The sequence below is a fragment of the Semicossyphus pulcher genome, unplaced genomic scaffold (assembly GCF_022749685.1).
Source record: "Semicossyphus pulcher isolate SPU_LCO1_2020_fin unplaced genomic scaffold, fSemPul1.0.p SCAF_27, whole genome shotgun sequence".
NCBI classification, from domain to species: domain Eukaryota; kingdom Metazoa; phylum Chordata; class Actinopteri; order Labriformes; family Labridae; genus Semicossyphus; species Semicossyphus pulcher.
The window spans coordinates 2,369,815-2,495,417 of NW_027211701.1; the positions used below are offsets into that span (position 1 = coordinate 2,369,815).

General features: G+C 42.5%; 4 protein-coding genes and 2 pseudogenes across 5 annotated transcripts; 5 read left to right on the forward strand and 1 right to left on the reverse strand.

The window, feature by feature from the left end:
• Nucleotides 1-3,504: 3,504 nt before the first annotated feature.
• Nucleotides 3,505-3,876, forward strand: LOC138604775 (histone H4). Its single transcript, XM_069676765.1, has one exon. The coding sequence runs from the start codon at nucleotides 3,505-3,507 to the stop codon at nucleotides 3,874-3,876; it is 372 nt and encodes a 123-aa protein (XP_069532866.1).
• A 10,348-nt stretch (nucleotides 3,877-14,224) lies between these two features.
• LOC138604891 (NLR family CARD domain-containing protein 3-like) lies at nucleotides 14,225-36,386 on the forward strand (annotated as a pseudogene).
• Nucleotides 36,387-44,402: 8,016 nt separating this feature from the next.
• LOC138604776 (NLR family CARD domain-containing protein 3-like) lies at nucleotides 44,403-63,183 on the forward strand (annotated as a pseudogene).
• A 16,873-nt stretch (nucleotides 63,184-80,056) lies between these two features.
• Nucleotides 80,057-111,553, forward strand: LOC138604889 (NLR family CARD domain-containing protein 3-like). 2 transcript variants are annotated; one of them, XM_069676924.1, is made up of 12 exons: nucleotides 80,057-80,145; nucleotides 80,258-80,398; nucleotides 80,690-80,768; nucleotides 81,345-81,573; nucleotides 81,836-83,618; nucleotides 83,721-83,894; nucleotides 85,583-85,756; nucleotides 85,844-86,017; nucleotides 108,680-108,853; nucleotides 108,979-109,152; nucleotides 109,831-109,877; nucleotides 110,002-111,553. In XM_069676924.1, the coding sequence occupies exons 1-12, from the start codon at nucleotides 80,057-80,059 to the stop codon at nucleotides 110,532-110,534; spliced, it is 3,771 nt and encodes a 1,256-aa protein (XP_069533025.1). In that variant the 3' UTR covers nucleotides 110,535-111,553. The 2 variants fall into 2 exon arrangements, with proteins under 2 accessions (XP_069533025.1, XP_069533026.1); XM_069676925.1 differs by lacking the exons at nucleotides 108,680-108,853; nucleotides 108,979-109,152; nucleotides 109,831-109,877; nucleotides 110,002-111,553 and adding exons at nucleotides 88,464-88,510; nucleotides 88,635-90,057.
• LOC138604755 (histone H1-like) lies at nucleotides 93,033-102,443 on the reverse strand. Its single transcript, XM_069676742.1, has 2 exons — nucleotides 102,361-102,443; nucleotides 93,033-93,453 (listed from the first exon to the last, which is right to left on the reverse strand). Exons 1-2 carry the CDS (start codon nucleotides 102,441-102,443, stop codon nucleotides 93,033-93,035), a joined length of 504 nt encoding a protein of 167 aa, XP_069532843.1.
• Nucleotides 104,606-108,609, forward strand: LOC138604756 (protein NLRC3-like). The gene is made up of 6 exons (XM_069676744.1): nucleotides 104,606-104,834; nucleotides 104,947-105,111; nucleotides 105,233-105,352; nucleotides 105,644-105,722; nucleotides 106,299-106,527; nucleotides 106,790-108,609. Exons 1-6 carry the CDS (start codon nucleotides 104,704-104,706, stop codon nucleotides 108,607-108,609), a joined length of 2,544 nt encoding a protein of 847 aa, XP_069532845.1. The 5' UTR covers nucleotides 104,606-104,703.
• Nucleotides 111,554-125,603: the final 14,050 nt, after the last annotated feature.

Consider the following 125,603-nt stretch of genomic DNA (forward strand, 5'->3'; position numbering starts at 1 on the left):
GCTGCTACTGACACCTGAAAACAAGTATTGCCCTGCTATTAAGATGCAGCAGGTAACACTTCCTGTGTTCATCCTTTATCTGTCTTACACCGCTCCCAGCATCTGTTTAATCCACTACATGAAGCAACAATCTGGGTCTTTATCCATCTGCACAGTGAAGCTGATTCACAGGAATATCTCTCCTCTGGGATGGATCACAGCTGTCATGAGTTTCTAGTTTAGTTCCGGTTTTCTTGTATTTTGGTGTTCAGTTATTATTTCTTGTTTAACCATGTCACTTTGTCTCCCTGTCATGAGTTCTCATTGTTTAATTTTGTATTTAATATATTGTATTCTTGTCTTGATTTAGTCTTGTTTAGTTATGTAATTCATTTGTGTTTTATTGTCTAGAGATTTTCTGCATGAGTTCTACTATCACAGTCCTGAGTTTGGTTTTTAGTGTTTCCTGTTTTATTTTGTAGTTCTTGCCCTATGTATGTTTTGTCTTGTTTTACTTCCTGCCTTTGTGTGTTTTCCCACCTGTTTGATTATGTGCCCTGCCCTTATTGTTTTCACCTGCTCCCTTGATTGTCTCACCTGCGTCTGATTAGCCTCACCTCCTAAGTTTATTTAGTCTTTGTGCTCCCCTGTCTCGTTGCCTGTTCATTGTGATCTATCGTACGTGAGTCTATGTCGTCCATCCTGTGTCGTCCTTCTCTGGAGTTTTGTCTATGTCCATGATGGATATTCTTTGTGCTTCCCCTGACCCCTCATGTCTCTTGGATTACCTGTTCCTGGTTTTGTTGTAAGTTTTTTGCTCCGCCTTTTTGATTTTCCTTTTTGTCTTTTGTTGGAGTTAGATTTGGTTTTTGCATTTTTTGCCTTCTGCTTATTAAACCTATCTATCTAAGTCTGCATCTGGGTCCTCACCTTTTTGTTTAACTCAAAACCCTGACAACAGCACAATCCAGCAGAAAGATTTCCTCAATGGTTTTGTATCCAGAGATAACAGAGAGGAAACTGTCTGGTCTGAATCAGAGCTGCTAAAATGTGCAAGAGTTTAACCCAACAGCAAGTGTTTGAAATACAAAGCAGGCCGGAGTTTGTGTTTGTAGTAACAGTATACACATAAGAACCTACTATTACAGGGGGAACACCCACAAGATGTAAACAATTAAATAAAGTTGCTAACGGCTACACTGGTATCTCTCATCATCTTTACAGTACCTGAAGGTCTCATGTTCCACTGTTAGCAGAGACAGAAAGGCAGACGGCTGTCTCATGAACAAGTCCTCCACGTGTTGAAAACATCAGTAGATCTACAAATGACTTTTTGCTCTTCTAAAAACATTATTGCTAAAGACAGCTCAGTAGAAATTGGATGTTTGTGGGGACGCGATGTTAGCATCACTAAATTGTAAGATCCTGAACTGAGGATGACGATAGAGAGGCAGCTGTGTATGAGGTTAGCAAGAGGTGTTTTAAATTGGTCAATAAAATAATAAAATAGATACATGGAGTGTGGCATGGGTGTGAAAAAGGTGCCGTCTTGCACTCTTCGTGTGGGGATACAAGTTTGAAGTGATTGAAAAGATCTGAGGCTCTAATTAATACAAAGCCTGTCTGTCTTCATTGTTACAGACTCAGTAAAAACATGCCTATGTGTTTCAGACATTAAGGCCTTATCCCCTCTGAGTGCCTCACATCTTTGTAACTTTAACTTTATGTATTAAAGTTATTTTAAAATGATTGAATGTCAAACAGTTTTTTCTTAAACTGCTGTTATGAAACTTTTACTGAAGTCAAATATCTAAAGACTTCTTCCACCACTGGACGATGTGGAGCTCAGTCACTTTTACAGGAGACATGCTGTCCCTGATTCAAGCTGCTGATCAGTGGGGGCGCTAATGCTCTGAAGAGAGAATCATCGACTGCCATGAAGAGAAGAAGAAGAAGAAGAGGCGGACCATGTATTCTATTAGGTCGTCAGACAAGATATATGTAGCTGTGAATCGTTCAGAGAGCATCATACCTTCAGCACCTTGGACAGCTCTTCTCCGCCTGCCAAAGCACTGGTCACTTCCCCTCACCATGGAAAGCTGCAGTCATCACCATGATCCATAAACCAGGAAAAGACCCTCACAACGCCACAAGCTACCATCCCATAAGCCTTCTCAGCCACATAGGAAAACTGTTTGAAAGAATACTCACCACACGCCTCACCACCCACATAGAATCAATGGGCCTCCTAGGAATTCACCAAGCCGGCTTCAGGAAAGGACGAACCACCAAAGACAACATCCTCCGATTATCAGAAGACATCCACAGAAACTTCAACAAAAAATAAATAACCCTGGCAATATTCTTCGACATAGAAAAAGCATTTGACAAAGTATGGCATAATAATTTAAGTCCACTTCTCTTCCTTCTGTACATCTCTGACATCTACTACCCCCCAGGCAACATAGCTAACGTCTCACAGTTTGCCGACGATCTCTGTTACTGGTCAAGCTCCAAAACTCCACAATTAGCAGCCAAAAAACTCAACATATGCATAAATGAAATAGAAAACTGGTCAAATATGTGGCGGATCAAACTCAACCCTGCCAAAACACAATGCCTCCTATTCACCAAAAACCAACACCTGCAGCCCAACAACAACATCAACTTAACACTATACAACCAGAAAATCAACATCGGCAAAGAAGCAACATTCCTCGGAGTAACATTTCAAAGCAACATGACCTGGACAAAACACATACACAACCTGGAACAAAAGGCAAATAACAGACTCAACCACCTCAAAACCCTCTGCGGAAAGCACGGCGCATCATCCTCTACAGTCATCAAAGTCTACCTGGCATACATCCGACCACTCTTTGAATACTCTGCCCCCGCCTGGATCACCATCTCAGACAACCAGCTACAACGACTTCAAACCATCCAGAACAAAGCACTGAAACTGGCACAGAAGCTCCCATTCTACATCAGCAACCATTACACACACACCATAACAGGCATCCAAACCGTAAGACAAGGACATCAAGCAATAACACTGAAATACCTGAAGACAGCAACAAACAACCCCGCCCTCCAGAAGATCATTAAGGAAGCACAAGCAACAGCCAACACCCCCCTGTCATCCATCCTACAGCTGGCCAAAGTCACTCAACCCCCCATAATCGAGTAATCAAAACCTACAAACAGAACACTAGTCCACCACAACTAGTGCCTAAAATCACCTAATATCACTTAATATCACCCACATGCACACACACATATTAATGTAAGTGACACAACAAGTCGTTTTTTTTTTTTTTTGTCCTTTCTGTTTGTCTGTGCCTTGGTCCACATCCGTCCTCCAACCTCAAGAGCCCCTTGGTTCCTTCCGCCCCTCTTAAAACCAGATAAGCCATGACCACCTAAAATAAAAAAGGGCACAAGCCCTGAGCTATCCCTCCAGGCTCATGATCTCTTACGTTACGTTCGAGAGCATATTCGACTTTAAACCATCGACTAGTGACCATGAGTGGAAGAGGCAAGGGCGGCAAAGGACTCGGTAAAGGAGGCGCAAAGCGTCACCGTAAAGTCCTCCGTGATAACATCCAGGGAATCACCAAGCCCGCTATCCGCCGTCTGGCTCGCCGTGGTGGAGTGAAGCGCATCTCCGGTCTGATCTACGAGGAGACCCGCGGTGTGTTGAAGGTGTTCCTGGAGAACGTCATCCGTGATGCCGTCACCTACACCGAACACGCCAAGAGAAAGACCGAGACCGCCATGGATGTGGTGTACCAAATTGTGCCAACCCTGTTAGCAACGAACGTCTTGAATCTGGTGCTCTCACTGTTCAAGTACTTTAGCACAGCCGTGCTATCGGTCCAAAAGATGGATTCGTGAAGCTCCAACTCAAGCTCTTTCCTCAGAAGCTTGTCCATTTTTATTGCGACTGTGGCCGCTGTCAGTTCCATTCTGGGAATAGTTGGTGACTTTAAGGGAGCGACCCTTGTCTTTGCTAGGATCAAGGTGGATTGAGCTTCACCCGTTGAAAAGCGCAGCAGTAAGTAGCTTGTGGTGCCGTAGGCATCTTCACTAGCGTCAGCAAAGTGATGAAGCTGCGCAAAGACTAGCGCACCAAGGTACTTCGACTTGACACATCTGTCAACTCCAAATTTCTCAATCTGTGGCAAACTTGAGATCCACTTATTCCAACCTTTGACCACAGTGTCTGGCAGGTCTTCGTCCCAACAATACTTCTGCCGACATAAATCCTGCAGGATTCTTTTGGCGGGCAATATTACTGGAGCGAGAAAGCCCAGCGGATCAAAAATTGAGCTGACCAAGGAAAGCAGGCCTCTCCTAGTGTGTGGTCAATCTTTAAGGTTGATCTTGAACCTGAACTGATCTGATTCGGCACACCACTGGATACCCAATGTTCTCTCCATGGGCAAGTTGTCCTCATCTAAGTCCAGATCTTGAAACCCTTGAGCCTTTTCCTCTTCTGGGATTGAGTTAAGCAACTTCCTGCTGTTGCTTGACCACTTTGTCAGCCGGAATCCTCCTTTTGCCAACATGCTTCTCAACTCAGCACACAGTGTGATGGCTGTATCTTCATCAGAAGCCGACTTAAGACGGTCGTCCACGTAAAAATTTTTCCTGACTGTTTTAGCCGTCTCTTGTCCAAACTCCTCTGCGAAATCTGTTGCGCATTTCTGGAGCGCAAAGGTGGCGACACTTGGCGATGATGTTGCGCCGAAGATATGCACCAGCATCTTATGTTCAACGAGATCCTGCTCATAGTTGCCGCCAGGCCACCATAGAAATCTCAGGAGATCCGTGTCTTCATTACTCACTTTGACTTGGTGGAACATGGCCTCCACGTCTGCCATGACCGCCACAGCCTCCTGGCGGAACCTCATGAGGACCCCCACCAGCGAGCTTGTAAGGTCCGGACCCTGTAGGAGCTGCTGGTTCAATGATATTCCTTGGAAGCTTGCGCTGCAGTCGAACACGACGCGCAACTTCTGCTTGGTTGGATGTCTTACTCCGTGGTGAGGCAAATACCACGTTCGCCCCTCAGTAGGTTCACACTCATCACCTACAAGCTTCACGGCGTAACCTTTCTTGAGCACGTCGTCCATGAACGCCACATATTCTCCATAGAACTTGCCGTCCTTTGAGAACCTCTTCCGTAAGTTCAGTGCACGTTGCTCCGCAACTGCTCTGTTGTTCGGCATACACAAACATTTTTTCTTCACTGGAAGACAAACATTGTAATGACCGTCTATAAGTACAGCAGACTGTGACACCATGCTGATAAACTGATGGTCCTCCTTAGACATCTCGATGTCTTCGTCTTGTCCAGCATCTGGAAAGTCCTGCTTGAATTGTAGCTGCCAAAGTTCTTCAAGCTTGGCTACTGAGATTCTGTTTGCAGTAATTCCTGTCAGTGTGTTTGCCTCCAATGTGTCATTTCCACCTCTGAGTGGTCCGTTCACTGTCCAGCCTAATATTGTCCTCACGGCGTATGGTCCATTGTCCACGCTGTTGACCACTTGTAGCGGTTCCATCGCCTTGGGAACATTTGCTCCAATGAGCAATCCAACTTCTGCTTGGATAGTGGGGATTTTCACCTCTTTTAGGTGGGGCCAACTGTCAATATCCTCTTGGCGGGGAATATTGTCCTTAGCTACAGGAATGTCCTTCTGTGAATACACCTCCGAAAGTTCAACAAACTGGTTGCTGTCCAAACTGCTGATCTCCAGACCAGCCACAATGCGTGTGTTCACGACTGATTCATGTCCCATAGTTCGCAATGAGATGCTTACATTGCGTCCATTCATGTTCAGTTGATTTATCAGTGACTCTGTAGCGAAAGTAGCCGAGCTACCGGGATCCAAAAACGCGTAGGTTGTCACTGTCTTGGTTCCTTTTTGTGCCTTGACACACACTGGAACGATGGAAAGAACGTAATCGTCTTTACCGGCCCCTGTGACTCCAAAGGTTTCAGCCGTTCGTACAAGGGCACTTGAAACAGATTGCTGATCACAACAGTCCTTTCCTGTGTCTTCTCTTGTGTCTTTGTTAGTAATGTGCAATGATGTGGGATGCGGTCTGGAGCATTCTTCACATTGAAGCTTCTGTTTGCAGCTGCTACTCATATGACCGTGCTTTAAACATGCGAAACACAGACCTTTGCTCCTCAAGAAACCAATCTTGTCTTTATGTTGCTTGCTCTTGAATTTCTTGCAAACTGTGAGACTGTGTTGCTCTCCATTACAATAAACACAAGGTTTGCTGAAACCATCGACTGAGACAGGTTGTGTTTTTGCTGCTGTCTGTTTTTCATTTTCCGTCTTTGGGGGCACAACAACTGTTGTGAACACTTTCCTTGATTTGAGTGTCTCTGCGTATTGTGGTTTCGGTTTCTGTTTTACAGGCTCTTTCGTGTTTATTGTGTTTTCTTTTATGTTTCCATAGAGTGGATGCAGAAGATACTTAACTTGCTTATTCACAAAGTCAACAAAGTCCTCGAACTTGACTCTTTTTTTTGTTCTTTCTTGCAGGTCGCAAGCGGACTTCCTCCAGGATTCCTTGAGCTTGTATGGAAGTTTATTTGCCAGTGCCTTTATATTAGCTGTGTTATCCAAATCTTCCATGTAGCTAATATCTGTCATTGTGTTAGAGCAACCTGTTAAGAATAGTGCGAAGGATTGAAGGGATGCACCATCTTCCGGCTTGATTGTGGGCTAGTCCAAAGCTTCCTTTATGTACGCTTCCGCTATCTTGAAGTCGTCACCAAAGAACTCTTTCAACATTTGCTTTGCTTTAGCATATCCTGCTGAAGATTCCATGTGGATGCAGCTCTTAACCAACTCATGTGGTTGTCCACTTGTGTACTGTAGCAAAAATTGAAGACGATCACGATTGTCACTTGTGCGACCTTCAATCCCATGTTCAATGGCTCTAATAAAGGAATTGTATTCCAGTGGGTCTCCTTTAAATGTTGGGATGGTGAGATCAGGAAGTAGTGAAGCTTTGTGACTCCTCACAAGATACTCTGTGACGTTGGCTTGCTGAGAGATGGCTTGGCAAAGCCCATCGAGCACTGGTCCCTGTGGCTCTTTAATTTCAGTCTTTGGCGCAGAAGTAGCCAATTGGTCAGTTGCTGCTGGAGTATTTTGTTTAACCCTGGGCGCTGGTAAGGTGGGTCTTGTGTCTGTTTGACCATTATCATCCGCTTTACCTTTGCTACCATCTTCTTGTGTGTTCTCATATTTTTGTAAGACCTCCATTTTAGCGTCAGACTCAGCCAGTGCAGTTTGCATTGCATGCATTTCTTTTCTAGCTTTTAGTGAAGCTTCCATCCTTTTTTGGTGGGCTTCAAACTCTGCTTCTTCCTGTTCTATGGCCAGTTTCTCCCGTAAAGCTGCAGCTTTTGCTCTTAATAATGCTTGTTCCATTTCCGCCTTTAATCTGACTGAAGACGCTGATGAACGTGATCTTCCACTCCGTGATGTAGCTTTACTTCGACCGCTAGTGGTCACTTTTGTTGATGTAGACCTACTGTCTGCAGGTGTAACCTGTCTGTCACACTCTTCAGCCTGCTCAACACGCTTCAAAACCTCTTTCATCCAATCCTCACATTTCCAGAAAAAGTCATCCATTGATTTATTCTTTGGATCAAACCAGTTCCTTTGATCTCCTGCAAATTCCTCCTCATTCATTAATTTCTGAAGGCCAGAATTAAGCTCCAAAAATTCCTGATGCAAGCCACTGAAGTCAACACGGAGCTTATTTTTTACAGTGTCAACATTTGCATCGTCTTCCATTAATTGTTCAATGTGATTTTTCAATCTAGTTATCTGGGAGAGCTTGTACCTGCGTGCCTGGATCTGTCTGGATGTATGTTCTTCTATGGCCTTCTCAGTCATCTTTACTGTCCGCTTTCCACTGTCTTGTTCATCCATAACAAGGTATTATTTCCACTTTTAATCAATAAAGAAGTCGAAGCACCGTAGAGTCTCACTTCGTTATTCAGCCGAACAACGATCCTGTTTTTTTTTACTCACATGCGTCGGCGAGTAGACTCGCATCAATTAACGATCCGACGCCAGGCTGATGAGCTCCCTCTCGCAGCTTGTGATTTTTCCTTTTCCAAAAGTCTCCGTGTTTGTCAGGCAGTTCCACGTTCCATAAATCCACGAAGAGCAAGTTTTTTTGACTAATGTAGGTTCCTAATCAGTGAAGCCATGAGCTTGACGCTCTCCTCCCTCGTTATCCACTTGAACGACAAAAAAAAACTCCACACGATTCCTTCGTTTCTTTTCATTGTTTACTCCGAAAAATAAGGCAAAATACAATAGTCCAGCATTATGAAAATAAAAAAGAAAGGCAAGAGCCAAAGACAACAAAAATGCGGAGTCTAAAGGTAACTTAAAGAGCAAAGAGGTCAAAAAACTGTGTGGCTCCACTCCATGACACTGACCTGACTGCCTGCTTTACGTTAACCACGCCCACACACTCATCAGCATTAAAGGTTACATGTGCGATTTTTAAACCAAAAAACACCCACACATTTTTAAGTGAAATGAATGAAGTACTAACCTATTAATATGAACTGTTCACCTGTGAGTAATGTAAATAACCTCTTTTTTATCATAATTAACCACAATCTTTTTTTCACATATCAACTTAAGTTATTATTCAAATACTTATCAACAAAAAATAGCATTTAGGCTCCTATACACTGAGTGTAATGTTTTGCAAAAAGTGTGAAGCTGAGTCTGTGCTTATTGTTGTGCAACTCTGGACAGGTGTTTTGCTTCTTGAGTATAAATATCTTTTAATTATGTGAACATTTTCATTTTAGTGTGTAAACAACTGTAAAAAACTATTACATTTAAGGCGCTGATACATACAGTCTTACACTGACAGACAGTACACACTGTCCTCATAAACAACTGTTAACATCTGTCTCAGTATCATTGTTGTTGTTGCTAATGCTAATAGTAGACCTGTTGACTTCAACTGTTACAATTACGATTACTACAGCTTTTATCATTACTTTACTTCTCTTGCTAATTCATTATCATCAGCCTTTCATCATGACTCTGCTGTTGTTGCTAATCTCCACACTAGTGTACCACTATTATTGGCATCATAACTGTGATGGAATTCGTTCAGCTTGAAGAACCAGACGAGGAAGAAGACTCAGGAGACTCAGATGTCTTAAGTTGAAGAGTTTATATTCTTGATCAAGGAGAAGTGACGGAAACAATACACTTGGAGCAGCAGTGTAATGCCAAGTCAATTCTAACAGACCAGTCACAGACACAGTGTCTATTTACTATCTACCATACAAGGACCTCCCTGGAGCCAATAGTCTTAGTCTTAGAAGTACTTAGTAAACAACCTAATTTATGGTTAAATAAGACAGACAGCCCCAGATGGGCAGAGGGACGGGAACAAGTGTTAGGAGGCATGAAACGAGTATGGAGCCACTCTGTCCACAACAACAGATAACTTGAAGGACAACTTGCGAACGGTGCATATCTTCATCAGCACACAGTAGGATTACGATCTCTAGTGTTATAGGGTCACTCTGAACCTTTGGAGTACTATCTCCTTATGCCTGACCTCTGAGTCCATTGGGCCTCAGTGGATGCTTTAACTTATATCTTCTTACTCTAAGACCTGAATAAGGAAAATTCTACCACAATAGCCATAAGTATGAATAAGTTGTTGTTGTTGTTGTTGTAACAAGAACATATGTTGTTGTTGCTCTCTCTGCCTGTCTCTATCCTGCATCTCCTTCTATCTAATTTTTCGGCCCATCCAGTCGAGGCAGTGCTACTCATGGTGATTCATGTTTGGCCTCTCTCTTAATAACAACGAGTACGGTCTAGACCTGGCGCCTATACTACGAAGCGAGTTCAACATACCCAGAGTCTCTTTTCCTGATCTGGCTTCACTTAACCTGACAAAGGCAATCGTGCTCAGCGGTCACACGACGCTGGTTATCAACTCGATAAGTCAACCCAGGGTTTCTATGAGCGCGTTCACATTAAAGGGGTGTTGTTTGGAGCAAATGACCAATCTAAACACGGGCAAGTCAGCCGTCAGCTGACCGGCATATTTTACAAACTCAGAGTGAACTCTGATTTTAGAAACATATGAAGAAGTTACACATAATCCAGACTGAAATCTGCTCAGCTGCAGCTGCTGGATGCAGGAAGGACAAACAGCTAAACAAAATAAATGAAGCAGACTGTGTGAATGTGCAAATATAATAGTAGCTATCACTGCTCCCTCATTAGAGCACCATATATTATAACACTCGTGTAGCCTGTTACATTAGATTATTACGTTGCACAAATGTTTTTTCATTGCGTTAATGACACAAAAATAAACAGCCTATAAAACACAATTTAAAGCAGTATGAATGCTTACTGTTATATCTTATGAGTACAAAAGTACTTCAGGCTAGAGTGTTTTTTCAGTCTCTGTTGTAGATGTATATCAGTAAAGCACAATGAATATATTTCATACATTACATAAAATCATGCGGTAAAGAGGAAGTGTTTTACCGCTCTCTCTCTCTCCTCCCTCTCACGATCTGCTCACAGAGCTCCTGAATCAAGAGACCTGATTGGTCAGCAGGTGGTGCTTAGATCAGGTAAATCTCTTATCTGGGACATAACCTGCTCCGGAGCAGGTTAGGTGTTCAGTTCAAGTTACCATGGTGATCTACCCCGGTAAGAAGTGAACCAGCTTCATAGTACTGAAAACTCGGAGTTAACCCTGAAGTTACCACGATAACACCTGATCCTGCTTCGTAGTGTACCCCCCTGCTCTTTTTGTAAAGTGTCTCGAGATAACTTAATGACTATGATTTAGGGCTATACAAATAAAATTTGATTGATTGATTGATTGATAAACACACCGTCCTCATGAACACATGCAAGAGAACACATACATAAAATGCACACACTGTTATTGTAAACACACTGTTATTGTAAACACACTGTGTACGACTGTGTGTAAAAGACATTTTATGCTTTTAATATCTTTCCAGTTCACGACAGATATGTTGTTGATCTGTACGTCACGTTAAAGAGAAAAACAAGGTCATCATTCTACATTTTATTTCCTTGTTGTAAAAAAAGTGAGTATAAAAGTGTAAATGAAGACCTTTATAATCTAACTGGTAAAGTTTTATACAGTCTCTTAAAGTTTGACTGCAGTTATTTCAGGTGGTTTGTTCCAAAGTTCAGAGCTGCTCTGTGATCACATTTCCTTAAAGAACACTTCAGTGTGAAGCTGAGCAGAGAGAGTCGGGACTGTATGTGAATCTACAGACCTTTGGAAACCTCCTGCTGTCACTTACATGTTTGTTCTTTCTCTGCTTGGTTTCCTGGTTGAAGCTGCTTTTTAATTTCACCTTCACTCACCTTCACCTTCACTCACTCATTTTCTCCATCAGAAGGTAACGTAACCAACAGTTTTCATGTTTGTGTGAGCGGCTGTTAAACTGATCTGAGAACAGTAGAGATGGTGGATGTACTGTTGCATTGTGTTGCTCTGTGGGCTGAGTTGGTAGAAAGAACAAAACTGTAGGAGAAATAAGAAAATCTCGAGATGATTGTTAACTGAAGCCAATTTTTGACCAGAAAATAGAAACACCTGTATGATCAGGCACGGAGCCTGGACTTTTTCTCCACCGGAGCCAAGGGGGTGCCAATACGCCGGGGTGCTAAGAAAATAAACGCTTCTCGTGACATTAGAGTGACTTTATAAGCAAGTTTGTTGTTTTCCATAACAACAGCTCTGGTACAAAGCACATTCGATATATATGTAGTCTTTAACTGAATTTGTCCTAAGAATATTCAACAAAATAGCTAAGAGCTTAAAACAACTGACTAAAGGACAGAAACGTTTCACATGTCAAGGTGAAGACTTCATCCTCCTGCAGCACCGGACAGCACCCAGCAGCAACAACACAATACATCCAACATGACAAGTGCATTTCTTGTGCAAAATCAGACAGCTGTGCATCGGTAGTGTTTCAGACGAAATGGTTATCACAACGTCAGGAATAAAATGAATAATGAGAAGAAGTGCAGCCGCAACAAGAAGTGCAAACAGCCTGTGAACTGTGCACACACTTGGACTGAAATGAACATCACGATCTTGCTGATCAGATTTGTTAAAAAAAAAATACCTGTGTCCCGCTTTGCATTAAATGCAATGGATTAAACATCTATCACAATGTCAGAAATACAATTAATGAAATAATAGCCTGTCCAAAGTGCAGCCGGTGTGTGTAAACAGCCTATGTCTATTATCTGCACACACACACACACACACACACACACACACACACACACACACACACACACACACACACACACAGACGAAAAACCAAAATGAATATCACAATCTTAAAACAAAAACACATGTACCCTGCTGCGCATCACATTTAATGGATTAATGTTTATTACAACTACAGAAAAACTCATGAAGCGTTCCTACAGAAGGACAATGCTTCTGTTGTTGGTTTAGTGTCAGTGAGTCCATCATCTTCAGGACATCCAGGGCCTTAGTTCTTTCTGCGTGAATGGACAGGCAGGAAAGGCTGCTGAGTCAAGGTTTGTCCTTCTGTTTCTCAGGTCTTTGCATGACGCATGCAGTAAAAACTGCGCTCACACGATTTCTGGAATTGTGTGCAAAGAAGTTTTACTGTTTAAGAAGTTTCATGAAAGTGTCAAAGGTCACTCCATTCAGGCCCTTTGAAAGAGACACATCAAACACACCTCAGAGAGACGTTAACTGTCCACTGTACTGCAGAACGAGTTTGAACCTGTTCACAGGTGGTGTGGTTACTGATTAACAGGTTATAGAAAGTTATTAAATATTTTACAGTCAGACTTCGGTGAACATTTGAAAACAATATTAGTTCCTGAGAAAAACAGTTGAAATCATTTTAATATATAATTTTCTGTCTGTTAACCAGCTGACAGCTGCAGAAACACAAACACAACAAACCAACATCATCAACATGTGAATAGTTTATTAATATAAAATACATGTTACATTATATAAACTGTTATCAAGCACACGATGTTTGTGGAATAATGGAGCATCTTCATCACAACATGTCTACATTATGTGATTGTTCAGATTTAACTTGTTCACTCTTATTCTGTCTTTTCATTGTAGTTGATGTAGTTAATGTGTAACATCGAGGTTTAATTCATCCAAACATGAAACAAATCAAACTTCTGCTCTAACACTCTCATCATCAAACACTGACTGAAGGGTAAAACTCAGAACAAGAGCACAGAAAATATGACACGACTATAGGGACTATAAAAGAGCAGACACATGACATGTAGACACATGATGCACAGACGCTCTTTAAGAATAACAGAAATATAAATATTTAACGTCTGTGAATTTGTGCAGCGTCTCAACATGTTTTTACAGAACGAACTTGTGAAACATTTAATGATATAATCAGTTTTCAGGCAAGATTGCACTATAACATTCACTCCTATTAATTACATTAAACATTTTTAATGGTCTTTTTTAGGCACTTTCAGCTGCTGGTTAAGGTTGTTAAAAGATGGTGGTCTTGGAAAAAATTGGTAAAAGTCAACAGTGAATTTAAACCTAACCATTTGACCTCTGACCTTTCAGTGCACAAAACATTATCCTTTATTTAAAAGAGATTTGTTGCTGGACATACATGGGTCATTTGTTTCCTTTATACATAAAAACATATTTGGTAAAAAAAAAAATTAAAAACACACAGGCAGAAAAGAAACTTAATTTGCATATTTCTGTGTTGTTTTTTCTGAAAAATGATCAGCAGCAGTTTCTGTCTTTGTGTTTCCTCTACAGGTGAAGGTAGAACGTGGATCTGAAGTCACCTGGTGAGTATTTTCTTTCTCCTGCCACATGTTAAACTGGAAGATTTTGCATGTCCTCACTTTGAACAGAAGTGAACTATAAATGAATCCATATGAGCTCTCTAGTGGACAAAAAGTACAGCTGTATAAAAAGGAATATATTCTTCTCCATTTATCCACAGTGGAAATCTTTGAATCATTTCTTCCTTTGGTGCCATCTGGTGGTAGAATCAGGAATGACACTGTGGTAGAGAGCAGTGTGTGTCTCTGTGATGTAAAGCTGGTTGTAATGAATGAGCATGTTGTTGTGTTTGTGTGAAGGTGGGGGCTCTGCTATGAGTCAGTGTGAGGACAGAGAGGAGGGAGCCCCTCCCTCTAAAATAACTCGGTATGGGGAACATGACAGCCAGACCAAAGCTCAGAGGTGAGATGAGGATCTCTAACTGTCCATGACTCTTCTCCATGTCAGAGCTCAGCACTCAAATCACTCCACCATCATTATTCACACTCACAGCTCTGTGTGTGTTGTGTTGAAGGCCAGAGCAGCAGCTCAGACCAGACTCTGCTGGACCTGGACCTGGACCTGGACCTGGACCTGGACCTGAACCTGAACCTGGACCTGAGCCCAGCTGTGTGTCCTTCAAGAGTGACCAGTCTAAGGGTCGACTTATTTATTTCAAAGATGGACAGCAGTCTGAGGATCAAAAGTAATCATTTATCTCACAGTCTGTTGTGATCAGTATTAAAACTTTAATAATTTTCAGCAGCAATAATTCTGGAAGATTTTCAGTGTTTATGAACGTTCATCAGAGTTTGTGATTCTTTCAGTATCGAACATGAGAGACCAGATTCTCCTGGACCTGAGCCCAGCTGTGTGTCCTTCAAGAGTGACCGGTCTATGGATCCACTTATTGTTTTCAAAGATGTAAATAACTCTGATTGTCAAAGGTAAGAATTTAAAACAGAACATGTTTCTGTTGTTCTGTATTAAAACCTTTAAAATCCAACATGTCAGCAGTGTTTTATGTCTGAACCTGAACATTTATCAGTGTTTGTGTTTCTATCAGGATCCAACAGCAGGAAACTATTTTACACATCAATAACTGTACTGAGCATGTACCTTCATGTGTGTCCTGTGTTTGTAGGAGGATCTAACAGGATCCACTTGATAGAATCTATCACATGTAACACTGTGTCTTTATATTATATACAGTATATTATATTATATTTGTTCCACAGAGTTCAGCAGCAGAGATCAGAGGTTCCCATTGGTCAGTCTGCCCAGCAGCATCAAACACAGCTGGACTCCATATTTATGGTGTGTAAATGAACAAACACAGCTACTACTGAGAATCAAAGTTTACTTCAAATGACATTTTTATGTTACTGAATTGTTTCCTGATTACACTGCAAACATCATCTCTGTCTGAATGATGTTCACAGTCAGTGTTTTATTGACTGAATGAAGCGTTACATTGCTGAGCAGCACAGAGTCAGAGGTCAGAGGTCAGAGGTCGTGGTGGATGGTGGTCTCACACAGACTTTGGCAGCAGAGAGCAGAGTTCACAGACTGAGTCCAGTTTGTGTTTGAAACAACAGAAACACTTTGGTTCATGTTAATGACAGTTTGTGGTTTCAGCTTCATTCTAATAAACACATCGTGTCCAAAGTCACTGCAGATCTTTTCTGTGTGAAACCAGACCAGGATATTTCTCCAACATGAATCTCATTTTATATCAACTTCATTTCTAGGAGACAGGACCATCCACAGACTAAATACTGAACTACCATTGTGATCCAGTCTCCATGCTGCACTCTGCAGACCAGCAGGCTTTCTGTCTGTCACTGATGATCTGATGTTGACTTCTACAAGTCAAAGTTCACTTCTTGTTCTGTTCCAGCTGCTGGAGGAGAACATTGTCAGTTTCGTGAAGAACGAGCTGAAGGAGATCAAGAGGGGTCTGAGTCCAGATTACCCAGAATGCTTAGAGAGTCAGAGGGAGGATGAGGAGGTGTTGGACAGCGAGGAGGAGGAGCAGAGGAGGAGCAGCAGAGAGGCATTTGTGAAGATCACACTGCACTTCCTGAGGAGAATGAAGCAGGAGGAGCTGGCTGACTGTCTGCAGAGCAGTAAGAGGATTTTAACACATTGAACATGATGGAAAGAGGAAATGGAGGCAACATGGGAGAGGGTCACATTTAAAACTCTGCTGTTAATATGATGCACACATTTTATCAGATCTATGAACTGTGAGAAACTGTTCACACCTGATGTGCTGAAGAGATTTCAAAGAGGAGGGAAATAAACACCACCCTGATGTGTTTAAGTTTAGAATCATCAGATTGATTATAGCTTCAACTTATTGATCACATTTCTTGTTTGTTCTTTCAGGAACTTTTCCTGCAGTTTGTCAGCGTGAGCTCAAGTCTAACCTGAAGCAGAAGTTCCAGTGTGTGTTTGAGGGGATTGCTAAAGCAGGAAACCCAACCCTTCTGAATCAGATCTACACAGAGCTCTACATCACAGAGGGAGGGACTGGAGAGGTCAATGATGAACATGAGGTCAGACAGATCGAATCAGCATCCAGGAAACCACACAGACCAGAAACAACCATCAGACAAGAAGACATCTTTAAAGCCTCACCTGGAAGAGATCGACCAATCAGAACAGTGATGACAAAGGGAGTGGCTGGCATTGGGAAAACTGTCTTAACACAGAAGTTCACTCTGGACTGGGCTGAAGACAAAGCCAACCAGGACATACAGTTCACATTTCCATTCACCTTCAGAGAGCTGAATGTGCTGAAAGAGAAAAAGTTCAGCTTGGTGGAACTTGTTCATCACTTCTTCACTGAAACCAAAGAAGCAGGAATCTGCAGGTTTGAAGAGTTCCAGGTTGTGTTCATCTTTGACGGTCTGGATGAGTGTCGACTTCCTCTGGACTTCCACAACAATGAGATCCTGACTGATGTCACAGAGTCCAGCTCAGTGGATGTGCTGCTGACAAACCTCATCAGAGGGAAACTGCTTCCCTCTGCTCGCCTCTGGATAACCACACGACCTGCAGCAGCCAATCAGATCCCTCCTTATTGTGTTGACATGGTGACAGAGGTCAGAGGGTTCACTGACCCACAGAAGGAGGAGTACTTCAGGAAGAGATTCAGAGATGAGGAGCAGGCCAGCAGAATCATCTCCCACATCAAGACTTCACGAAGCCTCCACATCATGTGCCACATCCCAGTCTTCTGCTGGATCACTGCGACAGTTCTGGAGGATGTGTTGAAGACCAGAGGGGGAGGAGAGCTGCCCAAGACCCTGACTGAGATGTACATCCACCTCCTGGTGGTTCAGTCCAAACTGAAGAACATCAAGTATGATGGAGGAGCTGAGACAGATCAACACTGGAGTCCAGAGAGCAGGAAGATGATTGAGTCTCTGGGAAAACTGGCTTTTGAGCAGCTGCAGAAAGGAAACCTGATCTTCTATGAGTCAGACCTGACAGAGTGTGGCATCGATATCAGAGCAGCCTCAGTGTACTCAGGAGTGTTCACACAGATCTTTAAAGAGGAGAGAGGACTGTACCAGGACAAGGTGTTCTGCTTCGTCCATCTGAGTGTTCAGGAGTTTCTGGCTGCTCTTCATGTCCATCTGACGTTCATCAACTCTGGTGTCAACCTGATGTCAGAAGAACAAACAATTCATCATGACTCTGCAGAAACACACTTCTACCAGAGTGCTGTGGATAAGGCCTTACAGAGTCCAAATGGACACCTTGACTTGTTCCTCCGCTTCCTCCTGGGTCTTTCACTGCAGACCAATCAGACTCTCATGAGAGGTCTGCTGACACAGACAGGAAGTAGTTCACGGACCAATCAAGAAACAGTCGAGTACATCAAGACAAAGATCAGTGAGAATCTCTCCACAGAGAAAAGCATCAATCTGTTCCACTGTCTGAATGAACTGAATGATAGTTCTCTAGTGGAGCAGATCCAACAGTCCCTGAGATCAGGACGTCTCTCCACATATAATCTGTCTCCTGCTCAGTGGTCAGCTCTGGTCTTCATCTTACTGTCATCAGAAAAAGATCTGGACGTGTTTGACATGAAGGAATATTCTGCTTCAGAGGAGGCTCTTCTGAGGCTGCTGCCAGTGGTCAAGGCCTCCAGCAAAGCTCTGTGTGTACACACCTAACTATACAAGTTTAAAGAAGCTTTTCTTTGTTCAGAAAAACAAACATTGTTTGTGATTGCTCTCTGTTGATTCTTCTTCAGGCTGAGTGGCTGTAATCTGTCAGAGAGAAGCTGTGAAGCTCTGTCCTCAGTCCTTAGCTCCAAGTCCTCTTGTCTGAGAGAGCTGGACCTGAGTAACAACAACCTGCAGGATTCAGGAGTGAAGCTGCTGTCTGCTGGACTGCAGAGTCAACACTGTTCACTGGAAACTCTCAGGTCAGTATGAGGCTTATTGTAAAGTCTTACTCTGAGACATTTTCCTTAAGTAACTGTTATGACATCAAAACATAAAGCGCTTTGTGATCCCACTATTATTCAGGTCACAAGTGTAGATATGTCGGTTAAGTCGTCAAATTCAGTCATTAATCACTAATTCTTCTTCAGGCTGAGTGGCTGTAATCTGTCAGAGAGAAGCTGTGAAGCTCTGTCCTCAGTCCTTAGCTCCCAGTCCTCTAGTCTGAGAGAGCTGGACCTGAGTAACAACAACCTGCAGGATTCAGGAGTGAAGCTGCTGTCTGCTGGACTGCAGATTCAATATTGTTCACTGGAAACTCTCAGGTCTGTATGAGGCTGATTGAACCACAGTTGATATTGATATTCTTTTCTTTGAAAATCAGTAAGATTTTTCTTTATGACATGATTTTATTTCCAGGCTGTCAGGCTGTCTGATCACAGAGGAAGGCTGTGCGTCTCTGGCCTCAGCTGTGAACTCCAACCCCTCCCATCTGAGGGAGCTTGACCTGAGCTACAATCATCCAGGAGAGCAAAAGGTGAAACTGCTGTCTTCTGGACTGGAAGATCCACACTGGAGAGTTGACATGCTCAGGTATGGACAGACAACCAGAGTAGGGGCCTCTAATTTCTAAAAAGAAAAATTATAACCTTCTACTCAGTGTTGTGCAAGTTCACATTTAAAAGGAGCTCACTCAAAGTTCAGTTCACACAGATCAAAATGAAGTAGTTCACGTTCATTTATTTGTTTCCTTAGCTGCACTGAGCTCTTTTTCAGTTGTTCTAATGATGGAATATTTTGGTGCTCTAGGTGAGTTTTGGATTCGGCACCCCACACCTTAAAAGATATAATATCAGTTTTTCTAAAAGACAATCTCATTAAAGATCGAGCTTACTTCAATGCGTGAGGATATGATGATATTGTGGGGCCTTAAACCCCAGTAGGGGCGTCGGGGGGGATTCTCCCTCAGGAATTTTGTTGATTAAAAAAACTCTCTTTTGAGGCGATGGTATGCACTCTTTATTGGCACATAAAGTTATCATTGAAACTTTAAAATGTGTACCTCCACTGCAATCATTAAACATTTTTTGACTGGAAAGAAAGTTAAATTAATTGGTTACCATCAGTTTATTTTGATAAACATAATATTTGATATTAAGTTTATGCATTGTAGTGTCTCTACCACTCATCATCTGCAACTCTCTCTTTCTCTCACTTCATTTGTGTTGTGTCTTTCCTGTCTCTCTCTCTCTCTCTCTCCCTCATTTCTGACTGTCGGTCAGTCTGTCTGTCTGCATCACATAAAACGCTGTAGGATTAGACTAGACTAGCTAATTGAACAAGAAAAGGTTCAATATGTACATCAAAGCATGAATCAACTTCTTACTCTTCCCTCTATGATAAGATCCAGTTGTAACTTGTGTAGGAAGATGCGCAGTGAGTGAGTGGTCGAGCAAGTAAGACTGATGTTCTTCTGTTTTCTCTTAATGTATCTATGTAGGACAGTGATCGTCAACTGGCGGCCCGTGGGCCAGAATCGGTGTTTATTGCCAAGTAGATTTGCACATACAGGGAATTTGTTTTGGTGATTTGGTGCAGAACAATTAACACAGAACTAGAATAAAATTAACTAAAACACTTAAATAGAATAAGATAAAAAAATAGGAATAAGAATAATAATATAAAAAGCAATATGTATAATACAAATAGTACAAAATATGTACATCAGGTGTCATTGCGCATGCGTCAGCGTTTTGTTTGCCGGTAGGAAGCGCTGGCATAATCGGTCACATTTTTAAGGCGTATTTTTATCATGGACTTGTAGATTGTTATTTTTTTACCAGTGTGTTTTAATGCAATCATAACGTTTTTGGACACTGGGCGCCCAGATCGGATGTTCTATTGTTTGTGGAACCTGCCGCAAGAATCACTGCTGCTAGCCAAACTCGGCTTGTTTTCAGCTTTCGAAGGTAGCAATGGCTGTGTGTGCGGAAAGTAAAGGAGAGTACCCAACGCCTGAAGTCGGAGCTTCGTCAAAAGGATCAACTGGTTGAAAGTTTTATCTCCGTAGCTTCCGAACAGGCAAAGCATATTTCCTATATGCGGTCCTCAAAACTGGCTGTCCTGGCCGCCCGGTCGCCCTCCTCGCCAGCCTCGAAGTTGGTCTCAGCTTCCGCGACCACTCTTCCGTGGCTGGCTTCAACTCACACCGGCCTCGCGCCACCCCACCTGGAGGAGCCAGCAGCCAAGGTGAGCGGGCATCGTCCCGTGGGAGAGCCCGACGCCGGAGGATGGGGAACAAACAGCGCTGGGACAGGAGGTCCAAGCACCGCCGCCACCGCTGCCGCATTGGGGCTGGACACCGCAACATCGCCGCCAGGTGGTCCGGAGGTTGTACCGGGAAGGATGCCCCTGGTCCCAGTCCTCAGCTCCACTCCAAAGCCGTGCTGGACAGAGGTGGTGCGCCGCGGCCAAAAGACCGACTCAGGCAAGAGGCTGGTTTCTCCTCCACTACCATTGAACCTCCACAACCGCTTTTAGCCGCTGTAGGGCGAGGCTTCGGCCAGGACACGGAAGGCTCCCGCCAACGCTGTGTCACCTCCACCTGCAGCCTGCACAAGTTAGGCAGCTCTCCACTCGGCTCCCCACGTCAGAGCTGCCTCACCTCCACCTGTGGCAAGTGCTGGCTGGGCATCTCGTCACTCCACCACTTGCAGAACCCGACATAAAATGCTGCAAGAGGCCGTCATCAGACGCTCCGGGGGTTTTGCGTCTCGACTTTCTCCCTCATCACAGACCCCTCCGCCAGCACCGCGGGCCTCACTGCAGAGAGGGGAGTGAGCACAGTCCCATCCAGGTAGCTCACACACATCTCCTCGTCCTCTTTTCCACCCACAACTCTCATCATCGGGGATTCAATCACCAGAGATATCCGCTTTCTGAATGCCATCACACACTGTCTTCCTGGTGCCACTGTCCCTGTTGTTTTGGATAAACTCCTGAATCTTTTGCCATCCCTCCCAACCTCCATCAAAAGGATCGTGGTGCATGTGGGCACAAACGACACATCCCGTCGGCGGTCTGAGAGCACCAAAAACGATTTTAACCTTCTTTTTAACATTTTAAAGGGCAGTGGAAAGCCTGTTTTTATCTCTGGACCCATTCCAACTTTTAACCGCGGACCTGAGCGTTTTAGCCGCATTATCGCCCTGCACACCTGGCTTCAGTCCGCATGCCGATCCCACGACCTGGATTTTATTGACAATTTTAACCTGTTCTGGAATCGTGCTCCACTTTTTAAAAAAGACGGACTCCATCCCAACACGTGGGGTAGCCAAATGCTTTCTTCGAACATCCACCATGCGATCCAGTCCTCTCCACGTGTGTGACTATTTACTCAGCTCATCACCCCCTCTTGCTTTTCGCCCCAGACCGTCATTCCACACACCTGCTGTCTCTCTTCTTCTCCCTACCCTCCATCCGCCAAATACAGTCATACGCCCTCTGCTGTCACTGACTCCACCTATCGGAAATATCATACTACTGCACTCTCATATCACCAGTAGACAGCCAAGACATCATTTTCATTTGCCACCCTTCCAGCCCTGTAATCAGTCCAATCTAATTCACATCTGCCTACAACCTCCGCCAACCCCTGTTTTTAACTGCAACCCAACACACTTTGGTCTTTTACACATCAGGTCCTTAAATAATAATCTTTTTTATGTCATGATTTTATAATTGATAACAAATTGGACTTTTTTATAATCACAGAGACATGGCTGTCCCCAGAAGACTGTACTGCTCTTATTGAAGCAACCCCCCCCCTGATTTTACTCACCTCCACCAACCCCGACTGTCAGGCAGGGGAGGGGGGGTTGCCGCCATCTACAGAAAGGATTTTAAATGCACCCTGATTTTGTATAATGGTTTTACATCATTTGAGCATCTTGGTTTTATCGTTCATTTTAAGGAAAGGAAGGATGTGCTAATTTTAATAATCTACCGACCACCCAGACCAAACAGTGTTTTTATCCAAGAGTTTTCAGAGTTTTTATCTAATCTTGTTTCTAAATCTGACAGAATCTAGAATTTATCAGAATTTAGGTGATTTTAACATACGTGTCTGTTGCCCTGGTCAAACTTTTGTTGGTGATTTTATGGACACTCTGGAATCTTTTAACTTCATTCAGGCAATAGGGGAACCCACACACTCAGAGGGCCATATTTTAGATCTAGTTTTATACAGTGGTCTCAGCCCTGACAACTTTGAGACAAAGGATATCTGTGTGTCTGATCATAAGGCTGTTTTATTCAGAATGGTTTTATCACAGCCATCTTTTACTGACAATACACCTGTCCGTTGTTGTGTTTTTAACTCAACGTCTGCTAGCAAGTTTTCAGAGCTTTTTATTTCAGCCTCTTCAACTGCCTTTTACCCAAATTTGAACACAGAGGAGCTGGTCTCCTTTTTTAATCAGACCTGTCAGACCATCCTGGACTCTGTTGCTCCTTACAAAGACAGAAAATCTAACAGAGCACCCCAGCCATGCCTTACAGAGTCAACACATGAGTTAAAAAGAGACTGTAAAAGAAAGGAACTAAAATTATTATGTCAAAAAACAGGTTTAGAAGTATGACATCTGGAAAGAAGCATTGCAAAAATATCAAAAGGCAGTTAAAGACTCAAGAGCCTCATTTTATTCCAACCTTATTTTAGCTAATCATTCTAACCCCAGGATTTTATTTAAGGTTTTAGAATCCATCACCACCCCCTTCCCCTGTCATTTTACTGATGCTTCTCAAGAGTTGTGCGAGAGGTTTTTAATTTAATTTACAAATAAAGTAAATGACTTAAGGAAACAAATCACCCAGCCGGATCGTATTTTACATGCCAGTAGGGAATTTTTTTGTTATTTTAGCAGTTTTGAGCCTATATCCTTGTCCTTTTTATCTGAAATTTTATCCCATATGAAACCAACTACGTGCAGTCTTGATTTTATTCCACTTTTAACACTGTTGGACCCAGTATTTTATCGATTATCAACAGCTCCTTGGAAGAAGGCATTTTCCCATCTGTTTTTAAACACGCTGTGGTCCAACCTCTTTTAAAGAAACCCAACCTCGACCCCTCTGATTTTAACAATTTTAGGCCAATTTCTAAACTGCCATTTTTATCAAAAGTTGTAGAAAAAGTGGTTTCAACCCAATTTTTAACTTTTATGTCTTTAAACAACCCCTAGAGAAATTTCAGTCTGCTTTTAGAGCTCAACACAGTACAGAAACAGCCCTCCTCAAGGTAAACAATCACCTACTTTTAGCAGCAGACAGGGGGGAGGGCACAATTTTCATCCTTTTAGACTTAAGTGCTGCTTTTGACACCGTGGATCATAGCATTTTAATTTATCGTCTTAAAAATTGGGTTGGTATCAGGGTAGTTGGTTTTATTCTTACCTCTTAGAACGAACCTTTGCGGTCACCATAGGTAACTACTCCTCCTCTACCACTAAAATTACCTGTGGTGTACCGCAGGGTTCAGTTTTAGGTCCAATTTTATTTTCAATCTATATGCTTCCTTTTGGCCAAATAATTCAGCGCCACAGTGTCTCCTTTCATTGTTATGCAGACGGCACACAGATATACCTTCCACTGAGACCCGCGGACCCCAGAAGCCTAGCTGCTGTCAAAGACTGTCTCAGTGACATCAACTGTTGGATGGCAGAGAACTTTCTTCAATTAAATAACTCCAAAACAGAAATAATACTAATAAATGCGAACAACTCCACCCTCCATATCGACAGTGGCCTTGGCGTCCTGTCTACTAATGTAACACCTACTGCCAGAAACCTTGGTGTAATATTCGACTGTGATCTTACCTTCGACAAACACATAAAGAAAGTTTTGATCATATGTTTTCTCATTAAAATACATTGTTTCATTTTTGACCAAGAGTCTTGTGTTTGGGTCCTTAATCTGAGTTCTGTCAGTACAAACTGGCCAGAATGGACCCAGCAGACTCAGAAGCGATGAAAGCTGCACTGTAGAAGCAGGGCGGCAGATTGCATCAGCACGAGCAACAGCTGAGTGCAATAGACCAAGGAGTAAGAGATCTGCACCAGAGACAGGGGGATTTTCAGGCTTCAGTAACCACCCAAGTGAGCATGCTATCAAAACAGCTACAAAGTATGTTAGTGAGGGCTAAAGGACTGTATCAACTCCTGACATACGGCTGGGCCTGATTTCTCACTTCGCTTCAGGTGTGTGTTAAACACAGACGCAGACAACTTCTCTCCTTTAAAGGCTTTAATTAGCTTGAGGCACAGTACAAACATGGGCTGTTACGAAATGTGTGAGTGGTTCTGTAAAGAAATAAATAATACAAATCGAATCATATGCATGCATAGAACATTACATATCCATAAACACACCTACATATGCACTTCAATATGTACATATACACACATCCATCTACTGTATACATCCATAACAATCCAGACAGTCTGTGAAATAATAATGTCCTCAAAATACAAAAAGGCAATGCTCATTAATGAGTTACTACTAACAGACACGTGCCTCTAATTAGCTCGCTAATTTACTAGCACAAGTTTCCCAGGTCACATGAGTGATTAACAATCTAACAGAACAAGAAACAGTAACTTAAAGTGTCCAACTTACAGTTCTCAAGGACGCACGCACACATCACTTCAGTCCGTTAACCAGTCCAAAACAACCGTCCGTCTCCTCTCCTCCACATGTCGCTCTCTGCACTCTGCTGCGCGTGCACGCTCCCGGTCTCAAACGTGTTCGCGCTATACACATCCAGCGCGCGCAGTACGCTGTCACAGCTGATTAACGGTCTTTTGTACAGCCGCCCCCAAATAGCCCTGGCTATTTGCACCTAAAAAAGGCTGGCTACTTTTGAAGGGGTGGGTTGGTGGGATGGTCCTCATCGTCTGGTATAGCTGGGAGGACAACCAGGCGGACTACTGGCCTAGTGTAGAACTTATCCTTTATCTTCACGTCTGCAGACCTCAAATTACCATCTGCACTAGTGTGCACCTTGACCACTCGTCCGATAGGCCAGAGTGCCCTTGGATGCTGGGAGTCTACCAGCATGACGACTTTGTCCTCGGTGAGGTTGTCCCTGATGACGTGCCACTTTTGGAGGACTGGGTAGTTAGTGTCTGATGAAGCTTGACCAGAAGTGATCCATCAAGATCTGAGAGTGCCTCCACCTGCGCTTGCTGAGGAACTCTGTATCTGGGTAAACCACCTGAGGAAGGGATCCGTCAAGCCGCCCCATCAATAGGAGACTTGGGGTCACAGGGTCTAGATCTTCAAGGCTGGATGATACATAACCCAACGGTTTCAAATTCAAAAGGCCCTCTGAGAACAGCTCAGCAGGGGTCCCTCTGCAGGCAATGAACCTCCTCAGGGCCATCAGGATGGAGTCCGTGTCACCGTTGGTGAGGAGGTCTAAGTGCAAGGCTCGGGTGGTGAGGCACTTAAAGACTATCCCCCATTGCTTTTCAAGACGCCGCCCCACCTGGAAAGGCCCAAAACAGTCCATACCTGTGGAGTGGAAAGCTGGCTTAAAGAGGCGCAGGCGGGCTGCTGGTAAGTCGGCCATCTTGGGAATGACTGGTCTGGACTTCCACCGATGACACTCTTCACAGGTATGCTGGTGGCGACGGATAGCCTCACGCCCTCTGAGTATCCAAAACGTGCGCCGCACTTCTGCAAATACTCGCTCAGGGCCAGGGTGGCGTAGACAACTGTCGTAATCCTTTATCAGTAGTTTGGTTGCAGGGTGACTAGGATCTAGAACGATGGGATGCAGGGTGGCATGCTCCAAGTCTTCATATCTCCGCAACCTCCCTCCAACACGGATGATCACTTCTGACTCGTCAAACTCTGGGGACAAGGTAGGCAGGCGGCTACTGGATGGGATGGGCTTACCAGCTCTCAAGAGACGCATCTCATCTGGGAAGCTGTCCTCCTGGGCTCAATGGATGATAGGGTTTCCGCTTTCTGGCAATCTGCAGCTGTTGGGTTGCCATGCTGGTCTGCCGCCCGATGAAGCGCCTGTGCAGTAACATCCATGAGCTCCCACCAGGTGTTACACTTGTCTGCATCTGGAACTCCTGGTCCCACCACGGTGGTTGTGACTCCGCAGAAGATCGACTTCCGTAGTTCTGATACCTCTTCCTCAACTGAAGCTGTTGGTTTTACTGGCCATGAGTCAGAGGCAAGCAACAGGAATGGTGGGCCCTGGCTCCACCTGTTGGGTTCCGCAAGGTTTCTCAAGGTCTTCCCCCTTGTGATGTCATCGGCAGGGTTCTGTGGGCTCCTGGATTTCAGCCACTCTTGTACTGACAAAACACCTTAAAGCGGCATGACTCGGACTGTAGCCACATCAACACAGTTGTAGAGTCAGTCCACAGGATTATCTGACTGATCTTCAAGGTGAGTTCCTGTTGTATCACTGTGGCGATCTGGGCTCCTACAACAGCTGCACATAACTCCAGTCTTGGCATTGAAAGTAAGCGTTTGAGTGCCACTCAGGATCTCGCCATGAGAAATGCCAGGTAGGTCTGGCCCTGATTGTCCTCTGTGCGTAAGTATGCAACTGCCCCATAGGCCTGTTCAGAGGCGTTGCAGAATACGTGGACCTCATGCCTGACGTTGGCACCATCCACCTCTTTAGGGGTGTAGCACCTAGGCAGGCGGATGGAAGGTAGAACCTGTAGTTCCCTTGCCCACTTGTTCCATGCGTCCAAGAGCTCCCGTGGTAGGAGGGGGTCGTCCCATTCCCTGTTTTTGTCCCAGAGGCGCTGGACTAGGATCTTGGCTCTAGTGGTGTATAGCAAGATGAACCCGAGGGGGTCGTACTGGCTTGCTAACACCTTGTAAATGTTCCGCATGGTTAGCAATCAGTATTCCACAGGCCGGTGTTTGTACCCTAAGGTGTCTGACTGGAATATCAACTGAGACCAAGGGTCGACTCTGGGGCATCTGCTCTTTCTTGGGTGAGCCAGAGCTCTAGGCTGTCTGATCTGGCTCCCTTTGGAAGATGATCAACAGTGGTGGGAACATTACTCGCCCACTGGCGCAGCTCAAACCCTCCTGAGGTTAGGAGGGTCTGTAGCCTGTCTACAAGCTGCCTGGCCTGCCTTGGCCTGCTCAGGATCCTTGGCCAACCGCCGCTATGTACTTCGGAGGCTTGGCATTACTGCTTCTTTGGTGGCATGGAAGTAGAGCATGTCCTTCCTACGGAGTAGTGGTGTAGCATAGCGGAGTACTCCTTCTACCTCCACGCGTATGGTGTTCTCCTCAAGCAGATGGATCGCTGCTTGGTCCTGTCCTGACTGGGTCACCACTTTCTCCTTTCGGTATGGTAATGCATCAAGCTGCCAAAGTCTTTCAACATTCCAGAAAAGCTCTGCGTTGGAAGGGACTGTGGATGTCAGAAGGCACTGCTGTGGCCGTAGGTGTTGCTCAACTATCCGTGAGATTGCTCCCTCCCCTTAATGGCGGTCGCAGCGTGAAAACTCTGTGCCCTCAAACCCCTAAATTGTTTGATAAAGTTAGACTTAACTAAAAATTAAGAAAATATGCAGTAAAGGAAACTTGTATGGGATGACTACGAGATCAAAGACAAGACGGAAAAAAGAAAACAAATCGGAACTGAACGAAGCGCTGAATTCCAATCTGCAGCCGCTGCAAACAATGGCAGAAGCAGGTGAGATCAAACAACTCAAAATTCAAAAATTCACGACTTCAGGGCGGAATTTAAAGACTTTCGATCTGACACAGAACGAGACATTAAGAAAATAATACAGAAAACAGTGGATTTACGACAAGACGTGGATAAAACAAACAAAAGAGTAATGGAGCTGGAGACCAGAGTGAGTGAACTCGAGGATGAAAAACTTGAGCACCAGAAATCACTAAAACACCTCACCTGTCGCATTACGGATATGGGAAATCAGATAGACTATATTGAAAATAAATCAAGGCAAAATAATGTGTGCATTTACAACATAGCGGAGCTGAGTGAAGGAAACAACAAGACAATGTTCATTCAGAAGCTGTTTAAAGACGCTCTGCTGGTGGAAAGGGAGTTTCAAATCACCTGCGCACACAGAATAGGAATATGGAAAGAAGGGGATCGTTTCGCGAGACCAATTATTGTGCATCTTGCGAACTACGACAGTAAACGGGAAATCCTCAAGGCGGCCTGGTCCAAGAAGGAGATCCTTTTCAAGGAGGTGCGTATATACCTGGACCACGACTTCACTTCAAAAGTGAAACAACAGCAGGCATCCTATAGATCCCTGCGAGAACAACTAAGAGGGCAACAGGTTAAGACGCACATTATAGCTCTAGCAAAGCTCAAAGTATTCAATGAAGACGGTACAACAACTATATACAACAGCGCAGAACAAGCAAGAACGGATTTGGAGCGTAAAGGTATCTATAAATCGGATGGAGATAAATAGACAACTATCCAAGTGCAACCTACAGCGAGGAACAGCCACAGATTAACAGACACGCTGTAGATCTGTAAATTGCTTAATAGCCTGCTTGATGAACTTCATGTTTTCCCTTTTTCTCTATGAGATAAACCAGATTTATGGACACTATAACAGTACCTATGGACTAAAGAAATAGCCACTTGGAGTACCTCTTCTACCCCCTTCTTTCGGTCTTTGGTTTTCTGTCATGCTCTCGCTCTCTCTTTCTTCCTCCTTTATTTTCCTCCCTGTCTCCCTCTTTCCCTCACTCTCTGTATGTGCGTGTTTGAGTGTGTGTGAGTAGCTGCGTGGGTGAGTACCTGATTGGGAGGGCGAGTGAGTGTGTGTGTGTGTGTGTGATGAGGTGGCAGAGCATGATTTAATGGGTCTAAAAGGGGTTTAATGAGTTAAAGATTAGTTTGGATATAAAAGCATTTGACGTTGTGTTGTACGTTTAGACTGATGTATTGTAAGCTACATGAATGAAAGGGGTCAATATGTGTTATGCTATGTGTATGAACACAGATATGTTACATAGTAAATATGGAAATGTTAGAATAAATTGCTTTATAACTGTAAACTCAAAAGTGTTAATTACTTACAACTTAGAGTAAATAGAACAAAGGCTATAACTGATTAAATTGTCTTAACATGGAGAAGAGTAAAAACATGAATAAGGTGAATTTGTATTTCTTATTTACTTTTTATTTTAGTTATCCCATCCCCTTATGAATGTAATGGATTAATAAATAGGGGCCAGAGGAACAGTAGTTAAGCTGTCACTGATAAACTGACTAAGCTTTGTTTGTACATAATTTTGAGGCGACAATTGTACGCCTACACAACCATAAGAGAAGAAATGGTTGAAGAAAACCAGACTTTAAGAGCTGATAAATAGCTTTCACTTTTTTTCCTTATCGTTTTTATATTAGGTTTAGTTTATTTTATTTTTTTTCCACTTTCTCCCATCCCTAACCCTCACTTTTCAGCTTCCCCATACGTGCCTGCATATTGCATACTCCACCAAGTCTCAACAGATAAGATAAGGCAGACAACACAAAAGTGTTACAAAATTACAGCAGCAGGTCCATGCATTCATCAACTGCTCTTTGAGTGACTTAAATATAATATCATTGAATGTTCATGGACTGAATAATGTTGTTAAACGGAAGAAGGTCTTGCTCCATATGGAGAGAGATAAAGGGGATGTAGTTTTCTTACAGGAAACTCATCTGAGAAGACAGGAACATGAGAAATTAAAGAGAACAACTAATAGTCATGTATATTATAGCTCATGTAGCTCAGCTCGGAGAGGGGTAGCTATAATAATTAAACCACATGTAGGTTTTGAAAAAGAAATCTGCACGGCAGACAAAGAGGGTAGGTATGTGTTTGTAGTTGGAAAAATAGAGAGTGTAGAAATCTCTTTCCTAAACGTTTACTACCCACCAGATACAGGACCAGAGCTTATGTGTCAGCTGATAGAGTTAATAACAACAAAAAGTAAGGGAGTCGTGATATTAGGAGGAGATTTGAATCTAATACTGAACCCAAAGTTAGACTCCTCTAATGCAAAGATACATAGAGCAGAAAAAAACGCAAGTATCTTGAGGAGAGCAGGTTCGGAGATTGGCCTCGTAGACATATGGAGAACACTTCATCCAAACAAGAAAGAGTATACATGTTACTCAGGGAGACATTTGGTGTATAATAGATTAGACTACTTCTTTATGTTTAAAAACAATGTAACATTGGTTAAGAGTTGTACCATTGGCTCAATAAATATGTCAGATCATGCTGCAGTTTCACTTATAATAACATTAAAAAACAGTAAACGTCAATCTCTCTGGAGACTAAATAACTCACTCTTGCAGGATAACAAATTTACTTAGAAAAGATACAAAAGATAATGACTGAATATGTTGAAATAAATAATACAGAGGATATAGATCCAATTATATTATGGGAAGGAGCTAAAGCAGTTATGAGGGGTCATATAATTTCATACTCTTCTGCAAGAAGAAAGGCAGAACAACAACAACAAAAACAGCTATTACAGGAAATTAAATTACTAGAGGACAGACATCGGGAGACAGGTAGTATGGAAGATAAAAATAAATTAAAGGAAAAACGCTGTGAATTAGATGGAAAAAGAACAATAGAGATAGAAAAATTACTGAGGTTTACACAGCAAGACAGTTATGAGGGTGGACCAAAATCCTTAAAAATTTTGGCCTATAAACTTAAAAGACAAATGAAGAAAAGCTGAATCATAAAACTAATTACAGATCAGTCAGGAACAGTAACTGACAAAGACAACATTGCAGAGGAGTTTTCAAGTTACTATGAAACTTTATATAGAAATGAATTAAAGGTAGATAAGAATCAGATTAGGAAATATCTGAGTAACTTTACTTTTCCAAGAGTATTACAGGAACAAAATATCGAACTGACAAAAGCAATAACAGCAGAAGAAATTAAACAACAAATAGAGGGACTGAAAGCAGGAAAATCTCCAGGAGATGACGGATTTACAAACGAATTCTATAAAACATTTAATGGACAAGTAATCCCACTACTCTTAAAAGCTTATAATTACGCATTAGACACAGGACAGTGGGCACAGACATGGCAATCAGCTATAATGATGCTTATTCACAGAGAAGGAAAGGACGCCACACAGTGTTCCTCATACAGGCCTATATCGCTTCTTAATACGGACTATAAAATAATATCAGCAATATTAGCCAACAGATTAAAAGCCATTATTACACATATAATTAATACAGATCAGTGTGGCTTTATTCCGGGAAGGCTTCTAGCAGATAACATTAGGCAAACTATAAATCTAATTGATTATGTTTAAAAGCAAGATGAAGACTTTCTGCTAATAACACTAGATGCGGAAAAGGCTTTTGACTTAGTAAGTTGGCCTTTCATGTTTGAGACTTTCAGACAATTTGGCTTAGATGAGAAATTTAGTTTATGGTTACAAGCAATCTATAGTAATCCAAATGCCAGAGTAAAAACAAATGGTACACTGTCAAAAAGATTTATTATACAAAGAGGAACTAGACAGGGAGATCCCCTTTCCCCTCTTTTATTTGCCATTTATATAGAGGTGCTAGCGAAAGCAATTAGACAAAATGAAGATATAAAAGGAATACAAGTAGGAAAAGAAACGCATAAACTAGCACTCTATGCAGATGATGTAATACTTTATCTCACATCACCAGAAAAATCAGTACATAAATTAATGAAAACAATTGAGGAATATAGCAAATACTCAGGATATAAATTAAATAAAAATAAATGTGAATCGTTAGTTATCGGGAAACAAGTTAGCCAAGATCTTAAAAATGAATATAAACTTAAATGGGAAGCACAGAAGATAAAATACATAGGCATCAATATTAGTCAGAACTTGGATGAATTGTATGACAACAATTATAGTGTTTTGGAACGTAAAATAAGGCAGGAGCTTAACAGATGGAGATTAATACCAGATGGAATACTAAGCAGAGGGGATACAATAAAAATGATGGTACTTCCACAATTTTTATTCCTATTCCTAGTATTACCAATACCGCTAAAAAGATCGGATTTTAATAAATGGAATAAAATGATTTCAAACTTTATATGGAATAATGGAAGACAGAGAATCAAATTCAAAACCCTTTTACAACAAAAAGAGGAAGGAGGATTAAGTGTTCCAAATTTGCAGAATTACTTGTATGCTTCACAAATTCTCACAATAATGAAGTGGATGAAAGGGGAAACAGATGTCAAATGGATCAATATAGAAAAAGAAATGGCAAAGATATCAATTGGGACATTACCATTCATAGGAAAAGGATCATGGAAAATAAATACAGGGCAGAGCCAATTTATTCTAAATACTGTACATAACTGGAAACATATATGCAAAAAACTAAAAATAAATAGTGAATGTATCTACCTTAGAGAAATGGCGTACGACCCTGATTTTATCCCAAACAAGTATGATAAAATACTTGACTGTTGGGTGAGTAAAGGATTAACAACATACTCGCAATTACTCACAAACAGTACAATAAACTCATTTGAATGATAGCTTCAAAATATGGATTAGATCAAAAACATTTTTTTAAGTATTTACAGGTGAGAAGTTACCTCCTGAAACATTTAGAGGAGGATGAACCAACAAATGAGTTGGTACAGTACTTGGCTCAAAATAGAAATACAGCCAAAGGAAACCTTTCAAACATATATAAAATATTGCAGAAGCACACAATTGTAGAAAATAAGGTAAAGGAAAAATGGAAAAAAGAATTAGAAATTAAGATTGCAGTGGATGATTGGAAGGACTCCTTACGTGGAAAACTTAAGATCTCACAATCCAAATACTGGAGGGAATTTGCCTGGTAAGTGAGCCTGAGGTACTTTATTACACCCTGTGAATACGGTAAATATAACGCCCAAGAAGGGTCAAGTTGCTGGAGGCAATGTGGAGAACAAAAAGCAAACTATTCACATACGTTTTTTAAGTGTCCAGTATTGGGGTGGAGAAAACGTAAATGAATGTCTTTGAATTAAATGAACATCTGAAACCAGAAAATTATTTAGGAATGAATTTACCGAGAACAATAAAAACTGCTGACATGCATCTCTTTAACATACTGCGTATGACAGCTATGAAGCACGTGACAAGGACATGGAAACAACAACATCCACCCAAATTAAAATTTTGGTTAACAATTCTAGAACAAGTTTTGGATGTCGAAAAATTAACGTTCACAATTAGAGATGACATACAAAAATTAAATAAGATGTGTCCTAAAGGTAGACTTGGTAGACTGTCTAATTATATAAATTTAAACCAAGACCTGCAATGAATAGGCCCTAACCCCCACCCCCCACCCCACAACAGCTGCTGTGAAGGCTCCTTTGATGTGGAAATTCCTCTTGGGCTGTGATGCAGGAGAGACACGAAATGAGACAGATGCCCCATGGAGAGTTTGGACATCCTGTCGGATGGTTCTGAGGGCAAGATCCTCTGCCGTTCCCTTTAATGCGAGTTTCTCTGCTGCATCCAACAGGAGCATTGTGCGCTCAGACCCGTCATCCAGTATGACGTAGGTGTCCAAAGTGTGCTTACCATGGCGCAGAATAACTCTGATGACCTTAAGCAGCACACAGTTACAGTCAGTAGGTCGATCAAAGTAGAGTACCTCGGTGGCTGTGTTTATGAGGCTACTCTTCTCGGTTGGCTCCTCCTTAGGTGCTCGGCTGTTGACCTCATGTAGTACTTGCAAATGCTTGCCTTGACAGAGGCCACAGAGCTTCTTAAGGGTACACTGTGCCGCAACGTGGGACCTCCCACATTGCCAGCAATTATTGGATCCACCTAGTGACTTGGGCCTTAGTGAGCTGCTGGATGGCTGAACACTGGTTGAGGTAATGGGCATCATTGTTCCAGTAGGGACAAAATGCCTTTGCTGTAGTGTTCCTCTTCCCTGACGTGGCAGATGGTGTAGCTCCCTTTTAACAGATGTTGTACACCGTCCCTGACGTCCCTCTGTCCTCTGTACCTTATTCTTCCTTTGCCCTTTGCTAGATGGCTGGCCATCATAGCCTTGACACCAAGACTCATACTGGAGCCACTCTGTGAAGTCTTGGAGTGTGTATGTGGCATTTGGGCTGCGAAACATACAGCGCCGAAAGTCGGACCTCATCTCTGGGGGCAGCTTACTGAGCAGGCGTGCAACATGAGATCCACATCTCAGCTCACTTTCGCCTTCTGGACCTAGGGTCTTCAACAGTCCTAGCAATGACTGGACCTGTAGGACAAACCTCTCAAAGGCGGCAGTGTCACCACGGCGGATATCAGGTGAATCCATGACACTGGCTATCTTCGTCAGTGCAACCTGATGTGGCTGCCCAAACTTCTCGTTCAATGCTGCCATGGTATCTGTATATGTAGTCAGGGAGTTGAGGTATGAATCCGCTACTAAACATGCCTCTTCCAGCTTGAGGTGATCTGTTAAGATCTGATATTTGAAGAGCTCTGTAGCATCAGCTGGCAACAGGTTCTCTAGAGCTATCTTCAGTCGGGCAAACTGACTTGGGTCTCGCTGGCTGAAGTCCGGGACAGTAGGCCTTGGTCCCCGATAGGCTGACTTTGCTTGAGGGGTTTCACTGTAGGACTGCTCTCCTGGCCTAGGCACCCGAGAACCTCGCCTGGCTGTGACCTTTTGTTTGAGTTTTGTAGATTAGCTTCCAGCCGTTTGCTGTGATTCTTGTTTTGTACTTTGATAATTTGTTTTTCTCATTAAAATACATTGTTTCTTCAAATTGTTTTTGACCACAAGTCTCTCGTTTGGGTCCTTAAACTGAGTTTTGTCAAAACTTTTGACTGGTAGTGTATGTTTGTATATATATGTGCAATGACAATAAACATACTATATTCAAGTCAGTTAATTACGCAATTAAAATTATTAAAACTTTTCTGTGAACATTGGTTGAATGTGTTTATCACATTGTCTTCTTCTTCTTCTTGTTCTTCTTCTCTCAGATAAAGTGACTGACTGATGGAGACAGTTGACACAATTGAGTTTCAGCCTGTTTCTTTGTCACAGTTTGTCTCATGTTGGATAGAAAATCATTCTGACTGTGTTTCTTCCTCCAGGGTGGACCATGGTGGAGAGCAGAGGTTAAAGCCTGATTTGAAGAAGTGTAAGTGTGGAATCAGTTTGACTCATGATGACCAAACAGCAGACTGTCAGTTAACAAAGAATAAACCCTTCAGGTGTGTCTGATGATAAACTGCTGCTGTGTTGTGTCTTTTTCTCTCCATCAGATTTCTGTGAACTCACTCTGGATTCAAACACAGCACACAGAGATCTCAAACTGTCTGACAACAACAGGGAGGTGACACATGTGAGAGAGGATCGGTCATATCCTGATTTTCCAGACAGATTTGACTTCTGCCCTCAGCTGCTGTGTAGTAATGGTCTGACTGGTCGCTGTTACTGGGAGGTCGAGTGGAGAGGATACGTTTATATATCAGTGAGTTACAGAGGAGTCAGAAGGAAAGGACTCAGTCGTGACTGTGTGTTTGGATGGAATGATCAGTCCTGGAGTCTGAGCTGCTATGATGGTGGTTACTCTGTCAGTCACAATAACAAAAGAACAGTCCTCCCTCCCTCCTCCTCCTCTGTCTCTCACAGAGTAGCAGTGTATGTGGACTGTCCTGCTGGCACTCTGTCCTTCTACAGAGTCTCCTCTGACACACTGATCCACCTCCACACCTTCAACACCACATTCACTGAACCTCTTTATCCTGGGTTTAGGCTCTGGTATCCTGGTTCCTCAGTGTCTCTGTGTTCTCTGCAGGAGGGAGAGTCTCCTTTCAGTCCTGTGGTCTAAATGTTGCTGGACGAGGCTTCACTTTGGTTCATATTTGGCTGATTGTGTTTTTAATGTCACAAATGTTTTCCACAGAACAATCCTGACACAAAGAGGAAGTAACTCTGATGAACTACCAAAATAAAAGCTCAGCAAACTTCCTGAGATTTACACATTTGTCTCTAAATGAAGATGTCCACCCTTACTATTAAACACAATGAGCTTATTTACAGCATTTCATAAACATGTGTTTACAGACACATTCAACTTACATTACAGTGTGTACCCAACTCAGTGTGCACATTAGACAAGAGCTGTGAGCAGAAACACACTTAACTTCAATCATAACAACAAGTCCTCTCAGAGTAAATGTGGAATAATAAGGAGGTGTAGTTAAAAGAATAAATAAGTTATTAAAATATGTGCAAATACAAAAGGAAATTTATTTTAAAAATTGAAAGCGTAGGAATACAGACAAATAAAAAAAGGAAATGCATATTAAAAGCATTTTTATTTAATGTCATACTCATATATAAAATAATTTATATTTAAAAAATAATGAATGTATCTATTGTGTGCCTGAAATGGTTTTTTAGTTATCGAATTTGTTTGTTTTATATGTTTAAATTATTTCCCTTGTTTCAAGTGTCTCTGTGCGGGTCATCCTGCTCTAAATATTACTTTATTACTTTATTACTTCATAACTTAAAATAAAAAATAATCATAACAACAAGTCCTCTCAGAACCATGAAACACATGAAAACAGAATCATCCTGCTCTAAATATTGCTTTCACTTTATAACTTAAAATACATCAATCTAAAACAAAAGGGAAAAAAAAGACAAATATATACACATACAATAAATACTCACTTGTAGCCAACCTGACCCTGTTTAAGTTTAGTTTGTATCGATTTCTGTGTGTGTGTGTGTATTTTTGTACTTTAACATGTAACATTGCGTGTTGTGTTCATGGAAGATCTTTGCCTTTTTAATGAATCTATTTTTACTTTTTTTGGAAGAACTATGAAATGTGCTGTATAAATAAATTTGACTTAATGAGTAATAAAACATTAAATACAAACATGTTAGAGCTTTCCTCTTTAAAATATAAATATCTATCTATGTCTATTGTGGAGCTTCTGTTTTGAGTCAAACGAGCACAGCAGAACGGTTTTATATTTATCAGAATCAGAAATACTTTATTAATCCCCGGGAGGATATTATGGTGTTGCGTTTGCTCTGACACAGAGAAAGCATTGAGAAATATATGTCATAAAACAGAAGTAATAAGAAATGTCAAATATGTGCATTCTATAAAATAAGAGATTTAATGCTGAGAAGTGGATCTGTGGTGAATTTATTTTTGTTTTCATCCTGTAACATTGTTTTCATGACAACAAATTTGTCAACAGTAACATGAGCAAGAGGAAATCTCAAAATAAAAGCTCCCTCACTCGGCTTCAGTGTGAATGTTGGTGATGAACAGAGAGGAGAGAGGAAGGAGGTTGACATGAAGACTAAAATAAGAGCCAGTCAGCTGAGTGGGTCTGCCTGTGTGAACACGTCAGCCTGACAAAGCTCAGAGGGAACATACGGGCTGATTTAATGACACATTAACAAACACTGATTTTCTGCTTTAACTCATGAGTTAGTAAGTAAAGCTTGAGTTACATCTCAGCATTTAATCTTTATCTTATCTCTTGTTTACTGTTTATATAATACACATATTTGACATTTTTCTAACTTCTATTTTATGCCATATACAGTATTTCTCTATGCTTCTTGTCAGAGCAACTGTGACGCCTGAATTCCCCCCCGAGGATTAATAAAGTATTTCTGATTCTGATTCTGAAGTAAACCTTTTTTTTTTTAAAGTGAAACTCTGTTGATGGAGAAACGTTAAATTGTTGCTGTAATTGTAAATAAATTAAATATTTTGTTTTTGTTTATTAATCTTCCGTGAACCTCCTGATCTTTATAATACATCATATATTATAACATATAACATTTATACTTTATATAATGTATAAAATGTATACATTTCTGTTACGTGTTCTCGCTGGAACTCTTGTGATGGTAATGTTTTATTTGCAGTCATTTCCTGTTCATCATAAATCTGTTCAGTTATCAGACGTTAGATGTTTGTGTTGAACTTAATGTTCATTTAAAAAGTCAGTTTGAACCTGAGTTTAAAACTAATCTGGACCTGAATGATTAATCAATAACTCATCAACTACTAATCGTCAACTATTTTGATATTTTGATACTTCCTCCTCTGTGACAGTAAACTGAAAATCTTTAAGAACGTTGTCTCAAACTTTGGAAGTCATGAATTGACATTGTACAATATTCTTGTCCAGCCTCATTTTAATGTGAATTTAAAAGTACAAAACAACAGATGAGGAATGAACCAAAGCTCGCTGTGAAAGCTTCTCAGCACAAATGATCTGAGTTTAATCTCTCCACCTTTAAAAGTCTGACACGACCAGACCTTTGTTAAGTAAATATACACACAGTTTTAAGGGATGTTATAAAAACTATTACATTTAAGGTGCTGATACATACAGTCTTTACACACACTGTCCTCATAAACAACTGTTAACATCAGTCTCAGTATCATTATTGTTGTTGCTAATGCAAATAGTAGACCCGTTGACTTCAACTGTTACAATTACGATTACTACAGCTTTTATCATTACTCTGCTTCTCTTGCTAATTTATTATTATCAGCCTTTCATCATGACTCTGCTGTTGTTGCTAATCTCCACACTAGTGTACCACTATTATTGGCATCATAACTGTGATGAAATTCGTTCAGCTTGAAGAACCAGACGAGGAAGAAGACTCAGGAGACTCAGATGTCCTAAGTTGAAGAGTTTATATTCTTGATCAAGGAGAAGTGACGGAAACAATACACTTGGAGCAGCAGTGTAATGCCAAGTCAATTCTAACAGACCAGTCACAGACACAGTGTCTATTTACTATCTACCATACAAGGACCTCCCCGGAGCCAATAGTCTTAATCTTAGAAGTACTTAGTAAACAACCTAATTTATGGTTAAATAAGACAGACAGCCCCAGATGGGCAGAGGGACGGGAACAAGTGTTAGGAGGCATGAAACGAGTATGGAGCCACTCTGTCCACAACAACAGATAACTTGAAGGACAACTTGCGAACGGTGCATATCTTCATCAGCACACAATAGGATTTACGATCTCTAGTGTTATAGGGTCACTCTGAACCTTTGGAGTACTATCTCCTTATGCCTGACCTCTGAGTCCGTTGGGCCTCAGTGGATGCTTTAACTTATATCTTCTTACTCTAAGACCTGAATAAGGAAAATTCTACCACAATAGCCATAAGTATGAATTATCTGTTGTTGTTGTTGTAACAAGAACATATGTTGTTGTTGCTCTCTCTGCCTGTCTCTATCCTGCATCTCCTTCTACCCAATTTCTCGGCCCATCCAGTCGAGGCAGTGCTACTCATGGTGATTCATGTTGGGCCTCTCTCTAAATAACAAAGAGTACGGTCTAGACCTGGCGCCTATACTACAAAGCGAGTTCAACATACCCAGAATCTCTTTTCCTGATCTGGCTTCACTTAACCTGACAAAGGCAATCGTGCTCAACGGTCACACGACGCTGGTTATCAACTCGATAAGTCAACCCAGGGTTTCTATGAGCGCGTTCACATTAAATGGGCGTCGTTTGGAGCAAATGACCAATCTAAACACGGGCAAGTCAGCCGTCAGCTGATCGGCATATTTTCAGCAGTACGAATGCTTACTGTCATATCTTATGAGTACAAAAGTACTTCAGGCTTCAGTGTTTTTTTAGTCTCTGTTGTAGATGTATATCAGTAAAGCACAATGAATATATTTCATAAACTCATGCGGTAAAGAGGAAGTGTTTTACCGCTCTCTCTCTCTCCCTCCTCCCTCTCACGATCTGCTCACAGAGCTCCTGAATCAAGAGACCTGATTGGTCAGCAGGTGGTGCTTAGATCAGGTAAATCTCTTATCTGGGACATAACCTGCTCCGGAGCAGGTTAGGTGTTCAGCATAAGTTACCATGGTGATCTACCCTGGTAAGAAGTGAACCAGCTTCGTAGTACTGAAAACTCGGAGTTAACCCTGAAGTTACCATGATAACACCTGATCCTGCTTCGTAGTGTACCCCCCTGATCTTTTTATAAAGTGTCTCGAGATAACTTTGGTTATGATTTGGGGCTATACAAATAAAATTTGATTGATTGATTGATTGATTGATAAACACACTGTCATCCATACAGTCTTTACACACACCGTCCTCATGAACACATAGTCCTCATACATACAATGCACACACTGTTATTGTAAACACACTGTTATTGTAAACACACTGTGTACGACTGTGTGTAAAAGACATTTTATGCTTTTAATATCTTTCCAGTTCACGACAGATATGTTGTTGATCTGTATGTCACGTTAAAGAGAAAAACAAGGTCATCATTCTACATTTTATTTCCTTGTTGTAAAAAAAAAAAAAGTGAGTATAAAAGTGTAATTGAAGACCTTTATAATCTAACTGGTAAAGTTTTATACAGTCTCTTAAAGTTTGACTGCAGTTATTCCAGGTGGTTTGTTCCAAAGTTCAGGGCTGCTCTGTGATCACATTTCCTTAAAGAACACTTCAGTGTGAAGATGAGCAGAGAGAGGCGGGGCTGTATGTGAATCTACAGACCTTTGGAAACCTCCTGCTGTCACTTACATGTTTGTTCTTTCTCTGCTTGGTTTCATGTTGAAGCTGCTTTTTAATTTCACCTTCACTCATCGGCTTCATGCAGATTATTTTCTCCGTCAGAAGGTAACGTAACCAACAGTTTTCATGTTGTTTGTGTGAGCGGCTGTTAAACTGATCTGAGAACAGTAGAGATAGTGGATGTACTGTTGCATTGTGTTGCTCTGTGGGCTGAGTTGGTAGAAAGAACAAAACTGTAGGAGAAATAAGAAAATCTCGAGATGATTGTTAACTGAAGCCAATGTTTGACCAGAAAATAGAAACACCTGTATGATCAGGCACGGAGCCTGGACTTTTTCTCCACCGGAGCCAAGGGGGTGCCAATACGCCGGGGTGCTAAGAAAATAAACGCTTCTCGTGACATTAGAGTGACTTTATAAGCAAGTTTGTTGTTTTCCATAACAACAGCTCTGGTACAAAGCACATTCGATATATATGTAGTCTTTAACTGAATTTGTCCTAAGAATATTCAACAAAATAGCTAAGAGCTTAAAACAACTGACCAAAGGACAGAAAAGTTTCACATGTCAAGGTGAAGGCTTCATCCTCCTGCAGCACCGGACAGCACCCAGCAGCAACAACACAATACATCCAACATGACAAGTGCATGTCTTGTGCAAAATCAGACAGCTGTGCATCGGTAGTGTTTCAGACGAAATGGTTATCACAACGTCAGGAATAAAATTAATAATGAGAAGAAGTGCAGCCGCAACAAGAAGTGCAAACAGCCCGTTAACTGTGCACACACTTGGACTGAAATGAACATCACGATCTTGCTGATCAGATTTGCATTGTTAAAAAAAAAAATACCTGTGTCCCGCTTTGCATTAAATGTAATGGATTAAACGTCTATCACAATGTCAGAAATACAATTAATTAAATAATAGCCTGTCCAAAGTGCAGCCGGTGTGTGTAAACCGCCTACGTCTATTATCTGCACACACACACACACACACACACACACACACACACACAAACATATAATCAAAATGAATATCACAATCTTAAAACAAAAACACATGTACCCTGCTGCGCATCACATTTAATGGATTAATGTTTATTACAACTACAGAAAAACTCATGAAGCGTTCCTACAGAAGGACAATGCTTCTGTTGTTGGTTTAGTGTCAGTGAGTCCATCATCTTCAGGACATCCAGGGCCTTAGTTCTTTCTGCGTGAATGGGCAGGCAGGAAAGGCTGCTGAGTCAAGGTTTGTCCTTCTGTTTCTCAGGTCTTTGCATGACGCATGCAGTAAAAACTGCGCTCACACGATTTCTGGAATTGTGTGCAAAGAAGTTTTATTGTTTAAGAAGTTTCATGAAAGTGTCAAAGGTCACTCCATTCAGGCCCTTTGAAAGAGACACATCAAACACACCTCAGAGAGTTAACTGTCCACTGTACTGCAGAACGAGTTTGAACCTGTTCACAGGTGGTGTGGTTACTGATTAACAGATTATAGAAAGTTATTAAATATTTTACAGTCAGACTTCGGTGAACATTTGAAAACAATAATAGTTCCTGAGAAAAACAGTTGAAATCATTTTAATATATAATTTTCTGTCTGTTAACCAGCTGACAGCTGCAGAAACACAAACACAACAAACCAACATCATCAACATGTTAATAGTTTATTAATATAAAATACATGTTACATCATCTAAACTGTTATCAAGAACACGATGTTTGTGGAATAATGGAGCATCTTCATCACAACATGTCTACATTATGTGATTGTTCAGATTTAACTTGTTCACTCTTATTCTGTCTTTTCATTGTAGTTGATGTAGTTAATGTGTAACATCGAGGTTTAATTCATCCAAACATGAAACAAATCAAACTTCTGCTCTAACACTCTCATCATCAAACACTGACTGAAGGGTAAAACTCAGAACAAGAGCACAGAAAATATGACACGACTATAGCGACTATAAAAGAGCAGACACATGACATGTAGACACATGATGCACAGACGCTCTTTAAGAATAACAGAAATATAAATATTTAACGTCTGTGAATTTGTGCAGCGTCTCAACATGTTTTTACAGAACGAACTTGTGAAACATTTAATGATATAATCAGTTTTCAGGCAAGATTGCACTATAACATTCACTCCTGTTAATTACATTAAACATTTTTAATGGTCTTTTTTAGGCACTTTCAGCTGCTGGTTAAGGTTGTTAAAAGATGGTGGTCTTGAAAAAAATTGGTAAAAGTCAACAGTGAATTTAAACCTAACCATTTGACCTCTGACCTTTCAGTGCACAAAACATTATCCTTTATTTAAAGAGGATTGTTGCTGGACATACATGGGTCATTTGTTTCCTTTATACATAAAAACATATTTGGTAAAAAAAAAATTAAAAACACACAGGCAGAAAACAAACTAAATTTGCACGTTTCTGTGTTGTTTTTTCTGAAAAATGATCAGCAGCAGTTTCTCTCTTTGTGTTTCCTCTACAGGTGAAGGTAGAACGTGGATCTGAAGTCACCTGGTGAGTATTTTCTTTCTCCTGCCACATGTTAAACTGGAAGATTTTGCATGTCCTCACTTTGAACAGAAGTGAACTATAAATGAATCCATATGAGCTCTCTAGTGGACAAAAAGTACAGCTGTATAAAAGGAATATATTCTTCTCCATTTATCCACAGTGGAAATCTTTGAATCATTTCTTCCTTTGGTGCCATCTGGTGGTAGAATCAGGAATGACACTGTGGTAGAGAGCAGTGTGTGTCTCTGTGATGTAAAGCTGGTTGTAATGAATGAGCATGTTGTTGTGTTTGTGTGAAGGTGGGGGCTCTGCTATGAGTCAGTGTGAGGACAGAGAGGAGGGAGCCCCTCCCTCTAAAACCACTCTGTGTGGGGAACATGACAGCCAGACCAAAGCTCAGAGGTGAGATGAGGATCTCTAACTGTCCATGACTCTTCTCCATGTCAGAGCTCAGCACTCAAATCACTCCACCATCAGTATTCACACTCACAGCTCTGTGTGTGTTGTGTTGAAGGCCAGAGCAGCAGCTCAGACCAGACTCTGCTGGACCTGGACCTGGACCTGGACCTGGACCTGGACCTGAACCTGAACCTGGACCTGAGCCCAGCTGTGTGTCCTTCAAGAGTGACCAGTCTAAGGGTCGACTTATTTATTTCAAAGATGGACAGCAGTCTGAGGATCAAACGTAATCATTTATCTCACAGTTTGTTGTTATCAGTATTAAAACTTTAATAATTTTCAGCAGCAATAATTCTGGAAGATTTTCAGTGTTTATGAACGTTCATCAGAGTTTGTGATTCTTTCAGTATCGAACATGAGAGACCAGATTCTCCTGGACCTGAGCCCAGCTGTGTGTCCTTCAAGAGTGACCGGTCTATGGATCCACTTATTGTTTTCAAAGATCTAAATAACTCTGATTGTCAAAGGTAAGAATTTAAAACAGAACATGTTTCTGTTGTTCTGTATTAAAACCTTTAAAATCCAACATGTCAGCAGTGTTTTATGTCTGAACCTGAACATTTATCAGTGTTTGTGTTTCTATCAGGATCCAACAGCAGGAAACTATTTTACACATCAATAACTGTACTGAGCATGTACCTTCATGTGTGTCCTGTGTTTGTAGGAGGATCTAACAGGATCCACTTGATAGAATCTATCACATGTAACACTGTGTCTTTAGATTATATACAGTATATTATATTATATTTGTTCCACAGAGTTCAGCAGCAGAGATCAGAGGTTCCCATTGGTCAGTCTGCCCAGCAGCATCAAACACAGCTGGACTCCATATTTATGGTGTGTAAATGAACAAACACAGCTACTACTGAGAATCAAAGTTGACTTCAAATGACATTTTTATGTTACTGAATTGTTTCCTGATTACACTGCAAACATCATCTCTGTCTGAATTATGTTCACAGTCAGTGTTTTATTGACTGAATGAAGCGTTACATTGCTGAGCAGCACAGAGTCAGAGGTCAGAGGTCGTGGTGGATGGTGGTCTCACACAGACTTTGGCAGCAGAGAGCAGAGTTCACAGACTGAGTCCAGTTTGTGTTTGAAACAACAGAAACACTTTGGTTCATGTTAATGACAGTTTGTGGTTTCAGCTTCATTCTAATAAACACATCGTGTCCAAAGTCACTGCAGATCTTTTCTGTGTGAAACCAGACCAGGATATTTCTCCAACATGAATCTCATTTTATATCAACTTCATTTCTAGGAGACAGGACCATCCACAGACTAAATACTGAACTACCATCGTGATCCAGTCTCCATGCTGCACTCTGCAGACCAGCAGGCTTTCTGTCTGTCACTGATGATCTGATGTTGACTTCTACAAGTCAAAGTTCACTTCTTGTTCTGTTCCAGCTGCTGGAGGAGAACATTGTCAGTTTTGTGAAGAACGAGCTGAAGGAGATCAAGAGGGGTCTGAGTCCAGATTACCCAGAATGCTTAGAGAGTCAGAGGGAGGATGAGGAGGTATTGGACAGTGAGGAGGAAGAGCAGAGGAGGAGCAGCAGAGAGGCATTTGTGAAGATCACACTGCACTTCCTGAGGAGAATGAAGCAGGAGGAGCTGGCTGACTGTCTGCAGAGCAGTAAGAGGATTTTAACACATTTAACATGATGGAAAGAGGAAATGGAGGCAACATGGGAGAGGGTCACATTTAAAACTCTGCTGTTAATATGATGCACACATTTTATCAGATCTATGAACTGTGAGAAACTGTTCACACCTGATGTGCTGAAGAGATTTCAGAGAGGAGGGAAATAAACACCACCCTGATGTGTTTAAGATTAAAATCATCAGATTGATTATAGCTTCAACTTATTGATCACATTTCTTTTTTGTTCTTTCAGGAACTTTTCCTGCAGTTTGTCAGCGTGAGCTCAAGACTAACCTGAAGGAGAAGTTCCAGTGTGTGTTTGAGGGGATTGCTAAAGCAGGAAACCCAACCCTTCTGAATCAGATCTACACAGAGCTCTACATCACAGAGGGAGGGACTGGAGAGGTCAATGATGAACATGAGGTCAGACAGATTGAATCAGCATCCAGGAAACCACACAGACTAGAAATGATCATCAAACAAGAAGACATCTTTAAAGCCTCACCTGGAACAGATGGACCAATCAGAATAGTGATGACAAAGGGAGTGGCTGGCATTGGGAAAACTGTCTTAACACAGAAGTTCACTCTGGACTGGGCTGAAGACAAAGCCAACCAGGACATACAGTTCACATTTCCATTCACCTTCAGAGAGCTGAATGTGCTGAAAGAGAAAAAGTTCAGCTTGGTGGAACTTGTTCATCACTTCTTCACTGAAACCAAAGAAGCAGGAATCTGCAGGTTTGAAGAGTTCCAGGTTGTGTTCATCTTTGACGGTCTGGATGAGTGTCGACTTCCTCTGGACTTCCACAACAATGAGATCCTGACTGATGTCACAGAGTCCAGCTCAGTGGATGCGCTGCTGACAAACCTCATCAGGAAGAACCTGCTTCCCTCTGCTCGCCTCTGGATAACTACACGACCTGCAGCAGCCAATCAGATCCCTCCTTATTGTGTCGACATGGTGACAGAGGTCAGAGGGTTCACTGACCCTCAGAAGGAGGAATACTTCAGGAAGAGATTCAGAGATGAGGAGCAGGCCAGCAGAATCATCTCCCACATCAAGAAGCCTCCACATCATGTGCCACATCCCAGTCTTCTGCTGGATCACTGCTACAGTTCTGGAGGATGTGTTGAAGACCAGAGGGGGAGGAGAGCTGCCCAAGACCCTGACTGAGATGTACATCCACTTCCTGGTGGTTCAGTCCGAACTGAAGAAAATCAAGTATGATGGAGGAGCTGAGACGGATCAGCACTGGAGTCCAGAGAGCAGGAAGATGATTGAGTCTCTGGGAAAACTGGCTTTTGAGCAGCTGCAGAAAGGACACCTGATCTTCTATGAGTCAGACCTGACAGAGTGTGGCATCGATATCAGAGCAGCCTCAGTGTACTCAGGAGTGTTCACACAGATCTTTAAAGAGGAGAGAGGACTGTACCAGGACAAGGTGTTCTGCTTCGTCCATCTGAGTGTTCAGGAGTTTCTGGCTGCTCTTCATGTCCATCTGACGTTCATCAACTCTGGTGTCAATCTGATGTCAGAAGAACAAACAATTCATCATGAATCTGCAAAGACACACTTCTACCAGAGTGCTGTGGATAAGGCCTTACAGAGTCCAAATGGACACCTGGACTTGTTTCTCCGCTTCCTCCTGGGTCTTTCACTGCAGACCAATCAGACTCTCCTGCGAGGTCTGCTAACACAGTCAGGAAGTACCTCACAGACCAATCAAACAATAGTCCAATACATCAAGACAAAGGTCAGTGAGAGTCTCTCTTCAGAGAAAAGCATCAATCTGTTCCACTGTCTGAATGAACTGAATGATAGTTCTCTAGTGGAGCAGATCCAACAGTCCCTGAGATCAGGACGTCTCTCCACAGATGAACTGTCTCCTGCTCAGTGGTCAGCTCTGGTCTTCATCTTACTGTCATCAGAAAAAGATCTGGAAGTGTTCGACCTGAAGAAATATTCTGCTTCAGAGGAGGCTCTTCTGAGGCTGCTGCCAGTGGTCAAGGCCTCCAGCAAAGCTCTGTGTGTACACACCTAACTATACAAGTTTAAAGAAGCTTTTCTTTGTTCAGAAAAAACAAACTTTGTGATTGCTCTCTGTTGATTCTTCTTCAGGCTGAGTGGCTGTAATCTGTCAGAGAGAAGCTGTGAAGCTCTGTCCTCAGTCCTTAGCTCCCAGTCCTCTAGTCTGAGAGAGCTGGACCTGAGTAACAACGACCTGCAGGATTCAGGAGTGAAGCTGCTGTCTGCTGGACTGCAGAGTCAACATTGTACACTGGAAACTCTCAGGTCATTATGAGGCTGATTGAACCACAGTTTATATTGATATGGATATTTTTCTTTCAAAATCAGTAAGATTTTATGACATGATTTTATTTCCAGTCTGTCAGGCTGTCTGATCACAAAAGAAGGCTGTGCGTCTCTGGCCTCAGCTCTGAACTCCAACCCCTCCCATCTGAGAGAGCTTGACCTGAACTACAATCATCCAGGAGAACAAGGAGCGAAGCTGCTGTCTGCTGGACTGGAGGATCTACACTGGAGACTTGACAAACTCAGGTATGGACAGACAACAAGAGTTCAGACACTGCATGTGTCTCTAATAAAAAAAAAAAAGATATCCTTCTGCTGTGGTAACTCATCATGAAGGAGTTCTTACTCCTGAGACTGTTACCATGAAAAGCTTTGATGTAGGATTCACTTTTTTCTAGTTTTGGTTTCTTTCTTTGTCTGTTCGTTTGTTTCAAATTTACGGACAGCTTACAATTATCATGAATTACTGTGCTCTGATTCAGCCTTTTAGAAAATAAACTATGAAAGCAAACATTTGTACTGGACATGAAAGATTGTTCTTGACCATGAAAATGATAAAAAAATATGTACCTCACATGGTATTTTTTCAAGCTGGGACCTAGTTTTAAGATAAGATCTATATAGATAAGGTTTATTGATCCCCAAAGTGGAAATTCGGGTGTTGCAGCAGTACAAAGACAGAATAGCAAGTAGGTTAATAGAGTATAAAAATGAGAATTGAAAAAAGATTGTATCATGAATTTTATTTGAAACATTCTCGCTCTCCTCTTGTGTTGTTGTCTTTTTTTAAAATTTAGTTTCAAGTTGTATTATCTGTGAAACACCTTTTTGTTAAATCATATGACACTTTTACCTAGATTGTTTTGATGTACTTTTAAATCGAAAGAGAAATGTTGCTCATTGAGAAACACAAAGGCCCTCACTTCCTGATAGTGTTAACCTTTTTCTTTATTATCATCAAAAAATATTGCACTTTTTTGTTACGGAACTGCAGAAACTTAAGGAGTCCTGAAACTCTAATGCAGTGAAAGATGGTGGCACACTGGCGGATTCTTCTTCTTCTATTTTTGAGTACTATGTATACACACAGCGACTTAAAAAATAGCCTACATGATCTGGTAAGCAGGACTTGACATTAACTTTTTTGCTCACCAGCCACTGTGGCTAGTGGTTTTCCAAAGTTACTAGCCACTCACCATTTTCACTATCCATCCATCCATCCATTATCTTCTGCTTATCCGGGGCGAGTCGCGGTGGCAGCCTACTCAGCAAGGTGACCCAAGCGTCCCTTTCCCCAGCAACGTTTTCCAGTTCCTCCTGGGGGAGCTCCCCCCGGATCTCCGAGCTCCTGACCCTATCTCAAAGGCTGAGCCCAGACACCCTCAGAAGGAAACTCATTTCGGCCGCTTGTATCCGCGATCTCATTCTTTCGGTCACTACCCAAAGCTCGTGACCATAGGTGAGGGTTGGAACGTAGATCGACTGGTAAATCGAAAGCTTTGCCTTCAGGCTCAGCTCCCTCTTCACCACCACAGTCCGGTACAACGCCTGCATTACTGCTGAATCTGCACCGATCTGCCTGTCAATCTCACGATCCATTTTACCCTGACTCGTGAACAAGACCCCGAGATACTTGAACTCCTTCGCTTGAGGCAAAGACTCACTCCCCCGCTGGAGGGGGCAATCCACCGGTTTCCGGCAGAGAACCATGGCCTCAGACTTGAAGGTGCTGACTCTCATCCCAACCATGTCACACTCGGCTGCAATCTGCCCCAATGCCAGCTGGAGGTCCCAGCTTGATGAAGCCAACAGGACAACATCATCTGCAAAAAGCAGAGATGAAATCCTGAGGTCCCCAATCTAGAAACCCTCCTCCCCCCGGCTGTGCCTTGAGATCCTGTCCATGAAAATCACAAACAGTATCGGTGACAAGGGACAGCCCTGGCGGAGGCCAACATGCACTGGGAACGTATTTTACTTTGTGCCGAGGATGCAGACACAACTCTCACTTTGGTTATAAAGCGACCGGATGGCTCGTATCAACAGCCCCGGTACCCCATACTCCCGCAGTACCCCCCACAGGACCACCCGGGGGACACAATCATAAGCATTCTCCAAGTCCACAAAGCACATGTAGACTGGATGAGCAAACTCCCATGCCCCCCTAAGCAGCCCTACCAGGGTAAAGAGCTGGTCCACTCTTCCACAGCTAGGTCGGAATCCGCATTGTTCCTCCTGTATCCGAGGTTCGACAATCGGCCGGAGCCTCCTTTCAAGCACCCTGAATTAAACTTTACCCGGGAGGCTGAGTAGTGTTATACCCCCATAGTTGGGACACATCCTCTGGTACCCCTTTTTAAAAATGGGATTCACCACCCCGGTCTGCCATTCCACAGGTACTGTCCCAGACCTCCACGTGACATTGAAGAGGCGTGCCAGCCACGACAGCCCAACAATGCCCAGAGCCTTTAGCATCTCAGGGCGAATCTCATCTACACCTGGCACCTTGCCACTGAGGAGCTTCTTGACTACCTCAGCGACCTCTGCCACGGACATAGATAAGACTTCCCCTGGAACTTCAGACTCTGCTTCCTCATCAGAGGACGTTTTGGCTGGGTTCAGGAGTTCCTCAAAGTGTTCCTTCCACCGTTCGACAATATCCTCAGTCCGGGTCAGCAGTTCTCGACCCCGGCTAAAAACAGCTTGAGCCAATCCCTGCTTCCCCTTCCTGAGTCGTCTAACTGTTTGCCAGAACTTTCTTGAGGCCAACCGAAAGTCCTTCTCCATAGCCTCCCTGAACTCCTCCCACACCCGAGTTTTTGTTTCCGCAACCACAGAAGCTGCAGCCCTTCTGGCCACACGGTACCTGTCTTCTGCCTCTGGAGACCCCTGGGCTAACCAAGTCCGAAAGGTCTCCTTCTTCAGCCTGATGGCTTCCCTCACTGTCAGTGTCCACCCACGGGTTCTCAGGTTGCCGCCATGACAGGCACCGACAGCCTTCTGGCCACGACTCCTTGTAGCCGCTTCAAAAATGGAGGCTTTCAACGCGGCCCATTCGGATTCCATGTCCCCAACCTCCCCAAGGATGCAAGAGAAATTCTTCCGGAGGTGGGAGTTGAAGACCACGCGGACACGGGCCTCCGCCAGACATTCCCAGTTCACCCTCACTACACGTTTATGTTTACCAGGTCTGTCCCGCAGCCTCCCCCGCCATCTAATCCAACTCACCACCAGGTGGTGATCAGTTGACAGCTCTGCTCTTCTCATCACCCGAGTGTCCAAAACATGCGGTCGCAGATCTGATGAAACGACCACAAAGTCAATCATTGATCTAAGGCCTAGGGGGGTCCGGTACAAGGTACACTTATGAGCAACCCCATAGGCACAAACAACAGTCAGAGCCTTCCTCTCCGCAACTTGCAGTCGCAGAGAGGTGACCCTCTCGTTCATCAGGGAAAACTCCAACACAGCAGCGCTCAGCTGGGGGCTTGTGAGTATCCCCACACCCGCCTGACGCCTCTCACCCTGGGCAACTCCGGAAAGGCGAGAGTCCAGTCCCTCTCCAGGATATTGGTTCCAGAGCCAGAGCTGTGCGTGGAGGTGAGCCCAACTATATCTAGTTGGTAACGCTCCACCTCCCGCAGCAGCTCTGCCTCCTTCCCCACCAGAGAGGTGACATTCCACGTGCCAACAACCAGTCTATGCTGCCGGGGATCAGCACGCCAAGGCTCCTGCCTTTGCCTGCTGCCCGGTTTGCATTGCACCCAACCCCTATGGCTATCCTTGCAGGTGGTGGGCCCACAAGGCGGCGGCTCCCCGTTGCTCGTTCGGGCTGAGCCCCGCCGGGCCAAATGGACAAAAGCCCGGCCACCAGACGCTCGCCAACAGGCATCCCCCCCCAGGTCTAGCCCCGGGCGAGGTAGCTGTTTGACGTCGTTGCCTCTTCATAGGGGTTTTTGAACCGCTCTTAGTCTGGTCCCTCCCCTGGGACCAATTTGCCTTGGGAGACCCTACCAGGGGCTAGTGCCCCAGACAACACAGCTCCCAGGTTCACAGGGACACACAAACCCCTCCACCACGTTAAGGTGGCGATTCATGGTGGTGGGATTAATTTTCACTAGCCACAATTGTTTTTTTCTTCACCTTGTTACAGCCATACATCCTACAGTCAGCACAGCTACATTATTTTATTTGTTGGATCATTATCAGCCAATCTCGACCTGACATTTTGGTCTTTTCTTTTTCTTTGTCTCCTCTTCATTTTCTGTTTCATCAAGTTTTCTCTTCTGTGTTGTCTCCTCCCCGGGCTTTGTTACACTTATGAGCAGCCACATTATGATTCTTCACAGGGGCTTCATGTGTGGTCACTGGGGAGCAAACGCAAGGCAATACTGTGTGCAGGTAGTGCTCATGTCCTGCTCTGTATGCAAATGAACAAGGAGCCTCATTCTCCTTAATAAGACTTGAAAAAACATTATATAATACAAAAAACTGTGATGCAGACTCACAGCACAGAGAGGGGGAGAGCTGCTGCGCAGGCGCACAGTGGGAGGGAGCGGGTCAGTAGGGACTGAAGTGATGACGTGAAACTTTGTTTGACCTGCTACTTAGTGCGAAAAAATATATCAATAACACTAACATTTAACTCACAGAAAAGCTGGACTTCTTGCACGGCCAGAAAGTTCCATAAATCCCACAAAGAGATTATTTGTCCAAACTTTAAATGAAAAATTCCCCAAAAGCCTCCAACAACACAAACAGGTTAAGTTTAGCTCAGTGTCTGTGTGTGTGTTGACGTCTAGCAGACAGCCAGCAGGATCCACCTGTCAATCAAGTGATCCGGCCCCTATGATTTAAGGCTTAATATAATAAAAATGGGTGTGTTATAAAAAAAATTCACCCCCCGTACAGTTATCTTGAACAATAAAATTAGCTATTTATAACAAAACCGGTTCTTGTACCAGGCTGTAAACATGTTTATTTCTGTTGTAAAAATTGGCATTTTCCCACCTGCTGTAATGTTATTTCTTGTTTTCTGGAGCCTCAAGTGGCCATTCGAGGAACTGCAGTTTTTTGCACTTCCGCACTGGCTTCATTTTTCAACACCGGAGGTTGCCGCTCAGAAAAAACACACTTGACCATGATAACAGTAACATCATATATGAGTTTAAATCATCACCTCTCCCTCATCTGGGCCAATCTGACCACATCTCCTTGTTCTTAACTCAGCATACAGACCTGTTATCAACACGGTCAAACCAGCTGTCAGAGTTGTACAAGTATGGCCAGAGGGAGCTTCTGAACAGCTACAGGACTGCTTTTACCGCACTGACTAGACTCTATTTAAAGATGAGTACAATGGGAATTACAAATTCACTGTACTATTTAATATGAAAAGCTCTGTATACAATGTCACCATCACAAAACGCATTTGTGTAGTTTCAAACAATAAGACCCTCAACACAGCTTTCAGGCAATACTGAACAGTACAGAGTGGCCACCTAAAGAGGGGCCTCAGAGATGCCAACGCTACTTACAGGAAAAGGATTTAGAGCCACTTTGACAACTCGGACCCTTGTCATACAATGCAGAGCATATGTGAGCCCACCAATCAAATGAATACCACCAACCTGACCAGCAGCAGCAGCAGTGCCTCACTGGAGGAACAGCTTAATCTTTTATTGACTGCGTCCAACAGCCAGACACCCACCATACAGACTGCTGAGGTCACAGACACACAACATCAATGCATAGACAGCAGCCTGTCCGGATGGTGTTCCAGGTCCGGTTCTCAGAGACTGTGCTGCTGAGTTAACTGAGGTATTCACAAACACTTCAACCATCTCTGGCACAGTGCTCTGTCCCTCCATGTTTAAAGACAGCCACAATAGTGCAAGTTCCAAAGCACACAGCAATAACCTGCCTAAATGACTACAGGCCAATAGCATTAACACCTGTTATCATGAAGTGCCTGCAGAGATCGGTCCTCAAGCACATCAAGGCTACAGATCAGGTCAACAGATGACACCATCTCTCCTGCCCTCCATACTGTACTGCTGCACTTAGAACAATGAGGAACATGTGCACGGCTGCTGTCTGTAGACTGCAGTTCTGCATTAATACAATCATCTCCAGCAGACTGGTCTCCAAGCTGTCTGATCTCGGCTTCAACAAAAACATCTGCCTCTGGATAAAAGACTTCCTCACAGACCGGCTGCAGGCAGTCAGGATGGGTACAGGGGCCCCACAAGGCTGTGTGCTGAGCCCCTTATACTCTCTGTATACTTTACACTGTGCACCAACCCATCACACGAACACAATCATAACATTTGCAGCTGACACAACAGTGGTGGGACTGATCACTGAGGTCACTGAGTCTGCTTACAAAGAGGAGGTAAAGAGGCTGACATACTGGTGTGCAGAAAATAACCTGACACTCGAAACAGAAAAAAAACAAAAAACAAAAGAACTGATCATTCGCTTCAGGAGGAAGCAGGACGACCACCTACCACTGCACATTAATGGAGAGACGGTGGAGAGAGTTTCCAGTTCAGGTTCCTGGGCACCCACATCTCACACGATCTCACATGGTCTATCAACAAACACTCTCTGGTTAAAAAGGCTCAACAGCGGCTCTACTTCCTGAGAACACTCAAGAAGGTCAACCCGTCACAACAGCTGCTGGTGTCCTTCTACCACGGCTCCATTGAGAGCATACTGACACATGGGATCCTGGTGTGGTACGACGGCAGCTCTGTGGCTGACAGGAAGGCCCTGCAGAAGATCATCAACACAGCCCAGAAAATCACACACGTAGTCCGGCCTGGATGACATCTACACCTCTCGTTGTCTACAGAAGACATCCTGCATCCTGAAAGACCCGTCTCACCCTGCCCATCACCTGTTTGACCCCCTGCCCTCAGGGAAGAGCTGCAGATCAATCAAAGCACGCACCAACAGACTCATGAACAGTATAGGAGCCTAAATGCTATTTTTTGTTGATAAGTATTTGAATAATAACTTAAGTTGATATGTGAAAAAAGATTGTGGTTAATTATGATAAAAAAGAGGTTATTTACATTACTCACAGGTGAACAGTTCATATTAATAGGTTAGTACTTCATTCATTTCACTTAAAAATGTGTGGGTGTTTTTTGGTTTAAAAATCGCACATGTAACCTTTAATGCTGATGAGTGTGTGGGCGTGGTTAACGTAAAGCAGGCAGTCAGGTCAGTGTCATGGAGTGGAGCCACACAGTTTTTTGACCTCTTTGCTCTTTAAGTTACCTTTAGACTCTGCATTTTTGTTGTCTTTGGCTCTTACCTTTCTTTTTTATTTTCATAATGCTGGACTATTGTATTTTGCCTTATTTTTCGGAGTAAACAATGAAAAGAAACGAAGGAATCGTGTGGAGTTATTTTTTGTCGTTCAAGTGGATAACGAGGGAGGAGAGGGTCAAGCTCATGGCTTCACTGATTAGGAACCTACATTAGTCAAAAAACTCGCTCTTCGTGGATTTATGGAACGTGGAACTGCCTGACAAACACGGAGACTTTTGGAAAAGGAAAAATCACAAGCTGCGAGATGGAGCTCACCAGCCTGGCGTCGGATCGTTAATTGATGCGAGTCTACTCGCCGACGCATGTGAGTAAAAAAAACAGGATCGTTGTTCGGCTGAATAACGAAGTGAGACTCTACGGTGCTTCGACTTCTTTATTGATTAAAAGTGGAAATAATACCTTGTTATGGATGAACAAGACAGTGGAAAGCGGACAGTAAAGATGACTGAGAAGGCCATAGAAGAACATACATCCAGACAGATCCAGGCACGCAGGTACAAGCTCTCCCAGATAACTAGATTGAAAAATCACATTGAACAATTAATGGAAGACGATGCAAATGTTGACACTGTAAAAAATAAGCTCGGTGTTGACTTCAGTGGCTTGCATCAGGAATTTTTGGAGCTTAATTCTGGCCTTCAGAAATTAATGAATGAGGAGGAATTTGCAGGAGATCAAAGGAACTGGTTTGATCCAAAGAATAAATCAATGGATGACTTTTTCTGGAAATGTGAGGATTGGATGAAAGAGGTTTTGAAGCGTGTTGAGCAGGCTGAAGAGTGTGACAGACAGGTTACACCTGCAGACAGTAGGTCTACATCAACAAAAGTGACCACTAGCGGTCGAAGTAAAGCTACATCACGGAGTGGAAGATCACGTTCATCAGCGTCTTCAGTCAGATTAAAGGCGGAAATGGAACAAGCATTATTAAGAGCAAAAGCTGCAGCTTTACGGGAGAAACTGGCCATAGAACAGGAAGAAGCAGAGTTTGAAGCCCACCAAAAAAGGATGGAAGCTTCACTAAAAGCTAGAAAAGAAATGCATGCAATGCAAACTGCACTGGCTGAGTCTGACGCTAAAATGGAGGTCTTACAAAAATATGAGAACACACAAGAAGATGGTAGCAAAGGTAAAGCGGATGATAACGGTCAAACAGACACAAGACCCACCTTACCAGCGCCCAGGGTTAAACAAAATACTCCAGCAGCAACTGACCAATTGGCTACTTCTGCACCAAAGACTGAAATTAAAGAGCCACAGGGACCAGTGCTCGATGGGCTTTGCCAAGCCATCTCTCAGCAAGCCAACGTCACAGAGTATCTTGTGAGGAGTCACAAAGCTTCACTACTTCCTGATCTCACCATCCCAACATTTAAAGGAGACCCACTGGAATACAATTCCTTTATTAGAGCCATTGAACATGGGATTGAAGGTCGCACAAGTGACAATCGTGATCGTCTTCAATTTTTGCTACAGTACACAAGTGGACAACCACATGAGTTGGTTAAGAGCTGCATCCACATGGAATCTTCAGCAGGATATGCTAAAGCAAAGCAAATGTTGAAAGAGTTCTTTGGTGACGACTTCAAGATAGCGGAAGCGTACATAAAGGAAGCTTTGGACTGGCCCACAATCAAGCCGGAAGATGGTGCATCCCTTCAATCCTTCGCACTATTCCTAACAGGTTGCTCTAACACAATGACAGATATTAGCTACATGGAAGATTTGGATAACACAGCTAATATAAAGGCACTGGCAAATAAACTTCCATACAAGCTCAAGGAATCCTGGAGGAAGTCCGCTTGCGACCTGCAAGAAAGAACAAAAAAAAGAGTCAAGTTCGAGGACTTTGTTGACTTTGTGAATAAGCAAGTTAAGTATCTTCTGCATCCACTCTATGGAAACATAAAAGAAAACACAATAAACACGAAAGAGCCTGTAAAACAGAAACTGAAACCACAATACGCAGAGACACTCAAATCAAGGAAAGTGTTCACAACAGTTGTTGTGCCCCCAAAGACGGAAAATGAAAAACAGACAGCAGCAAAAACACAACCTGTCTCAGTCGATGGTTTCAGCAAACCTTGTGTTTATTGTAATGGAGAGCAACACAGTCTCACAGTTTGCAAGAAATTCAAGAGCAAGCAACATAAAGACAAGATTGGTTTCTTGAGGAGCAAAGGTCTGTGTTTCGCATGTTTAAAGCACGGTCATATGAGTAGCAGCTGCAAACAGAAGCTTCAATGTGAAGAATGCTCCAGACCGCATCCCACATCATTGCACATTACTAACAAAGACACAAGAGAAGACAATCTGCAATCTGTTTCAAGTGCCCTTGTACGAACGGCTGAAACCTTTGGAGTCACAGGGGCCGGTAAAGACGATTACGTTCTTTCCATCGTTCCAGTGTGTGTCAAGGCACAAAAAGGAACCAAGACAGTGACAACCTACGCGTTTTTGGATCCCGGTAGCTCGGCTACTTTCGCTACAGAGTCACTGATAAATCAACTGAACATGAATGGACGCAATGTAAGCATCTCATTGCGAACTATGGGACATGAATCAGTCGTGAACACACGCATTGTGGCTGGTCTGGAGATCAGCAGTTTGGACAGCAACCAGTTTGTTGAACTTTCGGAGGTGTATTCACAGAAGAGGTGAAAATCCCCACTATCCAAGCAGAAGTTGGATTGCTCATTGGAGCAAATGTTCCCAAGGCGATGGAACCGCTACAAGTGGTCAACAGTGTGGACAATGGACCATACGCCGTGAGGACAATATTAGGCTGGACAGTGAACGGACCACTCAGAGGTGGAAATGACACATTGGAGGCAAACACACTGACAGGAATTACTGCAAACAGAATCTCAGTAGCCAAGCTTGAAGAACTTTGGCAGCTACAATTCAAGCAGGACTTTCCAGATGCTGGACAAGACGAAGACATCGAGATGTCTAAGGAGGACCATCAGTTTATCAGCATGGTGTCACAGTCTGCTGTACTTATAGACGGTCATTACAATGTTTGTCTTCCAGTGAAGAAAAAATGTTTGGGTATGCCGAACAACAGAGCAGTTGCGGAGCAACGTGCACTGAACTTACGGAAGAGGTTCTCAAAGGACGGCAAGTTCTATGGAGAATATGTGGCGTTCATGGACGACGTGCTCAGGAAAGGTTACGCCGTGAAGCTTGTAGGTGATGAGTGTGAACCTACTGAGGGGCGAACGTGGTATTTGCCTCACCACGGAGTAAGACATCCAACCAAGCAGAAGTTGCGCGTCGTGTTCGACTGCAGCGCAAGCTTCCAAGGAATATCATTGAACCAGCAGCTCCTACAGGGTCCGGACCTTACAAGCTCGCTGGTGGGGGTCCTCATGAGGTTCCGCCAGGAGGCTGTGGCGGTCATGGCAGACGTGGAGGCCATGTTCCACCACGTCAAAGTGAGTAATGAAGACACGGATCTCCTGAGATTTCTTTGGTGGCCTGGCGGCAACTATGAGCAGGATCTCGTCGAACATAAGATGCTGGTGCATATCTTCGGCGCAACATCATCGCCAAGTGTCGCCACCTTTGCGCTCCAGAAATGCGCAACAGATTTTGCAGAGGAGTTTGGACAAGAGACGGCTAAAACAGTCAGGAAAAATTTTTACGTGGACGACTGTCTTAAGTCGGCTTCTGATGAAGATACAGCCATCACACTGTGTGCTGAGTTGAGAAGCATGTTGGCAAAAGGAGGATTCCGGCTGACAAAGTGGTCAAGCAACAGCAGGAAGTTGCTTAACTCAATCCCAGAAGAGGAAAAGGCTCAAGGGTTTCAAGATCTGGACTTAGATGAGGACAACTTGCCCATGGAAAGAACATTGGGTATCCAGTGGTGTGCCGAATCAGATCAGTTCAGGTTCAAGATCAACCTTAAAGATCGACCACACACTAGGAGAGGCCTGCTTTCCTTGGTCAGCTCAATTTTTGATCCGCTGGGCTTTCTCGCTCCAGTAATATTGCCCGCCAAAAGAATCCTGCAGGATTTATGTCGGCAGAAGTATTGTTGGGACGAAGACCTGCCAGACACTGTGGTCAAAGGTTGGAATAAGTGGATCTCAAGTTTGCCACAGATTGAGAAATTTGGAGTGGACAGATGTGTCAAGTCGAAGCACCTTGGTGCGCCAGTCTTTGCGCAGCTTCATCACTTTGCTGACGCTAGTGAAGATGCCTACGGCACCACAAGCTACTTACTGCTGCGCTTTTCAACGGGTGAAGCTCAATCCACCTTGATCCTAGCAAAGACAAGGGTCGCTCCCTTAAAGTCACCAACTATTCCCAGAATGGAACTGACAGCGGCCACAGTCGCAATAAAAATGGACAAGCTTCTGAGGAAAGAGCTTGAGTTGGAGCTTCACAAATCCATCTTTTGGACCGATAGCACGGCTGTGCTAAAGTACTTGAACAGTGAGAGCACCAGATTCAAGACGTTCGTTGCTAACAGGGTTTCAGCAATCCTGGATCACTCTCAGACATCTCAGTGGAGATACATCAACACCACTCTGAATCCCGCTGACGTTGTCTCAAGAGGACAGACTGTGGAAGCATTTTTGAAAAATGAGAGCTGGCTTTCAGGACCAAGTTTCTTGCTCAGCTCACAAGACCAGTGGCCTAAAAATCCAGATCCCGGCATGCTGGATATCGACGACCCAGAGGTCAAAAGAGTGACTCAAGTGCATGTCATTCAGGCACAAGAACTTGAGGATTTCATGGATCAGTGGATGAACCACTACTCTTCCTGGACGGCGTTGAAACGCGCTGTAGGCTGGTTTCTGAAACTTAAGGATTTGCTGAAAGAGCTAAAGGAAAAGAGAAAGGAGCTACGAGCAGTAGACGGAGAAAGCCGGATGACAGAGTTCAAGAAAGCCGTTAAAGGAAAGTATCTGACTTGTGATGACTTGACTGAAGCAGAAACAGAAATTGTGAAATGCTGTCAGAAACAAAGCTTCAAAGAAGACTTGGCTATGCTAAAGGAGCATCAAAGAGTGAAGAAAGGTAGCTCGCTCTTTAAGTTAAATCCAGTGCTCCAAGACGGAGTTATGAGAGTTGACGGAAGGTTGAGTCGCGCGGCTATGCCTGATGACTCCAAGCAGCAAGTCATCTTGCCTAAGGATTCACACGTCACAAGGCTTGTGTTGAGACACATTCATGACATTACAGCTCACGCCGGAAGGAATCACATGTTGGCTCAGCTACGGCAACGATTCTGGATCCCTGGAGCCAGTGGAGCTATCAGAAGGTTCCTGTCCAAGTGTGTCATCTGTAAAAGGCTACATGGAGCAGCTGGCAAGCAGCTCATGGCAGATCTACCAACATGCAGGGTCCTGCCAGACGACCCTCCTTTTACAAGAGTCGGCATAGATTATTTCGGTCCGTTCCTAGTGAAGAGAGGACGAGTCCAAGTAAAGAGATACGGCGTTATCTTCACGTGTCTTGCTATACGAGCAGTGCATCTGGAAGTTGCTTCTTCTCTCAACACTGATGCCTGTCTCAACGCAATCAGAAGATTTCTTGCCAGAAGAGGACAAGTCAGAGAGATGTATTCAGATAATGGAACCAACTTTCGGTCAGCTGACAGTGAGATGAGGAAATCAATCAAGGAATGGAACACCAACAGGATCGAGAAACATTTGCAACAGAGAGGTGTTCAGTGGCATTTCAATCCGCCAGCGGGTTCTCACCACGGAGGCAGCTGGGAGCGGTTAATTCGTTCAGTGAGAAAAATCCTGAACATCACGGTCAAGGAGCAACTGCTGGATGAAGAAGGTCTCCACACCCTACTTTGTGAAGCTGAGGCGATCATAAACAGCAGGCCCATCACAAAGGCGTCATCAGACCTCAACGATTTAGAGGCACTCACGCCCAACCACTTGTTGTTGCTCAAAGTCAAGCCCGAGTTACCACCAGGAGTATTTCATGAAGATGACCAGTACGTCAAGCGCAGATGGAGACAGATTCAATACCTCGCGGATGTCTTCTGGAAACGCTGGTGCAAAGAGTATCTGACACAGCTCCAAGAACGTCAGCGATGGTGTTCACCCGGAAGAAACTTCTGTGTCGGCGACGTGGTGCTGATCGTGGACGATACATCACCCAGAAACTCCTGGCCACAAGAATAGTGGAGACTTTTCCTGATAGAAATGATTTCGTTCGTCAGGTTAAAGTGAAGACCAAGACCAACGAGCTTTGTCGCCCTGTAACAAAGCTATGTCTTCTTCAAGAATCAGAGGATAACTGATGGACTGTTATGAAGATCTCATCTTGAATGGGACTAAGAACACCAAGCTTCTTTCACTAAGTGATAGTAATGTTATTCAGGCTCCTTTAATTTAAGTTGACACCTTTGGAGTAATTGTTTCAAGGACATTGATAACAATTAGGGGCCGGTAATATAGGAGCCTAAATGCTATTTTTTGTTGATAAGTATTTGAATAATAACTTAAGTTGATATGTGAAAAAAGATTGTGGTTAATTATGATAAAAAAGAGGTTATTTACATTACTCACAGGTGAACAGTTCATATTAATAGGTTAGTACTTCATTCATTTCACTTAAAAATGTGTGGGTGTTTTTTGGTTTAAAAATCGCACATGTAACCTTTAATGCTGATGAGTGGGTGGGCGTGGTTAACGTAAAGCAGGCAGTCAGGTCAGTGTCATGGAGTGGAGCCACACAGTTTTTTGACCTCTTTGCTCTTTAAGTTACCTTTAGACTCCGCATTTTTGTTGTCTTTGGCTCTTGCCTTTCTTTTTTATTTTCATAATGCTGGACTATTGTATTTTGCCTTATTTTTCGGAGTAAACAATGAAAAGAAACGAAGGAATCGTGTGGAGTTATTTTTTGTCGTTCAAGTGGATAACGAGGGAGGAGAGCGTCAAGCTCATGGCTTCACTGATTAGGAACCTACAAACAGTTTTTACCCCAAAGCCATCACCACACTGAACACAGTACTAAAGGCATCATAGACAAACCATTGTACAACACTGTGACTTCAGAATCTCAGACAAGTGCAAAACCTGTATCTGCTGCACTGTCTACGTATACGAAGGGACTGTGTGTGCATGTTTTAACCTTGAAAAGACTAGAAAGTAATTCTGACTGTGTTTCTTCCTCCAGGGTGGACCATGGTGGAGAGCAGAGGTTAAAGCCTGGTCTGAAGAAGTGTAAGTGTGGAATCAGTTTGACTCATGATGACCAAACAGCAGACTGTCAGTTAACAAAGAATAAACCCTTCAGGTGTGTCTGATGATAAACTGCTGCTGTGTTGTGTCTTTTTCTCTCCATCAGATTTCTGTGAACTCACTCTGGACTCAAACACAGCAAACAGAGAGCTCAAACTGTCTGACAACAACAGGAAGGTGACATGTTTGGAAGAGGATCAGTCATATCCTGATCATCCAGGCAGATTTGACTACTGGGAATGGCTGCTGTGTAGTAATGGTCTGACTGGTCGCTGTTACTGGGAGGTCGAGTGGAGAGGAAGGGTTTATATATCACTGAGTTACAAAGGAATCAGAAGGAAAGGAGACAGTCGTGACTGTGTGTTTGGAGAGAATGATCAGTTCTGGAGTCTAATCTGTACTGATGAAGGTTACTGTGTCTGTCACAATAACAGAAGAACAGACCTTCCTCTGTCCTCCTCCTCTGTCTCTCACAGAGTAGCAGTTTATGTGGACTGTCCTGCTGGCACTCTGTCCTTCTACAGAGTCTCCTCTGACACACTGATCCACCTCCACACCTTCAACACCACATTCACTGAACCTCTTTATCCTGGGTTTAGGTTCTGGTATTCTGGTTCAGTGTCTCTGTGTTCTCTGCAGGAGGGAGAGCCTCCTTTCAGTCCTGTGGTCTAAATGTTGGTGGACAAGGCATTATTGTTCATCACACACACTAACCCTTATAAACACACTTTTACTTTAACTATTACTGTGATTAAATCGCTCTTTAGAGTTTAATAATGTGAAGACATAAGAGAGCCATAAGATAATTAATCTGTAAAATAAAATAAATGTGGAATGATAAGGTCATTGGTGTCATTAAAAGTATAAATAACGTTTTAAAATATGTGGAAATATGAAGGGAAATTAATAAAAGAATGAAAGCTGAAGTAATACAAAGACAAATAAAAAATAGAAAATAATTGTTAAAAGCATTATTTAATTTCATACTTATGTACAAAATCATTTATAACTTATAAAAAATACATAAACTAATTTGTGCATGAAATTCTGATATATATATTTTATTTGTCTTTTCTTTATATGTTTAAATGATTTCCTTTTGTTTTATTTCTTGTATTCTTTCTCTTAAGCTGTCAATCAACTGTCCCTGTGTGGGTCACCCTGCTCTAAATATTACTTTATGACAAAAAATAAATAAAGAAATACATTTAAAACAAAAACAAAAAAGACAAATTTATACACATAAATACATAAACATTAAATATATACTCACTAGAAGCAAACCTGACCCTGTTTAAGTTTAATTTGTATTATTTTCTGTGTGTGCGTATTTTTGCACTTAAACATGTTATATTGTGTGTTGTGTTCATGGATGATCTTTGTCTTTTTTAATGCATCTATTTTTTATTTTATCTGGAAGAACTATGAGTCAATGTCTCATGAAATGTAATTTGACTTAACGAGTAATAAAACATTAAATACAAACGTTTTAGGGCTTTCCTCTTTAAAATATGCATAAAAATTGAATAGAATATTATTTTATTGTGGAGCTTCTGTTTTGAGTCAAACGAGCACAGCAGATGTCAATTCAGAACCATTTTAAATTTATTTTTGTTTTCATCCTGTAACATCGTTTTCATGACAACAAACTCTTCAACAGTAAAATGAACCAGAAAATGTTCAAAATAAAAGCTCCCTCACATGGCTTCAGTGTAAATGTTGGTGATAAACAGAGAGGAGAGAAAGGAGGTGGACATAAAGAATAATATAATATAATAAAAAAATATATATATGCTAATAATATTAATTATAATACAAAAAACAATCAGTGTAAACAGAGTCGTACATTGGGGATTTGTCAGAGCTGGGCTGTTATGAAGAAAAAGAAAAGAATAAATAATAAAAATAAAAAATAAATACTGACTAAGTTCCTCTACATGTGTTTCTTCTGCTTTAATGGTATCAAAATCAAAATCTATTGTCAGAGAATGTCAGAAACATTTTCGACCAAAAATATATCAGCAAAGAAAACAAAAAAGCATAAAGGAAGAAAATCTAAAAAAACAAGAAAGAAACAACAGGTGAGTGTGTCTTACACACCTCAAAAAGTGTAATGCATCTCTATTTTAAAGCAACAGGATCATGTTTTTAAGAGTTTAATGACCTACAGAGGTTTTCAAAATAAAGTTGCAATATTAAAGGTGCTATATGTAACCTTCAGAAAATCCTCATTCCTAGCGACATGGTCGGCTGTTGAGAGAACCACAGTCAACCTTCCTGTACCCGCTAGTGTGGACACTCACACGCATAAACAAGCATCCGGGGTTTTTGCCAAAGACACACGAAACTGAGCATGCTCAGTCTCGGAACTCACCGGCTCTGTTTACTTTTCCCTGACGAGACGTGTTCATTGACTGGCATCATGTTGTCCAAAATCAACACTGTTTGTCATAATACCTAAGTTAATGTCATGTTAGGTGGCAAAGTTATTTGTCAAGCTAGACTGACAACACTGACATAAACACTCGGATAGTATTTTGGTTGTCATAACGTTAGCGAGCATGCTAAGGTGAGTTAACTAGCTCTTAACATAACTACACTGCATGGATCTGGCATTGTGCTTCGTAACCAAACGGCAAATTACTCTATTACCAGATCAGCTCCCGGGAGTTTGCGTGAGTTAGCTGATGTTATCTACTCGACGGTGTTTTGCTACGTTGCCTAACTGGCAAATCGTCTGCGATAGCAGACAAGCTAACAGTAGCTTGTTGCCAGCAGCTTACAGCTGGCTGGCTAACCTTAGCCTAGGCAGGTAATGCAACGATACTGGCTAATAGAAAACAATCGGTTTATACACATTTGCTTTGTTCTGCTACATAATTTACAAAATCAACATCGTTTGTCATGTTAGCTGGCGAAGTTATGTGTCAAGCTAGATAACCGACATACACACTCAGATAGTATTCATTACGTTAGCGAGCATGCTAAGGTTAGCCAACTAGCTCTGACATAAAAACGCTGCATGACTCCGGCCTCAGCGAACCAGCAAATCATCACAAGCATTTGCGAACATTAGCCAGGCAGGGCGGCTGGAGAGAGCTGGGATGAAGAACTTGTGCTGTGAGAGAAAAAAACGCTGCACCTGGTGAGAGAACGCTGCACGCGGGTTTTGTTTCTATGACAACAATAAGTTCAGTCAGACAACTCACGTTGTTTTAGTTTGAAATGTTTATTGTGCTGCAATAAACATTTCAAACTAAAACAACATTTGGACCAAACAATCAAGGCACAAAGGAACACAGGTTTGAAGCTCAAAAATCAGGATTTTTATTCCAAAGGGGTTTAACAAAAGCAATATTGCTTAAACAAGCAAAATAAAAGAGGTCAACAGAACAGAACTATGTATGTATGTATGTATGTATGTAATATATAGAATGCTATTCACCAAATTCTAAACCAAATAATTTGAGGGTGTTTTATGTGTAACTGACTGCAAATGAAAATAAAGATTAAGTTAACATGTGATAATGATGTGTGTGTGTATAAGACAACCTTTCACTGTTGGGCTGTGGCCATCACACACTCCCCCCTTCAAATTCCTCGCTGGGACAGCGAGAGAGGTAGTCTGCTGTGCAGTTGCTCTTTCCTGGAATGTGATGGACAGTGAAACGGAATGGCTGCATTGCAAGGTACCAACGAGTGATCCTTCCATTTGTGTCCTTCATCTTATCCAGCCACTGGAGAGCTTTGTGGCCCCTCCCAAGTGTGAATTGTCTTGCAAGGAGGTAGTATTTAAAAGAGTCCAGGGCCCACTTGATTGCCAGCGCCTCCTTCTCCACTGTTGAGTACCAGACTTCCCTTGGAAACAGCTTATGACTGAGGAAGGCCACTGGATGTCGCTCATCTACTGGCCCCTGTAAGAGAACAGCCCCAAGACCCCTCTCCGAAGGATCAGTTTGAAGGGTAAAATGTTCTTGAAAATCTGGACTGTACAAGACTGGGCTCTTACTCAGTGACTGTCTGATGTCCCAGAAGGCAGCCTCTGCCTCCTTCGTCCACTGGACCCGGTTGGGACACCTGGACCCCGTCAAGTCTGTGAGGGGAGCTGCTCTGGCAGAGAAATGGGGGATGAACCGATGATAAAATCCTGCCATCCCCAGAAAAGACCTCAGTTGCTTCCTTGTCTCTGGCGGGTAGCAAGACTCAATGGCCTGGATTTTATTTACTTGTGGCTTTATCATCCCATGTCCTATGACGAATCCCAGGTACTCCGTTTCGGCCTTGGCAAAAACACACTTTGAGGAATTGACGATCAGCCCGGCCGACTGGAGACGCTCCAATACCCTCTCCAGATGTTTGAGGTGCTCCTCCCAGGTAGTGCTGTAAATCATGTCATCCAGATAAGCTGCAGCAAAGTCTGAGAGATCGTACAGTGCCTGTTTCATTAACCTCTGAAAGGTTGCAGGGGCGCCATGCAGTCCGAAGGGCAGGACCGTGAATTGGACGTATGGAAGGCCGTCAGCTGTCTGGAGCTGTTAGTGAGTGGTACCTGCCAATAACCTTTGCACAGATCTAGGGTTGTTAAATACTTTGCCTTTCCCAGGCGCTCGATCAGGTCATCAATTCGGGGAGTAGGATATGAATCATACTGAGAGATTGCATTTAGATACCTGAAGTCAATACAGAACCATATGCTGCCGTCTTTCTTTGGGACCAGGACCACTGGGTTGCACCACTCACTCTTTGATGGCTCAATGATCCCCAGGGAAAGCATTAGGTTTACCTCCTCCTTCAAGGAGGTCAGCAGGCGCTCCGGTATCCTGTAACTCAAGCGTCTCACAGAAGCTCCCTCTTTCAACACAATATCATGTTCCACCAGGTTGGTCCTTCCAGGATTTTCCTTGAAAATCTCAGAGTTGCATAACATTCTCACCTGATGTTGCTTTTCTTCAGGGAGATGGCTAAGATCCAGGTCCAGGGAAGCAGCAGAGGGCAAGTATTGTTCCTCCACTTCTTCCTCCTCTGGAACCGTCCTGATCAGCAACACCTCTGCCCTCTTTTCAGGTCTCTCCACCCACTCTTTCAATAAGTTCACATGAAGTACCCTACTGGAGCGAGGCTGGCCTGGGTCGGAAACTTGGTAGGTAGTTGGTCCCATTTTCTGCTGAATCTCAAAAGGTCCCTGCCATTTCGCCAGCAACTTACTGTCATCACTAGGGAGGAGTATGAGTACCTTTTGGCCAGGGTTAAAGGACCTCTGCCGGGCTGACCGATCATACCAGGCCTTTTGATACTGCTGAGCCTCTGCCATGTGGGATTGGGCAAGCTCACTCATCCTCTCCAGTCGGTCTCGCATCTTCACAACATGAGACACAATGTTAACAGTCCCCCTCCCTGTCTTATCTCCCTCCCAAATTTCTCTCAGTAAAGAGAGAGGGCCCCTCACTTCATGCCCATACATCAGTTCGAAGGGAGAGAAACCAGTGGAGGCCTGAGGTACTTCTCTATATGCGAAGAGGAGGTAGGGAAGCCATTGATCCCAGTCCGCCCCAGTGTCACTCACAAATTTCCTCAGCATCTGCTTGAGAGTCTGGTTAAAGCGTTCAGTGAGGCCGTCTGTCTGAGGATGGTACAGAGTTGTCCTGAAGCTCTTTATACCAAGCAGCTGGTAGACCTGTTTTAACAAAGTGGACATAAAGTTAGTTCCACGGTCAATGAGGATTTCACAAGGAAAACCAACTCTTGAAAAAAACTGCACAAGGCAAAAGGCCACCGATTTCGCCTTAATGGACTTCAGAGGAAAAACATCAGGGTATTTTGTGGCATAGTCTGTTATTACCAGCATGTAGTGGTTGCCTGCTTTGCTCCACTCAACAGGGCCAACAATGTCCATGCCCAACCGCTCAAATGCTGTGCTGATGATTGGTAGTGGCTGGAGTGGAGCTCTGGAGGGGATTTTGGGGGAGGTCCTCTGGCACTGAGGACAACTTTTGCAGAAGAGGGCTACGTCTGTGCGCAAGCCAGGCCAATGAAAATGTCTTTTAATGCGAGCAAAAGTTCTGTGCTTCCCAAGATGGCCAGCCCATGGAACCGAGTGTCCCATGGTCAGCACAGTTTCCCTAGCTGCTCTAGAAACTACCAGCTGTATGTCTGATCCCTGCTGCCGATAAAGAAAACCACCATTCATGAAGAATTCCTCACCACTTCTTGTTTCCAGGCTACTTCCATGTCCCCTTGCCTCAGCTCGTTGCAGAAGTTTTGCCAATGTCATCCTGTTGCATTTCAATGACATTGTTAGGGATTCTGAAACCTAAGGGCAGTTCAGATGCAGAGCTAGTACCTGGTGATACAACAGTGTGATGGAATTTTTCTTGCCTTCTTTGTCGGCGCGACTTACGTGACTTCCCAGGTGCTGTCTCCAGGTCGGCATCATAGAACGGCAGAGCACTGAGTGTCTCAGATGGCTCCTCCATCTTTAGAGCTTGAGCTCTGGTCACTGCCACATGACATCCATAGCTGGAATCCAATAAATCAAACAGAACAGGAAGATCTCGGCCAAGTACAGCAGAGAATGGAAGATTATCAGCTACACCAACGTTCAGAAGGTAAGTTAGTCCTTCCACCTTAATGTACATGTCTGCTGTTGGATAAGGTTTTTCGTCACCACGTACACAGCAAATGGGGATTGTCTCATTAGTTCTGATAAAATTTGAGGGTACAAAATGTCTGTGTACAAGAGTCTGGTCACTGCCTGAGTCAATTAGTGCCTGTAGAGCTTTACCATTGATCTCAACGGAAACCATTTTTGCACATGGGTCAAATGTAACTTCAGTTTCAACAATTCTTGGCACAAAACACATTTGGGTTATCTTGGATGAGTTCTGGGGGCACATTGGTTTTGTATGGCCTTCCATCCCACATAGATAACAAATAATCATTTTGGCAGGAGGCTTTGAGGACATATTAGTCGACTGACGGTCCTTCATGAGGGGCTTACCCACACCTGTGGCTGGCCTTTGATGGTACTGAGAGGCTGACCTGCAGCCATCCTTCCTTTTCCATACAATGTAGTTCCATGCCTGTTCTTTCCCCCGTGCTGCTACGAACACATCAGCCAGTTTAGCAGCTTCAGCAGCAGAACCTGGGTTGTGTTCCTTTATCCACACCTGCAACTCAGTAGAAAGCACTCTTAAGTATTGCTCCAAAATTATGATTTCACCAATTTCCTGAACTGTTACAACTCTTTCAACCGTACATACAGCTCTTTTGGGTTCTCATCTGGATTTATGTCAAGGGAGCGGAATCTCTGCCTATATGTCTCAGGATTTATATCATATTTCTGAAGAATGGCTTCTTTGACTTTATCATAATCGAGAGAATCATCCATATCCATGTGTACATATGCAGCCCTTGCTTTGCCAGTGAGTAATGGTACGAGATGAAAAACCCAGTCATTTATCTGCCACCGACAAACCAAAGCAATGCGTTCAAAGGTTATTAAGAAATGTTCAACGTCATCATCATCTGTGAGCTTTTCCAGTCTTGGCTCATTAATACGAGACCAACCTGCTGAGGTATCGGACTGACTGACTGTCTCATTGCTGGGAGCAGCTGGGAAGGGCATGTTTACTGCTGGTGGTTCAGGATCTGGTGGTTCAGGCCTGGCTGACAGAGGCTCAGAGACTGGGGGGTTTCGGGCCTGCACGTCCACCTGTAGGAGCTGGAATTGGTGTTGGAGCGCCCTTAAGCGCTGTTCTTGTCGGGCATTTTCCTCCATCTGCCTAGCCTCTCTTGCCTCCTGCTGCCCCATCTGGGACTGAAGAAGGGAGAGCAGGTCTGATATTGTCAGCTCCTTACCTTGACCCTCAGTGCTGTCCACCCCTCCAGAAGCTTCATTTTCCTCCTCACCATTTATTTGTGCTGCAGGCTCAGGCAGTCTGTTTTGAAAATCTCCTCGTGGTATTCTTCCACCTCTTCCACCTCGCTGCATTTCTTTGGAGAAAAAAAAAAAAAAAAGTTTCAAAACAGCAGAAAAAGAAAAAAAACTGTCCTTAACTGGCTGATCCCACCACTGCCACCAAATGTCGTGGACCAAACAATCAAGGCACAAAGGAACACAGGTTTGAAGCTCAAAAATCAGGATTTTTATTCCAAAGGGTTTTAACAAAAGCAATATTGCTTAAACAAGCAAAATAAAAGAGGTCAACAGAACAAAACTCTACTGAAAAATAACTAAACTAGATGTGAACTCAACCAACAGACCTAACGATATGAGAACTGAGGGGGACATTTATACAAGCTGACCAAACCAAGACTAAACGTGCAGGGGAGGACAACATACAACATAACTAAACCTGAATACAACGAAACCCTATTCCCCCCCATGCTGTCAGCGCACTTGGTATGGTCCTCCTCCATAAAGCCAGACTCCACCCACAGACACATCTTTTGGCCAAACCAGGAAGGAGACCCAGCAGCCAGGTTACTCAAAGAAAGGAAAAATGAATTAGTAGTGCTTAATCAAACCAATGACAAAGCTTTGTAAATGAGAAAGAAACCATGTAATATATAGAATGCTATTAACCAAATTCTAAACCAAATAATTTGAGGGTGTTTTATGGGTAACTGACTGCAAATGAAAATAAAGATTAAGATAACATGTGATAATGATGTGTGTGTGTGTGTGTGTGTGTGTGTGTGTGTGTGTGTGTGTGTGTGTGTTGGGCTGTGGCCATCACACAGCAGAACATAGCTTGTTTGGCGTCTAGGCTCCGACCTCATCACTCCTTGCTGATTTATTTTACATGCAGAAATTGAGGAGTGATGAGATAATATCTTATCCCCCTATTCGGAGCCTACAGGTGGATGCTGGGGTGGTGGTGGGGCTGAAAGTAGGAGCGCAGTACTGGTGCAGGGCAGTGATGGCAATGAAAGAGCAGAGGGAGAGACAGGAAATCTTGCAGCTTAAATAGACTGCCAATTGGGAGGAAGTGTTTGTCAGGTGATGTGGCAGTGACGTATATCAATTATTAAATCAGTGCATCTCAAGTTGTCTGCCTGAACTAGCTCGCAGGCATCGCCCCATTTCAGTCAGACAACTCTTCGTTGAGCCTAGGCACCTGCCTTGTGGCTATTCCTCAGAAGCACCCTGGCTACATGAGAAATATACTACCTAGTGAACTGCTATGTGTGAGCCTAGGCACCTGCCTTGTGGCCATTCCTCATAAGCACCGCGGCTACATGAGATATATACTACCTAGTGAACTGCTATGTGTGAGCCTAGGCACCTGCCTTGTGGCCATTCCTCATAAGCACCGCGGCTACATGAGAAATATACTACCTAGTGAACTGCTATGTGTGAGCCTAGGCACCTGCCTTGTGGCCACACCCCATGAGTACGGCACCTACATGAGGAGTATATTACCTAGAGAAACTGCTATGTGTGAGCCTCGGCACCAGTCGCCGTGTGGCCACTCCCCATGAGTACAGCGCCTATATGAGGAGTATACTACCTAGTGACAGTGCTTAGTGTGGGCCTCAGACCCCACCTAGTGGCAATTCTCATGAGCACCGCGCTGTATGATAAATATGATTCCTAGAGAAAATTGTTATCCTACCAGCATATTGCAATTGTTAGTAAAGATATGACTGCTCTAAGCCCAGCAAACCACCTGAAATGCAATGACTGAATTATGCAGCAAAGCTGTTACAGATATTAGTCAAGCATCAAGGACTGTAGGAACTTTGGGCAGCCAAGATTTCCTTCTTGGGGCAGGCCACAGCTCAGGTATAGATCGTACAGCTTTCGGGGGAATCAGGATCTTGTCGTTTCTTTGCAACCATCAATGAAGAGGGGGGTAGCCAACCCATGGGTCAGGGAGCAGTGACATGGGAATTTCATCATGTAAGAAAAGGTCAGAAAGAGGCGTTAGTATTAGCAATGATTATTTGAGTGTCTTGTCAAGTTCTTTCAAAATTAAGTGTTTCAGAAGTATTAAAGTGCTCTTCTGGTTTAAATTCAGAAAGGTGAGATCATGCCAAGGGACTGAATCTGGTCGTTGATCACCACACCTGAGAAACCCATAGAATGCCATTCCAAGAAGTGCCATACCAAAGAAGTGCTTCCGACTAGTATTACTAATACTTATATATAGAGTAAAACAATCCTGCCTCAACCTTGAAATAACTGATGCACCAGTGATAGTGTAAGTAGTTTAACATGCATAGAGGATGAACCTTTAAGGCTGTATGTGAAACTAAATACCTTCTACAAGCTTGGTACTTTGCATTTGAAGTTGGCAGGATTCAAAGGAAAATTCAGAAAGCTTTAGCTACACAGCTTCAAGGCTCAGGATGAAAGCAGTTTGCAGGAAGTTATTTAAAACAGAACAGAGAACCAAGTTAATCACATAAGACTATTCATTATTGGTATTTTTGAGAGGCCTTTAATGATTGTCTCTGCTGAGTTCTCATAGGACAACAGAATTTGTTTCCTGGTCCATCTGGCACCCCAAAGCAAGAGCCGCGAAGGAGGAGAGACGAGCGACGCTGGACGCTCGACACAGATACATGATCAGCAGGTTGGTGGAAGCAGGGACACTGAGGGAGCCGGAGGTGGAGGACGCCCATCTCTCCGAGGACAAGATCACATCACAGAAATCTGAAAACTCAGAGACACGACCTTTGACCTCTTCTCCTCCAGTTAGTGCTCAATGTTTGGATTAAAGGGGGGGGTATTATGGTAATTTCAAGCGTCATATTTCACTCTGTCATAACTGTGGAGTAGCTTAGCATAATTTACAGTTGCAAAAAACTCCTCATGTTTCTCACGCTGGTGCTCTGTGCAGGCCCTCATACAGCCTCTGCCTGAAACGACTCAGTCAGCTCTGTCCCTTTAAGAAACCCCACCTTTACAAGCCTGCTTTCTCCTGATTGGCCAGCTGTCTGAACCCTGTTGAGGTTGCATTTTGTGACATCACAAAGATTTGAAACTTCACCCACGTTTAGTCTGGACCAATAACTGTATATATAGATGGACGACACGTCTCCATCTGCTCCCATTGTTTGAAAGTGATGCAAAAATGGCCCCCGCGATAGGCGCTGCCATCTTGCAATGGTGACGTCATTTGGAGCCAGAGACTGCACAGTAGAGATCGGCAGGTGAAGCGGCCTTAGCCACTTTCGCTAACCAAAACACACACTTAACTTACCGAAAAAACAGCAAGTATCCCGCACGCCGGCGTGTTTAACAGCAGAACAGCTTCTTGTTTTGGTCTGAGGTTAACGTTCACAGGTATGGAAACCTCAATGACTGTAATGTCATGTAATGTAATGTTTTTGTTACGTTTTCTCTCGCCGATTGGCTGTAAGAGCCGATCAGTTTGTCAACAGAGCTGTCAATCATCATTTTTACAGCATCAAATAACTAATTAAAAATAAACTTAAACAGAAAAATGAACACTTGGACATAAATCCGCATGATAAGAACTAACTATAATGACAGAAACCATGTTTGAGAAAAATGTATTTGACGTGTATTTTGATTTTATAGTTTGACTCATGTCCCATCTGTTAACATAAAGGAGGCGGGCTTTATGAGCTATACTGCAGCCAGTCAGCAGGGGTCGCTCAAAATGTTTTGGCTTTACTGTTAGGGAGCTGTTAGGGACCTCAACAGGTTTTACAGATATGACTTCTCCTGACATGTTCATCATGTTTCTCTTCTCGCTCGGAGTCATCTTTATCCATCTCTCTCTCTGTTCTCTGTTTCTGTCTCTCCAGAATCCGCCCGCCAGTCTTTCTCCCTCCGTGGATGTAGCGACCTCTGCCGTGGCTCAAAGGAAACTCTTCCTCACTACAGGCAGCTCTGAGGTGAGCCTGATGAGGAGAAACCTGAGCGTTTTCCACAGAGGAGATTCAACCCTCACTAAATGCTCTGTCATACCAAAGAGTCCAAAAAGGATCCAAACCAGGAACCACACGTTTTATTTTATTTACACAGCACACACACTCACACAGAGACACACCCAGCTGATTTCCTGTTAATGGAGGAGGGAGGAGCAACATGATACCATGTGATCCAGCCTCATGAGAACAGGTAGAACCTGTGGAACAGGTGTTTAGTCAGTCAGTTCAGACTCCGTTTAGAGGCAAGAGTTCAGAGCAGGAGAGGAAATCTGAAGGCTGAAGGAGGGTGAGTGTTAATCCAACATTTTTATGATTTCACTTCTAAAGTCTCAGAGTCACTTTTCTCCCTGTGAACTGTAGAGGAGCTGAACTGAACAGTTGGATTAGTATGTTATTATACTGTGTGAGTGAGTGTTTCTGTTTGACCTTTCACACTGACTTCAGAGCAGAAGAGGACAGAGCAGCATCTCCTGTGTCCAGCTGTCTGTCTCTGAAGAGTGAGCGGTCCAAAGAAGAAGCTGGAAACTTCAGTAATGAACCTGGACCCTCAGACACATAGTAAGACAACTGACAACATCCCATTTTCAGTCATATGTGACAACACACACCTGCTGCCCCTCTCCTCTCTTCATACACACGGTGCTTCAGGCCCCTCCTTCTGTTTCTCTCTGCTGGTGACAGGAAGAAGTGAGGGGAGATAGTTAACTACTTAATCGATCTCTGATGTGTTTTATGGGTACACATTTAAAAAGGTTGAAATATGTTAGAATTTACTTGTGCAGCCATAAATACAGCAGTGCAGCCGTCTGTGTGGGAAACACTGAGGTGTAACATGGAAGGCAAAGTTGGTCGTCCTTAATATATTTTTATTTAGTTATTATCTTTAAAGGTTTAACTGATAGTATTAAAGGTTAAATGGTTAATTATTAACATCCCTGGTTTATATATTACAGTTTCTACTAAAATATATTCACTAAGGCTGTAAAGATTCTCTGATATGAATCAGTAACAACTTTTTAACGTTAAAGATGCGACTACATCGGTACGCAGAGCTCTGGGTGGGTTACAAGTTAAGACGAGCCGTCGATGGCCCCATTATAAAGTTATAAATCGTTTTACTGAAGAGCTGCTGCTGATCCTGCACACTGTGCTAAGCGTCTATGATCTCACGAGACTCTGACGCTGACCTTTGACCTCTTATTAGAGTAGCATTAGTGTTGGGATGTCTGTAAACACAGAGCGATTCACAGAGCTCCACATCTAAAATCCAGAATGAAGTCATTTGGAAACTTTACAAAAGTCTGTCCGTTTGTTTTCTCTGTAGAAAAGAGATAAAGTTCAACAGCAGCCAGACAAACATTAACACACACCTGGTGAGACGGCAGGGTGACACCTGGGCGGGCAACGAGTCAACAGTCAACACAAAGACATGAATATTGAACACTGACCCGGCCACAGCTCCATGGGTGCCTGGTTATCTTTCAGAATGGGGAGCAAACTTGGACAGATACATCAGTGGCGGGAGGTGTGGGGTCCTTCCCCACAATAAAAATTGTATTTTAAAACAAATTTCCTGCTTTTTTACCCGAGCAACTGAGATCATACTTCTTAAACTACAATGGGCCTGAAGCCTCGGCTACTTCACTTATCCTGCACTTACCAGCTTTCTGTCATATTTCCATTCCCTGCATCTCACTTGGCCCTGTCCCACTGGACTCTCCCTGCTCTGCTGTGCTGTCCTCCTCCTGAATGTAGTGACAGCAACAATGTTGATGAGCACAGAGATGCCTTGAAGATGAACTATCAAGGTGTTTTAATGCAGGTCTACCTGGAGCCAAAGATATCAGCATTTGAACATAAGCCAGAATTGATAACACTTCTTCTTTGTTTCACACACCACCATCAAGAGACGCAAAAACACACATCATGATAAGAGCACGTCACGTCAGACTTCTGGAAATGCACACTACACGCAGTGAACCACACTTCTACACACGAGGGTGAGGCCAATGACTGCGCAGTCAGTCACACCTGATGTCCATCAGCTCGTTATCTGTTCACAGGATTCAATAGCTCATCTCCGCATTCACATCACAATACGAGGACAGCGTTACACTAGGTTCTGTATCTTAATAGTTACTGTCATTGAAAATACTTGGTGTACACTTACACCAGTCTTTGGTTTGTTTGGCATAGCCTGATGTTAGCTGAAATGAACACAACATATCAGAGGCTAGTAACGGCCACTTTGGCTCTTTTCAGGGAGCCGGCTCTGTCAGCTCTCTGATGTTGCCAAAAGATCATTACCAGTAAAACCTTGAATCAATAATACAATTTGCACTAAGAATCTTCACTGTCCAACTATCCCTTACTTTAGGCTAACATTTTGATTCCCACAATAGAGTCGGCTACTTTGCGTTTTGTTTTTGTTTCTTGTCTGCAATAGAAATGAAGAGTCTGACAACTTTGCTGCCAACTCTGCCTGCTGACTCCCTCTACTGTTCTTCTGGGTCAGTGTTTCCCAAAGCGCTCCTGGAGCAGCCTACCCCCTGACCAAAATGTGTTTCATCCCATCCAACCCTGCTCCGCCTGAGAAACAGCCTTAGCTAACCTGGTGTGCTGAGCTCAGAGCTGCACTGATTTGAGACTGCTGTGGTAAAGCAGGGCTGGATGAAAAACATGCTGGACGAGGGGCGCGTGCTCCAACAGAGGTTTGGGAAACACTTTTGTAGGTTAGTCTGCTGCTGTGTGGGGAGAGGGAGAGAGCAGGCAGTTAATTAGAGATATTACAGTGATGCTTTAGATTACAGCCCACAATGCACAGCGTCATTCCTCGGGAGTTACGGTGTAATCTTTTGTGCTAACGGTGGACCAGTACAGTAAGTACAGTACCAGTACAGTATACCAACACATATATGTAGGTACTGGGGAACAAGATGTGACGTTATGGAGCAGGGGAGTAACCTTACAAAGAACTAACACTGTAGTTATTTTTGAACTACTGGGTACAGTACCTTTTCTATGACTATAACAGGGTACAGTCTGACCATAGAGCATTGTTCCTTTATCCTTTTGGGGGACTTCACCTCCGACTGTGTTTGAAAAGGCTTTACACCCTTAAAAACACTGATTATCATCCAGTTAAATGTTTTATCAGCTAAATAGCTTCTTATTCATCCATAACCATAATATATACTGACTTTGATATTTGATGTACCTTAGAGCACATTTAACTTACAATGTACAAATGGTTTTCAGTTTAGAATAGGAACAGTGTAGTTTGCCTTTTTGTCACTAATAAGGACATTTTGAAATAAAATCACATCAGATTTTTTAAGTGATGCAGAAGTCATCACTCCATCGTCCACGACAGAATGGACCCAGTAGTTAAATAATAACTACAGTATCAGTTCCTCCCAAAGGTCCAGATTATTGCTCAGTGGGTCATACATAGTAATTAGGCTATTCATCATAATAGAATAGGTAGTTAGAATAACTACTACTAAATAACTACAGTATAAGTTCTTCTCTACAGTATAAGGTCCAGAGTTGTTACCCCCTTATTCCATAACTTCACATCTTGTTCCCCAGTACCTACCCACATGTATTGGTACGTACTGTAAGCTACTGGTGCACCGTTAGTACGAAAGATTACAACATAACTCTGCAGTAATGATGCTGTAAGTTGTGGGCCGTAATCTAAAGTAAGTATCTGTGACCTGTAATGTAATATCGTCACATGTATCAGTGCTTACACATAGTTATGGTGGAACAAGAGAGTAACAGTTAGGAATGTTAGAGGCAAAGAGAAAAAGGTTATACTGTAAGTGTTTTGTCAGTACTGGGTACCTTTAGACCTACTTTAGAGGAAAGGAGGAATTAGTTACTTTAAGTATCTCCACTGTTCCCCTGTACCTACACTGTAAATTATAATTAAACCAATCATGTAGTCTTGGGTCTGTTATTATAACAATGGGCAGAGGCCCTGTAATGTTTGACAGTGTTTACTGCGCTCCTTTATTTCCTGTCTATTACTGGGTAATTACAGAGTAAGAGTAAGGAGGATAAAACATAACATGATGTTAAGGGTACTTGAAGTGTAGGGACAATAATAAATTATTATGAATAAATAAAATAATAATATTGTTTGTAATCTGTTGCCATATTGAGTAGATATAGGGTATCCTTTCTTACAGTGTAGTACTGACAGAATACTTACAGTATAAGTAATTTCTCCTTTCCTCTAAAGTAACCCGTGAGTACCTACTTATAGAATAATGACTATAAATCATTTCTCATTTCTTTGAATTACACTGTCGGTACCCAGTACTGACTAAATACTTACAGTATAACCCTTTTCTCTTTGCCTCTAAAGTTCCTTATTGTTTCTCCCTTGTTCCACCATACCTACATTTAAGCACTGATACATGTGACGGTATTACATTACAGGTCGTGGAAGCTTACACGGTAAGTTGCGGGCCGTTTTATGAAGCGTTACCCATTTTACTGACTGCTAGCAAAAAACGTTACATGTAACTGAACATGTAATATATGTTTCAATAGATTAAAGTCTTTTTAAACATTTTGATTATGACACTGCACAAATATATAAAATATTTTAGGAACTTTCAGCTCTTGGCTCAGGTTGAAGAAATATGGTGGTCCTGGATAAAAATATGTAAAAGTTAACAGTGAGTTTAAACCTGACCATCTGACCTCTGACCTTTCAGCTAATTGTTTCATTTGAGACATAGAAACAAACAGGCAGTAGACTTCAGTCTGTGTTATCAAACGGTCAGTCAACAGGCTCTTAGCTGAGTTTGTAAAGATCTTTCAAATATGTTTTTATCAAAGGTTAGAAAACATGTTCATCCTTCATTTAATAACTCCACCACACCTACTTTATCTTTGTTTAGTGATTTTGTGTTGAGTTAAAGCTGACAGAAAATGATTTTGATGATGGGACAGTTTGTTTTTATGACCGTGTTTCTTTTTTATATAAAATCTCCAGATGTGTTTTGTTCCTTTTAGAACAAATGAGACAAGAGAAAGATGTAATTAAGTATGAACTGCAGTGAAATCAGATATTATCCTGTGTCCCTCTGAGTTTATTCATTCATGTCCTGACTGGACTGTCCTGGACTCTGGTTGTAGGTTACACTGATTTAATGTCATGTTCATGTTTCTAGACTTTGACTGTGAAGTTATTGGAGTGTGACAGCGTCCTCAGATTGTTGAAGAAGAACTTGTGAAAAATGATCAGCAGCAGTTTCTCTCTTTGTGTTTCCTCTACAGGTGAAGGTAGAAAGTGGATCTGAAGTCACCTGGTGAGTATTTTCTTTCTCCTGCCACATGTTAAACTGGAAGATTTTGCATGTCCTCACTTTGAACAGAAGTGAACTATAAATGAATCCATATGAGCTCTCTAGTGGACAAAAAGTACAGCTGTATAAAAAGGAATATATTCTTCTCCATTTATCCACAGTGGAAATCTTTGAATCATTTCTTCCTTTGGTGCCATCTGGTGGTAGAATCAGGAATGACACTGTGGTAGAGAGCAGTGTGTGTCTCTGTGATGTAAAGCTGGTTGTAATGAATGAGCATGTTGTTGTGTTTGTGTGAAGGTGGGGGCTCTACTATGAGTCAGTGTGAGGACAGAGAGGAGGGAGCCCCTCCCTCTAAAACCACTCTGTGTGGGGAACATGACAGCCAGACCAAAGCTCAGAGGTGAGATGAGGATCTCTAACTGTCCATGACTCTTCTCCATGTCAGAGCTCAGCACTCAAATCACTCCACCATCATTATTCACACTCACAGCTCTGTGTGTGTTGTGTTGAAGGCCAGAGCAGCAGCTCAGACCGGACTCTGCTGGACCTGGACCTGGACCTGCACCTGAGCCCAGCTGTGTGTCCTTCAAGAGTGACCGGTCTAAGGATCAAATTATTGTTTTCAAAGATGTAAATAACTCTGATTGTCAAAGGTAAGAATTTAAAACAGAGCATGTTTCTGTTGTTCTGTATTAAAACCTTTAAAATCCAACATGTCAGCAGTGTTTTATGTCTGAACCTGAACATTTATCAGTGTTTGTGTTTCTATCAGGATCCAACAGCAGGAAACTATTTTACACATCAATAACTGTACTGAGCATGTACCTTCATGTGTGTCCTGTGTTTGTAGGAGGATCTAACAGGATCCACTTGATAGAATCTATCACATGTAACACTGTGTCTTTATATTATATACAGTATATTATATTATATTTGTTCCACAGAGTTCAGCAGCAGAGATCAGAGGTTCCCATTGGTCAGTCTGCCCAGCAGCATCAAACACAGCTGGACTCCATATTTATGGTGTGTAAATGAACAAACACAGCTACTACTGAGAATCAAAGTTGACTTCAAATGACATTTTTATGTTACTGAATTGTTTCCTGATTACACTGCAAACATCATCTCTGTCTGAATGATGTTCACAGTCAGTGTTTTATTGACTGAATGAAGCGTTACATTGCTGAGCAGCACAGAGTCAGAGGTCAGAGGTCGTGGTGGATGGTGGTCTCACACAGACTTTGGCAGCAGAGAGCAGAGTTCACAGACTGAGTCCAGTTTGTGTTTGAAACAACAGAAACACTTTGGTTCATGTTAATGACAGTTTGTGGTTTCAGCTTCATTCTAATAAACACATCGTGTCCAAAGTCACTGCAGATCTTTTCTGTGTGAAACCAGACCAGGATATTTCTCCAACATGAATCTCATTTTATATCAACTTCATTTCTAGGAGACAGGACCATCCACAGACTAAATACTGAACTACCATTGTGATCCAGTCTCCATGCTGCACTCTGCAGACCAGCAGGCTTTCTGTCTGTCACTGATGATCTGATGTTGACTTCTACAAGTCAAAGTTCACTTCTTGTTCTGTTCCAGCTGCTGGAGGAGAACATTGTCAGTTTTGTGAAGAACGAGCTGAAGAAGATCAAGAGGGTTCTGAGTCCAGATTACCCAGAATGCTTAGAGAGTCAGAGGGAGGATGAGGAGGTGTTGGACAGTGAGGAGGAAGAGCAGAGGAGGAGCAGCAGAGAGGCATTTGTGAAGATCACACTGCACTTCCTGAGGAGAATGAAGCAGGAGGAGCTGGCTGACTGTCTGCAGAGCAGTAAGAGGATTTTAACACATTGAACATGATGGAAAGAGGAAATGGAGGCAACATGGGAGAGGGTCACATTTAAAACTCTGCTGTTAATATGATGCACACATTTTATCAGATCTATGAACTGTGAGAAACTGTTCACACCTGATGTGCTGAAGAGATTTCAGAGAGGAGGGAAATAAACACCACCCTGATGTCTTTAAGTTTAAAATCATCAGATTGATTATAGCTTCAACTTATTGATCACATTTCTTGTTTGTTCTTTCAGGAACTTTTCCTGCAGTTTGTCAGCGTGAGCTCAAGTCTAACCTGAAGGAGAAGTTCCAGTGTGTGTTTGAGGGGATTGCTAAAGCAGGAAACCCAACCCTTCTGAATCAGATCTACACAGAGCTCTACATCACAGAGGGCGGGACTGGAGAGGTCAATGATGAACATGAGGTCAGACAGATTGAATCAGCATCCAGGAAACCACACAGACCAGAAACAACCATCAGACAAGAAGACATCTTTAAAGCCTCACCTGGAAGACATCGACCAATCAGAACAGTGATGACAAAGGGAGTGGCTGGCATTGGGAAAACTGTCTTAACACAGAAGTTCACTCTGGACTGGGCTGAAGACAAAGCCAACCAGGACATACAGTTCACATTTCCATTCACCTTCAGAGAGCTGAATGTGCTGAAAGAGAAAAAGTTCAGCTTGGTGGAACTTGTTCATCACTTCTTCACTGAAACCAAAGAAGCAGGAATCTGCAGGTTTGAAGAGTTCCAGGTTGTGTTCATCTTTGACGGTCTGGATGAGTGTCGACTTCCTCTGGACTTCCACAACAATGAGATCCTGACTGATGTTACAAAGTCCAGCTCAGTGGATGTGCTGCTGACAAACCTCATCAGGAAGAACCTGCTTCCCTCTGCTCGCCTCTGGATAACCACACGACCTGCAGCAGCCAATCAGATCCCTCCTTATTGTGTTGACATGGTGACAGAGGTCAGAGGGTTCACTGACCCACAGAAGGAGGAGTACTTCAAGAAGAGATTCAGAGATGAGGAGCAGGCCAGCAGAATCATATCCCACATCAAGACATCACGAAGCCTCCACATCATGTGCCACATCCCAGTCTTCTGCTGGATCACTGCGACAGTTCTGGAGGATGTGTTGAAGACCAGAGGGGGAGGAGAGCTGCCCAAGACCCTGACTGAGATGTACATCCACTTCCTGGTGGTTCAGTCCAAACTGAAGAACATCAAGTATGATGGAGGAGCTGAGACGGATCCACACTGGAGTCCAGAGAGCAGGAAGATGATTGAGTCTCTGGGAAAACTGGCTTTTGAGCAGCTGCAAAAAGGAAACCTGATCTTCTATGAGTCAGACCTGACAGAGTGTGGCATCGATATCAGAGCAGCCTCAGTGTACTCAGGAGTGTTCACACAGATCTTTAAAGAGGAGAGAGGACTGTACCAGGACAAGGTGTTCTGCTTCGTCCATCTGAGTGTTCAGGAGTTTCTGGCTGCTCTTCATGTCCATCTGACGTTCATCAGCTCTGGTGTCAATCTGATGTCAGAAGAACAAACAATTCATCAGGACTCTGCAGAAACACACTTCTACCAGAGTGCTGTAGATAAGGCCTTACAGAGTCCGAACGGACACCTGGACTTGTTCCTCCGCTTCCTCCTGGGTCTTTCACTGCAGACCAATCAGACTCTCATGCAAGGTCTGCTGACACAGACAGGAAATACCTCACAGACCAATAAAACAACAGTCCAGTACATCAAGAAAAAGATCAGTGAGAGTCTCTCTCCAGAGAAAAGCATCAATCTGTTCCACTGTCTGAATGAACTGAATGATAGTTCTCTAGTGGAGCAGATCCAACAGTCCCTGAGATCAGGAAGTCTCTCCACAGAGAAACTGTCTCCTGCTCAGTGGTCAGCTCTGGTCTTCATCTTACTGTCATCAGAAAAAGATCTGGACGTGTTTGACATGAAGAAATATTCTGCTTCAGAGGAGGCTCTTCTGAGGCTGCTGCCAGTGGTCAAGGCCTCCAACAAAGTTCTGTTTGTACATGCCTAACTATACAAGAGCAATTAAATAAGCTTTTTCTTTATTCAGAAAAAACAAACATTGTTTGTGATTGCTCTCTGTTGATTCTTCTTCAGGCTGAGTGGCTGTAATCTGTCAGACAGAAGCAGTGCAGCTCTGTCCTCAGTCCTTAGCTCCCAGTCCTCTAGTCTGAGAGAGCTGGACCTGAGTAACAACGACCTGCAGGATTCAGGGGTGAAGCTGCTGTCTGCTGGACTGCAGAGTGAACATTGTACACTGGAAACTCTCAGGTCAGAATAAAGCTGATTGTAAAGTCTCACTCTGTCTGAGACATTTTCCTTAAAGCCCCTCGAAATCCACAATATCCTTCTAATTATGTAATTTAGGGTCTTATGTACATACTAGTAAGCCCCTAAAATGTTTAGAAATTAGTTTGAATTCAAACTCGAGTTGTTGCCATTCTTTCTTTGTTAGCTTCCCTGACATTGGGGTTGAATTGGGCGTGGTTATGTTTTGGTATCTATTATGTAATTTATTCTTTTTATTATTATCAAAAGTTTGGACACACTTTCCCATTCACTTGTATGAGAAAATGTGTCCAACCTTTGACTGGTAGTGTATATTTAGTGGAGGCAGCCCGCCGCCACAGAATTGTTGCTGGGTTTGCTATAATGTGTCCTGAAGCAATTACAAGACTCGGTTGAGATGTCCGCTCCAAATCAACAGTCGTCCATCCTCTCCTTGTTGAGGAAGAGCACTGAAACAGTGACATCAGTCACTCGCGATGTCTTGGCAACCAAATAAACAACAGCGGGACCAGTTTACTTCTAATGGCAAAAGAGGGACTGCTCCGCGTTGCTGACATTGGACGCTCTTTGTCCACACAGAAAGATATGCAGTTCTATTACGCAATGTAAAACAATCCACGTGCCTATATCAGCTGTGCGCTCAATATCAAACTTTCAGATCCCTGGCTATCTCCCTCCGGCCAGCTGCCACAATATCATACTGAAATGAGGAGATATTGTCTATCTAACTCCATACGTCCCTATTGTGAATGCATTGATTGTCGTGGTTTATAAAGCGTATAAAAGGTGCAGATGTCATTAATAACGTCCCTCATGCACACACGGCTCACGTGCTGTGAGAACTGAATTGCGAGTGAAAATATTTAACTTTTGTTAGTTGATTAAACAGACTGCTGATGAAGACAGTCAACACAGCAGACAGAGAGACAGACTGAAGGGAGGGAGCGGGGCCAGTAGCGGGGCAGGGAGTAGAGGTGCAGGTGTGTTGGGGTGACTGAAGCAAAGTGATCAGGTTAAAGTAGTTTGTGAATTAAAACTTAATATGGTGAAGAAGAGAGTACAATTAAAGTGTGGAAGTAAGAAATAACCATCTAGAAAGAGGGTCTACATGTGATGTGCTTCTCACAGAAATCATTGATATATGAGATTAATTGAAATCGATTGATTACAAAGCCTGTAATTTTTAATCACCTGACAGCAATAGTATATGATGGGCACATGGGCACATACGTGGGTGGAAAAGCAAACCCTCTACCATGTTGCTGAAAAAAGTCCTAGAGGAAACACTGCTTTCCCATGCACCATTGTAGTGTTGACAGTTGCCATGAGAACGCGGACAGGCGGACCCCGGCAGGTGTCAATCAGCACGGGATCTGCCACGCCTACACAGTCCTGAGAAATGGTCTGAACAGCCAAATGAGCCGTTTTCTAAGGTTTTCTCGTGGTCCTGAACGTTTATTTTCACTCAGATTTTTGTGGATACTTTATGACACACTCTGATATCATTTATGCATTTTTGTTATTTGAAGCCGAGTTTCCAGGGTCTTTAAGTAATGTTAGTGACATGTAAAACAGAAAGCTCCTCATTATTCTACTATCATTCATGTCATCAGTTAAGATATGTCAGTAAAGTTGACAAATTCAGTGACTGATCACTAATTCTTCTTCAGGCTGAGTGGCTGTAATCTGTCAGAGAGATGCTGTGAAGCTCTGTCCTCAGTCCTTAGCTCCCAGTCCTCTAGTCTGAGAGAGCTGGACCTGAGTAACAACAACCTGCAGGATTCAGGAGTGAAGCTGCTGTCTGCTGGACTGCAAAGTCAACAGTGTAAACTGGATACTCTCAGGTCAGTATGTGGCTGATCGATTGATAGTTGATATATTTTTCTTTCAAAATCAGTCAGATTTTTTTAATGACATGATTTTATTTCCAGTCTGTCAGGCTGTCTGATCACAGAGGAAGGCTGTGCGTCTCTGGTCTCAGCTCTGAGATCCGACCCCTCCCATCTGAGAGAGCTTGACCTGAGCTACAATCATCCAGGAGAACAAGGAGTGAAGCTGCTTTCTGCTGGACTTGAGGATCCACACTGGAGACTTTACACGCTCAGGTATGGACAGACAACAAGAGTTCAGACACTGCAGGTGCCTCCACTTAAAACAGATACTGTATATATATCCTTCTGCTCAGTGTATTGCAAGTTCACGCTTAAAAAGAGCTCGCTCAAAGTTCAGTTCACACAGATTAAAATGAACAAATTCATGTTCATGTCTTCGATTTTTAGCTGCACTGAGCTCTTTTTTCAGTCGTAGTAATGATCAGCCATTTTGGTGCTCAAGGCGAGTTTTGGATTTGGCACCCCACACCTCAAGAGGTATAATATCACTTTTTCTGATAGACAATATCATTAAAGACCAAGCTTTCTACAATGTATGTTATATTTTAAGATCAGTTGTAACTTATGTAGGGAGATGTGCAGTGAGTGAGTAGTTGTGCAAGTAAGAGAGAGAGCGGCAGAGTGACGATAAATGTGAGCAGAGCAGAGAGAAATGGAGATGCCTCCTGAGCTGCCATATAACACAACTCTTGGTACATCTCTGAACGTGAGCGGTCGTTCACTGCCTCCAGAGTGAACTACGCTCACGTTGTAAATTGATCCGTTCAGTTCACCGTTCACCAAAAATATAACAGTGCTTCTGCTGTGGTAACTCATCATGAAGGAGTTCTTACTTTCCAAAAGGTACCAAAATAGAGAGACTGTTACCATGAAAAGCTTTGATGCAGGATTCCCTTTTTTCTACTTTGTGTTTGTTGGTCTTTAAATGATCATGAATTACTGTGTTCAGATGCAGCCTTTGAGAAATAAACTATGAAAGCAAACATTTATTCTGGACATGAAAGATCATTCTTGACAATGGAAATAATAAAAATACCATGTGAGGTTTTTAAACTTTGCGATTATATTATCCAACATTCATGTTCTTCTGGTTTCTCTTAGTTTATGTATGTAGGGCTTTATTATGTCACATTTTATTATCTATATTATCTATGAAACACCTTTTCTTTAAATCATAAGATACTGTTACCGAGATTGTTTTACTGTACATTTAAATCAAGAGAGAAATGTTGCTCATTGAGGAACACAAAGGCTCTTCTCATTTCTCAGTTTGTACCTCCTCGAGTCCTTTCCTCGACTCCTCTCCTCGCGTCACACGAGGAGAGAGGAGTCGAGGCAACAGACATTTAACAACATGAGACATCCCTGCTTCAGAGCCGTCATTTAAAAGCGACGCCAATTAAATATGATGTGTGGCACAGCTGCATCATCTGTCTATTTTGTTACAGCCTGTTGTTTTTATGATCTCTGTCACCAGAACAGTGTTTATGACAAGTTACCTTTAATCCACTTCACAACGTGTCATACATGTTTATTTTTATTTTAACACACACACTCAAGAGGTACATTTATTATAATCCTCAAGCATAACTACATGGCACCAACAATCATGCCCACAGATAGCCCACAGCTGAGTTAACTGAGGTATTCACAAACACTTCAACCATCTCTGGCACAGTGCTCTGTCCCTACATGTTTAAAGACAGCCACAATAGTGCCAGTTCCAAAGCACACAGCAATAACCTGCCTAAATGACTACAGGCCAACAGCATTAACACCTGTTATCATGAAGTGCCTGCAGAGATCGGTCCTCAAGCACATCAAGGCTGCAGATCAGGTCAACAGATGACACCATCTCTCCTGCCCTCCACACTGTACGGCTCCACTTAGAACAATGAGGAGCATGTGCACGGCTGCTGTCTGTAGACTACAGTTCTGCATTAATACAATCATCTCCAGCAGACTGGTCTCCGAGCTGTCTGATCTCGGCTTCAACAAAAACATCTGCCTCTGGATAAAGGACTTCCACACAGAGCGACTGCTGGTGTCCTTCTACCACGGCTCCATTGAGAGCATACTGACACATGGGATCCTGGTGTGGTACGACAGCAGCTCTGTGGCTGACAGGAAGGCCCTGCAGAAGATCATCAACACAGCCCAGAAAGTCACAAACACACGTTTGTCTGCCCTGGATGACATCTACACCTCTCGTTGTCTACAGAAGACGTCCTGCATCCTGAAAGACCCGTCTCACCCTGCCCATCACCTGTTTGACCCCCTGCCCTCAGGGAAGAGCTGCAGATCAATCAAAGCACGCACCAACAGACTCATGAACAGTTTTTACCCCAAAGCCATCACCACACTGAACACAGCACTAAAGGCATCATAGACAAACCATTGCACAACACTGTGGGTGTGTTCTTCTTCTTCTTCCTCTTCTTCTTCTTCTTCTTCTTCTTCTTCTTCTTCTTCTTCTTCTTCTTCTTCTTCTTCTCCTCCTCCTCTCAGATAAAGTGACAGACTGATGCAGACAGTTGACACAGATGAGTTTCAGCCTGTTTCTCTGTCACAGTGACAAACTGAGGAACACTGCTTCATGTTGAACAGCAGTTAGGACTCATGTTGGATAGAAAATCATTCTGACTGTTTCTTCCTCCAGGGTGGACCATGGTGGAGAGCAGAGGTTAAAGCCTGGTCTGAAGAAGTGTAAGTGTGGAATCAGTTTGACTCATGATGACCAAACAGCAGACTGTCAGTTAACAAAGAATAAACCCTTCAGGTGTGTCTGATGATAAACTGCTGCTGTGTTGTGTCTTTTTCTCTCCATCAGATTTCTGTGAACTCACTCTGGACTCAAACACAGCAAACAGAGATCTCAAACTGTCTGACAACAACAGGAAGGTGACATGTATGGGAGAGTATCAGTCATATCCTGATCATCAAGATAGATTTGACTTCTGGCCTCAGCTGCTGTGTAGTAATGGTCTGACTGGTCGCTGTTACTGGGAGGTCGAGTGGAGAGGAGGGGTTTGTATATCAGTGAGTTACAGAGGAATCAGAAGGAAAGGAAACAGTAATGACTGTGTGTTTGGATGGAATGATCAGTCCTGGAGTCTGATCTGCTCTGATGATGGTGGTTACTCTGTCCGTCACAATAACAGAAGAACAGTCCTCCCTCTCTCCTCCCCCTCTGTCTCTCACAGAGTAGCAGTGTATGTGGACTGTCCTGCTGGCACTCTGTCCTTCTACAGAGTCTCCTCTGACACACTGATCCACCTCCACACCTTCAACACCACATTCACTGAACCTCTTTATCCTGGGTTCTGGTTCTGGTCTCCTGGTTCCTCAGTGTGTCTGTGTTCTCTGCAGGAGGGAGAGTCTTCTTTCAGTCCTGTGGTCTAAATGTTGCTGGACGAGGCTTCACTTTGGTTCATATTTGGCTGATTGTGTTTTTAATGTCACAAATGTTTTCCACTGAACAATCCTGACACAAAGAGGAAGTAACTCTAATGAACTACCAAAATAAAAGCTCAGCAAACTTCCTGAGATTTACACATTTGTCTCTAAATGAAGATGTCCACCCTTACTATTAAACACAATGACCTTATTTACAGCATTTCATAAACATGTGTTTACAGACACATTAAACTTACATTACAGTGTGTACCCAACTCAGTGTGCACATTAGACAAGAGCTGTGAGCAGAAACACACTTAACTTCAATCATAACAACAAGTCCTCTCAGAACCATGAAACACATGAAGAGAAGTTTGTTTGAAGATCTGTAATAAAAATGTGCAGAGTAAAGTTGATATAAAAAAGTCAGAGAACAAATGTGAACATTGTTGAGCTCCTGCAGTGCAGCAGGATGCTTTCTGATTGGCTACAGCCGTGTGGATTTCCCTGTTCTCTTCTCCTGGGAGACTGGTGTGGCCGTTGCTGTCCGAGGTGCTGAAATTACAGCAACAGAGCAGGTAGCTCCTGGCTCTGTTCACATTTCAACCTTACAAAAAACACTCATCAGGACCTTATCTGAAAAGATCCAGCACATGACACATCTGTGTGAAGTTTGCTGTCGGATCCTACAGGACATTACAGACTTACCCACTCAGAGGCTTTATTATGGTGCTCACTCCAGACGAATGAACTTGATAGCAGCACAAATTGTTGTGTTGGAGATGATTTAATCTAGGTTTGGTATTTTAAATCTAAAAGTAAAGTAAAGCTTTTAAATAAGATGGCAGTTTGTGACCTTGAGAGGTTTTACAACTTCAAATATTAGAAACTTAAAATGATTACACTGATAACTACAGCCAAGCGTGTGTGTGTGTGTGTGTGTGTTTCTAATATTTGTTTCCAGCTGAAATAATAAATCACAACTTTAAAGTAATTATCTCGAAGATCTCAGTTTTGTTTTATTTTGCGGCACCTTATGGCGATTAAAGGTCATTGTGGGCACATACCTCTGAGATAACCAGACGTCCACGGTTGGCTCCGGTTGTAACTCTTGATTTTCCTGGCTGACGGTCGCTTTCCTTTTCAGACTGTTTGCTTCATCTGAGCGTCAAATTTGTTTCTTCTTCTTTGGATTTTCACCATCTTTTCTTTGTTTGTTCAGCCATAGTAGATTACTGTTTACTCGCAACACAGAGAGCGGAGAAGCAGCCGCTTAGCTCCGCCTACCCTCTCTGGCAGACCAACCACTGCCGGGTGATGGAGAACGTGTCACTAACTTGATTTTGGTCCGCTTTGATCCGCCAAAGTCGCACCAGACACCCAGTCTGTAATTCTGCAAATGCAAAGGCTTTCATCAGTTGGCCACAGGCTCAATCACCATTGTGTTACCTCATTCGGCGATAGTGACTTAACATTCATTTAAATGAAAAACTCAACTCATCAAGTCTGAGGAGCACGCCTTTATCTGTCGTACACCGCTCCCAGCATCTGTTTAATCCACTACATGAAGCAACGATCTGGGTCTTTATCCGTCTGCACAGTGAAGCTGATTCACAGGAATATCTCTCCTCTGGGATGGATCACAGCGCAATCCAGCAGAAAGATTTCCTCAATGGTTTTGTATCCAGAGATAAAAGAGAGGAAACTGTCTGGTCTGAATCAGAGCTGCTAAAACGTGCAAGAGTTTAACCCAACAGCAAGTGTTTGAAATACAAAGCAGGCCGGAGTTTCTGTTTGTAGTAACAGTATACACATAAGAACCTACTATTACAGGGGGAACACCCACAAGATGTAAACAATTAAATAAAGTTGCTAACGGCTACACTGGTATCTCTCATCAACCTTACGATACCTGAAGGTCTCATGTTCCACTGTTAGCAGAGACAGAAAGGCAGACGGCTGTCTCATGAACAAGTCCTCCACATGTTGAAAACATCAGTAGATCTACAAATGACTTTTTAGTCTTCTAAAAACATTATTGCTAAAGACAGCTCAGTAGAACTTGGATGTTTGTGGGGACGCGATGTTAGCATCACTAAATTGTAAGATCCTGAACTGAGGATGACGATAGAGAGGCAGCTGTGTATGAGGTTAGCAAGAGGTTACTAAATTACTAATCAAGTTTAAGTAGTCTTACATTTCAATTTTTGTATTGTAGCGTAAATCGGTCGATTAATTATTTAATAATTAATTAGACTCGTCATAGAATGCCTGCACTCTATATTGACGAGAAGTTAACTTTAAAGTTAATTAAAAGACTTAACCTATCATAGGTATTTAACGGGGCACCACCCAATTTTGACAAAACAGGGAAAACATATAATTAGTGATCACTCTCAATTAGTTATTTTAATTCGGTCTCATAATCTGAAGGTTGCTACAGTTTAGAATTGAGTCCATTCCGCGGTGTACAGAGGCTTAGTACTTCACACATACAAATACACTTGAATCAGTTCTTTATAAATGAAGAATTTATTGACTAATACTACTAAACATACATGAGATAACTAAATATGGTGATGAACGTGAAACGATTAATAACAGGATGAATATGATGAAAGATGGATTGAAACCTGTTCAAAGGAGTGAAGTGTAGCAGCTGAGATATTAGGAGGTATATCGCCCAAAACCTTATCCTAACCTTCCTAACAAATCTGTGACTAAAGCATCAACCCCAATATACAGTAAAACCAAAGTTAGACCTACTCGGAGGGTGAGGAGGGTCAACCGCGTTGCTGATGAGGCGTGTGGAGCGCGTCAGGTCAACAAGGCATGGAGCTTCAGGTGCCCTGGGCTTTAACCCGGGTAGCATCCCTCGGAGCGGCACCGCACGGCCGGTTCGGTCTCTCTAGATGATGGCGTGCCGGTCAGTCGTCGTCCGGGCAACGGCGCGAGTTTGACCACTCCTCATATCCGAGACTTTCTCTACTTATAACCTCCCCACATGTAAGACCTCTGGATTCTCAGCTGCACACCACTGGATGAAAATACACAGAATGAGGTTACATGGCAGATTCCTGAGGATAAAAGTACAAATTAATGATGAATGTCCGGATCAACACATAGCAACCTTCCACACTCTTTATGCACTTCCATGTGAATGTGACACCTGGATCTATATAGATATATATATACATATATACTTGTAGGGCATATATGTATTCACAGACACACAGCCTTGCTAAATTCATTAACAGATGTCCTGACTGAATCAACATCCCTTTGTCTCAGTCTCACCCCCCCCTTCCCCTGCCTGTCTGCAGGTCCGGCAGAGAGAGGGGTGTTAGGGGGGGGGGAACAAATGGATGCTCCAAAACTCTTTCTTCTCCCCAGGGCTCTGGGGTGTGAGTCGTTTCTGTTGAACCGCCGTCCCTGGATCAAAGCATGTGGTTCCTTATTTCCCCACAGCTAATCAACTAAGACAACATTAACTGACCGTAATCCCATGATTTATCAGATGATGTCCTTCATCTGGTGTCTGTGGGATGTTGGTCCTGCAGACGAAGAGTTGTAAAGTTTCCCCTGTGGATAACATCTTTAATTTATTGGTCCCCAGAGCAGAGCTAGTGGTCTAGCTCTCTTCCTGGGGGGGATTTAAATGACCAGGTCAGGCCTGGATCAGGCCTATCCTGACACCACGCTACAGTATACTATGCTTGACATTATATTCATCAACATAACGTAAGGAAAAATGGACAGGATAGCAACTCATAGTGGAACTAGTGGGAGGTCCTGAAAAGGACCTTTGGGTTGTTGCCGATAATCAGCGGGTTTACTTCGGGGACTTCTTAGCGGCTGCTGGCTTTTTGGCTGCCGCTGTCTTGGCCTTCTTGGCCGCTGCGGGTTTTTTGGCTGCGGGCTTCTTGGCCTTCGGAGCGGCTTTCTTGACCGGCTTCTTGGCCTTCACCTCGGTCTTCTTGTTCATCTTGAAGGAGCCGGAGGCCCCGGTGCCCTTGGTCTGGACCAAAACCCCCTTGGTCACCAGGCTCTTGATGGCGGTCTTGAGGCGGGCCTTGTTCTTCTCCACATCGTAGCCTCCGGCAGCCAGAGCCTTCTTGACGGCGGCCGCGGACACGCCGCTCCGCTCATTGGACGCGGACACAGCTTTAACGATGAGCTCGTTGACGCTGGGGCCGGCCTTCTTCGCCGCGCTGAAGGCTGACAGTGAAGCAGCAGATAGCGGACTTGTGTCTCTTCATTTTGAAGTCATGTTGAGCTCTGCTGCTCGCTGCTTTTTTTCTGTGGAGCTTCTCTTCCTCTTGTTCGCAGCAAACACACCGATGATGGCTGAGGCCTGTGCTGCAGGTCAGCGAGGCTTCCTGTCAGAGCTGTTCTACGGTTGTGAATAATAATTATTGTTCTTTCAATAATACATGTTTATTTATTGCAACATATTTCTCTGCAGTAGTTACACGGGTGTACAGTATAACACTGTATTTACGGGTAGATGAATAAACACACTCACCAACAGAGCTCTGATATAAAACCATCTATGATCTTCAGTCAGAGCTGAAAAGAGGCCCTAAATATTGTTACACTGATAAACGCAGTATTAATGAATTATAAATCACTTCTTTAGATAAGTAGGCTACACATCGTGATCAGAGGAAAATATGTGAACAGTAAAATTAAAAGCTGCTGCACTAAATGACATAATAATCCTCAGACTCAAATATATTGTATAAAAATGAAACAGAGCAGAAACACTGTTAATAAGAACTAAGCGTTTATTGAAGCCCACAGCGTTCTTGTTGTTTTCATTCAAACCAACTCAGATACAATTATTGGAGTTCTTTCTGTTGTTTCATTGATATGATCTTCTATTTTCCCTAATTTATAGATTTTTATTCTACTGAATTGTTCCTGCAATAAAGTTGTCCAACAGTAAAATGTAACCTGCGATCAGCATGTGGAGGTCTTCCACTGTAACAGCTCTGTAAGTCACTGTTAGTCGTGACTCCAGGCTGCAGTGTTACACTTCACTGTATAACTCAGTGTTCGTTGAGTATAGGCATGTCCCTCTGAGGATGTTAGTTGTTTATAATAATATAATATAGTAAAAAACTTGAGTCCACCTGCTGAGTCACTGACTGACGTGTGTTTAAATTGAATTGAGATCAGACAATCGGCTCACTGTTCAGTGAACTGTGTAACTGAAGATTTGTTTAGTGAAAGGATTATCACAGAGAGAAAGACATTTCATATAGAAACTAGAGGATTACTAACTCTTTACCAGAATGGGTAGAAAGAGGAGGGGGACCGTGGATCCATGAACATGTTTGGAGACAGAAATAAGGAAAACTCAGACTGTGAACGAGTCCATGTTAGTATGAAGCTGTCAGACAGACAGGGCTGTGTCTGTTTGGCTCACTGTGATTTGGTAGGTTGTAAACTTTGCTGTCTGCATAGAGTTATCTATTTCAGGTCTGAGCAATAATATATAATACATATATTTAGTTGTAACGTCTGAAATCAGCTTCACAAATCAAGAACTGGAACATCAGAGGAGAACATGAACACAAGGTTATCTAGGTTATCTCACCAACTCACTGCTACTGGAATCGACACAAAGATGAAGATAAATAAAAAGCAAACATGTGGAGCCCAAGAAGCTCCCCGCTCCTGAAGTGCAAGATGGCGCCGCTCTGGTGGCAGCCTGTGGTTTATTTTAGAAGAAGACTTTATTTATTCATCCCCGAGGGGGAATAAATGTTTTCACTCTGTTAGTGCAAACATGCTACACACACACCAACACACACACACACACACACACACACACACACACAGGAAATACACACGCACAAACAGGACCCTCTGGACATGCACTCATGGCGAGATGTCAGAGGGAGGGGGCTGCACATGGACTTGCACCCCGAGCAGTCGGGGGTTTCGTTGCCTTGCTCAGGAAAGGAAAGGAACTGGCACCTCTCCAGCTACCAGCCCCAACTCCATGGTTGGTCCATACCAGGACTTGAACCGGCGACCCTCCAGACACCAGCACACTTAATTTAAATCATAACAACAAGTCCTCTCAGAGCCATGAAACACATGAAGAGAAGTTTGTTTGAAGGTCTGAAATAAACTGTGCAGAGTAAAGTTGATGCTCTTGTTTTCTGTATGATTGTGGAGAGGAGCTGTTTGCACCTCCACTCTGCTGCTTCTCAGAGCTGCGCTCTCTGGCTTCAGCTGAGCTCCACACTGACGGAGTTCAACTTCATGATCCAAAGATCGGTGATGAGCAGAGAGAGGAGGGGGCAGCGTTTTTAACTGTCTGTAAGGCATCCTTATTTCTTGAGCGAGCCCACATGAGCAGCTAGTCCAGATGTAATAATCCCCGTCCTGCGTAACGGCTTCAGACCTTCTCCAGACGTGGACAAAGTGTGCCCATGTGCTGGGGTTGAGCCACGGACAGCCTCATACCGATTGTTGTCATGATCAGTGGGAACTCAGAGCGTGACAGCCCTTATAGCTCATACCACCAGCTCTCTGCAGACAGTAATATTTAATAACTGCTCGCTGCTGTTAGCGCTGGAGTTTGTGAATTAGGTGCTTTCTGCCACGAGGCTCATTTGCATAGAAAGGAGACACATTTGTCTCTGAATGTCTGCATAATGACTCATTTAAATACAAACAGCACTGTTGCACAGAGACGCTGTTCGCTCTGCAGTGCAGTATTTTTGTGTCATTTGCAGGTTTAGCGGACACAAAAGCCGCACAAGCCCACAGTCTTTACACACACTGTCCTCCTAAGCACACAGTTCTCTTACACACACGGTCTTCATACATACAACCTTTACACACACTGTTATGTCTGTGTGTAAAACACCATTATTGTCCGTCCAGTTTAACACAGATATGTTTTCAAATTAAACAATAATAATGAGGGGAAAAAAGGATCAATTATTATTATGAATAATTATTAATTCTCTGTCCCACGTATCATGAAGTTACAACAGACTGAAGTAATAAAGTCCATCTTTCTACGTTTTATTTCCTCGCTGTAAAATAAGACGGAGCGTGAAGCTGAATATTAAGACCTTTACAATCTAACTAATGAAGTTTCATAGTGTCTATTAATGTTTGACTGCAGTTTTTCCAAAGTTCAGAGCTGCTCTGTGATCACATTTCCTCATCAGGTGTCTGACTGAAGCAGACAGTCGGTGATCGCTCCTTTTAGTGCGGAAGAAGCGTCACATGACCCGTAAAACTTCCCCTTTTTCTGTGAGCGCGCACAGAGCCTGAAGCAGGAGGCCTGAGTGAACAGAGAAAGTTTCTCACCTCCTTCGTGATACCCGTTATCTCTAACTGGTGCTTGAGGATTTAAATTGGATTTTGAATGTCCGACAGCCACCGCTAACATTTGAGTCTCGTCTCGTTAACGAAAACCAAACATTCGTGCCGTCGGAGTTTTTACTGTCAAAGATCTATTTTTAACTCGACAACGTCTCGTCTTCATGATGGAAAAATGATCGTTGACTAACATTTATCGTCTTTATTTTCGTTTACGAAAGTAACACTGTTGAAAACCTCCTTCTGTCAGTTACATGTTTGTTCTTTCTCTGGTTGGTTTCCTGGTTGAAGCTGCTTTTTAGTTTCACTTCACTCCTCGGCCTCACGCAGATTCTTCTCTCCATCAGAAGGTAACGTAACCAACAGTTTTCATAATGTTTGTGTGAGTGGCTGTTAAACTGATCTGAGAATCCATGTTTGCTGCGTTTGCTAAAATAAAATCAGCAGAAGTCAACATTTCACTAGCATTGTTGTATTGCATTTCCGGTGTGTTTCCCCCCCTAACCCCGCCCCGTCCGAAACGCTCAAAACTAGACAGTCATGAAGTTTGCCTTTCACTCCAAGAATTCAACTTTCTACAGATACAACTCGCTCAAAACAACTGTTGTCTAATATTTTGTGTCATTTATTTACATACAGGATTAGTGTATTTTAATGTCACTCAGTACATTTGTCAGTCACATCATTAGAAACAATAATAGGTCAAAATTAAAGTTAAGCGTTTACCATCCATTGTACAGGGCACATTTAGCTCCAAACACCGTTTAAAACAGTGATGTAAATTATTTCGAGTCAACATTTACCAGATTTACAGCAATAAGCATTATCTGTAAGCAGACTCGTCACCATCCCGGATGAGGACGATGACCGTCGTGTCGTCTGCAAACTTCAGGAGTTTCACAGAGGGGTCCCCTGAGGTGCAGTCATTAGTGTAGTGGGAAAAGCACACACCCCTGGGGGGCGCCAGTGCTGATTGACAAGGTGCTGGATGTGATGTTTCCCTCACCCTTTTGGTGCTTTGATTTGCTTCCTTTGAGACATAGAAACATATTTGGTGAAACACACTGGTACTAGATAAAGTAAAGTTGTGTATTTCTGGCTCGTTTTCTTTGCTGTCTAATCTCCTCTGAGATAAAAGAGAAAATAATTGTTTTGTGACAAAAGCTGAAAACAACTTTCGTCTGCTCTCAGATTTATAAAAAATATTGCATTATAATCAATAAATTATTTACAGTACATATAATGTCTCTGAGTGTTAAAGGTGATTTAGTTAAATAAAGTTAAACTGTTTCAAATATTCAGTCTGTGTTATCAAACAGGCTCAACAGGCTCATACCTGACTTTGTAAATATCTTACAAATATGTTCTCATCAAAGGTTTGAAAAAATGTTCATCCTTCATTTAATAACTCCACCACACCTACTTTATCTTTGTGTAGTTATTTTGTGTTGAGTTAAAGCTGACAGAAAATGATTTTGATGATGGGACAGTTTGTTTTTATGGCCGTGTTTCTTTTTTATATAAAATCTCCAGATGTTTTTTGTTCCTTTTAGAACAAATGAGACAAGAGAAAGATGTAATTAAGTATGAACTGCAGTGAAATCAGATATTATCCTGTGTCCCTCTGAGTTTATTATTCATTTCCTGACTGGACTGTCGTGGACTCTGGTTGTAGGTTACACTGTGTAGTGGCTATTTGTCAAAGTAACAAAGAAAAGACCTGTTCTTTAAAATGGTTACCTTCAGCAAAGTTACTGATGCACTGTTCCAGTTTGGTCGTACTCAGGTCACAAGAAGTTGAATGTCCAGTCAAACATATATTATTTTCTTGATTTATTCCACCTCAATGCAAACAAACATTTTTCCCCGTTGCCTCTCACTGACCTGGTAAAAACCTGTGTTCCCTTCCTGGTGCATGACCCCCCAGTGACAAACATACTACCTTTACGTGAATCCAGTCAATGACTGGTCACATGCTCAGGGCCCTCCTATGCCCACACAGAGAACAAAGAGAAAATAGCTCCTACACTCCGGCCTCTAATTGTGCATTATTTAAACACAAATACAAATACATTTTAAAGGAGCTATCAACACAAAATATTAACCAACGTAGCATTCTTAAGAAGGTGTCAGAATTTGCTGAATCTTCTTTCTTTGTGACAATTCCACTCGTCCTCACAAACAGTCTTAGTCTGTTGCCTCCAATAACAAGCAGAGCTTTGTGATAGGCCTTTCCAGTACACTGTTTTTTGTTTTAAGCCGTACAGTCCGTACTAAGCCTTTGGCATCAGGTTTAGCTTCAAAAACCTTACCCATCATCCAAGAGCCTCTGGGAGCTGTAGAATCTGCAATAATGACAATGTCTCCAGGAGTGAGGTTCCTTTTTACGCCGGTCCATGTCTGTCTCTCTTGCATTACAGGCAAATATTCAGAGATCCATCGCTTCCAAAAGAGGTCAGCTATATACTGCACCTGCCTCCACCTCCTTCTGATGTATAGATCTCCCTTTTCAAAAAGTCCAGGTGGTAAAGCTGGGTTTCCCTTTAAGAGAAGGATTTGACTGGGTGTGAGAGCATCCAAGTCATCTGTCTCATCTGAAACGTTAGTGATTGGTCTGCTTTTCAGAATAGCCTCTACCTCACAGAGGACAGTTTGCAACCCTTCATCATCAAGTGATTTTTGGCGGAGAACAGAGTTGAGCACATTCCTCACTGAGCATATCAGGCGCTCCCATATGTCGCCATGATGGGATGCTGCTGGAGGATTAAAGTTCCATGTCACTTTGTCCTGTACAAAGTCACCTTGGATCCTGTTGTGGTTTAAGGTAGCCAGTGCCTTTTACATTTCTCTGTTGGCTCCAACAAAATTTGTACCATTGTCAGATCTTGTGCTAGATACCTGTCCTCTTCTGCAGATGGACCTTCATATAGCATTTATACATGAATCTGTATCTAGAGCGTGCGCAACTTCCAGATGAACACCCCTACTGGTAAAGCAGGTGAAGATGACTCCATACCTTTTGAGAGTACTTCTTCCTCTCTTGACATCAAGGACAAGACTCTCTCCTTTGGTAAGTTTGCCATTTTTTGTTCAGCAATCTTTCCTCAGTGACGCCTGCATGTGACACATTTGGATATGACCTTTCTTGCAGCAGAATTGGCGTTTGTTATCCAGTATTTTTTCCTGAGATCGCACAGCATGTGATTCCTTCCTCCGTGTCCTAGCTGTTGATGGATGTTTTACAGTATAAGTGTGGAAACATGTAAATCCTTAGACAGGATAACAGGGTGTTTAGTTTCCTCTGGCATTGCTGCTCTTTTGAGACGACCACCCACTCTCAGTGCTCCGTCGACCCATACTGGATCAAGTTTGTACAGTTGACTGTCTTTCTTGACATTCATGCCAGATTTCAATAAGGTAATTTTACCTTTGAACCTTTGACCTTGCACAAACCCAATAATTGCCTGTTCTGCCTGTGTGTAATCTTTGGGAAGTAAACCTTGTCTGCTGATCGTGGTTTTAAAGTTGTTCATCCTTTTCTCCAAAGCTGTCCTTTGTTCATCTGGGTCATTTTCAATTATGCTGATGGTAGCATGGATTTCCTTTCTTTTATGGTTTAGACATCTAAGCAATTGTTTCAGTCTCAGAAACCAAGCCACAGTTGTTTTCAGTTTCTTCCAAGTTGAGAAGTTGTTTATCAAAAAATTGGTGTGATTTTCTGTGTCTCTAGCAATGAAGTTAACTTGTCAGATCCCTCTTAACCTCTGGGTCATTAGAAGAGATCACACTGAGATCAAAGTTGGATGTAGGCCATTCCTCCTCTGGCTGAGACAGAAACTCTGGTCCACGAATCCACCTTCTGTTTATCAGGAAGTCATCCACTTTCATGCCCTGGATGCTTCATCAGCTGGATTCTCCTTAGAACCAATATATCGCCATTGCTCAATGTCAGTTGCTACTCTTATGACAGCAATCCTATTTGCAACAAAGGTGTGAAAATGCTTGGTTTCATTGCTGATGTATTTTAAGACCGTTGATCCTTGCAGTTGTAGTTTTACAACAGGAATAATGGTTTGTTTTAGTGGTGCAATTCTGGCCTTTCCGAAGAGGAACGTAACGTGCAGCCTTTTGTCACTGTTCTTCAACCTCAGAAAAGACACAGTACCGTATCCCTGTTGACTTGCATCAGAGAAGTGGTGCAGCTTTGCATTGATGTGTTTTCCAAAATCTTTGGTTTTGAAACAACGATCCACTTTAAAGTCTGCTATCTTTTCAAGACCTTGTAGCCATTCAAACCACCTTTGAGAAAAGGGCTGGGGAATCCTTTCATTCCATCCATAGTTCATCTGGCACAACTCCTGTAACATCAACTTGGCTGGCTGAGTTAAAGGGGAAAGAAATCCCAAAGGATCATACAGGGAACTGACTACCGACAGGATGCCTCTTCTTGTCTGTGGTCGTTCCTGCACTGTAATTCTGAACTTGAACTTGTCTGTATGCACACACCACTGAAGTCCCAATGCTCTCTCCAATGGAAGGCTTTCTTTGTCCAAATCAAGCTCTTTCATTTCCTTTACCCTGTCCTCCTCTGGAATTGACGTCAGAACCTCAGGGTTGTTGCTCATCCACTTTGAGAGGTTAAACCCCCCCTTATGACAGAGATCAGTCAGGTCTTTCACCATCTGTATTGCTTCCTCCTCTGACGATAAAGACTGTAAGCAATCATCCACGTAAAAATTGCGTTTGATGGTACTGACCACTTCTGTGGAGAACTGAGACTGGTTGTCATCTGCGTTCTTTCTTAGGGCGTAATTCGCACAACTAGGCGAAAACACAGCTCCAAACATGTGAACTGTCATGCGATATTCAACTGGAACTTGCTTGGTATCGCCCTGTGGCCACCACAAAAAACGGAGAAAGTTGATGTCCTTGTCTGAGACCTTGACCTGATGGAACATTGCCTGGATGTCAGCCATCACTGCAACAGGCTCCTGTCGGAATCTGATAAGGACGCCAATGAGAGAGTTTGTGAGATAGGGGCCTGGTAACAGTTGACAGTTTAGTGATGTTCCCTTGTACACTGCTCCACAGTCCAACACCACTCTCAACTTTCTTTTCCTGGGGTGGTATACACCGTGATGTGGAATAAACCAGATCTTTCCATCACTCTGATCAAGTTGGTCTACTGGAACAATCTCAGCGTAGCCTTGCTTGATTACATCACCAAGAAAAGATGTATATACCTCTTTGAACTTGTCATTCTTTCCAAATTTCCTTTTCAGACTCATCAAACGCTGTTCTGCAATACAGCGGTTGTTTGGCAAGGTAGGATTTTTATGCCTGAAAGGTAGGTCCAGAGAGTAATGGCCATCTTTAAGTACTGCTGAGCTGTCCGCAATACTCATAAACTTAATGTCTTCTCTTGACATTTCAGCCTGTTCCTCTGATGACTTCTCGCTGAAAACATGATTGTATTGATTAACCAGCATTTCTTCGATGTTTACAACAGAGATTCGGTTTGTAGTTATGGCACAACAGCCTGGTTGTTTACTGCTGTCATTCCCATCTCGAAGTGGACCATTAAGAACCCATCCCACTTTGGTTCTCACTGCATAGGGTCTACCTCCTTGGCTATTAACCAGCTCCCATGGTTCCATCACCTTTGATGCGTTTGTTCCAATAGCAAGTCTATGCCAGAGTCAATTTCCTGGAGTGCAATACCACTCAAGTATGGCCATTGATCAACATCTTCCTGCTTTGGAATATTCAGCTTGGTCACAGGCATACACTTTTGAGTGAAAACATCCGACAGCTCAATGAAGTCGTCCTTGTCCAATCCAGACACTTCCAAACCTGCTATTACGTGACTGTCCACAGTCTTTTCCTGACCCATTGTTCGTGGCAGAATGGGGCTTCTTTGTCTACTCACATTCAACCGCTGTGCCAGATTATTTGTGCAGAATTTACCAGAACTGCCAGGGTCAAAGAAAGCGTAGGTTCGCAACACCTTATCACCTTTTTGACTCTTTACTTGGACTGGCACAATATACAAGATACAGTCGTCCTCACAACCGGCCCCAACATGCCCACATGTCTGGCGTACAGCAGTAGCAGTGCTCATCTTTGATTTAGCTGGCTATTCTGAGTGTTCTGTGGGTGTTCCTTTATCTTGATGTTCAATATGAAGAATTCCTGGTTGCTTTTGTCTACACACATTACACTCCAATCGACTCCTACAGTCTCTGCTAATGTGGCCTACTTGCAGACAGCCAAAACAGACCCCCTTCTCCTCGATAAAGTTGATCTTGTCTCTGTGAATCTTCTCTTTAAAATGTGAGCACCTTTCCAGTGAGTGCCCACCTCTTTTGCAGAACAAACAGCCTTGGTAAGTAGAGGAGAAGGTGGAGCTTTCCTTTTTCTCCATCCTTTCTGGTTTGACCTTTCCCTCTATAGCAGTAACATTGGTAGCGGAACTGCTTCCTTTGTACCTTTTGGTTTCTTTCACTGGCCTTTGAGATACCAGTTGTGTGTCATGAATGTTGCCAAACAAGGGATCTGATGTAATCTTGACTGGCTTTTCAATAAATCTGACAAGATCTGAAAACATTGCTCTCTCCCCTCGCCGCTCTTGCAGGTCACAGGGTGTGCTCCTCCATTTGTCTCTGAGTTTGTAGGGCAACTTCAGCACAATGTTTCTCATATTTGACACAATGTCCAGTTCTCTCGCTAGATGGCATAGAAATGCCGCCTTCTGTCGTATCATTAATGACGTCAGACATCGTTACGTTTCCCCTTTAACACATGTGCATAACCATAAATATGTTTGCAAATTATCCCAAGCACAGTTCAGAATGCTTTAAAAATAGACCCATTAATATCAAACAAACAAACAGGAATTGTATCATTCAACTTGCAATATTCTGCACAGCGGATCAAACAATGACACAACACATATTAAGTGGCATCTCACACCAATAGAAGCCAAACAAACACCGCAGTGGGGATTCAAACGATCAGCCTCAATCTGATAACATTCTGATTCACACATTTAACACAGTACTGGTCAAAGAAAACATGACAGTCAACTCCAATTGTTTTGCTGTTATCCAATACAGCTTTACAGTCAATGTTTATCCAATGCACATACCATCTCTGCATGGTGTTTTCCGTTGTGATGTGCGCTCCTTCTGTGGCTTGATGAAAGTTGATATTACGTGGCTTACCGGTGATTTATTTGGTGTGTCCGCGGAAGCTTCCGTTTCACAACGTGCATCCATGCGTGCGTCTCCACACGAGATCCAAATAATCCAACACAGTTCCAAGAAATATTCCACCAGCGAGTCCCTCGTTCCAAAGGGGGTTTTTATTTTTTGTAGTGGCTATTTGTCAAAGTAACAAAGAAAAGACCTGTTCTTTTAAATGGTTACCTTCAGCAAAGTTACTGATGCACTGTTCCAGTTTGGTCGTACTCAGGTCACAAGAAGTTGGATGTCCAGTCAAACATATATTATTTTCTTGATTTATTCCAGCTCAATGCAAACAAACATTTTTTCCCGTTGCCTCTCACTGACCTGGTAAAAACCTGTGTTCCCTTCCTGGTGCATGACCCCCCAGTGACACACCTACTACCTTTACGTGAATCCAGTCAACGACTGGTCACGTGCTCAGGGCCCTCCTTTGCCCACACAGAGAACAAAGAGAAAATAGCTCCTACACACTGATTTAATGTCATGTTCATGTTTCTAGACTTTGACTGTGAAGTTATTGGAGTGTGACAGCGTCCTCAGATTGTTGAAGAAGAACTTATGAAAAATGATCAGCAGCAGTTTCTCTCTTTGTGTTTCCTCTACAGGTGAAGGTAGAACGTGGATCTGAAGTCACCTGGTGAGTATTTTCTTTCTCCTGCCACATGTTAAACTGGAAGATTTTGCATGTCCTCACTTTGAACAGAAGTGAACTATAAATGAATCCATATGAGCTCTCTAGTGGACAAAAAGTACAGCTGTATAAAAAGGAATATATTCTTCTCCATTTATCCACAGTGGAAATCTTTGAATCATTTCTTCCTTTGGTGCCATCTGGTGGTAGAATCAGGAATGACACTGTGGTAGAGAGCAGTGTGTGTCTCTGTGATGTAAAGCTGGTTGTAATGAATGAGCATGTTGTTGTGTTTGTGTGAAGGTGGGGGCTCTGCTATGAGTCAGTGTGAGGACAGAGAGGAGGGAGCCCCTCCCTCTAAAACCACTCTGTGTGGGGAACATGACAGCCAGACCAAAGCTCAGAGGTGAGATGAGGATCTCTAACTGTCCATGACTCTTCTCCATGTCAGAGCTCAGCACTCAAATCACTCCACCATCATTATTCACACTCACAGCTCTGTGTGTGTTGTGTTGAAGGCCAGAGCAGCAGCTCAGACCGGACTCTGCTGGACCTGGACCTGGACCTGGACCTGAACCTGAACCTGGACGTGGACCTGAGCCCAGCTGTGTGTCCTTCAAGAGTGACCGGTCTAAGGATCAACTTATTTTTTTCAAAGATGGACAGCAGTCTGATAATAAAAAGTAATAATTTATCTCACATTTTTTTGTGATCAGTATTAAAACTTTAGTAATTTTCAGCAGAAATAATTCTGGAAGATTTTCAGTGTTTATGAACGTTCATCAGAGTTTGTGATTCTTTCAGTATCGAACATGAGAGACCAGATTCTCCTGGACCTGAGCCCAGCTGTGTGTCCTTCAAGAGTGACCGGTCTAAGGATCAAATTATTGTTTTCAAAGATGTAAATAACTCTGATTGTCAAAGGTAAGAATTTGAAACAGAACATGTTTCTGTTGTTCTGTATTAAAACCTTTGAAATCCAACATGTCAGCAGTGTTTTATGTCTGAACCTGAACATTTATCAGTGTTTGTGTTTCTATCAGGATCCAACAGCAGGAAACTATTTTACACATCAATAACTGTACTGAGCATGTACCTTCATGTGTGTCCTGTGTTTGTAGGAGGATCTAACAGGATCCACTTGATAGAATCTATCACATGTAACACTGTGTCTTTATATTATATACAGTATATTATATTATATTTGTTCCACAGAGTTCAGCAGCAGAGATCAGAGGTTCCCATTGGTCAGTCTGCCCAGCAGCATCAAACACAACTGGACTCCATATTTATGGTGTGTAAATGAACAAACACAGCTACTACTGAGAATCAAAGTTGACTTCAAATGACATTTTTATGTTACTGAATTGTTTCCTGATTACACTGCAAACATCATCTCTGTCTGAATTATGTTCACAGTCAGTGTTTTATTGACTGAATGAAGCGTTACATTGCTGAGCAGCACAGAGTCAGAGGTCAGAGGTCGTGGTGGATGGTGGTCTCACACAGACTTTGGCAGCAGAGAGCAGAGTTCACAGACTGAGTCCAGTTTGTGTTTGAAACAACAGAAACACTTTGGTTCATGTTAATGACAGTTTGTGGTTTCAGCTTCATTCTAATAAACACATCGTGTCCAAAGTCACTGCAGATCTTTTCTGTGTGAAACCAGACCAGGATATTTCTCCAACATGAATCTCATTTTATATCAACTTCATTTCTAGGAGACAGGACCATCCACAGACTAAATACTGAACTACCATCGTGATCCAGTCTCCATGCTGCACTCTGCAGACCAGCAGGCTTTCTGTCTGTCACTGATGATCTGATGTTGACTTCTACAAGTCAAAGTTCACTTCTTGTTCTGTTCCAGCTGCTGGAGGAGAACATTGTCAGTTTTGTGAAGAACGAGCTGAAGAAGATCAAGAGAGGTCTGAGTCCAGATTACCCAGAATGCTTAGAGAGTCAGAGGGAGGATGGGGAGGTGTTGGACAGCGAGGAGGAAGAGCAGAGGAGGAGCAGCAGAGAGGCATTTGTGAAGATCACACTGCACTTCCTGAGGAGAATGAAGCAGGAGGAGCTGGCTGACTGTCTGCAGAGCAGTAAGAGGATTTTAACACATTTAACATGATGGAAAGAGGAAATGGAGGCAACATGGGAGAGGGTCACATTTAAAACTCTGCTGTTGATATGATGCACACATTTAATCAGATCTATGAACTGTGAGAAACTGTTCACACCTGATGTGCTGAAGAGATTTCAGAGAGGAGGGAAATAAACACCACCCTGATGTGTTTAAGTTTAAAATCATCAGATTGATTATAGCTTCAACTTATTGATCACATTTCTTGTTTGTTCTTTCAGGAACTTTTCCTGCAGTTTGTCAGCGTGAGCTCAAGTCTAACCTGAAGCAGAAGTTCCAGTGTGTGTTTGAGGGGATTGCTAAAGCAGGAAACCCAACCCTTCTGAATCAGATCTACACAGAGCTCTACATCACAGAGGGAGGGACTGGAGAGGTCAATGATGAACATGAGGTCAGACAGATTGAATCAGCATCCAGGAAACCACACAGACCAGAAACAACCATCAGACAAGAAGACATCTTTAAAGCCTCACCTGGAAGACATCGACCAATCAGAACAGTGATGACAAAGGGAGTGGCTGGCATTGGGAAAACTGTCTTAACACAGAAGTTCACTCTGGACTGGGCTGAAGACAAAGCCAACCAGGACATACAGTTCACATTTCCATTCACCTTCAGAGAGCTGAATGTGCTGAAAGAGAAGAAGTTCAGCTTGGTGGAACTTGTTCATCACTTCTTCACTGAAACCAAAGAAGCAGGAATCTGCAGGTTTGAAGAGTTCCAGGTTGTGTTCATCTTTGACGGTCTGGATGAGTGTCGACTTCCTCTGGACTTCCACAACAATGAGATCCTGACTGATGTCACAGAGTCCAGCTCAGTGGATGTGCTGCTGACAAACCTCATCAGGAAGAACCTGCTTCCCTCTGCTCGCCTCTGGATAACCACACGACCTGCAGCAGCCAATCAGATCCCTCCTTATTGTGTCGATGTGGTGACAGAGGTCAGAGGGTTCACTGACCCACAGAAGGAGGAGTACTTCAGGAAGAGATTCAGAGATAAGGAGCAGGCCAGCAGAATCATCTCCCACATCAAGACTTCACGAAGCCTCCACATCATGTGCCACATCCCAGTCTTCTGCTGGATCACTGCGACAGTTCTGGAGGATGTGTTGAAGACCAGAGGGCGAGGAGAGCTGCCCACGACCCTGACTGAGATGTACATCCACTTCCTGGTGGTTCACTCCAAACTGAAGAACATCAAGTATGATGGAGGAGCTGAGACAGATCAACACTGGAGTCCAGAGAGCAGGAAGATGATTGAGTCTCTGGGAAAACTGGCTTTTGAGCAGCTGCAGAAAGGAAACCTGATCTTCTATGATTCAGACCTGACAGAGTGTGGCATCGATATCAGAGCAGCCTCAGTGTACTCAGGAGTGTTCACACAGGTCTTTAAAGAGGAGAGAGGACTGAACCAGGACAAGGTGTTCTGCTTCGTCCATCTGAGTGTTCAGGAGTTTCTGGCTGCTCTTCATGTCCATCTGACGTTCATCAACTCTGGTGTCAATCTGATGTCAGACAGACAAACAACGTCACTGACCTGTAAAATCTTCATTAACAAACGTAAACTGAAACATCTCCATCAGAGTGCTGTTGATAAGGCCTTACAGAGTCCAAACGGACACCTGGACTTGTTCCTCCGCTTCCTCCTGGGTCTTTCAATGCAGACCAATCACATTCTCATGCGAGGTCTGCTGACACAGACAGGAAGTACCTCACAGACCAATCAAACAACAGTCCAGTACATCAAGACAAAGATCAGTGAGAATCTCTCCTCAGAGAAAAGCATCAATCTGTTCCACTGTCTGAATGAACTGAATGATCGTTCTCTAGTGGAGCAGATCCAACAGTCCCTGAGATCAGGACGTCTCTCCACAGATGAACTATCTCCTGCTCAGTGGTCAGCTCTGGTCTTCATCTTACTGTCATCAGAAAAAGATCTGGACGTGTTTGACCTGAAGAAATATTCTGCTTCAGAGGAGGCTCTTCTGAGGCTGCTGCCAGTGGTCAAGGCCTCCAACAAAGCTCTGTGTGTACACACCTAACTATACAAGTTTAAAGAAGCTTTTCTTTATTTACATTGTTTGTGATTGTTCTCTGTTGATTCTTCTTCAGGCTGAGTGGCTGTAATCTGTCAGAGAGAAGCTGTGAAGCTCTGTCCTCAGTCCTTAGCTCCCAGTCCTCTAGTCTGAGAGAGCTGGACCTGAGTAACAACAACCTGCAGGATTCAGGAGTGAAGCTGCTGTCTGCTGGACTGCAGAGTGAACATTGCACACTGGAAACTCTCAGGTCAGTATTCGGCTGATCGATCAACAGTTGATCTCTTTTTTCTTTCAATCCCTTCTTGGTTAATATGTTTAAAAATGGTCCAAAATCAGTAAGATTTTTTTTTAAAGACATGATTTTATGTCCAGTCTGTCAGGCTGTCTGATCACAGAGGAAGGCTGTGCGTCTCTGACCTCAGCTCTGAGCTCCAACCCCTCCCATCTGAGAGAGCTTGACCTGAGCTACAATCATCCAGGAGAACAAGGGGTGAAGCTGCTGTCTGCTGGATTGGATGGTCCACAATGGAGACTTGACACGCTCAGGTATGGACAGACAACAAGAGGTCAGACACCGCAGGTGCCTTTAAATTTTAATTTTTCTGGTTAAGACCCAGACCCATACCTACTGTTTGTGGACAACAGTTCTGCAGTTAATACAATCATCCTCAGCAAACTGGTCTCCAAGCGGTCTGATCTCGGCTTCAACCACAACATCTGCCTCTGGATTAAGGACTTCCTCACAGAGCGGCTGCAGGCATTCAGGATGGGCACAGGGACCCCACAAGGCTGTGTGCTGAGCCCGTTCCTATCACTGTGCACCAACCCATCACACGAACACAATCTGTGACTTCAGAATGTCAGACAAGTGCACTACTCTTTTGAGCTCCGCTCAGGCAGTGCCACATTATTGTGTTGTATATATCTGTACAAAGACAATAAACATATTCTGTTCAAGTTAGTTTGATGTGGAAGGCCTCACACTACATGTTTAAAAGGTTTGACGAGCTGTACATCGTATGACACTCTGATTCAATACCATAAATTACACAATAAAAACTATGTAAAGTTGTGTGAGAACATTAATCTAATATCTGTAGATCACATTGTCTTCTTCTTCTTCTCTCAGATACAGTGACAAACTGAGGAACACTGCTTCATGTTGAACAGCAGTTAGGACTCATGTTGGATAGAAAATCATTCTGACTGTGTTTCTTCCTCCAGGGTGGACCATGGTGGAGAGCAGTGGTTAAAGCCTGGTGTGAAGAAGTGTAAGTGTGGAATCAGTTTGACTCATGATGACCAAACAGCAGACTGTCAGTTAACAAAGAATAAACCCTTCAGGTGTGTCTGATGATAAACTGCTGCTGTGTTGTGTCTTTTTCTCTCCATCAGATTTCTGTGAACTCACTCTGGACTCAAACACAGCAAACAGAAACCTCAAATTGTCTGACAACAACAGGAAGGTGACATATGTGAGAAAGGATCAGTCATATCCTGATCATCCAGACAGATTTGACTTCTGGCCTCAGCTGCTGTGTAGTAATGGTCTGACTGGTCGCTGTTACTGGGAGGTCAAGTGGAGAGGAAAGGTTTATATATCAGTGAGTTACAGAGGAGTCAGAAAGAAAGGAAACAGTTATGACTGTGTGTTTGGAGAGAATGATCAGTCCTGGAGTCTGAGCTGCTCTGATGGTGGTTACTTTGTCCGTCACAATAACAGAGAAACAGTCCTCCCTCTCTCCTCCTCCTCTGTCTCTCACAGAGTAGCAGTGTATGTGGACTGTCCTGCTGGCACTCTGTCCTTCTACAGAGTCTCCTCTGACACACTGATCCACCTTCACACCTTCAACACCACATTCACTCAACCTCTTTATCCTGGGGTTATGTCCTGGTTTGACTCCTCAGTGTCTCTGTGTTCTCTGTAGGAAGGACAGTCTCCTTTCAGCCCTGTGGTCTAAATGTTGCTGGGCTAGGCTTCACTTTGGTTCATATTTGGCTGACTGTGTTTTTTCATGTCAGAAATGTTTTCCACTGAACAATCCTGACACAAAGAGGAAGTAACTCAAAGAGGAAGCAAACTTCCTGAGATTTACACATTTGTCTCTAAATGAAGATGTCCACCCTTACTATTAAACACGATGACCTTATTTACAGCATTTCATAAACATGTGTTTACAGACACATTAAACTTACATTACAGTGTGTACCCAACTCAGTGTGCACATTAGACAAGAGCTGTGAGCAGAAACACACTTAACTTCAATCATAACAACAAGTCCTCTCAGAGTAAATGTGGAATAATGAGGTGTAGTTAAAAGAATAAATAAGTTATTAAAATATGTGAAAACAAAAAGCAAAATTAATAAAACATTAACAGCTGAAGGAATGTAAAGACAAACAATAGAACATAACTTTTAAATGCATTGTTTTTTAACTTCATACTTGTATATCATCATTTATACTTTGAAAAAATAAATGTACATTTTTGCATGAAATTGTGAATCAGTTGTTTAATTTGTTTCTTTATATGTTTAAGTTCTGTCATTCATCTAATTTCTCTTATTCTTTTTCTCAAGCTGTCAATCAACTGTCCCTGTGCGGGTCATCCTGCTCTAAATGTTAGTTTATTACTTTATATATAAAATAAATAAATAATTAAATGTAAAACAAAACAAACAATTGATACCCACTAGTAGCCAACCTGATCCTGTTTAAGTTTAATTTGCATTATTTTCTGTGTGTGTGTATTTGTACTTTAACATGTAACATTGTGTGTTGTGTTCATGGATGATCTTTGTCTTTTTATTTTTCACTTTATTTGGAAGAACTATGAGTCATTGTCTCATGAAATGTGCTGTATAAATACATATGACTGAACAATAATAAAACATTAAATACAAACATTTTAGGGCTTTCCTCTTAAAAATATGAAAAATAAAAAACATTATTTCTTCTGTTTTGAGTTAAACGAGCACAGCAGACGTCAATTCAGAACCATTTTATATTTATTTTTGTTTCCATCCTATAAAATCGTTTCCGTGACAACAAACTCTTCACCAGTATAATGAATTTGAAAAATTTAAAAATTAAAAGCTCCCTCACCCGACTTCAGTGTGAACGTTGATGATGAACAGAGAGGAGAGAGGAAGGAGGTTGAAAGAATAATATAAAATAATTAAATTAAAAAAATTGTGAATCTGTATATTCTTCTGCTTTAATGGTATGAAAACAAAATAAACAACAACAAACAAAAAAACAGGCAGAAATGTGCGCAGAAAGGAAGAATGGCTTTATGGGTTTTGTAGTGACTAAGCCCCTCACTTTAGCCGCTACTGGTTGCTAATGGGTCCGACTTAGATTACGTGTGCTCAGTATGAAGGAGATTCGTATTTCAACAAAAACATTTCAGTTACGTAATGTTTATTGGGCTGGTATCATGTCTGACTGCTTCAGTGACCATTCAATTATTTTTTGTGTATGGAAAATTAAATTAACTAAATTACCCCCTAAATTGATTAAAATCAGACAATATAAGAAATTGAACCCTGATCTATTTATTAATGATTTGATCAATATTAATTGGGACAGATAGCAACTTATACCCTTTGTTCAGGATGCCTGGGATTTTCTGTACAATGAAGTTACTGAAGTTGTGGACAGGCATGCACCCTGGAGAGCTGTTAAACTCAAGGGCTAACATCTCCCTTTGATTAATTCTGATCTTATAAGTCTCTTTAGAGAGAGGTACAAAGCCTGGGCAACTTATCGTCGAACACAAGATAATGCTGATTGGGAAGTGTACCGGCAACTACGTAATATGAGCAAAACAAAAACCTGTAATGCAAAATCTAACTACTGTACAGAATCTCTCACATCTGACTTTAAGAACCCTAAACAATTCTGGAATAAAATTAAAACCATTATTAGTACATCTGACAAACTTACTATTAATAAAATAAGAGCAGACAATACTATAGTTCATGACTCATTAGCTATTGCCCAAATTTTCAATCAGCATTTCTCGACTGTCTGTTCCTCACTACTACCTGAATCCAATTTATCTACATCCTCCTCCAACCATATTCCAGCCTGTTACAGTTCTTTTTCGTTTAGGAAAATTTATCCATCAGAGGTTCAGAACGCCATCAACGATCTGAAAGTAAACAGCAGTTCAGGGCTTGATGGTTTAGAGAACAGGTTCATCAAGCTAGCTTCCCATGTCCCAATATATCCTCTTGCTGATCTATTTAACCTTTCACTGTCCACCTGTGAGTTACCAAATGTTTGGAAGTGCGCCAGCATCACCCCACTCCATAAAGGAGGCGATGTACTTGATACCAATAATTACAGGCCAATCTCAATCATATGTTCCATCGCTAAAGTATTTGAAAAGTTTATTTATAATCAACTTTCCCACTATATTACTATTACCATATATATATCACCATTCCAGTCTGGCTTCAGGTCCAATTATTCATCGACAACTGCTCTTTTAAAGTTTACAAATGATGTGTTTTCTGCCGCAGAACATGGTGAACTCACTGGTGCGATATTCATTGACTTAACTAAAGCCTTTGATTTTGTTGATCTTTATTTGCTTTTAGACAAACTTTACAATATTGGTCTTTCTTTCAATGCAGTCAAGTGGTTTAGCTCATACCTTCACAACAGAAAACAGTGTGTTGTCCTGATGGATTTCAATCCGATTTCCTTACTCAGTAATGTGGTGTCCCTCAGGGGTCAACACTTGGACCACTTCTATTCCCAATCTATGTAAATAATCTCCCATCCAGTCTTTCTAAATGTCGGGTTCAACTTTATACTGATGACACCATCATATATACATCCCAGCCTGACATACCACAAATTCAATCTTCTCTTCAGTCGGATTTTACCTCAGTAACAAACTCCTGCTTAATAAATCAAAATCCTACATCATGATATTTGGTACCAAACAAAAACTGAAATCCAAACCTGGTTCCTGTGTTATAAACTGTAATGACGGCTCACCACTGCATAAAGTTGACAGTTTTAAATATCTTGGTGTATGGCTGGATTCAGAACTCACTTTTAAACCTCATTAAAATCATCTACTACGCAAAGTCAACTTTGGTATTAATATGTTATATCGCTCGCGTAACTGTTTTTCATTTAGTGTATGTTAGAGATTGGCTACTCAACTTATACTTCCAATCATCGATTATTGTGATGTTGTATACCAAAATGGTCATAACTCTGACCTTGCTTCACTTACCACAGCCTATAATAGACTCTGTAGATTTGTCCTTGGTTGCCCTTATCACACCCATCACTGCATGATGTACAATAGACTCAACTGGCCATCTTTGAATGTGAGAAGACATGCACTGGTTGCAACTTATATTCAAATGTATTTACTTGAATTATCCACCTTATCTACAGCAGTTTCTTATACCATATACATCAATTTATCATATTAGACATTCTGCCCATCTCTATTTTTCTGTTCCCAATGTCAATAAATCTTTCGGCAGAAGATCTTTTGTGTTTAAAGCACCAGCAGATTGGAATAACCTACCGACTAATATGAGATCCATTTCTTATGGTTGTATTATTCTGATGTCGTCATTTTGTTAACTGTGGTCTGTCCTTTTTTGTTTTTTGTATTCTTATTGTTTTTGTTATTATTTTTGTATTGTCGAGTTTATGTTTGTATGTTGAGTCCATGTATTTTTATATGTCTGGACCTCCTTGAAAACGAGATGATAAATCTCAAGGGGTTTATCCAAATAAATACATTTCAATATATTGACCATTCTACTGCCTGTTAACGTATGTTCTAAAACCAAACCAAATAATCTTGCCATCGTACAAAAACCGACAAAACCCAGACACATTAAAAAACAATATGCCTCTGCCCATTAGCCCCAGCTGTGCTGGCAGGACATGACCTTAAATAACCTTTAGCCAAATTGGCCTCAAATTACGCCCCCTGGTCCCCGGAGGAACAATACAAACAAATAATACATGGCTCCTACACACCAGCCCCTAATTGCTACTGGCATAAGAAAGAGCAATTAAACAACATTTTAAAGGAGCCAGAAAAACAAAACCAAATCCATAACAGATAAACAAATTTAAACACAGGTATATTTACCCCATGAAATGCATATCAACATATTTCCAACCCATTATTTAGGGCTTAATCTGTAGTTTCACACAAAGGACAGATTTTAGTTATAGGTCTTTCAATTATATTTGTCTTCGTTTGAAGACGAACTGAATGTATAAGACCCTTCTTGTCAGGAAAGGTTTCCAGTATCCTTCCAAGTATCCATGATCCACGCGGTGCTGTAGAATCCACAACTACAACAACATCTCCGGGCGTGAAACTTATTTTTTCCTTTGTCCATCTTTGACGTTCTTGGAGTAATGGGAGATACTCATGAACCCATCTTTTCCAAAAAAAGATCGGCGATATATTGGACTTGTTTCCATCTTCTTTTTGCATATAGATCTCCCCTCTCAAAAAGTCCTGCTGGTAGAACTGGTTTTCCTTTCATTAAAAGCAAGTGGTTTGAAGTCAATGCCTCGAGATCATTTGGATCTTCAGACAGCCTTGTGATGGGGCAATCATTCAGCATTGCCTCAGCTTCGCATAGCACGGTTTAAAACCCTTCATCGTCCAAACTTTGCTGATGAAGGACTGAACTCAAAACCTTCCTGATCATCCGAATGATGCGCTCCCAAACGCCCCCATGATGAGATCCAGCAGGTGGGTTAAAACTCCACTTAATTCCCTTTTGTGACAAAGATCTTATAATGTGGCTCTGGTTTAAAGAAGCTAAGGCTTCTCTGAGCTCTCTTTCCACTCCAACAAAGTTAGTAACGTTGTCTGATCTCATGTGATCAACTTGTCCTCTCCGACAGATGAATCTCCGGAAGGCATTGATACATGAGCTAGTATCAAGAGAGAAAGCTACCTCCAAGTGAACCGCCCTACTTGCCATGCAGGTGAAGATCACTCCGTAACATTTTACAATGTTACATCCTCGTTTTACTTCGATTGGACCAAAATAGTCCACACCAACGTTAGTGAACGGAGGGAGATCTGGGAGGATTCTCTCTGTGGGCAAGTCTGCCATTTTTTGTTCACCAGTCTTGCCTCTGTAACGCCTGCAGAACCTACAATGCGCTATGATTTTCCTCACGGCAGAAGTGGCGTTTGTGATCCAGTATTTTCTCCCTACAGTAGAAAGTACATGATTTCTTCCTCCATGGCCCAGCTGCTCATGAAAGTAACGGAGAATGAGGTTTGAGATGTGTTGGTCTTTGGATAGAATAAGGGGATGTTTAATATCCTGAGGCATAGCTGCTTTGTTTAGTCTTCCTCCGACTCTCAGAAGCCCTTCTTCCAAAATCGGATCTAGTTTGTAGATGCTGCTACTTATTTTCACTTGTGATTTGCTAGATGTTAAAGCAGAAATATCACTGGAATCTCTCTTGCTGACTGAAGGAAATTATTGATGTCTCCGCTTCAGAGAGATCATCCAACGAAATCTTCTAGCTACCGAGTGAAGCTCTGAAAGCTATAAAGATATCTTTGATCCATTAGCACTTGAATTTGCAAGCTGCAGCTGTTTTCTTTTCCTACTTAATTTCAGCAGAGTTCTGATCCAAGCGACTGCAACCTTTAACCTCTGCCAGTGAGAAAAATAGGTTATCAGTTGAGAAGTGGCATTCAAGGTGTCGACAACAGTTGCATTTACCAAGAGATTTCGTTTAACCTCTGGGTCGTCAGCAGTGACGGTGAGGTTCACAGGAGATGCTGTCCACTTTTTCTCAGTTTCCCATATAAACTTTGGCCATTCAATCAATTTCTGTTTAACCAGATTTTCTGCTTTCATCCCTCTTGAAGCATCATCGGCGGGGTTTTGTGATGTGGGAATGTACCTCCACTGCGAGACATCTGAGTTGTCCCTTATAGTAGTTATTCTGTTTGAAACAAATGTTTGGAACCTCTTATCCTCATTTACTTTAGAACGGATGTGCTGTCCGTCAAAAAGCTTGATTTCTTCAATGGAAGCTGCAGCTCTGCTTGAAGCATTTTGTCCACTCTAACAGCAACAACAGCAGCTGTGAGTTCCAAACGAGGTATAGTTATGGGCTTCAGTGGTGCCACTCTGGCTTTTCCGAACAAGAAAGCAACATGAACCATTTTCTTAATGTTCTGCATTCTGAGGTAGGTAACTGTACCATATCCATTCTCACTAGCATCAGAGAAATGATGCAACTCGGCACTTGTGATCCTTCCAAACCATTTGGGCTTGATACACCTGTCAACCTTGAACTCTGACACCTTTTCTAGATCTGACAGCCACTTGGTCCACTTCTGCTGAAAAGTCTGAGGTAGCAGGTCATCCCAATCACATTTCATCCTGAATAACTCGCAATTTAGCTGGGAGTATGAGAGGTGCTAGGAATCCCAATGGATCGTAGATAGAACTGATTATGGACAACATGCCGCGTTTGGTGTAGGGTTGGGTTCCTTTCCTCCCTTGACATTTCCTCTTGGTCTTTGGAGGCTCTCTCGTTGAAATCATGATTATATTGGTTGGTTAACAGTTCCTCTATCCTATCAACCATAGTCCTGTTAACAGTAAATGCAGGGTAGCCACTCCCACTCTGCTTGGCGTTTACTTGCAATGGGCCGTTAATCAACCATCCCAGTAAGGTTCTTACGGCGTATGGTCCAGCGATTCTTACCTGTTGCTCATTGAATTTGACAATGTCAGTGAAACAAGCTTTTTGATTGTCTCTGTCCAAAATTTCACATGCCTTTACTCTCCAATGTTCTCTGAGTTTACATGGAAGTTTGCGAATTATAATTTTCATATTTGCGGGCATATTAAGCTCTTCTAGGTACTGTAGCTCCTCCATAGCGTTTGCACATTCTCGTAGATAAAGTGCATACGATTGGAGTCGTTTAATGTCCTCGGACTTGACACTTGGCCATCCAATTATCTTTTCGAGCTACGCTGCATTTACCTTTAATCCGTTTCCAAAATGTTCCTGAAGTAGATTCTTGGCGGTGATGTAACCTCTCTCTGGAGTCATGCGAAGGCAGCTGCGTACAAGATCCCTTGGCTGTCCCCTTGTAAACTGCTCAAGGTAATACAAGCAGTCCCCATTACTGGCTTCTACACAATGCGCAAAAGCCTTTATGAATTATTATAATGCAGAGGATCTCTGTCAAAAATAGGAATTTGTCGGTGAGGTAGAAACTGGGATTTTTGCATTTGAACAAGGAGTGTTGTTATCTCATTTTGAGCTCCTGATGTTTGGTGAATGTATTGAGAAGGTGAAGAGGTTTGTATCACTTCTGGCTGTGTTTGCCAGTCCACAGGATCCAAAGTTGACTTATGGAATTTTTGGATATATTGTTGAGATCCGGCAACATGCTGCTTAATATTGTGAGATGCGTCCTTTAAGTGGTGATGATCAGATGCAACAGTTTTTTCCACAAATGGATGAATATTGCTTTGTACTGGATGAGGATTAAGCTGCTGTAATGACTGCTTATCCTGATGCTCATATAGCTTGCCATGTGGATTAAGAGATGCAGGCGGGTCTTTAAGTTTAGCCTCTTTCCTAAAATAAGACTCCATTCCATCAGATTGTCCATGTGAAACACTGCTGCCGCCACAGGCTTGATACACTGCTAGCCTAGCAGTAGAGGTTGCGCTTTCAGTTTCCATATCAAGCCTCTCCCATTTGAAATGCTGTTGTGAGGTTCAACACAAACATCTTTACCATTATCACCATCATTAGCAGCAGAGCAACCTTGAGTTTCAAGCAACCATTTACTCACATTAGCAATCAAATCATTGATATTCAACATTTTCGCTTGGTACCATATTTCAAGTTTTGTTGCTTCATCTTTAGGTAATAACCCCAATAAAGTCACATGCATCTGTTCAACTTCATCACACAGAACCATATATTTGTCGAATGTACATTTCACCTCATTTACATAGCTTTTATCATCCATCAACCAACAGTAGTTTTTTTCATCTTTGACAATTTACTTAATTTATATTTTCTTTCCTTTTGTAAATTGTCTACTTTCGCCATTAAGGCTTTGGGTGTTAATTTAACGGTGCACTTTTGCATGGCTCCCATTTCTAATTCTTTTACACCCGTATTAAGTTCAGACTCATTAGTTATCAGTTCGTCATCCGTAAATGAGTTGCACGGTTGCATTTTTTCCTCTTCCATATTTTAAATAACCAGTCTAATAAAATCTGCAAAAGTCCGTTTGGATCCGCAAAACGGTAAACCTAAACGCGTGGAGACTTTTCAACCAATGCATTGGATTTATGCTTAATTTTTAATCTGTGCACACAAATTTTAAATGGCCATACACATGTTTTATCAGCGCTGCACATACCCCAAACGTTGCCCCAGCATAGATGATCTGATGTCCCGATCTGCGATGATTGGTGTCCCGATTGGCTCCAGTAGCTCCAGTGCGGCTCCCATTAGTGATTAGAAGCTCACTTTAGCCGCTACTGTTTGCTAACGGGTCCGACTTAGATTACGTGTGCTCAGTATGAAGGAGATTCGTATTTCAACAAAAACTTTTTAATTACGTAATGTTTATTGACCATTACACTGCCCGTTAACGTATGTTCTAAAACCAAACCAAATAATCTTGTCATCGTAGAAAAACCGACAAAACCAAGACACATTAAAAAACAATATGCCTCTGCCCATTAGCCCCAGCTGTGCTGGCAGGACATGAACTTAAATAACCTTTTGCCAAATTGGCCTCAAATTACGCCCCCTGGTGCCCGGAGGAACAATACAAACAAATAATACATGGCTCCTACAGTTTTGGATAATTAATGAGCTAAAGTAAAGAGATTTTTTTTATCACAGGTGAGTGTGTTTAACACACCTCAGAAAGTTTAATGTATCTCTATTTAAAGGCAACAGGATTTTTTTAAATGTGTGTGTGGCGGCAATTTCTGATAAATTTCAATAAAGTTCTCAGGGAAACATAGATGTTTTTGATGTCATTTAATTGAAGAATATTAAAAGATGAGTAAAAGCAATTAACAGCTCGAGCTGGGTCAGACCAGTACTACACAGAACGCAGCTGTCTAGCTGACTGACACAGAATCAAGGTTCACAGTGTGTGTTATACATTACAGAAAGAACTCCCTCTCACAGAGACAAAGTAAGGTGTTATTGTCATGACTTTAGCTGAGGCGCCTGACTATCTAGAGTTTACCCCTTGCCCTGGAGCTCTCAGCCCAGACAAGGCCACCAACTATCTCTCTAAGACAGAAGGAGCAACAGTAAATCATGCACAAGACCCTGGAGAGGAGCAGACAATACATATCCTTAAAATTAACCTTAGCTGATTATACCATGATTATTAACTCCATAATATTAAAGAAATTTAAACACATTAGCAAACAGGTTAACATAAAAATTTACTAATAAAGTTGCAATATTAAAGGATTTAATAAAACTTCCAGACATGGACCAGGTGATGAAAAAATAATTAGTCAAAATTTTAATGTTTTCTTTTACTTCATGACTTGTCAGTCCAAATCTTAAATATACTTCCTCCAACAGTGGCCTTAAAACTCCGTCACTTTGGCCAAATGTAACTGATCAGAAGTCAGTGTAATATGACTCCACACCCACAAATAAAAAACACTCCCTTCAGTGACAAACAGAGTGCGATGTCACAATGACATCACAGGAGAAAACGGCAGACAGGCCACTGATTCATCCAAAAACAGAACACGGTAAATAAAAGCAGTGACTGAATGAAGAGTTGTGAGAGATCATCGGCTCTCTGAGTGTCACAGCTCTGCTAAAAACAGGCTGAAATCCTGCGTCTGAAACGGTTTAACACAAAAGCAAAGAATTGACAGAAAGCATCAAAAACAAACAAAAACAGATTGTCGTGTGTAGTGAGAGAAATAAATAAAGTACATGTTAAGTGTGTCAAAAGTCCTAAAAGAATCCATACATGCAACAGTCTCATTATTAGATGCAGCTTTAGAACAACCTCTACTGTGTTTAACATGAATATAAATTATAACATCAAAGTGTTTAACTAATACAACAGACTAAACTCGTTCATCTGGGTGTGAAGGCTTAAAGAGGAATTCATTTATCTTTAAACCAGGAACATATTTTTTCAACATGGGTCTAAATGACTAATACATACAAAATATATCGCCCGATCAAAGTACGAACACTAAACGTTCTTGTTGTTTCCACTGACAGGCTCAGATTGTTGTTCTAACTGCAAGGTAAAATGACTGTTTTCTTCAGTGGAGTCTGGTGGCTTTGATGAGAGCGATGTAACGTCTGTGAATTAATTTCACTCCTGATATTGTGAACTCCTCTTTGCTTTGATCACCAGGATCAGAAATAAAACCTCTGGAAACACTGTTCAGTATCTTAAGCACCTGATTCCCCCAGGTGTCTGGGAAAAGGACGCTGCTGTTGTCCAATGAGGCGAGGAGAGAGATGGCGAAGCACACGAGAGCCACGAAGGAGGAGAGACGAGCGACGCTGGACGCTCGACACAGATACATGATCAGCAGGTTGGTGGAAGCCGGGACACTGGGGGAGCCGGAGGTGGAGTTTTCCACAGAGGAGATTCAACCCTCACTAAATGCTCTTTCACACAGAAGAGTCCAAAAAGGATCCAAACCAGGAACCACACGTTTCATTACATTCAAACAGCACCAGGGCCGTTTCTGGACATTTTTGGGCCCTAAGCGACATCTTACACTGGGGCCCCCCCAAACCCAAACCACCATTGCCTTCGGACTCAAGGCCCCCCAGTCATTTTAATAGCCCTGAATAAAAATTAATGGCAACGCATACATTATTAGCAATAAATCTTTTAATTAAGAAATGTGAAACAATAAATTAACCTTAAATAGAACACGTTGGTGCACTGGATGGATGAAGAGTACGAGTATGTTGTTTTTCAGAAGCTTCTGAGGTGGCTTCAGGTTCCTGCTGTGATAGTGATGTACCTGGAAAATCTGAATCTGGATCTGTTGATATAAATGTAAATAAGAGAAGAAGAAACAAAAATGTATCATTAAACATCACTGTAAAACATCAGTTACTGTATAATATGAATATCTTGTATATTGTTATTGCCATTTCACATGTTTTGGTTAATTTATCACACTCATACTACCTTCTTATTTAGAAGATCAAGGTATCAAGTCACATATACAGTAGTTAACTATCCTTGCCTGGCTGGCATCTTTGTGGAAGTGATAAATGGTCACTACAATATATGAATTACAGTGAATTGTATTTAACAATGTATTAATATAATATTAGCAATAATATAGCAGCAAGATAACTCAACCACTATTACACTTGTCATCATAAAATCTGCCACTCACAGTGACATCTGAGCAACAGTCAGTGGGGGCTCACTTCAAACATGACTTGAAATAATCTATCCCATGGTGAGTAAGCAGACTGAACATGTTTAAAAAGCAGCAGCAATGTGGCTGTACTGTTGCCAAAAACAAAAAAACATATAAGGGCCATGGGTAGGGCTACATGATGTGCCTCTAATAGTCACAACAGGCTTTTCTCTTTTAATGAATTGGAATGTTTTGCTTTGCCAATTCACACGCGCGATGAAGTTTGAAACGAAAATTACTAACGTAGTCAAACAAATTCTGCGGTTTGCTATCACTCAGCCATTTCTCCTGCAAGAGCTTGAGAGGGCCTCGCACAGTGTGCGCAAAGACCAACTCTGCCGGACTAAAGCCCAGGGACTCCTGAACCACCTCACGAGCAGCAAAGAGGAGGAGATGGACACCCTCATCCCAGTCTTTGTTAACCTCCAGGCAATAAGTGCGTAGCATAGATTTTAGAGTCTGGTGGAAACGTTCAATAGCTCCCTGGCTCTCTGGATGATATGCACTTGAACAGCAGTGAGTAATGTCAAGTTGTTTCATAACTTGTGCAAAAATTCGCGACATGAAATTGGATCCCTGATCAGTTTGTATTACTTTAGGTAACCCAAACAAAGAGAAAAATGTTATCAGTGCCTTTGCAACAGTAGGGGCCGTGATTTTGCGCATGGGAATGGCTTCAGGAAACCGAGTTGCAGAACACATAATGGTCAAAAGAAACTTATTACCAGCTTTTGTGCGTGGAAAGGGACCAACACAGTCTACAAGAACGCGCTCAAACGGCTCACCCACAACTGGAATCGGATAAAGAGGATATGAAGGAATACTCTGATTCGGTTTACCCGAAACTTGGCAGAAATGACATGTTTTGCAATACTGCCGCACATCCCGTTTCAGTCCTGGCCAGAAAAAACACCGCAAGATTCGGTCATAGGTTTTATTAACCCCTAAATGGCCAGCAAGCGGATTGTCGTGAGCCAATTTGAGGACCTCATGTCTATACGTTTGCGGAATTACAATTTGTGTCACAACACTCCAATCATCCTGTGTGGACACATGCGATGGTGTCCATTTACGGACGAGCACATCGTCTTTCAAAAAATAACGTGGACATTTTCTCAACTTCATCCCCTGGAACAACAGCATCAAAAGAAGAAGTTAGTGACGAATCACGTTTCTGTTCAACGATAAGCAGCTCCCGTGACATACACACTTTAGAGCTAAGTTTCTCATCGGAAATGGATTCAACGACAGAAGCCGTAGAAGTGACAACGGATTGAGAAGACGGAGCAGGAGGTGAAACAACTGGCAAAGAAGCTAAACATTCAGTGTCATCCTTCATGAAACTATCCCCTAATTCTACCTCGCCTACTTCATCAGTTGGATCCTGCTTCTGTCTTTTTGACATTGCGCGTGTAACAGCGCAAACAGTAAACACCTCCGGAAAACTCTGCTCCAAATCATCGAGATGTTCAGAAAGAGGAACAGCAGTTACTTCAGGATTTAATAAGACTTTACCCCCAGCCAAATCGTTACCCAGGATGAGAGATACACCATCTATGGGAAACTGTGGACTTACTCCTATCACTACACGCCCTTTAACCAAGTCAGAGTCAAGATGAATATTATGCAAGGGTACCCCCACAAACTGCATTCCAAATCCCCGAACCAAAGCGTTAGTTTTTACGGAGGATTTTTCTGACAACGGCAGCACATCTTTGAGAATGATTGACTGAGAGGCTGCACTGTCCCTCAGAATGGTGACAGGAACTTTGGAGTCCCCCTCTGACAAGGAAACAAAACCTTTCATGATAAAAGGAGCGTACACATCAAGATCAGGTTTATCTGAAACAGCCTGAGTGGACTGACTGGGCAAAGTTTCAGTTTTCAACAAATTAACTGCCTTTGGAGACGTATTTTTTTTATTCAGAGCGAAACAGTAATTTATGGTGTGACCACGCTTCTTGCAGTAAAAACATACTGGTTTATCCTTAGCGTCTACACCTTCCTTACTGCTCAACTTCACCTCACCCTGAAAGTTCGACTTCACTGGAAAAGCAAAGGATCTAACTACAGGAACACGCTCAGAGGACGAGTGAAACTTCTCAAAGGTATCCTTGTGTGTCAAGATGTACTCATCAGCGAGGACGGCTGCATCAGACACCGTGGAAACCTTCTGCTCATTAAGATAAGTCGTGATTTGCTCTGGTAAACAGTTTTTGAACTCTTCCAACAGTATTAAGTTGCGTAAATTATCAAAATCAGCAACATTTTTAGAGCGACACCAACGACCAAACAGGGCTTCTTTCTCACGCCCAAACTCAACATAAGTCTGATGATCAGTTTTTTTAAACTTGCGGAATTTTTGGCGATATGCCTCAGGCACCAATTCATATGCCCTGAGCACAGCGGTTTTAACTTCATCATAGTTCAGACTTACTTCAGGTGACAAAGATGCATAAACCTCTTGAGCTTTACCAGTAAAAACACATTGCATAAGTAAAGGCCAGACCTTTTTAGGCCATTTTAATGTGGTGGCAAAACGCTCAAACAAAGCAAAACATTTATCTATGTCCTTCTCACTAAAGGGAGGGACCAAACGAATGCATCTGTTAATGTCGAATTCACCTGCTTTAACCTCAAACACAGTGGGTGAAGACTGCTTCAACTCAAGTTCTTTTAAACGAAGCTGCGCTTTTACCTCAATTTTGCGAAGTTCTAATTCATTATTTAGTTCTTTCTCTTTAATTTCTAGTCGGCGCATTTCGACCTCTAACTCCTTCAGACGGAGTAGTTCCCCCGGATCTGATTTTCCGGCAGGTGAACTCATCACTGCAGCACCTGGGTTACAAGGCAAAATTCCCTTTTCATGCAATACAGACCACAGCTCAGATTTTATCACTTGCTTCTTAAGATATTTATTTATAGTGATACCAAAATGATCTGCAATCAAAATAAACTGTTCTTTAGTACAGCGATGAAATATATCGAGACTAGGTTGTGCCTCAAAGTCCTTAATATTGAACTCTATATTTAAGAACAACTAACCGACCGAAAAAAATGTGAGTCGGGATGAAAAAGGACGGCCTGAAAAAAAGAAACACCGCCCGGACAATGGCACAGCACACAGAAACACACTGCTCAGACAGACAGCAGCTCGCACAGTGGCATCCAAAACGTGTGCACACTATTTCAAAAAGCACACGATAAACAAGGTAGGCAATACTCAACAACGGCAAACTAAACAAAAAGTGTCAAAGTAACAACCACAATGTTACGCTACGCATCAATTAACACGTGGAGGGACAAAGTCACAATGACACAGTTCACCGATACAAGTAACTGTGGCAGAACAAAAACACAGTTACAACGCCGCGGCCAAAAAGACAAAAATATACAAAGCCCGCAGCACTACACACACTGCGTTTTTCATCAAGACTACAAAAATGACGTTAGTGTGAGAAAAAGAGAAAAAAAGTTTGGACGAGCCCCCAAATATGTTACGGCCTCTCGAACTAAGTCTAAGACAAAACA

What these genes read in the sequence shown, in the direction of transcription:
- LOC138604775 (XM_069676765.1), top strand. Translation starts at nt 3,505, where the DNA reads ATGAGTGGAAGAGGCAAGGGCGGCAAAGGACTCGGTAAAGGAGGCGCA.
- LOC138604889 (XM_069676924.1), top strand. Translation starts at nt 80,057, where the DNA reads ATGAGTCAGTGTGAGGACAGAGAGGAGGGAGCCCCTCCCTCTAAAACC. An exon ending in TGTAAACTGGATACTCTCAG is followed by an intron (nt 85,757 to 85,843) that starts GTCAGTATGTGG and finishes TTTTATTTCCAG; the next exon opens with TCTGTCAGGCTGTCTGATCA. An exon ending in TGCACACTGGAAACTCTCAG is followed by an intron (nt 108,854 to 108,978) that starts GTCAGTATTCGG and finishes TTTTATGTCCAG; the next exon opens with TCTGTCAGGCTGTCTGATCA.
- LOC138604755 (XM_069676742.1), bottom strand. Translation starts at nt 102,443, where the DNA reads ATGGGTCAGGAAAAGACTGTGGACAGTCACGTAATAGCAGGTTTGGAA. An exon ending in AAGGACGACTTCATTGAGCT is followed by an intron (nt 93,454 to 102,360) that starts GTCGGATGTTTT and finishes TTCAAAATGAAG; the next exon opens with AGACACAAGTCCGCTATCTG.
- LOC138604756 (XM_069676744.1), top strand. Translation starts at nt 104,704, where the DNA reads ATGAGCATGTTGTTGTGTTTGTGTGAAGGTGGGGGCTCTGCTATGAGT. An exon ending in AGCCAGACCAAAGCTCAGAG is followed by an intron (nt 104,835 to 104,946) that starts GTGAGATGAGGA and finishes GTTGTGTTGAAG; the next exon opens with GCCAGAGCAGCAGCTCAGAC. An exon ending in CAGCAGTCTGATAATAAAAA is followed by an intron (nt 105,112 to 105,232) that starts GTAATAATTTAT and finishes TGATTCTTTCAG; the next exon opens with TATCGAACATGAGAGACCAG.